Source organism: Doryrhamphus excisus, chromosome 14 (genome assembly GCF_030265055.1).
Source record: "Doryrhamphus excisus isolate RoL2022-K1 chromosome 14, RoL_Dexc_1.0, whole genome shotgun sequence".
In the NCBI taxonomy this organism is placed as follows: domain Eukaryota; kingdom Metazoa; phylum Chordata; class Actinopteri; order Syngnathiformes; family Syngnathidae; genus Doryrhamphus; species Doryrhamphus excisus.
Window position 1 is genome coordinate 3,128,347 of NC_080479.1, and position 141,929 is coordinate 3,270,275.

Genomic DNA, 141,929 nt, shown 5'->3' on the forward strand with positions numbered 1-141,929 from the left:
CACCATACTCTGCCCTCAATTCCTCGAAGGCTTTCTCAGGGGTTTGTTCATGGGCTGGGAGGTTGAGTACAAGCTTCCTGGCTTCGCCCCCTAAATGTCTGACAATCGTGGGAAAGCGAAGGTGCATCGGCAGCTCTAGGGCCTCAAGGAGATAATGCATGTCTCGGACCCAGTCCTCTATTAGCATTTTGCTTTCAGTGTTTCCTGTGAAGACTGGAACATTTTTCACCTGGTGAGTCTGCATAAAACCACCATAGGAAGTCAGTTGAGGTGTTGGGTTGGGCCTAGTATACCTCTCTGAGGGCAGGTGAGGTGGGCATGAACATGTGTATGCGTCGGAGGGCGGAGCAAATGTTGGGTATCGTAGGGGAGCATCACGTATGTTGTGCACATGGTGCGAACTACTAATCAGTGTGGGACCTGGACCTGGGGTCGAGCTGTGGGGCACAGGCGCAACGGTATGGAGTGGCCCTGAGGTGACGGGGTATGGCTGGCCAGGGGCTTCTGCATCCCGGATGTCTATAGGATAGTGAGTACATGGTTGTGGCTGATGGAGGTGGTAAGCTGGTGCACTCTCTGAGTTTAATGGCAGCCGCATAACTGGTTGAGAATTATTCAAACTCCTCACTGTGTGTGGTGCTTGGACAACTTGTCTGTAGGTCTGCTCTGGGTTGATGGGGATGGTGATATGGTCCCTGTTGAAGTGTCCCATAGCAACAGCTTCTGGATGTATGGGGTACTGGTGACCTTGAGTTGGACTGGTTGTAAGTGTGTCTCCATCGGCCTGTCGCTGATACAGCCCTGTATCTTTTGTGGTTGGTGTGAATACCTGGTTGAGGTTCATCCTGGGCCTGCTGACCTGCACGGGTGCCCCCTCATCTATGGCGGGCCCACGTGTGCGGTCAACTTGGTGACTTACTTGATAAGGTGACAGGGTTGGAGGTGGTGGGGTGGGTTGTGTCCATTGTCTTTGGTCGGCTGCTGGAGTGAAGGTCTGGTGTCTCTGCAGGTCATGCTGTGACCTGCTGCCAGCATAGGCGGGGGACATGGCGCTATTACCCTGACTGACTAATGGCTGGTTCCCAGCGCTCGTGCTAGCTGCATCAGGATTATGGCTCTGCTGCTCTAATGGTGCATGCGTGTGGGCAAACATGTTGCTACTCTTCCTCCTGTATTTTTTTTCTTCAACTTTGATCGTTTGTAAACAGCTGGTAAATGTAAACTTATGTCACAGTAATATCGAAAATTCAAAATTTGTACTTGAACAACCAGAAAAAGCAACTTTCAAATAGAACCAATACTCTCTACTGTTCACAGTTACACCATATAGTCACATATGATAATGAAACATTAATTGTGTTATTTCCACAATAAAAGGATATGTCACCAAATGTTCAAATTAATTGAAAGGGCAGTGAGGACTCCCTTGTCAACCGTCTTGGGACACCACAATCCGGGTCACGGCACCAAAGATGTAACCCTTTCCGCTCAGTGGCGTGGCTGCTGCACCTCCGTGGCTCTGTGTTGTGTATTTTTTTTATTAGGTGTGGCGAACGGAGATGACCACGAAGCAGGGAGCGATTGTGGTGCTGACAGTCTCTTTATTCCCACTTCACATACAGGAAACAAAACTCCGGTTAATAATCGAATAAACTACTCGATATTACAGACAAAAATTACTTTGCGAAAATATAATAAAAGGATAGCAAATAAACGATTTACACAAAACAATCATATGAGGCCTAAATAAAGCCATTACTCAAGAGAAAACCGCCATGCTGCCTACCTTCACATACAGGAAACAAAACTGAAGTTCATACAGCAAACAAACGGGGATACTCATTGAGAAAGGCAACCAAGAGGGGCCAAAGGGACAAAACGTGTTGCAGGCAAACCACAGCGCCCCCTGCTGGCGCAATTAAGCCACTGGCTACACAAACATGGCATGATGTGGGGAGGTTATAGGACAACCTTGGCAGTTTCTAAACTTGAGGCCCTCTTGCTAGGTGCTAGCATGGTAGCCGTTAGCATGTTAGCATTTAGGCTAATTTACTCATGCCTAAAGGCTACTAAGCACATGTCATGATGTGGGGAGGATTTAGGACAACCTTGGTACTTTCTAAACTTGAGGCCCTCTTGCTAGGTGCTAGCATGATGACTGTTAGCATGTTAGCATTTAAGCTAATTTACTCACGTTTAAAGGCAATTGCACACATGACATGATGTAGGGAGGTTATAGGACAACCTTAGCAGTTTCTAAACTTGAGGCTCTCTCGCTAGGTGCTAGCATGTTAGCCGTTAGCATGTTAGCATTTAAGCTAATTTACTCATGTCTAAAGGCAAATACACACATGGCATGATGTAGGGAGGTTATAGGACAGCCTTGGCACTTTCTAAACTTGGGACTCTCTTGCTAGGTGCTAGCATGATGGCTGTTAGCATGTTAGCATTTAAGCTAATTTGCTAATGTTTAAAGGCAAATACACACATGCATGATGCAGGGACGTTATAGGACATCCTTGGCAGTTTCTAAACTTGAGGCTGTCTTGCTAGGTGCTAGCATGTTAGCCGTTAGCATGTTAACATTTAAGCTAATTTACTCATGTCTAAAGGCAAATACAAACATGGCATGATGTAGGGAGTTTATAGGACAACCTTGGCACTTTCTAAACTTGAGGCCCTCTTGCTAGTTGCTAGCATGGTAGCCATTAGCATGTTAGCATTTAAGCTAATTTACTTATGTCTACAGGCAAATTCACACATGGCATGATGTAGGGAGGTTATAGGACAACCTTGGCACTTTATAAACTTGAGGCCCTCTTGCTAGTTGCTAGCATGTTAGCCGTTAGCATGTTAGCATTTAAGCTAATTTACTCATGTTTAAAGGCAAATACACACATGGCATGATGTAGGGAGGTTATAGGACAACCTTGGCACTTTCTAAACTTGAGGCTCTATTGCTAGGTGCTAGCATGATGACTGTTAGCATGTTAGCATTTAAGCTAATTTACTCATGTCTACAGGCAAATACACACATGGCATGGTGTAGGGATGTTACAGGACAACCTTGGCACTTTCTAAAGTTGAGGTTCTCTTGCTAGGTGCTAGCATGATAACTGTTAGCATGTTAGCATTTAAGCTAATTTACTCATGCCTAAAGGCTACTAAGCACATGTCATGATGTGGGGAGGTTATAGGACAACCTTGGTACTTTCTAAACTTGAGGCCCTCTTGCTAGGTGCTAGCATGATGACTGTTAGCATGTTAGCATTTTAGCTAATTTACTCATGTCTAGAGGAAAATACACACATGGCATGATGTGGGGACACTGTAGGACTGCCCCAAACTTTTCAGGACCTGAGGCTGTTTTGCTATGTGTTAGCACGGTAGCCGTTAGCATTTTAGCATTTTAGCTAATTTACTCATGTCTAAAGGCAAATACACACATGGCATGATGTAGGGAGGTTACAGGACAACCTTGGCACTTTCTAAAGTTGAGGTTCTCTTGCTAGGTGCTAGCATGACAACTGTTAGCATGTTAGCATTTAAGCTAATTTACTCATGCCTAAAGGCTACTAAGCACATGTCATGATGTGGGGAGGTTATAGGACAACCTTGGTACTTTCTAAACTTGAGGCCCTCTTGCTAGGTGCTAGCATGATGACTGTTAGCATGTTAGCATTTTAGCTAATTTACTCATGTCTAGAGGAAAATACACACATGGCATGATGTGGGGACACTGTAGGACTGCCCCAAACTTTTCAGGACCTGAGGCTGTTTTGCTATGTGTTAGCACGGTAGCCGTTAGCATGTTAGCATTTTAGCTAATTTACTCATGTCTAAAGGCAAATACACACATGGCATGATGTAGGGAGGTTATAGGACAACCTTGGCACTTTCTAAACTTGAGGTTCTCTTGCTAGGTGCTAGCATGATGACTGTTAGCATGTTAGCATTTAAGCTAATTTACTCATGTTTAAAGGCAAATACACCCATGGCATGATGCAAGGAGGTTATAGGACAACCTTGGCAGTTTCTAAACTTGAGGCCCTCTTGCTAGGTGCTAGCATAGTAGCTGTTAGCATGTTAGCATTTAAGCTAATTTACTCATGTCTAAAGGATAATACACATATGGCATGATGTAGGGAGGTTATAGGACAACCTTGGCACTTTCTAAACTTGAGGCTCTCTTGCTAGGTGCTAGCATGATGACTGTTAGCATGTTAGCATTTTAGCTAATTTACTCATGTCTAAGGGCAAATACACACATGGCATGATGTGGGGACACTGTAGGACTGCCCCAAACTTTTCAGGACCTGAGGCTGTTTTGCTAGGTGTTAGCATGGTAGCCGTTAGCATGTTAGCATTTTCGCTAAGTTTCTAAAGTTTAAAGGCAAATACACACTTGGCATGATGTGGGGACACTGTAGGACTGCCCCAAACTTTTCAGGATCTGAGGCTGTTTTGCTAGGTGTTAGCATAGTAGCCGTTAGCATGTTAGCATTTAAGCTAATTTACTCATGTCTAAAGGCATATACACACATGGCATGATGTAGGGAGGTTATAGGACAACCTTGGCACTTTCTAAACTTCAGGCTCTCTTGCTAGGTGCTAGCATGGTAGCCGTTAGCATGTTAGCATTTAAGCTAATTCACTCATGTCTAAAGGCAAATACACACATGGCATGATGTGGGGAGGTTATAGGACAACCTTGGCACTTTCTAAACTTGAGGCTCTCTTGCTAGGTGCTAGCATGATAACTGTTAGCATGTTAACATTTAAGCTAATTTACTCACGTTTAAAGGCTAATACACTTATGGCATGATATAGGGAGGTTATAGGACAACCTTTGTAGTTTCTAAACTTGAGGCCATCTTGCTAGGTGCTAGCAGGGTAGCCGTTAGCATGTTAGCATTTTAGCTAATTTACTCAAGTTTAAAGGCAAATACACACTTGGCATGATGTGGGGACACTATGGGACTGCATCAACCTTTTCCGTACTTGAGGCTTTCTTGCTAGGTGCTACCGCGGTAGCCGTTGGTACACCGGGCCCGAGGTTCACAGCACAGGTGGCCAGTCCATCAAAATTTCCGCGGGAATTTTCTAGTTTTTCTTCTTCTTATATCTTAATCTTCCACTTTTTGCGGGCGTAATGCGGCCGAAACCACAAGAAGGACCCCCACACATGTTACACCGCCGGAAACGTGGCGCTCGGGACTACAGCGGTATTTATTTTTTGGAACGGTTTGTGTAACCATGGCGACGGTATTCGCGATAGAAAAAAAAATCTGCCACTATATTAGGGACACCCTATTCTATTTTTAGAGCAGCTCATGCCAGTGAAAAAACGAAAATTTACAGACTTTTCACAGCCTTGTAGCTCAGCCTTACGGCCACGTAGAAACGTGATTGACGGCTCATTTTTGAGATAAACTTCTCTACTCTCTCTGTGGCTAATTAGTTTTGTCGTAGGATGTTTAGTTTTCCCTCTATCTTCGTCAGAAGGAGGTGTGCGCAGTTCCAGCGTCTCCCACTCTGACTCCACTGTGGCAGGGGAGACGAAGAGAAAACTTTTTGGCTTTGCAAACAACTCCTCTTCCTGGCCACACCGTTTTAGCCAGCTCGATTTAATTTGGTGAAAACGTAGGAAATCTTGTCCCCTTTCCAAAAATGTCACTCTTGTGTCTGAGAGATGTACGGATTGCCTTCTGGGCCCTCAGAAGGGAGAAGAGCGCCGGCATGTCTCCCATTCACTCCCATGTTAAAGACGCCGTCTTTTCTTTCTCCAAATCTTTAATTTTCTGTGTTTTCAACTCGTCATCTTGCGGTCGTTTCTCAACCGATATGCAAAACGAGCAGATCTATGCGAAGCCCCGACCCTCGGGCCGGTCACGGTCATCTCGTGGTGTCGATATCTCGAATCGTTTGGCCGTAAGAAGCTTCTGTTCGACATGAGCGATTCAGCCCTCTGAGCTCATTCACTGCCATGGCCACCACCTCCTCCTCCTCACACCCCCTCCCTTCAAAAACCCCCTTTTCTTGACATGTGCGATTCCAATGATTCCCTTCCCAGCTGATACCATACAGCTCATTTATTATGTTGATTTTAAAAGTTAGATTTTTCTAATTAAGCACAGTGACTCCAGGCACCTCAAAGACCAAAGTATCAAAATATCAACATTTTTATAGAATCCATGATACAGCAATAAGCTGTGTTATCATCATGTCAGGAATCGATAGTTCAGTATCGACCCGCATGTCATACACTCCCTGCTCTTTAGTCCTCCATGGCAATGCAAGTGCTGCTTTCAATTGGAAAACAACACATGACATGTAGAGACACCACAGCAGTGCCTGGCAACTTTCAAGACTTGATGCTATGTTGCTAGGCCCTCTTGCTAGGTGCTAGCATGGTAGCCATTAGCATGTTAGCATTTAAGCTAATTTACTCATGTCTAAAGACAAATACACACATGGCATGATGTAGGGAGGTTATAGGACAACCTTGGCACTTTCTAAATTTGAGGCCCTCTTGCTAGGTGCTAGCATGGTAGCCGTTAGCACGTTAGCATTTAAGCTAATTTACTCATGTCTAAAGGCAAATACACACATGGCATGATGTAGGGAGGTTATAGGACAACCTTGGCACTTTCTCAACTTGATGCTCTCTTGCTAGGTGCTAGCATGATGACTGTTAGCATGTGAGCATTTAAGCTAATTTACTCATGTCTAAAGGCAAATACACACATGGCATGATGTAGGGAGGTTATAGGACAACCTTGGGACTTTCTAAACTTGAGGCTCTCTTGCTAGGTGCTAGCATGATGACTGTTAGCATGTTAGCATTTAAGCTAATTTGCTCATGTTTAAAGGCAAATACACACATGCATGATGCAGGGACGTAATAGGACATCCTTGGGAGTTTCTAAACTTGAGGCTTTCTTGCTAGGTGCTAGCATGTTAGCATGTTAGCATTTAAGCTAAATTACTCATGTCTAAAGGCAAATACACACATGGCATGATGTAGGGAGTTTATAGGACAACCTTGGCACTTTCTAAACTTGGGACTCTTTTGCTAGGTGCTAGCATGATGACTGTTAGCATGTTAGCATTTAAGCTAATTTGCTCATGTTTAAAGGCAAATACACACATGCATGATGCAGGGATGTTATAGGACATCCTTGGCACTTTCTAAACTTGAGGCTCTCTTGCTAGGTGCCAGCATAATGATTGTTAGCATGTTAGCATTTTAGCTAATTTACTCATGTTTAAAGGCAAATACACACATGGCATGATGTGGGGAGGTTATAGGACAACCTTGGCAGTTTCTAAACTTGAGGCCCTCTTGCTAGCTGCTAGCATGGTAGCCGTTAGCATGTTAGCATTTAAGCTAATTTACTCATGTCTAAAGGAAAATACACACATGGCATGATGTAGGGATGTTATAGGATAACCTTGGCACTTTCTAAACTTGAGACTCTCTTGCTAGGTGTTAGCATGATGACTGTTAGCATGCTAGCATTTTTACTAATTTACTCATGTCTAAAGGCAAATACACACGTTGGGACTTCCCCAAACTTTTCGGGACCTGAGGCTGTTTGGCCACGTGTTAGCACGATAGCCGTTAGCATGTTAGCATTTTAGCTAATTTACTCAAGTTTAAAGGCAAATACACACTTGGCATGATGTGGGGACACTATGGGACTGCATCAACCTTTTCCGTACTTGAGGCTTTCTTGCTAGGTGCTACCGCGGTAGCCGTTGGCGCACCGGGCCCGAGGTTCACAGCACAGGTGGCCAGTCCATCAAAATTTCCGCGGGAATTTTCTAGTTTCATATGTTATTTGTGTTTCTCAGAGATTGCTGCGCACCGTTCAGGGTTGCAGAGTCTTCTGCGGAGGAACACCTCAACTGGGATGCCTGGCAAACAACTGACGCAATTGTTACTGAGGCCACATCTGGGAGCCTGTTGAATACATGTGCATCAAGAACCTCTTACAACAACAGTATCGTCATCAAGATGGACTTGTTCCACTGTATGCGACGGCTTCTTCGTGAGTGTGCCTCAGAACATCACCCGTTATACGGCACCTTCGCACAGTTCCTGTTGGCTGCCTTCTCTGTGGTGGACCAGGAAGACCTGCAGAGGCTCCAGGATGCATACGTCTTCTGTGGCATCCAGCCTGCAAATCCCACCAAGCAGCATATTCGTGAGCACTGCAGGATAAAGATTCCTCCGCCCGGGACGCTTATTCAGAGAGTGGAAGGGGTGTTGAAGCACTTTCACCTGACCACAGATCCGAATGGCATCCCTCTTTATAAGCCCTCCATGCTAAAGTGATGGAGGATCCAACGAGTCCACATTCTGCGCGGTTGCCTCAGTGATCCTGAGGTGGAAGGGGGCATACTGTACCGCCGTGGAGGAATGATACAGTTAAACCACGTGCCAGGTGAGCGTGCAGCAGTCCCCGTCTGGATCCCCATCAGAGGCACGTCGCAGCAGGAGGGCTACCACTTTCACCAGGCCAAATGGGTGACCGGCACGCAGGTCTCCCCAGAGCTGTTCCAGGCCCAGGCCATGACAGGAGTGTGTCGCTGGAACTATCAGCATCTGCTGGACCTGAAACTGCCAGGCGTTTCTCTCCCGCCTGTTTTCGACCCTGCACTGATATGCTCCCTGAATGCTGTTTCCAGACGGGTCTTTGGCGAAGAAAAGTACCCTGCTCTTCATCTGGCAGCTGAAGACACCAGGGAGAGGTTTGGCCTGGAGTACAGGGAGCCAGAATGTTGTCCGGTCCCTTTAGACTGGGACAAACATAAAACCAAGAAGGACCCCGGCCACGCCACAAGTGCTCCTTCTCCAGGCATCCTGTCTGATCAGGGAGCAGACCCAGTGCAGCCTTCCTCCACACCTCCCACCAGGCTTTTCAGCTTCGTTCCCCACTCTGTTCACCCTCTTCAAACTGCTACTGCGACTACGTCTAGTCGTGTGGCCCCTATCCCAGCATCTGACTTGGACAATGAAGCTTCTGTTACTGAGCTTCAGCCACAGCCAGGTAAATTATCTAATCATGTGTCCCCTTGTTCTAATAGTGTTGCATCTTGTTTGAACCAAATAACAAATGTGTATCTCTTGGTTTTCTTTGCCTAGAGCCCACAAGAAGATTACCCATCCAATGTTCTCCGACTGCTGCCCGCACTGGACCAGTGAAGACTGGAGGGAGAGTATTTGTGTTGGACCACAAGCGCTGGCCGTCTCCAATGAAGTCGGCAATTGACGAGCTCCTTAATAAACACCGCGGGCACGAGGACATGATCAAGCTTGTGGTTCGGGAGTATGGCACTCTTGTCCACAAGTCCAGCAAAGACCCCAACAGCATGCTGCATCCAACATCAAAATTGCATATTCCCAAATACATAAAACACAACAGTAAATTTCTCAATACATCATCTTCACTAAATACCAGCCCAGAGAAGCTGCAACATACACAGCAGCTTTGGCAGTTGCTAAGCACTACCTCTGCTGTGCCTGTTGTGACACTGCCTGCAGCTATGGTCATTCCACCACCACCACCACCACCACCTGCTCATACCCCATTGGAGCAGGAGCAACCACCTCCCGTGTCAAAAAAACTCAAACAAAAACATGTCTGTGCTGTTGTCAACCAAAATCAAAATATCAAGGGGATGGGACATCAATACATGACTTTTATCAGCGGGGCCCTGTCAGATACTTTTATTGCTCCACAAAAGTGTTCCAAAAATATGGTGCAGAAGGTCTGACAAACCCCAAAATGCCATTTCAAGAGTTCAGTCAAACAGATTTCTTCCAGCGAGAGGTGGATGAGACAAGAAAGAGGGTGGAGGGAAAAACAGCAGAAGAAGAGGAAGAGGGAGGAATCTCCTCCACCCCCTGTCCGAAAGTGCCGGTTCTGCAGGATACAGCTAAAGCAGGGTCCGAACAGCCCCCACATCCACACTGGCTTTCCAGGGCAAGCAGGGAAGTACATCTACTGCCCTGCCAAAGTCTTCTCTATCTATAGAGAGCACGGGATGGAAAGAGAGATGAGCTGGAGGGAGTTCCAGGCCTCTCCTTTTTATGAAAAGGAGAAACAACGACACCAAAATAAATGAACATTTTTTTATTATTATTCAGAGCTTGTTATTAGTATTCTTTTTTTTTTTTTTATCTCTGAGAGTGTTTTTAAGTGTGGCATGGCAACCTGATAAATAAATATTCTTTGTTACATTGCATTGATTTTGTGTTTTATTTCAAACACTGGTATCAATATAAGCCTGATATGAATAGTTTGTAATCATATAGGGATTAATTGGAAAAAAAATGATATTGTGGAGAAGAAAATGGTGACTTGACTGATGCTTAGACGGGATTCGAACCCATGACTTCATTTCTCCGAAGTCTCTCTGTTTGTATGACGTCTATCTCGCATCCTGATTGGCTCGCAGCAAATGTCAACAACACCCGCGCGGCCTCCGCGTGACAGGCCGAGATACTGTCCACTATACTAACGAGGACTGCTGCTGCGATGATGTGGTGTCGATTGGCCAAAGGGGAATTCAGAACAGGCTCGTGGCCCATGACCGTTTTTATGGTAGCTGGAGACTTTAACCACTGAAATCCATCCCGCTTATCCTCATCAACGGACTGTATTCCCCACCCGTTACCAGCATGGGGACATTCCAACCCAAGATGAGAACACATTGGACCAGGGACACAGCAACATAGTAGGTGGCACAGACACAGCTTCACATTGCCCCCACTTTTAGACCCGACTGAAAAAAGACTCTCTTGCTTGGTGCTAACATGATGACCATTAGCATGTTAGCATTTAAGCTAATTTACTCATGTCTCAAGGCAAATAGACACATGGCATGATGTGGGGACACTATGGGACTGCCTTAACACTTTTGGATCTTGAGGCTGTCTTGCTAGTTTTTTTTTTTTTTTTACCCCGGACACAGTCTCTTTGAGAGGAGGCTGCGGTCCATCAGGACCAAAACCTCACGCCACAAGAACAGTTTCTTCCCGTCTGCTGTCAGCCTCATCAACAAGTCCCGGAACCCCCCCCCCCCCCGACACTGTTCACACCCCACCTCTGCCTCATCCTGCCACTTTGACACTCTATATGCGTTAAATTAACGCTCAGTTTGGACTCTTAGGAAAAACAATCAGACTGCAGTTCCGGAACAACAAACAAAAAACAGACTGTGTACATATATTTATACTGTATACTGTATATTTTGTATTTTCATTTTTTAATAGATGTGTCTGCACCTACTTCACAAAAACAAATCCCCAGTCGAGGTCAGCAGGCCCCGTCTCCACAGTAAACAGTGTGGACTGGGCAATGCTTCCCTTTTCGGAGGGTCCGGACGGTTTGCCAGAACCCCTTCGAGGCCGACCAAAAGTCGTGCTCCATGGCCTCACCGAATTCCTCCCACACCCGAGTTTTTGCCTCGACAACTGCCGAAGCCGCGAACCGTTTGGCCTTACAGTACCTGTCAGCTGCTTCCGGAGTCCCACAAGCCATCAATGCTCGATAGGACTCCTTCTTCAGCTTGATGGCGGCCCTGACCTCTGGTGTCCACCATCGGGTTCGGGGCCTGCCGCCACGACTGGCACCGACCGCCTTGCGGCCGCAGCTCCGGTCAGCCGCCTCAGCAATGGAGGCACGAAATATGGCCCATTCGGACTCAATATCCCGGTCCTCCCCCGGGATGCAGGCGAAGCTCTGCCAGAGGTGAGAGTTGAAGACTCGACGAACGGGAGACTCTGCCAGACGTTCCCAGCACACCCTCACTACTCGTTTGGGTCTACCAGGTCTGTCCAGCATCCTCCCCCGCCATCTAATCCAACTCATCACCAGGTGGTGATCAGTTGACAGCTCAGCCCCTCTCTTCACCCGCCTGTCCAGAACATGCGGACGCAGGTCTGATGACACGACTGCAAAGTCGATCATAGACCTGCAGCCAAGGGTGTCCTGGTGCCAAGTGCACTTATGGACATCCCAGAATTTCTAGGCGCAGCCAAGGTGTTGAGGGAATCTGTTTCAGGGACCTTAGAATCTCATCTCTGCTATCTGCAGATGATGTGGTTCTTATGGCCTCTACGGGCTGTGACCTTCAGCGCTTACTGGGACGGTTTGCATCTGAGTGCGAAGCGTCTGGAATGAGACTCAGTACCTCCAAATCAGAGGCCGTGGTTCTCAGTCGTAAAAGGGTGGAGTGCTCCCTCCGGGTTGGGAATGAGGTCCTACCCCAGGTGGAGGAGTTTAGGTATCTTAGGTATGGTCACGAGTGAGGGACAGTGGGAGCGTGAGGTCGACAGACGGATCGGCGCAGCCTCGGCAGTAATGCGGTCGCTGTAACGGACCGTCGTGGTTAAAAAAGCTTTCAATTTACCGGTCGATCTATGTTCCCACCCTCACCTATGGTCATGAGCTTTGGGTCATGACCGAAAGAATGACATCTGGGATACAGGCGGCTGAAATGAGTTTCCTCCGTAGGGTAGCTGGACTCACCCTAAGAGATAGGGTGAGGAGCTCAGTCATCCGGGAGGGCTCAGAGTAGAGCCGCTTCTCCTTCACATCGAGAGGAGTCAGTTGAGGTGGCTCGGGCATCTAGTCCGGATGCCTCCCGGACGCCTCCCTGGTGAGGTGTTCCGGGCATACCCAGCCGGGAAAAGGCCCCGGGGCAGACCTAGGACACGCTGGAGGGATTATGTCTCACAGCTGGCCTGGGAACACCTTGGTGTCCTCCCGGTGGAGATGGAGGAGGTGGCCGGGGACCGGGAAATCTGGGCTTCCCTACTAAGACTGCTGCCCCCCGCGACCTGGACCTGGATAAGCGGAGGAAAATGGATGGATGGATGGATGGATGGACTTGTATACTAAAATGAGATGGAGATAATTGCAATATTTGTCGGAATAGTTCTGGAACAAATGGTGGAAGGAGTATCTGACCGACACTGCTCTGAGACAAAGATGGCATACGCCAAGAAGGAACATGCAAGTTGGAGATGTGGTGATCGTCAAAGAGGAGGAGGTTCCCCGAAACGAATGGAAACTGGCTGGGATTTTTCAAGTCCATAAGAGTGACAATGGACTAGTGAGGACAGTTACGGTGTTTCACGATGCTTCAATGTCCCGCAATGGCGTGTGAATGCACTCAAGAGCAATAAATGCATCGAGAACAGCAGTAAAGCAAGCATGAACTCTTTACTGGACCAGGTCAGCTAAGTAACAAAGACCATACATCTGCAAGATCTTCATAGGACACGTAAAGAGCCATAGCAGAGGATGGTTTTGATCCATCGACCTCTGGGTTATGGGCCCATCACGCTACCGCTGCGCCACTCTGCTGCTGACATCTGTACAAGTACCCAGCTTTGTGCGGCTCCTTTTGAGTGTCCTCTGTTGTCAGTGAACCTCACAAGGTCACAGTTTTTTTTTCCTGATCAGGGCACCGTTTTAGGTTGGGTGGATGAGTGATCGAAAGCGCCAGATTAAGGTTCCTTACGCTCAGGAGGCACTGGTTGAAATCCCACAGCTGGCAGCTGGTCAGCTCCATTATCCACGACTGGAATGATTTGGCAGTAAAAGACTGTCAGATTGTACAAGACACCTGAACACCTTAAGAAGAAGATTAAGAGAGGTTTTGTTCTAATGAGAAGGGTTTGTTTGTTGACATTGTGACATACAAAAGAGGTACTCCCCGTCGGGGAATCGAACCCCGGTCTCCCGCGCGGCTGGCGGGGATAGTTCAGCTGAAACGAGCTAAACTTTCCCCATTCATTTCCAATGAGAGCGAAAGGCCACTATGAATGTAATATACTTTTGTCCATGAGTGGCGCTGTGGCCGCTTCTGCTCCACCCACCACATCCATCCTGAACTTCAGGTAGAAATTAACTCTATTAAGTGTCATTATTTCATATGTTATTTGTGTTTCTCAGAGATTGCTGCGCACCGTTCAGGGTTGCAGAGTCTTCTGCGGAGAAACACCTCAACTGGGATGCATGGCAAACAACTGACACAATTGTTACTGAGGCCACATCTGTGTGCCTCAGAATATCACCCGTTATACGGCACCTTCGCACAGTTCCTGTCGGCTGCCTTCTCTGTGGTGGACCAGGAAGACCTGCAGAGGCTCCAGGATGCATACGTCTTCTGTGGCATCCAGCCTGCAAATCCCACCAAGCAGCATATTCGTGAGCACTGCAGGATAAAGATTCCTCCGCCCGGGACGCTTATTCAGAGAGTGGAAGGGGTGTTGAAGCACTTTCACCTGACCACAGATCCGAATGGCATCCCTCTTTATAAGCCCTCCATGCTAAAGTGATGGAGGATCCAACGAGTCCACATTCTGCGCGGTTGCCTCAGTGATCCTGAGGTGGAAGGGGGCATACTGTACCGCCGTGGAGGAACGATACAGTTAAACCATGTGCCAGGTGAGCGTGCAGCAGTCCCCGTCTGGATCCCCATCAGAGGCACGTCGCAGCAGGAGGGCTACCACTTTCACCAGGCCAAATGGGTGACCGGCACGCAGGTCTCTCCAGAGCTGTTCCAGGCCCAGGCCATGACAGGAGTGTGTCGCTGGAACTATCAGCGTCTGCTGGACCTGAAACTGCCAGGCGTTTCTCTCCCGCCTGTTTTCGACCTTGCACTGATATGCTCCCTGAATGCTGTTTCCAGACGGGTCTTTGGCGAAGAAAAGTACCCTGCTCTTCGTCTGGCAGCTGAAGACACCGGGGAGAGGTTTGGCCTGGAGTACAGGGAGCCAGAATGTTGTCCGGTCCCTTTAGACTGGGACAAACATAAAACCAAGAAGGACCCCGGCCACGCCACAAGTGCTCCTTCTCCAGGCACTGTCTGATCAGGGAGCAGACCCAGTGCAGCCTTCCTCCACACCTCCCACCAGGCTTTTCAGCTTTGTTCCCCACTCTGTTCACCCTCTTCAAACTTCTACTGTGACTACGTCTAGTCGTGTGGCCCCTATCCCAGCATCTGACTTGGACAACAAAGCTTCTGTTACTGAGCTTCAGCCACAGCCACAGCCACATCTAATCATGTGTCCCCTTATTCTAATAGTGTTGCATCTTGTTTGAACCAAATAACAAATGTATATCTCTTGGTTTTCTTTGCCTAGAGCCCACAAGAAGATTACCCATCCAATGTTCTACGACTGCTGCCCGCACTGGACCAGTGAAGACTGGAGGGAGAGTATTTGTGTTGGACCACAAGCGCTGGCCGTCTCCAAAGAAGTCGGCAATTGACGAGCTCCTTAATAAACACAGCGGGCACGAGGACATGATCAAGCTTGTGGTTTGGGAGTATGGCACTCTTGTCCACAAGTCCAGCAAAGACCCCAACAGCATGCTGCATCCAACATCAAAATTGCATATTTCCAAATACATAAAACACAACAGTAAATTTCTCAATACATCATCTTCACTAAATACCAGCCCAGAGAAGCTGCAACATACACAGCAGCTTTGTCAGTTGCTAAGCACTACCTCTGCTGTGCCTGTCGTGACACTGCCTGCAGCTATGGTCATTCCACCATCACCACCACCACCACCACCTGCTCATACCCCATTGGAGCAGGAGCAACCACCTCCCGTGTCAAAAAAACTCAAACAAAAACATGTCTGTGCTGTTGTCAACCAAAATCAAAATATCAAGGGGATGGGACATCAATACATGACTTTTATCAGCGGGGCCCTGTCAGATACTTTTATTGCCCCACAAAAGTTTTCCAAAATTATGGTGCAGAAGGTCTGACAAAACCCAAGATGCCATTTCAAGAGTTCAGTCAAACAGACTTCTTCCAGCGAGAGCTCGATGATACAAGAAAGAGGGTGGAGGGAAAAACAGCAGAAGAAGAGGAAGAGGGAGGAATCTCCTCCACCCCCTGTCCGAAAGTGCCGGTTCTGCAGGATGCAGCTAAAGCAGGGTCCGAACAGCCCCCACATCCACACTGGCTTTCCAGGGCAAGCAGGGAAGTACATCTACTGCCCTGCCAAAGTCTTCTCTATCTATAGAGAGAACGGGATGGAAAGAGAGATGAGCTGGAGGGAGTTCCAGGCCTCTCCTTTTTATGAAAAAGAGAAACAACGGCAGCAAAATAAATGAACATTTTTTTTATTATTCATAGCTTGTGATTAGTATTCATTTTTTATTTCTGAGAGTGTTTTTGAGTGTGGCATGGCAACCTGATAAATAAATATTCTTTATTACATTGCATTGATTTTGTGTTTTATTTCAAGCACTGGTATCAATATAAGCCTGATATGAATAGTTTGGAATCATATAGGGATTAATTGGAATAAAAATATATTGTGGAGAAGAAAATGGTGACTTGACTGATGCTTAGACGGGATTCGGACACCTGACTTCATTTCTCCAAAGTCTCTCTGCTTGTCTGACATCTGTCTCGCATCCTGATTGGCTGGCAGCAAATGTCAACAACACAAGCGCGGCCCGCGCTTGGCAAGTGAGAATTCTACCACTGAACCACCAATGTCACGTGGGGACACACTGTAAGAGAACAAAATTCAACTGTCAAGTGGATGAGCCTCTGCAAAGTGGCGCTGAATGACAAAACATCACAATGTCATACTCTTTGGATTCAAGCACCTTCTGGCGTAATGGGATCCACAACAATCACGTCAGCTGTGGATGCAACGTCAATTCGTTCTTGAAGGGCAAGTGACAAAAAGAAGTACATGGTTCACAAATCAGCTGCCAAAGTTTCACTGACCAAGCACCCAGGCACTGCTGGGATTTGAACCCGCGATCTCCTGTTTACTAGACAGGCACTTTGACCAGCTTAGCCACAGTGCCAGCAGTTCATCTGGTACCAACACAAAAACAGTTCGCCAATGGGGAAAAATGTTCATACAAGGGAGGGAGTCCAAAGTCCAACACATGTGTGAATTGAGAGTCCCTGGGTGGGCTCGAACCACCAACCTCTCAGTTAACAGCCAAACGTGCTGACCAATTGCGCGACAGGGAGTACAACAGCATGACTGCAGTAAGGTTTCACTAAGTGCTGTCCACCTTAACTCTCGGGTGGTCCGGTCTGTTACGTTTCAGGTGTCATTCTGAATACTGCCCTTTCGCAGGAAAAGAGCCTTTGTACTTTTTCAACATGAGCTCTAAAGAAAGGTATAAGCTGAGATATACTGCATTGGCCGGGTACCGGACCCGGGCCTCCCGCTTGACAAGTGAGAATTCTACCACTGAACCACCAATGCCATGTTAGGAAACACTGTCGGAGAACAAATTAAATTGTCGAGTGGATGTGCCCCTGCAAAGTGGCGCTGAATGACAAAACACAACATCACAACACACGCACGGGATGCCAGGGGAGGCCGAGTACTAACAGAGCTGAGCGAGAGGGCATAAGAAAAAAAATTGTGACCTTGTGGTGGTTACCCGGCAGCACCAAGGATATGGCGCACGTCTGATGCGTAATGCATGCCAGGTGATGTTCATCTAGCGAGCGGACATTCTTGTGGGGGACAAGCTCAACAGTAGGAATGTTGAGAGAACTGACCAGTCCGCTATCAATGAAGTTCTCGTCCGCCCCAGAGTCAATTAATGCTGTGGTAGGAGAAGCTTCCCCCGCCCAGGATATCGTACCTTCCACCTGAAGTCGGCCCACCAAAGCGGATGACGCAGCCGGTGTGGTCGGAGCGGGCAGTGCCAGCAGCTGGGGAATATCCCTGGTGGAGGAAGAGCGTTGGCGTGCTGGGCGAACTGGACAGCGGGAAATTGTGTGTAGGACTCCCACAGTACAGGCACAGCCACAGGCGTGGACGGTGACTCCTCTCCGCTGACGAAAGGCGACTGGCTCCCAGTTGCATGGGGACGACACTCCCGACGTCAACAGACAGCGCACCGATGCTGGAGCAGGGAGGGAGGAGTGGTGCCGGAAGAGCCCCAGGAGGTGGGATTTGGAGCCGACGTGTGGGTCGGAGAGGCTCCGCCCTCCGCTGTGCACTGCGCTCCCGCAGCCGGTTGTCGAGTCGAATGGATAGCGACAGAGAGCGGCTGGAATGACAAGGCGCTGCGGAGCGCATATCGGGCGAGCCTCAGCCAACAAGTGCAAGATGAGCTGGCCGCTTGGGATGAGACCCAGACGCTGAGGCTCGCCCGATACGCGTTTCGTAGCGCCTTGTCATTCCAGCAGCTCTCTGCCGCTATCCCGGTCAGCGTGTGGTGCTCATAACGCCAAGGTCATGGGTTCTACCCCCCGTACTGGCCACTCTTCTTTATGTGCTCCAGGAACAACATAAGGGCGACAACCCACTGGCCCCCATATCCAACATCACACCACCCACCCACCTGTGAAACACCCTCGACAAGGCCGCTGAAAGACCGGGGAGAGGTAAAGAAAACAGCATGTCAAAGCAGAGTGGCAACAAACCTCTCGGCCACCGAGACTGCAAGAAGCAGATCAATGGGGACAGTGGACTCCATTATCCTCTACCCAAAATTTAGACCTCCAGTGTAGAGAATGCGGACCGTGAAAGGACAACACCCCGGCCCTCATAACCAACAGTACTCCACCACAAGGTAAACAGCATGGCGGCAACAAATGCCCAGCCAAAGCGTCACAGACAGGATTCCAACCTGTGCGGGGAAACCCCATTGGATTTCGAGTCCAACGCCTTAACCTCTCGGCCACCGTGACTCCTTGGAAAAGACCAATGGGGGCAGGTGACCCCATTGTTCTAGAACCAAAATTTTGCTGAAGGATCAGCTGGCAACATGTGCATGGGAGGAAGACACATGGTTTGTGTGAGGGGCTACACAAGTCTTTCCACTTCTAGTTAAAAGCCAGGCACCTCACATTGTTTCCATAAAGTACCAAGGGATTGTCCTGTTGCCCTTGTATTTTGTGGGCAAAAAGGAGGCGTTTGCAAGTGGACCTCAGACCCTATCACTGGTCACCTGAACAGGGACTTGAATCCCGGACACTCAGATCAAAAGTCTAATGTTCAGGTGACTGGCTCAAACTTTGTCTGACCACTCTTTTGTCCAGAAGATATTTGGCTAATGTGGTCTGTTTTCTTAAACCTGCAAATGTCCAAATACACAAGGGTATTGTCTTTGTAGGGAGCATTGTAGTACATGTGACATGTATACTACATATGACATCAGAAATGATGGGTCTTTATTCAACAGAACAAGAACAACATTTCTTTTAAATAACGGCATAGGAGCTGCTGAAACACAGAGAAGGCACTGCTGGGATTTGAACCCAGGATCTCCTGTTTACTAGACATGTCTGTCAAAAAATCACAACAGTATACAGTGTCTTCTCTTAAGGGCCCCTGCTTACCAGTTGATGGGGTTTGACTTGATTCCTTTTAACATAAAAGCATTCCGTCGTCTCTTAATCTATAATCCTGGCTGGCGCTTTTGCAAAAGCTAATATTTTCAAGCAGAGCTTCAAACTGAAATCTGTGACTTGATCAACCTAACTTCTGATCAAATGTGTTAGACCATGGAAGCTGGAATGTGCTTTTGAAAAGTCATTGACACGCAGTTTGCCAATTGGGAACCACACAAGTGCTGTGCAAGAGTGGAGCGCAAACATGAAGGAACAGCGACACTGATGCATCCAGAGAACGTCCCTGGGTGGGCTCGAACCACCAGCCTCCCGGTTAACAGCCGAGCGCGCTGACCGATTGCGCCACAGAGACTCACACCCTGCCAACTTCTGTTCAGTTGAAGCCATACTAACGCATGCTATGCGTCCAGCATGCCCTTTGTTTTGGATGTGACTCGCACCTTCTGGTGTAACAATCGAGGCATTGCAAACCAGGACACCAGCTTTACTCTTTGATGAACGCAAAGTATTTTTGGGTACAATCCAGGGGTCTTGTGTTCTCACGGAAATGGCTCTGTCCTTTTTCAACATGAGTTGAGACGAAATGTATTAAAATAGACAGACTGCATTGGTCACTCAATCAGAATTTCTCAGTTTGCCAATTTCAGACTGCGTGACAAAGAATCAAGTCAAACTCCATCGACAGGATGGACAGGGGACAACAAAGCAGGGAAGATAAGGGATAGGGAGGAGAGGGGAAAGATGCGACCGCCTTTGTTGAGAGCCAGAGAAGAAGCTCTCATCTCTGCAAGGTCAAGTACAGTATGCCAGAAGATTTTACCTTGTGAGTTGTCCTCGTTCAACAGACGCCTGGATAGCTCAGTTGGTAGAGCATCAGACTTTTAATCTGAGGGTCCAGGGTTCAAGTCCCTGTTCAGGCGGTGAAGGGAGGCAGGCCCCTTCCCTGAATAACTTGTTTAAGTAAACCTTTTCGACCAAGCACCTTTGCGATCTTCCAGGACTGTGGGTAAACGCCATTCTCAATAATTAAATTGAAGATACAGTGCGAGGCAGGCACTTTGACCAGCTTAGCCACAGCACCAGCTGTGCATCTGGCACCAACACAAAAACAGTTCGCCAATGGGGAAAAATGTTCATACAAGGGAGGGAGTCCAAAGTCCAACACGTGTGAATTGAGAGTCCCTGGGTGGGCTCGGTTATCAAACTCGCTCCCAAGGAAATGTTGGAACTTGGGAAAGCATTAAGAATGGCAAGAAGTAGGATTCTTAATCCTACTTCTTGCCAAAAGCCTACCCTATGGTAGAAGATAAGATTCGTCCCTCAGTGGGGAAATTTGCAAGGTCCCGCAAGTTCCGCAACAGCAGTGGGAGTACCTCAGTATGTTTACAGACCATGGACTCCTCCTAAATTTAGATACATAGCCTTATCCATGCCAAAACCACACAACAACCTTGACCAAATCCTGACTGACATAACTGACTTGGTACATAATCACCGTCTCAACGGAACTGAATTAGCCCAACTGTTGACATTGACCACAGGCTCCAAGTATGGTGCTTTTTGTACGGCTATTTAGCCAATTTGGCCAAAGGGGAATTCAGAACACCCTCGTGGCCCATTGCCATTTTTATGGTACCTGGCGACTTCAACCAGTGAACTCCACTGTACCGCTTATCCTCATCGACGGACTGTATTCCCCACCCTTTACCAGCATGGGGACATTCCAACCCAAGATGAGAACACACTGGACCAGGTACACAGCAACATAGTACGTGGCACAGACACAGCTTCACCCTACCCCCACTTTTAGCCCGACTGAAAAAGCAGAGAAACCCCTTTGCAGCTGAAATTGCTCAGTTGGGAGAGCGCTGGATTGAATCGCTAAAGGTCCCTGGATGTAGGACCCGACCTTGAGTTCGCGCAAATGTTCACAGCATTAGGTCTGCAAAGTGTTCAGCTGATGCACATTTACTGGAAAGGAAAATGGGCTTTTGTCACGGTAGCCATGCCGACACAAGCTAAAATGTTTCTCCTGCCAGGACAACACCCACATGAAATTCAAGCTTTGCTCGCAGACGAAAAAGAACCAGCTGGAATGAGCAATCTGCACCTCCAAGTCTGAGTTTATGGTTCTTGCCCAGAAAAGCATAGCTCACAGCCGTAATTGTATAGTGGTTCCTACTCTGTGTTGTGGCCGCAGCAACCCCGGCCGATTCAGGGTCATGGCAGGTGTGTGTTGCTTTTGTAATTGTATTGTCTGAAAAGACAAGATTGTCTGTCCACTTGAAGTGTGGTGCTATAAAAATACACTAGTTTTGACCACACCTGTATTTTTAGTAAACATTATTAGCATGCAATGAATCAAAGTATAAGGTACGATGTCGGAGATCAAGAACGCTTTTGTTGGCAAAAAAAGCCATAACATATCATTCCGACAATACGGGTATCAAACCCGCTATTTCTTGCATGTAGAGCAAGAACTCTAGCCTTTGAGTTAAATCCCCCCGCTGCACAGGAAGGCTGCCACAATTTCTGCAACACCAAAACACTAATTAAGATGTGTCATTTTGAGTCAACATGACCATGTCCACAAAGGAGATGAGGTGACCGAGAGGTTAAGGTGATGGACTGCTAATCCATTGTGTTCTGCACGCATGGGTTTGAATCCCATCCTCATCGGACTATACTAATGCACCAGTTTTGACACCACCTGTGTTTTTAGGAAACATCATTAGAATGCAAATAATTAATTGCATTCTTGTGGGGGACAAGCTCAACAGTAGGAATGTTGAGAGAACTGACCAGTCCGCTATCAATGAAGTTCTCGTCCGCCCCAGAGTCAATTAATGCTGTGGTAGGAGAAGCTTCCCCCGCCCAGGATATCGTACCTTCCACCTGAAGTCGGCCCACCAAAGCAGATGACGCAGCCGGTGTGGTTGGAGCGGGCAGTGCCAGCAGCTGGGGAATATCCCTTGTGGAGGAAGAGCGTTGGCGTGCTGGGCGAACTGGACAGCGGGAAATTGTGTGTAGGACTCCCACAGTACAGGCACAGCCACAGGCGTGGACGGTGACTCCTCTCCGCTGACGAAAGGCGACTGGCTCCCAGTTGCATGGGGACGACACTCCCAACGTCATCAGACGGCGCTCTGTGTTTTGTCTGAGTCACGGCTGGTGTGTGTTGCTTTTTGTTGTTTTCTTGCCTGAAAGGACTTCTCGCTCGACCCAATTTTACTCTTGGCGAAACACTGATAATCCAGAACATAGCCTTAAACTGCAGGTGCATTAGTTGGAGGGCTCGTGGCCACCTGGTCACCTGAACAGGGACTTGAATCCCGGACACTCAGATCAAAAGTTTATTGTTCAGGTGATTGGCTCAACCTTTGTCTTGTCTGACCATTAACTATTTTTGTCCAGAAGATATTTGGATTGTCCATGTGGGCAGTTTAAGACCTCCGTCGATCTTGGAGGTGGCAATTTCGGGACAGGGGCTTCTTCATCTCTGCAAGGTCAAGTACAGTATGCCAGAAGATTTTGCCTTGTGAGTTGTCCTCATTCATCAAGCGCCTGGATAGCTCAGTTGGTAGAGCATCAGACTTTTAATCTGATTGTCCAGGGTTCAAGTCCCTGTTCAGGCGGAGAAGAGTAGACCCCACATTACCAGCATGGGGACATACCAACCCAAGATGAGAACACGCTGGGCCAGGTACACAGCAACATATGTGGCAGAAACACAGCTTCACCCTGGCCCCTCTTTTAGCCTCTACTGAAAAAGCGGAACACCACCTTTGCAGCTGAAATCGCTCAGTTGGGTGACTGCGAGACAACGTTAGAGGAGGTTACAAGCCAAACCTGTCAAGCCGTGATTGTGATTTCATGTTTTGTTGAAGAAAGGCCCATAATTTGTGGAACAATTTTCCCTACAAGGGAGAAACATTTGTCGATTTGGACAATTGTCAATATGCCCCCACTTTGGACGCATCGTCTTGTGTCATTGTTTGGCAACTGCTTCACCAGTCCCCTTAAATGGCTCACCCTTCATAGTGTAGTGGTTAGCACGTTTGCCTTACATGCAAAAGGTCCCTAGTTGGAAACTGGGTGGAAGCAAGGCCGTTCAATTCCTTCTTTCACAAAAAAATCAAGGTGACAAATGGGAAAAAGGATATGTGCTTGATCCCTGAAGGTGTGTACATGGGCATCTGTCCCCAGTTTGGACACATAATCCATATTTCCCGGATGACTGATCGGGTGCGTCACTGGCCTGCACGAAGGGGCTTATCAGAATCAGAAAAGGTTTATTGCCATGTATGATCAAACACATACTAGGAATTTGTTTTGGTGTAGTAGGTGCATACACATCTATTAAAAAAGAATGAGAATACAAAATATGAAATACAAAATATGAAGATACAAAATATACAGAATAACAGTATAAATATATGTACACAGTCTGTTTTTGTTTGTTATTCCGGAAGTGCAGTCTGATTGTTTTTCCTAAGAGTCCAAACTGAGCGTTAATGTAACGTATACAATGAAAGTGTCAAAGTGGCAGGATGAGGCAGAGGTGGGGTGTGAAGAGTGTCATGTGGGGTTCCGGGTCTTGTTGATGAGGCTGACAGCAGACGGGAAGAAACTGTTCTTGTGACGTGAGGTTTTGGTCCTGATGGACCGCAGCCTCCTGCCAGAGGGGAGCGTCTCGAAGAGTCTATGTCCGGGGTGAGAGGGATCGGCCACAATCCTTTCTGCACGCCTCAGGGTCCTGGAGGCGTACAGATCCTGGAGGGATGGGAGATTGCAGCCAATCACCTTCTCTGCAGACCGAATGACACGCTGCAGCCTGCCTTTGTCCTTAGCAGTGGCAGCAGCGTGCCAGATGGTGATGGAGGAGGTGAGGATGGACTCAATGATGGAGGTGTAGAAGTGCACCATCATTGTCTTTGGCAGGCTGAATTTCTTCAGCTGCCGTAGGAAGTACATCCTCTGCTGAGCCTTCTTGATGAGGGAGCTGATGTTCGGCTCCCACTTGAGGTCCTGGGAGATGATGGTACCCAGGAAGCGGGAGGACTCCACAATGTCAATTGTAGAGTCACAGAGGGTGATGGGGACAGGAGAGGCTGATTTCTTCCTGTTGTCCACAACCATCTCCACTGTTTTTAGGGCGTTGAGCTCCAGGTTGTTCAGGTTGCACCAAGTCGCCAGATGGTCAACCTCCCACCTGTAGGCGGACTCGTCACCGTCAGAGATGAGTCCGATGAGGGTGGTGTCGTCCGCAAACTTCAGGAGCTTGACAGACTGGTGACTGGAGGTACAACTGTTCGTGTACAGGGAGAAGAGCAGAGGAGAAAGAACGCAGCCCTGGGGGGATCCGGTGCTGATGGTTCTTGTATCGGAGAAGTGTTTCCCCAGCTTCACACACTGTTTCCTGTCAGACAGGAAGTCTGTAATCCACCTGCAGGTGGAGTCAGGCACGCTCAGCTGGGAGAGCTTCTCCTGGAGCAGAGATGGGAGGATGGTGTTGAATGCAGAGCTGAAGTCCACGAACATGATCCTAGCGTAGGTTCCTGCGGAGTCCAGGTGCTGGAGGATGTAGTGGAGGGCCAAGTTGACTGCATCGTCTACAGACCTGTTGGCTCTGTAGGCAAACTGCAGGGGGTCTAGGAGAGGGTCGGTGATGACTTTGAGGTGAGAGAGCACAAGGCGCTCAAGGACTTCATGACCACGGAGGTCAGGGCGACGGGTCTGAAGTCATTAAGTCCTGTGGTCCTTGGCTTTTTGGGAACAGGGATGATGGTTGCGGTCTTGAAGCAGGCAGGCACGTGGCATGTCTCCAGTGAGGTGTTGAAAATCTCTGTGAGCACTGGAGACAGCTGGTCAGCGCAGTGCTTCAAGGCGGACGGAGACACAGAGTCCGGTCCAGCTGCTTTCCGGGGGTTCTGTCTCCTGAAGAGTTTGTTTACGTCTCTCTCGTGGATGGAAAGAGTCGTCACTGAGGTGGGTGAGGAGGGGGAAGGGAGGGCCATTAAGGCAGGTCTTGGTGGCTGGAGCTGGAGCTGTTGGAAGGTGTCGAGGGGGATGGTTGCTGGACTGTCCTTTTGTCTTTCAAAGCGGCAGTAGAACTCGTTCAGGTCGTTGGCTAGGCGTCGGTCGTTGATGGAGTGGGGGGCTTTAGGCTTGTAGTTGGTGATCTGCCTGAGCCCTTTCCAGACAGACGCAGAGTCGTTAGCTGAGAATTGGTGTTGGAGCTTCTCAGAGTACAGTCGTTTAGCCTCTTTCACCGCCTTGCTAAACTTGTACTTCGACTCTTTGTATTTGTTTATGTCCCCACTCCTGAAGGCCTCCTCCTTCGCCAACCTTAAATGTCTGAGTTTGGCTGTGAACCAGGGTTTGTCGTTGTTGTAACTCACCCTGGTGCGTGATGGAACGCAGCAGTCCTCACAGAAGCTGATGTAGGACGTCACAGCCTCTGTGTACTCATCCAGACTGTTGGTAGCAGTCCTGGGCCCCGTTTCACGAAGCAGGTTTAGTGAAAACTCGGAGTATGTTAACCCTGAAATGAGGGAAACTCTGAGTTTTCCGTTTCAAAAAGGGAGGTAAGTCAAACCAGAGACAGAGGAGTAACTCCAGCCTGTTTCACAGAGAGAGGTAACTTAACCTCGGTGTCAGTTACTATGGCAACAGACTCTGTGAACATAACCTGGTCGGGACCAGGTTTTCTTCAATGAACCTCGAGTTTCTTTCTGTCTCCGGTGTGATTCATTCATTGTTGCGCGTGTTTAAAGCCAGTTTGGTCGTTTTTCATAATCACCATCACCAACAGCAGTAAAATAAACAGAAAGACAAAAAAAAATTTATTTGGTCTTCTTTATTTCCTACAAATAAGAAAAAAAAATGGTTTCTTACTTTTTAATTGTTACAATCATCAACACAATTCACCTATGACCATGCACCCACCTCTAACTTGTGTTTTAATAATTCAATTTCCAGATCCGTTTTAGATATTTTTCTGTTTTTTGTACTGTTTTTAATAAATGCACTTTGTAGATTTCTTTTAGTGGTAGCTGGGAACACATAAGGATGACATTATACAGTTGCACATGAATTCCACTGAATTAACCTCTGGAATTTACTGAATACGTATCTCACTGTGTCAATCTGTGCTGTGGAGGTTGAGGGACCCTCTTCCTGCTGCCCAGCCATGCTCTGCTAAAATGGATAAGAATCCGTTAATACTTCAGTGTAGGCTAAAAGTCACTATAATCCACAAAAGCATGTAAACACATGTGAATGGAGAGGAAATCAGTAACATCAAGATTTTACCTCTGTAGGCCTCTCAGGCTCCCTCTCAGACACCATAGAGAAGGCAGCAGACATTGTGGTCCCATCATCTTCATCGTCCTGTTTAGAGTGTTGTGTTTCACTATGCTATACTTTAAATATGGCATCATCTCTGGACTATTGGCTACTTACAGTTAAAGTGGCACATGGATCCACTAGACCAAGTACGCCTTCAGAATCTGTTGAGACAAAAGAAAAACACATGAAAGGGAAATTAACATTGAACTATAGGCCCCAAAAGAAGTTTGAGGCCTAGGCCTATTACATCTTATCAAGGCTGGTGGCTCCTGTGTAATCATGTCCGAGGATGAGGTTCCTCCAGGGATCCCCTCTGCGACTGGTCTCCCGACAGTCTGACTCATGGCCAGCTCCTCTGCCTCGGTCAGACGTGGTGGGGGTGGTCCTCCGCCAGTTTTGCGGGCAGATGCCCGCTTTCTGTTGGCTGAGTAGAAGTTAGATGTTGCTTTTCATATGTCTGATTTAACTGTATACAGGCGAGGACATTTATGTGTGTGAAAACAATATTATGTTGGAGATAATGCACACTGAAACAGCTGCTGAATGATATTTAGTGGTAAACACGATTAAAAAAGGCACCCTGAGTGTTATGCTGAGGGCTTACCTGTTTGAACAATGTTTTTATATTTCATCTTCAGCTGCTTCCACGTTCTTTTTTCGCCGGTGGGATTACATCTAAGTGACATAAATTGTAGCTGTAACACCATTCTACTTGTTTGCATCTGTAGCCTAATATTATTGTGATTACATAAATGTATATAATAAATTTAAACTTACGCATTGACTCGAGCAGTAATCTTCTCCCACGCCGACTCGCGTTCTTTCGCTGCTGCAGCCGTGTTGCTTTTCTTTTTAAAAACGCTTTCAATGTTGCTTTTCTTTTTAAAAACGCTTTCAAATTTGCCGTATGACCGCATTAATATATCCAGTTCCAGAGGACTGAAATACGACGATCTTTTCTTCTCACTCGTTGCCATGGTGAATCGAGGGAACGGGGCTCCATTGATCAGGGCTTTTTAAAGTCGTGGTGCACGCGCTTAACTCAGAGTGAACAAACTCTGTGTTGATTGAACCAATTGAAATCACCTGTTCTGAAACCCGTAAGTCAGAGTTTCCTGTCTCAGAGTAGATCAACTCAGAGTTCAGGGTTAGACTCCAGAGTTGCTTGAACCTGCTTCTTGAAACGGGGCCCTGAACACATCCCAGTCAGTGGAGTCCAAACACGCCTGGAGATCCTCCACAGCCTCACTGGTCCACTTCCTTGATGTCCTCACTACAGGTTTGCAGAGCTTTAGTTTCTGCCTGTACGCAGGAATCAGGTGGACCATGATGTGGTCAGAGAGTCCCAGAGCAGCACGGGGGACGGCGTGATAAGCATCCCTGACTGTAGTGTAACAATGATCCAGAATATTCTCCTCTCTGGTCGGGCATTTGATAAACTGTTTGTATTTAGGGAGTTCGTGGGTGAGGTTGCCTTTGTTAAAGTCACCAAGGACAATAACTAAGGAGTCCGGGTAGGTCCACTCCACACACAGTATCTGGTCGGCGATCATGCGCTGTGCGCCCTGCACGTTGGCCTGCAGCGGGATGTAGACGCCAACCAGAATGAATGAAGCGAACTCACGGGGTGAATAAAAAGGCTTGCAGTTAATGGTGAAATATTCCAGGTCAGGAGAAAAGTGCTGCTGGATCACTGTCACATCGTTGCACCAACCACTGTTGATATAGAAACAGATTCCTCCACCTTTGGTTTTGCCGGAAAGTTCCGTGTCTCTGTCCGCGCGATGGAGTTGGAAGCCAGCCAGCTGCAGCGCAGAGTCCGGTATTAATCCACAGAGCCACGTCTCAATAAAGCACAAAACCGCAGATGAAGAGAAGTCCCTGCTTTTTCCCAACAGCAGTTGTAGTTCATCTAGTTTGTTGGGAAGTGAACGCACGTTAGAGAGAAATATCCCGGGTAGCGACGTGCGTAATCCCCGCGCACGAGCGCGCCGGGCCCGTTTTCCTCTCCTCCGGCGTTTCGCTGCGTGTGCAAGGGTGAGCGCACCTTTGACCAATATATCCAAAATTTCCACTGTTGGAAGCAGAAATTTAGGAAATAAATCCTCTGGTGTTGCTCCCCTGATGTTCATGAGCTCTTCCCTGGTGAAAGAGCTCCCGGTACCGGCGCAAAAAACAGTTTTGTAACATAAAACAAAGCAAAACAATGCGCACCAACACACCGAGGCAGCCGTCCGTGGCGCCATCTTTTAGACGCAGTCCTTCTTGTAGGAAGGAGGTGGCCGCTGTGGTGTCGTTGCATGCAAACAACATCCTCATCCTTGACACAGCGAAGACCAAGGAGGAGAATAATCGTGGATTCGGTCCGCTTACACTGGCAGGATTTCACCAGTCCTGTTGAAAGCCTGGCCACTGGTGTGGTTTCCGTCATGCAGTGGTTCGCCTAACACTGAAGACACTCCTTCGCCGGCGCTGTGGCTTAGTTGGTCAAAGTTCCTGTCTCGTAGACAGGAGATCCTGGGTTCAAATCCCAGCAGTGCCTTGCATATGTGTTTCAGCGACTCCATTTTTTCTCTCCAACATTTCAAGTAAATGTTTTAAATCAGACGTCATGTTCTGTTGAAGAAATATCCATCATTTCTGATGTCATATGTAGCATAAATGTCATATGTACTACAATGCTCTCGACAAAGGCAAAAACATTGTGCATTTGGACATTTGCGGGGCTAAGAAAACAGACCACATTAGCAAAACAAAAGAGGTTCGGGTCTAACATTTAAGGGAAGCGCTCTACTATCTGAGGTAATTCCCCTGCTGCTGCAATGTTGGCAGAGAAGGTCCAGTCACAGAACTATTTTGGTTCCTTTGCTGGAGCACGTCAAAGTGACACTGTCTCTGCCTTGCTGAGTGCAGCCATAAAGCAGTCCCTGGTGGTCTAGTGGCTAGGATTCGGCGCTCTCACCGCCGCGGCCGGGTTCGATTCCCGGTCAGGGAATTGACATTTGGGTAGGTTTTGACTGGAGCTAGGATTTGTCTTCGGCCTTGGTCGAATGGTTGGGGTCATCTTGAAGCACAAACCGTTGTCATCCTGAAGCGACTGACAACAGAAATATAAACAAAACATGGACAACACAATAAGACAAGGTCCTGGGCCCCGTTTCACGAAGCAGGTTCAACCAACTCTGGAGTCTAACCCTGAACTCTGAGTTGATCTACTCTGAGACAGGAAACTCTGACTTACGGGTTTCAGAACAGGTGATTTCAATTGGTTCAATCAACACAGAGTTTGTTCACTCTGAGTTAAGCGCGTGCACCACGACTTTAAAAAGCCCTGATCAATGGAGCCCCGTTCCCTCGATTCACCATGGCAACGAGTGATAAGAAAAGATCGTCATATTTCAGTCCTCTGGAACTGGATATATTAATGCGGTCATACGGCAAATTTGAAAGCGTTTTTAAAAAGAAAAGCAACACGGCTGCAGCAGCGAAAGAACGCGAGTCGGCGTGGGAGAAGATTAGTGCTCGAGTCAATGTGTAAGTTTAAATTTATTATATACATTTATGTAATCACAATAATATTAGGCTACAGATGCAAACAAGTAGAATGGTGTTATATCTACAATTTATGTCACTTAGATGTAATCCCACCGGCGAAAAAAGAACGTGGAAGCAGCTGAAGATGAAATATAAAAACATTGTTCAAACAGGTAAGCCCTCAGCATAACAGTCAGGGTGCCTCTTTTTAATCATGTTTACCACTAAATATCATTCAGCAGCTGTTTCAGTGTGCATTAACTCCAACATAATATTGTTTTCACACACATAAATGTCCTCACCTGTATACAGTTAAATCAGACATATGAAAAGCAACATCTAACTTCTACTCAGCCAACAGAAAGCGGGCATCTGCCCGCAAAACTGGCGGAGGACCACCCCCACCACGTCTGACCGAGGCAGAGGAGCTGGCCATGAGTCAGACTGTCGGGAGGCCAGTCACAGAGGGGATCCCTGGAGGAACCTCATCCTCGGACATGATTACACAGGAGCCACCAGCCTTGATAAGATGCAATAGGCATAGGCCTCAAACTTTTTTGGGGCCTATATTTCAATGTTAATTTCCCTTTCATGTGTTTTTCTTTTGTCTCAACAGATTCTGAAGGCGTACTTGGTCTAGTGGATCCATGTGCCACTTTAACTGTAAGTAGCCAATAGTCCAGAGATGATGCCATATTTAAAGTATAGCATAGTGAAACACAACACTCTAAACAGGATGATGAAGATGATGGGACCACAATGTCTGCTGCCTTCTCTGTGGTGTCTGAGAGGGAGCCTGAGAGGCCTACAGAGGTAAAATCTTGATGTTACTGATTTCCTCTCCATTCACATGTGTTTACATGCTTTTGTGGATTATAGTGACTTTTAGCCTACACTGAAGTATTAACGGATTCTTATCCATTTTAACAGAGCATGGCTGGGCAGCAGGAAGAGGGTCCCTCAACCTCCACAGCACAGATTGACACAGTGAGATACGTATTCAGTAAATTCCAGAGGTTAATTCAGTGGAATTCATGTGTAACTGTATAATGTCATCCTTATGTGTTCCCAGCTACCACTAAAAGAAATCTACAAAGTGCATTTATTAAAAACAGTACAAAGAACAGAAAAAGAAATGGTGCTGCTGGACCGCCAGATAACTAAAACGGATCTGGAAATTGAATTATTAAAACACAAGTTAGAGGTGGGTGCATGGTCATAGGTGAATTGTGTTGATGATTGTAACAATTAAAAAGTAAGAAACCATTTTTTTTTCTTATTTGTAGGAAATAAAGAAGACCAAATAAAATTTGTTTTGTCTTTCTGTTTATTTTACTGCTGTTGGTGATGGTGATTATGAAAAACGACCAAACTGACTTTAAACACGCGCGTCAATGAATGAATCACACCGTGTGTAGCGTAAGAGGGCGGAGACAGAAAGAAACTCGAGGTTCATTGAAGAAAACCCGGTCCCGACCAGGTTATGTTCACAGAGTCTGTTGCCATAGTAACTGACACCGAGGTTAAGTTACCTCTCTCTGTGAAACAGGCTGGAGTTACCTCTGTAGGCCTCTCAGGCTCCCTCTCAGACACCACAGAGAAGGCAGCAGACATTGTGGTCCCATCATCTTCATCATCCTGTTTAGAGTGTTGTGTTTCACTATGCTATACTTTAAATATGGCATCATCTCTGGACTATTGGCTACTTACAGTTAAAGTGGCACATGGATCCACTAGACCAAGTACGCCTTCAGAATCTGTTGAGACAAAAGAAAAACACATGAAAGGGAAATTAACATTGAAATATAGGCCCAAAAGAAGTTTGAGACCTATGCCTATTGCATCTTATCAAGGCTGGTGGCTCCTGTGTAATCATGTCCGAGGATGAGGTTCCTCCAGGGATCCCCTCTGTGACTGGCCTCCCGACAGTCTGACTCATGGCCAGCTCCTCTGCCTCGGTCAGACGTGGTGGGGGTGGTCCTCCGCCAGTTTTGCGGGCAGATGCCCGCTTTCTGTTGGCTGAGTAGAAGTTAGATGTTGCTTTTCATATGTCTGATTTAACTGTATACAGGTGAGGACATTTATGTGTGTGAAAACAATATTATGTTGGAGTTAATGCACACTGAAACAGCTGCTGAATGATATTTAGTGGTAAACATGATTAAAAAGAGGCACCCTGACTGTTATGCTGAGGGCTTACCTGTTTGAACAATGTTTTTATATTTCATCTTCAGCTGCTTCCACGTTCTTTTTTCGCCGGTGGGATTACATCTAAGTGACATAAATTGTAGCTATAACACCATTCTACTTGTTTGCATCTGTAGCCTAATATTGTGATTACATAAATGTATATAATAAATTTAAACTTACGCATTGACTCGAGCAGTAATCTTCTCCCACGCCGACTTGCGTTCTTTCGCTGCTGCAGCCGTGTTGCTTTTCTTTTTAAAAACGCAGTATGACCGCATTAATATATCCAGTTCCAGAGGACTGAAATATGACGATCTTTTCTTATCACTCGTTGCCATGGTGAATCGAGGGAACGGGGCTCCATTGATCAGGGCTTTTTAAAGTCGTGGTGCACGCGCTTAACTCAGAGTGAACAAACTCTGTGTTGATTGAACCAATTGAAATCACCTGTTCTGAAACCCGTAACTCAGAGTTTCCTGTCTCAGAGTAGATCAACTCAGAGTTCAGGGTTAGACTCCAGAGTTGGTTGAACCTGCTTCGTGAAACGGGGCCCTGGACTGAGAATGCTGTCAGGACTGGGTTTAGGGTGAGACAGAGCATTTGTCGGATGCTCAGGGATAGATCCTTGTTAGAATCCTTGTCAGATTCGGCGCTCTCACTGCCGCGGCCCGGGTTCGATTCCCGGTCAGGGAATTGACATTTGGGTAGGTTTTGACTGGAGCTAGGATTTGTCTTCGGCCTCAGTCGAATGGTTGGGGTCATCTTGAAGCACAAACCGTTGTCATCCTGAAGCGACTGACAACAGGAATATAAACAAAACATGGACACACAATGGACAACACAATAAGACAAGGTCCTCGACTGAGAATGCTGTCAGGACTGGGTTTAGGGTGAGACACAGCATTTGTCGGATGCTCAGGGATAGATCCTTGTTAGAATAAAATGTAGATAGAATGAACATAGCATCAGTTATCACCCTTATATCCATTTGCTTAGACAATAGAAAGAGTGTTTGAATGTGCTGAAGAAGAAATGTTCCTGTGACCCTGATCAGAGACCCCCAGCAACCCCCACCGCAACCCTGCAGATGTTCACGTTAATCCTGCAAGAACGTGTCAAGATAAGAACTCATAAAACAATAAAAGTAATTCCTCTCATATACACACACATACACATAGAGAAACAAATACAGCTCGTGCAACTGCCACCCCTAGACCCCTAGAGTTGCATGACCATGTAGTAGGGACCCCCGAAAGAGAATAAATAAAGAGGAGTTTGAACTGCATACTCAGTGGAGCGGCATGTAACTGGGTATGTGGTGTCACTCTCCTCGCTGCGAGTAACTTTGAATATTGTTGTCTGTCTCTTCTGTATTTCTGCATTTAAGTGTTTTTACAAGTGTCACAGGAGTTTGACCCTGACAACCCACTGACTCACAACGACCTTGCACATCTACTCGTGTCAGGGTTAAACATATTGGCCTCTCATGTTACATGGTGTGACTAGGGACGTGGAGTCAGTACTTCAGTCTCCGCATTGAACGTCTGCAGCAACTGCCCTAAGCCACTTGCTGCCGCTGCCTTTGCTCAGAATGAAGTCACAAGAGTGCCACACAGACTGACTCCTTGAGATAACCAGAGTCCTGTCTCTGAATTTGGACACAGGTCAAGTGGCTGGGCTTGTTGTGGGCGACCTGATGAGACCACCACTCAGCATGTGGCATGTGCGAGAGACTAGTCCGGGCGGGACCGGTGCAACTCATACTTACCTGCCAGGGGAGATACCATGATCAAGAAGGTGGTTCACCCAGGGCGAGGCTCAGCCATTGCACATGGGTTGAGCTGACCTCTGCGAATTCCCCAAATGCGGGAATCTCTACTGCATAATTTGTGGTAGTGGGGGACTGCGTTCGCGCTCTCCCCTTATCCCGTGTTTAAAACAAGAGGCAGGCGCAGCACCGCGCTGAACTCCTTGGCTTGCGAGTGCAGCCAGACCGAGCAAGAAACGACCAGCCCAGCACTACCAATGCTTGCTGGAAAGGTCTGCCCGTCCACGGGAGACAACCAACCAGCCGTGAGGCCGATCTGCTCTCAGTCAGGAAACCTCAATGAGAAACGGCAACAAGACAGAGAAAGGGGCATCGGCAACCATTTCGATTGATCTGAGTCTAAAGTTCAAGGTTTGCTCGCAGGCAAATTTGAAGCAGCGAGAATGAGCAATCCGCACCTCTGAGTAGGAGTTCATGGTTCTCACCCAAAAAAACGATAGCTTGTAGCCGTAATCGTGTTGTTGTTTGTATTCTGTTTTGTTCTGTTCTGTGTTTTGTCTGAGTCACGGCTGGTGTGTGTTGCTTTTTGTTGTTTTCTTGCCTGAAAGGACTTCTCGCTCAGCCAAAGCAAAGCCAGGTAAAAACGCGTAATCATTTGTCCCTTTGTTGGAATAGTTGCATCTTGTGCCTGTAGTGACACTGCCTGCAGTGATGGTTATTTCACCACCACCACCTGCTCATACCCCGTTGGAGCAGCAGCAACCACCTCCTGTGCCAAAAAACTCAAACAAAAACCATGTCTGTGCTGTGGCCAACCAAAATCAAAATATCAAGTGGATGGGACATCAACCACGACGTTCATCAACAAGGCCCTGTCAGATAATCTTATTGCTGCAGAAGGTCTGACAGACCCTAAGATGCCATTTAAAGATTTCAGTCAAACAGACTTCTTCCAGCGAGAGGTGGATGAGACAAGAAAGAGAGTGGAGGAAAAACAGCAGAAGAAGAGAAAGAGGGATGAATCTCCTCCACCCCCTGTCCGAAAGTGCCTCTGCAGGATGCAGCTGAAGCAGGATCGGAAAAGCCCCTGCATCCACACTGGCTTCAGAGAAGTACATCTACTGTCCTGCCAAAGTGTTCTCCATCTATAGAGAGCACAGGATGGAAAAAGAGATGAGCTGGAAGGAGTTCCAGGCCTCTCCTTTCTATGAAAAGGAGAAACAAAGGCGGCAAAATAAGTGAACAATGTGTATATTCATTATTCATAACTGCTTACATGTAGATTTTTTTTATTATTATTGAGAGTGTTCTTGAGTGTGGCAACCTGATAAATAAATATTCTTTGTTACATTGCATTGATTTTGTATTTTATTTCAAGCACTGGTATCAATATAAGCCTGATAGGAATAATTTGTAATTATATAGGGATTAATTGGAAAAAAATAATATTGTGGAGAAGAAAACTGTGACTTGACTGATGCCTTAGACGGGATTCAAATACCTGACTTCTCCAAAGTCTCTCTACCACTCTTCTACTCTTCTACCACTGAACCACCAATGCCACATGGGGTTGCACTGTCGGAGAAAAAAAATTAAACTGTCAAGTGGATGAGCCTCCGCAAAGTGGCGCTGAATGACAAAACATCACAATGTCATACTCTTTGGGTTCAAGCACCTTCTGGCGTAATGGGATCCACAACAATCATGTCAGCTGTGGATGGACCATTGACTCGTTTTTGAAGGGCAAGTGAGGAAAAGAGGTACGTGGGTCAGAAATCAGTTCCCAAAGTTTCACGGACTAAGCAGCCAGGCACTGCTGGGATTTGAACCCAGGATTTCCTGTTTACAAGACAGGCACTTTGACCAGCTAAACCACAGCGCCAGCCAAGCAAGTCACCCTGGCAATGCTGCCTTTACTCTTCTAGACATTAACGGCTCCAACATTGAGACGACGCCATTTGTCGTGTGTCATTCGGTCAGCAGGGGGAGAATCCCGTATATTTGGCACCAATACAAAGGGTTTACCAATTGGGAAGAATGCAAGGGCTCTCCAAAAGAGGCTCTCCAACACAAGTGTCACACAATGGTCTAGAAATGGTCCCTGGGACTGACACAAATAACTAGGCTGTTAATCTGGACTGTTAGAATAAAATGTAAATTCAATTATTATAGTGTTAAGTTATCACCCTTATATCTGTTTATAGACAATAGTCTTGAATGTTTTAAAGCAGGAACATTCCATGACGCTGACCAGCAACTCCCAGCACCACTAATCTTGCAGGTGCCTGGGAATGCCAGCAGTGGCCTTGAAGATGTTCCTGTTCATCATGCAAAATGGGCCAAGATAAGAATACATGCACAAAAAGTAATTATTCTCACATACACACACACATACACAACAAGTACAGCTCGTGCAACTGCTTGCTTCCCCCTCCCCTTAGTGTTGCACGACCATGTATTAGGGACCTCCTAAAGAAAATAAAAAGAGAGGAGCATGAATGGCATCCTCAGAGTGGAGCGGCATGTCACTGGGTTTGTTTTTTCACTTTCTTCGCTGCGAGAAATTTTGAATTTTGTTGTCTGTCTCTTCTGTAATTCAGTGTTTTTACAAGTGTCCCAGGAGTTTGAACCTGACACTAACGTAAAATAATAACGTACAGAGTGTATGAATGCCTTTTAAAAAAGTGGGCTCTGGAGGGTCAGGATGGCCGAGCAGTCGAAGGCGCTGCATTCAGGTTGCAGTATCTAATGAGGCGTGGGTTTGAGTCCCACTTCTGACAGCTTCTTGCATCTTGAAGTGGCGTCACCCTTCATTCTAAAGTGGCCGAGGCTGCTCCTCCTGGGCAGTAAACCAGGGGTGCTTTTCAACATGACTGCTGCTGAAAAGTATACAAAGCAGACCTATTGCATCCTGGGGTCTTGCGTTTCTCCAGAAAACAGTCTTTGTTCTTCAACATGACCTCTGATAAAAAGTATGAAAACCAGAGTCATGGAAATACCAGTAGAGGACTGCTGGAATTAGAACCAAGGAGCCCCTCTTTGCTTGGCATGTAATTTGACCAACTAAAGCATAGTGCCTGTGAAGCATGCAAACTTGACAATGATGCCTTTAGTAAAAAAGGAAATCCTGTGCACCGACACAAAAACAGTTCACCAATGGGAAAAAATGTTCATACAAGGGAGGGAGCCCAAAGCCAAACACATGTGTCAATTGAGCGTCCCTGGGTGGGCTCGAACCACCAACCTCTCAGTTAACAGCCGAACGCGCTGACCAATTGATCCATAGAGACTACATCCGCATCACTGCAGTAAGGTTTCAGTAAGTTTCCACTTCTGACAGAAATTTGCAAATACTCAAGTGCTGTCCACCTTAACTCTCAGGTGGTCCGGTCTGTTACTTTTCAGGTGTCATTCTGAGTTCTGCCCTTTGGCAGGAAAAGAGCCTTTGTCCTTTTTCAACATGAGCTCTAGGTAAAAGCTTAGATATACTGTATTGGCCGGGAATCAGACCCGGGCCTCCCGCTTGGCAAGCGAGAATTCTACCACTGAATAACCAATGCCTGCCTAAGGTGCCTTCCTTTTAACTGGAACTGGAAAGGTTTGTGTAGCCCCGCACACAAACCATGTGTCTTCCTCACATGCACACCCAATGTGGGTCTCAAACCCAGGACCCTGAGAGTAAGAGTCTCATGCTCTACCCACTGAGCTAACCAAGCCTGTTTCTGTTGTAGATATAATTTTTTGTTTTTCTTTTTTATCGATGTGGCCATCTTCAAGTTTGATCAATTCCACAGACAACCTTGTTTCAGAAGGAGCGAGACTTTCAGTCATCTGTAGTTGTACAGACTCTGACTCGGGCCACATCTTTGTACCCAACATTTCCAATTTATGATCACTCTGCAACCGCCCCCTCTCTTGGGGAACTATTGACTCGACTCAATTAAATGACACACTCAAGCCAAAAGACCATAGTTGGAATCCTCCCAACCCCGTTGACATATCACCGAGTATGTCCACACCCCGAGGTTATCAAACTCGCTCCCAAGGAAATGTTGGAACTCGGGAAAGCATTAAGAATGTCTTTCAAGAAGTAGGATTAAGTGTCCTACTTCATGCCAAAACCTACCCTTTGAAGTAGAAGGAAAAGCCTACCCTATGGTAGAAGATAAGATATGCCTTTATTCGTCCCTCAGTGGGAAAATTTGCAAGTTCCCGCAAGTTCTGCAACAGCAGGGGGAGTATCTCAGTATGTTTACAGACCATGGACTCCTCCTGAATTTAGATACATAGCCTTATCCATGCCCAAACCACACAACAACCTTGACCAAATCCTGACTGACATAACTGACTTGGTACATAATCACCGTCTCAACGGAACTGAATTAGCCCGACTGTTGACATTGACCACAGGCTCCAAGTATGGTGCTTTTTGTACGGCCATTTAGCCAATTTGGCCAAAGGGGAATTCAGAACACGCTTGTGGCCCATTACCATTTTTATGGTACCTGGCGACTTCAACCAGTGAACTCCATCCATTTTCTGTCCCGCTTATCGTGATCAACGGACTGTATTCCCCACCCGTTACCAGCATGGGGGCATTCCAACCCAAGATGAGAACACACTGGACCAGGTACACAGCAACATAGTACGTGGCACAGACACAGCTTCACCCTACCCCCACTTTTAGCCCAGACTGAAAATGCAGAGAAACACCTTTGCAGCTGAAATTGCTTATTTGGGAGAGCGTTGGACTGACTATCTAAAGGTCCCTGGTTCAATCCCAGTTTTCAGCACAATCGCTGTTTGCATCGTGAGTTGGCAAATAGTTTGTAAAGGGGTGACTTTGTTCTCTTGATTTCATCAACATCGATCACAACAACACAGCCAGACAATTACATATTAAGACCAGACAAGTTCAGTTGGGAGGTGACATACAACAAATGTTCACAGCATTAGGTCTGCAAAGTGTTCAGCTGATGCACATTTACTGGAAAGGAAAATGGGCTTTTGTCACGGTAGCCATGCCGACACAAGCTAAAATGTTTCTCCCGCCAGGACAACACCCACATGAAATTCAAGCTTTGCTTGCAGACGAAAAAGAACCAGCTGGAATGAGCAATCTGCACCTCCAAGTCTGAGTTTATGGTTCTTGCCCAGAAAAGCATAGCTCACAGCCGTAATTGTATAGTGGTTCCTACTCTGTGTTGTGGCCGCAGCAACCCCGGCCGATTCAGGGTCATGGCAGGTGTGTGTTGCTTTTGTAATTGTATTGTCTGAAAAGACAAGATTGTCTGTCCACTTGAAGTGTGGTGATGTAAAAATACACTAGTTTTGACCACACCTGTATTTTTAAGATTAAGATTAAGATATGCCTTTATTCGTCCCTCAGTGGGGAAATTTGTATTGCACAGCAGCAAGAGTACAGAGTCAGTTAAGCAGTACAAAATACACAATATAGAAAAATAAACAATATAAACGACCCAAGTATTAACAAAAATCAACAGTTTTTCCTAGAGTTATATACAATACAGTATGTAGATAATATGAGACGAGATGAGATATATGACCAGTCTATACACTGAGATCTTGTTAGAGAGTTAATATGAGGCATTATGGAAATACTTCACATAGAACTTAGTATATTGCATTTAGAGCCCTTAATATTGCACATGGAGGTTGATCAGATATTGCACAGTGAATGGGATCTGGAGTAACTATACTGACTATAAAAGCAAGTAGTACACAGATGTACATAGCAGTGTAGAAGTCTATCGGGAGCGGTGCTGGTTGTACAGCCTGACAGCTGCAGGAAGAAAAGACCTGCGATATCGCTCCTTCACACACTTGCACACTGGTCCAGATTCACAAAAAAGTCGATCAAAACTAATTTTTGAGTGAATTCATTGTAAATCAGCATGAAAATGATCTATAAGCAAAAACATGACCGTATCTCTTCATTTTACCTCAAAAACCGAAAATAACGAATGGCTTTACTTGGCCAACTTTCACAAAAACACTGACTTGTACCAAAACTTTATAAGTCACATCATAAAAAAACACTGAAAGTTGGTAACTTAACGCCTTCCACTTCACATCATATCACACACTAAAAGTTTATCCCCCGCGACCTAATAGACAACCACCACCATCACCCAGGGTCTACAGCTCTACCGATGGAGCTCGAAGGAGGGCCAGGACCTCTGGCGGAAACTGGTCCGTGGCCTTGTTCGTCGGAGTCTTCAGCTTCCGCATCCGGAGGGGGCTGATCAAGGGGTCAGAACTCTCAAGAAGACGGTGGAACAGGTCGGTGTTCGACTGAACCCGGGACATCTGGCGCGAATGGTGCTCCCGGATGGCCTTGAAGTCCTTGTTTCTTGCTTCTTGGGCTTCCTCTGACATCGCCCCCAGGGGAAGGAGCATGCCGGCGGAGACAGCGGGAGCATGGATCAGGAGCTTGTGGACCGACTGTGGCATCCTGAACCACCCATATAGGCTGACCAACATCCTGGCCGTCTCAACCGCGTACACGCCGAACCGCTCCTCGTCGAGGTTGAAGTTGGAGGACGCAGCGCGGAGGAGGTGGCTGAAGCGGCGGATCAGGGTGGAATCAAGGCCCAGAATGTCCGCAGACGTTTCGTGCTCCAAGAAGAAGCGGCGGGCAGAGTTCCCATTGTTGGTTGTTCCAGATCCGCCAGGAAGGGGTTGGTCGATTAGGAGCCCCAAACGCTGACGAAACTCGGTCTTGATCCGCTGCTTCTGTTCCTTGACAATCCGCTGCTTCTCCTCTCCACGGGCCTGCCACTCGCAGAACGGGAGTCTGTACGCGATGTGAAGGAGCATCTCCATCGACCGGATCCAGCAGTGGAGGGTGGAGATTCCGTGCTGGGTCCGGTCTCCAGTGGGCCGGGCCAGAACTCCGTCGATATCGTTCATCTCGGTAGGCTTGGCCAGGCAGATGCTGCAGACCTGTTGCGACCGGATGTCCTGGATGGCGTTGTGGACCTTGCCGTCAATCATGGTTAATGCCATGTCGTGGCGGACGGAGATGGTGCCGTCGTTGGTGAGTTGGACGGTTGACGGCGTGAGTGACTCCACCTCCTGCTTGAGTTGGACGTAGGTGGAGGTGGTCAACTCCCTGGACTCCTTTTCGAAGATGAAGCTGATCGGACGACAGAAGAAAGTGGAGTTTGGCTTCGGGTTTGCCCAGATCACTCGGCCATCCTCGGTCCGGAGCCGCAGAGGGACCATACTCGCCAGGAACATGGTAGAGTCGTCGACGTCCGTTGACTGTCGATGGCGGTAGACTTGTTGACCGGTAGCACCGTCAAACCCGTAGTTAGAGGTCAGGATCAAGGAGCCTTGAGCTGCCGACGATTGGATGACCGACGCCTGGAGCGTGCACAGCCTTGACGCCGTGTGGTCAACCAACTGCTGCACGGGGACAGAAGCGCCACGGTCGTCGACAGCAACTCCAGCCGGATGGCATCGTTTCTTGGCATCCAATACGAAGTTGTACGGTGGGAAGATGTCAGCGACGTGGTCCTTCGATGTCTCACGGACCACTTGGTACGCAGCTCGCGTCATGTTGGTGTTGAAGAGCAACACGAGAGCTTCGTCGGCCGACAGCATTTTCGGAAGCGATGGAGGGGGTGCGCGGTACGATGCCTGCACCACTGTAGGGTCCGGGCCATCTGCTGCCATCACTTTCTTGATGATGTCGGCTTCGGTGTGCCTCCCCTCCTTCCTCAGAGTCATCTGAGACGCGTACGCCAGCTGCTCGCCGGTAAATCCTTGGTCGAGGAGCTGGGACACGCTGCGGCGCCGGGTGGGGGAGGAGACGAGGGAGAAGGCAGCCGGCATCTGCGACGGTCGTCCGCCCCTGCGGCCATCCATCGTGTTGTCCTGCTCGGGAGCTGGAGGTTCCAGGCTCGCCACTGGAACAGATTCGCGAAGCCAGACTTCATGTTTGTTGAGCATCTTCGCGAATGACCGTCGAATTCCTGGAGCATCCCAGCGTTGAAGTATCATCTTCCGTTGATAAAGAACGACGTCCCGGATGACGGATCGGTCAGGCACACATCCAGGAGGAACCGAGAGACACAGGAACTCGACACCAGCTTTCAATGCCGCGTCCGACATCAGGAAACCGGCTCCCAGCATCGCCTCCAGAAGCCCCCGACGGGTGGGGGACGTCATCTCATGGAGTGGATCTGAAACGGGAAAATCCAGTTTACTCCTAAAGTTGCAAAAAGTGGCAAAACCTTTTCCAACCAAGTAAAGAGTGATGTCGTAGGTATCACATGATGTTGATTTGAGTCTGTGCTTGGCCCTTCTTCTGTATTATATGACCCATTGAACAAACACTAAATGACTGCTCGACAACATGTGATTCAAACCAAAGGGAATTCTCCCAGTATTGGCTCAAAAGGAGAAACGACCACCTGGTTGGGCAGTTGCCATCCTTGGGTGACTGGAGGTACCACAAAAACTTGGAAACACGCACGTTCACTAGTGAGCACAAGTGCCCAACATTTCACTTGCTGGGAAGCGGTACAAAGAGGAAACTGAAAACCTTACTTTTGAACGCGCACTGCTCCTAATCAGGGGGCTCGGGGACCAAAGTAAAAGCACACCCCAGTTCCTCATGAACTAAAAAAAGGAAAAATACCCCTTTTTTCGAAAATCGGAGTGATCAGTTTTGATCGACTTTTTCGTGATTCTGGACCAGTGTGACTTGGGGTGAAGCAGTCTATCGCTGAAGGAGCTCTCAAGTGCTGTCAAAGTGTCCTGCAGGGGGTGGGAGTCGTTCTCCAACATGGATGATAGCTTAGCCAACATCCTCCTCTCTCCCACCACCTCTACTGGGTCAAGGGGGCAACCCAGTGCAGAGCTGGCCTTCCTGATGATCTTATCCAGTCTCTTCCTATCCGCAGCCGAAATGCTGCTGCCCCAGCAGACCACTCCCTGGAAAATGGCTGAAGCCACAACAGAGTCATAGAACGTCTTGAGGAGTGCCCCTTGCACTCCAAAAGACCTCAGTCTCCTGAGCAGATAGAGTCTGCTCATGCCCTTCCTGTAAAGTGCTTCTGTGTGATGAGTCCAGTCCAGTCTATTGTTGAGATGAACACCCAGGTACTTGTAGGATGTCACCATCTCAATGTCCATTCCCTGAATGTTCACTGGTGTTGGAGGAGAGTGGATGCGCCTGCGGAAATCCACCACCAGCTCTCTGGTTTTCCCCGTGTTGATCTGGAGGCAGTTCCGCTGGCACCAGTCCACAAAGTCCTGTGTCAGTCCTCTGTACTCCAAGTCGTCCCCATCTGTGATGAGGCCAACAATTGCAGAGTCGTCAGAGAACTTCTGCAGGTGGCAGGTTGGTGTGTTGTAGTAGAAGTCTGCTGTGTAGAGGGTGAAAAGGAACGGAGCCAGGACCGTTCCCTGCGGAGCCCCCGTACTGCAGACAACTGTGTCGGACACACAGTCCCGTGTCCTCACATACTGTGGACGGTTGGTGAGGTAATCCAGTATCCACGATGTGAGGTGCAGGTCCACCCCTGTGTTCTCCAGCTTGTCCCTCAGAAGTGCTGGCTGGATGGTGTTGAACGCACTGGAAAAATCAAAGAACATGATTCTCACCGTGCTCCCAGGTTTCTCCAGGTGAGAGAGCGCTCTGTGCTGGAGGAAGATGACGGCGTCGTCCACCCCAGTGCCAGGTTGATAGGCGAACTGGAGCGGGTCCATCGAAGGACCCACCAGGGGGCGGAGATGGTCAAGGATCAGCCGCTCCAGGGTCTTCATCAGGTGTGATGTAAGTGCCACCGGCCTGTAGCTGCTGAGGTCCTTGGGGTGCGGGGTCTTGGGGACAGGAACCACGCAGGATGTCTTCCACAGCTGTGGCACCCTCCCCAGCTTCAGGCTCAGGTTGAAGATGTGCTCAACAATCCCGCACAGCTCATCCGCGCAGGACTTCAGGAGCCTGGAGCTGATGCCGTCTGTTCCCGCCGCCTTCCTCGCCTTGGTTTTCCGGAGCTGGTTTCTCACCTGGGATGTTGTGAGGGTCAGGTTGGAGCAGGGGGGCTGTGTGCGGGGGGAGGTTAGTGAGGAGGTTGAGCTGATTAGGTGAGAAGTGGTGGGGGATGGCTGTGTGCAGGAGGGGGAGGTGGGGGTAGGGCTGTCCACTCGAGGTGTCGATGGGGGGAGTTTCGGCAGAAGTTTCGGCAGGAGGTGCTGGGCCGGGGGATGGGCAGATGGTTGATCAAACCTGTTGAAAAATAGATTCAGATCGTTAGCCTTTACCTGGTCCCCAGCAGCCTGGGAGTCGGGCCCCTTGTGGCCAGAGATGGTTTTCAGGCCTCTCCAGACTCCTCTGACGTTGTTCTGCTGCAGCTGTTCCTCCATCTTTTTCCTGTAGCAGTCCTTCCCCTCCCTGATTTTCCTCCTCAGCTCCTTCTGCACAGCCTTCAGCTCTTCCCTATTTCCTGACTTAAAGACCCTCTTCTTCTCCTTTAGGAGAGCCTTTATGTCCGGATTAATCCACGGTTTGTTGTTGGAGAAACACCGTACAGTCCTGGTGGGTACAGTGTTTTCCACACAGAAGTTTATGTAGTCCGTGACGCAGTCAGTGAGACTGTCTATATCGTCCCCATGAGGATGGCAGAGTTCCTCCCACACTGTTGTGTTGAAACAGTCCTTCAGAGCCTCGTCGGCTTCATCAGACCATCTCTTCACTGTGCGGGACACAGCTGGCAGCCTGCGTACCAGAGGTCTGTACACAGGCTGGAGATGGACCAGGTTGTGGTCTGATCTTCCCAGGGGAGGAAGTGCTGTTGAATTGTATGCCTCCTTGGTGTTGGCAAAACACAAGTCCAGTGTTTTATTGTCTCTGGTGCAGCAGGTGACATACTGGGTGAAGGTGGGCAGGGTGGAGGATGGAGAAGCGTGGTTGAAATCACCTGAGAGAAGAAGGAGAGCCTGCGGATGTTGTGTCTGTAGCCGGCCCTTGGCAGAGTGGATGACGTCACAGGCCTCGTCTGCGTTAGCAGAGGGGGGAATGTACGCCGCTATCGCGATAACGTGCGAGAATTCCCGCGGCAGATAGTACGGTCTCATGCTAACGGCTAATAGTTCAATGTCTTTGCAGCAGAGTTGCTCTTTAATAGTGATGTGCCCAGAGTTACACCATCTATCATTCACAAACACTGCTAGCCCGCCTCCTTTCCTCTTACCGCTCTCCTTTGTCCTGTCCGCCCGCAGTAGTGTGAATCCGTGTAGTGTAGCGATCGTGTCTGGGGTCCGTGTATCCAGCCACGTTTCCGTAAACAACATGACGCTACACTCCCGGAACTGCCTCTGATGCCGGGTCAGCGCCGCTAGTTCGTCCATCTTATTGGGGAGAGATCTTACGTTCCCCATGATGATGGACGGGAGAACTGGTCTGTATCTCCTCCTCTTGTCGCGGCATTGGGCTCCGGCACGGCTTCCCCGTCTTCTCCTCTTTACCTCCCGGGGAACCTCGAGCCTCTTGTGGGGCAGCGCCGCTGTGTTGCGGAGCGCCAACAGCTGGTCCCTACTGTAAACAATAGAGTTTCGGCGTGCGGTCGAAAACATCGTCGAAAAAATTATGAGAAATGCCAGCTCAACACTATCACTATGGTTGACAGTTGAACTGAGCATTTACGAAGCAGTTCCTTTAAGAATAACCTAGAAAAAGAATGAAAAAGACAGAATAAAGAAGAAAAGAACTCAACGAAGAGCGAGAGCTGCTGTAGCAGGCTGCCACCAGAGCGGCGCCAGAAAGAGTGAGTAAACATTATTAGCATGCAATGAATCAGAGTATAAGGTACGATGTCGGAGATCAAGAACGCTTTTGTTGGCAAAAAAAAGCCATAACATATCATTTCGACAATACGGGTATCAAACCCGCTATTTCAGGAAGGCTGCCACAATTTCTGCAAGACCAAAACACTAATTAAGATGTGTCATTTTGAGTCAACAAGACCATGTCCACAAAGGAGATGAGGTGACTGAGAGGTTAAAGTGATGGACTGCTAATCCATTGTGTTCTGCACGCATGGGTTCAAATCCCATCCTCATAGGACTGTACTAATGCACCAGTTTTGACACCACCTGTGTTTTTAGGAAACATCATTAGAATGCAATTAATCCAAGCATCCGGTACGATATGGGAGATTGAGAATGCTTTTTTGGCAAGAAAAAGGCATAATATACCATTTGGAGAATGCAGGCATCGATTCCACTTCATCTCACATGCGAAGTGAGCGCTGTACCATTTGTGGTCCTACAAGAATGGGATTTGTTTTTGTGTACTTCGAATGAAATGTTTTCCGCATGTTGCAGAATTTTCCACAGGAAAGAAATCTTTAAGATGTATCACCAAAAGAGCTGAACCGCCCAATGTGGGGCTCGAACCCACGACCCTGAGATTAAGAGTCTCATGCTCTCCCGACTGAGCTAACCGGGCCTTTTTCTGCCAAGATATCACTTTTTAATTTTTTTAAATTGATGTGGTCTTCTTGATGTTTGATCAATTCCACACCCAACCTAGTTTCTCAGGGAACAAAGGAGCGAGAGGTTCAGTCATAGCTGAGAACTTTGGAAGTGTAGTCATCTTAACCCTCCTGTTATGTTCATTTGCCAGGAACAGCCATGATGTTCCCGGGTCAGTTTGCATGTTTATTTATCTGAAAGATGTCCAACACCAAAAAAATCCCCACAAGCATTGTTAGTTATTCACTACTAACTCCATTACTAACTATTCTATCAATCTTTAGTGCAATGGTGTACCTTACCTCTCACAGGTAGTGGTTTAATTAATTTTAATTAATGAATTAATTGAATTAATCAGAGGCATCATGACCAGTCTGCATCAAAACATTATCCTGTGGCAGGTTTCTGGCATTGATTCTTAATTCAGTTGCCATCCCTGGTAGATGGTAATGGGAATGGTAATCATGCCCGCGTGGCAGGCGAGTCTCTTTGCTTGTCTGACGTCTGTGTCGCATCCTAATTGGCTGGCAGCAAATGTCAACAACACGCGCGCGGCCCCCGCTTGGCAAGTGAGAATTCTACCACTGAACCACCAATGCCACGTGGGGACACACTGTAAGAGAAAAAAAATTCAACTGTCAAGTGGATGAGCCTCTGCAAAGTGGCGCTGAATGACAAAACATCACAATGTCATACTCTTTGGATTCAAGCACCTTCTGGCGTAATGGGATCCACAACAATCACGTCAGCTGTGGATGCAACGTCAATTCGTTCTTGAAGGGCAAGTGACAAAAAGAAGTACATGGTTCACAAATCAGCTGCCAAAGTTTCACTGACCAAGCACCCAGGTACTGCTGGGATTTGAACCCAGGATCTCCTGTTTACTAGACAGGCACTTTGACCAGCTTAGCCACAGTGCCAGCAGTGCATCTGGCACCAACACAAAAACAGTTCGCAAATGGGGAAAAATGTTCATACAAGGGAGGGAGTCCAAAGTCCAACACATGTGTGAATTGAGAGTCCCTGGGTGGGCTCGAACCACCAACCTCTCAGTTAACAGCCAAACGTGCTGGGCCCCGTTTCACGAAGCAGGTTTAGTGAAAACTCGGAGTATGTTAACCCTGAAATGAGGGAAACTCTGAGTTTTCCGTTTCAAAAAGTGAGGTAAGTCAAACCAGAGACAGAGGAGTAACTCCAGCCTGTTTCACAGAGAGAGGTAACTTAACCTCGGTGTCAGTTACTATGGCAACAGACTCTGTGAACATAACCTGGTCGGGACCGGGTTTTCTTCAATGAACCTCAAGTTTCTTTCTGTCTCCGCCCTCTTACGCTACACACGGTGTGATTCATTCATTGTCGCGCGTGTTTAAAGCCAGTTTGGTCGTTTTTCATAATCACCATCACCAACAGCAGTAAAATAAACAGAAAGACAAAAAAAAATTTATTTGGTCTTCTTTATTTCCAACAAATAAGGGAAAAAAATGGTTTCTTACTTTTTAATTGTTACAATCATCAACACAATTCACCTATGACCATGCACCCACCTCTAACTTGTGTTTTAATAATTCAATTTCCAGATCCGTTTTAGTTATCTGGCGGTCCAGCAGCACCATTTCTTTTTCTGTTCTTTGTACTGTTTTTAATAAATGCACTTTGTAGATTTCTTTTTGTGGTAGCTGGGAACACATAAGGATGACATTATACAGTTACACATGAATTCCACTGAATTAACCTCTGGAATTTACTGAATACGTATCTCACTGTGTCAATCTGTGCTGTGGAGGTTGAGAGACCCTCTTCCTGCTGCCCAGCCATGCTCTGTTAAAATGGATAAGAATCCGTTAATACTTCAGTGTAGGCTAAAAGTCACTATAATCCACAAAAGCATGTAAAGACATGTGAATGGAGAGGAAATCAGTAACATCAAGATTTTACCTCTGTAGGCCTCTCAGGCTCCCTCTCAGACACCACAGAGAAGGCAGCAGACATTGTGGTCCCATCATCTTCATCATCCTGTTTAGAGTGTTGTGTTTCACTATGCTATACTTTAAATATGGCATCATCTCTGGACTATTGGCTACTTACAGTTAAAGTGGCACATGGATCCACTAGACCAAGTACGCCTTCAGAATCTGTTGAGACAAAAGAAAAACACATGAAAGGGAAATTAACATTGAAATATAGGCCCAAAAGAAGTTTGAGGCCTATGCCTATTGCATCTTATCAAGGCTGGTGGCTCCTGTGTAATCATGTCCGAGGATGAGGTTCCTCCAGGGATCCCCTCTGCGACTGGCCTCCCGACAGTCTGACTCATGGCCAGCTCCTCTGCCTCGGTCAGACGTGGTGGGGGTGGTCCTCCGCCAGTTTTGCGGGCATCTGCCCGCTTTCTGTTGGCTGAGTAGAAGTTAGATGTTGCTTTTCATATGTCTGATTTAACTGTATACAGGTGAGGACATTTATGTGTGTGAAAACAATATTATGTTGGAGTTAATGCACACTGAAACAGCTGCTGAATGATATTTAGTGGTAAACATGATTAAAAAGAGGCACCCTGACTGTTATGCTGAGGGCTTACCTGTTTGAACAATGTTTTTATATTTCATCTTCAGCTGCTTCCACGTTCTTTTTTCGCCGGTGGGATTACATCTAAGTGACATAAATTGTAGCTGTAACACCATTCTACTTGTTTGCATCTGTAGCCTAATATTATTGTGATTACATAAATGTATATAATAAATTTAAACTTACGCATTGACTCGAGCACTAATCTTCTCCCACGCAGACTCGCGTTCTTTCGCTGCTGCAGCCGTGTTGCTTTTCTTTTTAAAAACGCTTTCAAATTCGCCGTATGACCGCATTAATATATCCAGTTCCAGAGGACTGAAATACGACGATCTTTTCTTCTCACTCGTTGCCATGGTGAATCGAGGAAACGGGGCTCCATTGATCAGGGCTTTTTAAAGTCGTGGTGCACGCGCTTAACTCAGAGTGAACAAACTCTGTGTTGATTGAACCAATTGAAATCACCTGTTCTGAAACCCGTAACTCAGAGTTTCCTGTCTCAGAGTAGATCAACTCAGAGTTCAGGGTTAGACTCCAGAGTTGGTTGAACCTGCTTCGTGAAACGGGGCCCTGACCAATTGCGCGACAGAGACTACAACAGCATGACTGCAGTCAGGTTTCACTAAGTGCTGTCCACCTTAACTCTCGGGTGGTCCGTTCTCTTACTTTTCAGGTGTCATTCTGAGTTCTGCCCTTTCACAGGAAAAAGAGCCTTTGTACTTTTTCACATGAACTCTAAAGAAAGGTACAAGCGGAGATGCACTGCATTGGCTGGGAATTGGACCCAGGGCTCCCGCTTGGCAAGCGAGGATTCTACCACTGAACCACCAATGCCACATGGGGTTGCACTGTCGGAGAAAAGTGGCGGTGCCTTTAGTAGAAAAGGAAATCCTGTGCATCTGGCACGGACACAAAAACAGTTCACCAATGGGGAAACATGTTCATACAAGGGATGGAGACCAAAGTGTCAATTGTCACCAGTGAAACACCCTCGAGAGGTAAACAAAACAGCATGTCAAAGCAGAGCGTCAACAATCCTCTCAGTCACCAAGACTGCAAGGAGCAGATCAATGGGGGCAGTGGACCCCATTATCCTCTACCCAAAATTTAGACCACGAGTGCAGAGAATGCGGACCGTGAAGGAACAACAAAAGCCCCCGTCGACAACACCCTGCCCCTCATAACCCCCCGGCCCCATAACCAACAGCGCAGAACCCAGTGAACTGCGAAACACCCCCATCAAGGCAACCAACCGACCAGGTAAAGGTAAAGAAAACAGCATGGCACGGAGAATGCGGTCTGTTAAGGATGAGTTAGTCGATTTTAGCTGGAAACATTTGATGCAATGGTGTCCTGTGGTCGATTAGCTCAGTTGATCAGAGCGTGGTGCTAATAAAGCCACGGTCATGGGTTCACCCCCGTACTGACCACTCTTCTTTATCTGCTCCAGGAACAACAAAAGCCCACGGCAAAAACCCATCGGGCCCCATAACCAACAGCGCACAACCCAATCAACTGCGAAACACCCCCATCACGGCCGCTAACTGACCGGGGAAAGGTCAAGAAAACAGCATGGCAAAGCAGAGTGGTGGCAAACCTCTCGCGCACCGTGACTGCATGAAGCAGATCAATGGGGGCGGCCACCCCATTGTCCTCTACCCAAAATTTAGACCCCGAGTGCAAAGAACGTGGACCGTGAAGGAACAACAAAAGCCCACGTCGACAACACCCCACCCTCATAACCAACAGGACACCAGGAAAACCTATCCAAGGGTCAATGTACGTCAGGTTGGAAGCGTCGAACCAGGGTGAGGTTGACACACCTTGTCTGGTCCTCAGGGCGTCCGTGGCACGAGGTGAGACCCTACGGAAGTAGCACTATGCACTAGGCGCTCCACATCAATTGACAATACTGTTATTGGAGGAAGGAAAGAAATCAGGGCACAAACACCAGTCATGTTCTCGGTCGGTAACCTATCACTCACGTCGGGTCCACCGCACCACTACCAGAGGTCAGCCCTGAGGAGCGACCAGAAGAAGGCATCCACCAGTAAGGTAGAATTACACTAAGAGGTATTAATGCCGGGTTGTACAAATCGGGAACCTGTGGAAACGGTAATGCACATACATTTACCTTTCGCCACTGTGCTGCTGAATATGGGCTTACCTTTGACCTCTGTAACCCCGGGGTGCGCGAATGGCCTACAATTAGCCAATAAAACAAAGGATTCCTTGTAGAATTTAGGCAATCGATCCCACTACCTCTCACATGCAAAGCAAGCGCTATACCATTTGAGCTAATTCCCCTGCTTTTCCTGAATTGGCAGAGAAGGTCCAGTCTCAGAACTATATTGGTTCTTGAATTAACTCAGAGCAAATGACTACTGGATCGTGGGAGGGAGCAAAGCAGTGGCTCAACATATTTGATAGTGCATCCCATGCCAGAAAGCTCGAGGAGCCACAGAGGAACAAAAGATGGCTGACATACCTCAAGACCACATTGAGCCTTCTCCACCAATTACCTATGGTGGCATGGATTGTTTTGGCCCCTTTCACACAAAACAAGGGCATAAAGAACAAAAACAGTACAGTCTACTATTCACTTGTCTATGTTCTGGAGGTGTTCATATAGAGATGCTGGAGGACTTGACCACTGACTCATTCATCAATGCCCCAAGATGCTTCATTGCCATCAGAGGTGCTGTTTGGCACATCCGATCAGATCAGGGAACATACTTAGTTTGAACTAAAAATGAAATGGAAAAGTCTCTAAAGGAAATAAACACAGAAAGAGTAACAGAATACCTGGCAGACAAGCAATGCAACTTTGTCATAAATGCAAGCCATATGGGAGGTGTTTGGGAGCGCCAGATCAGAACCATCAAAAACGTGCTCCTTTCAGTCCTAGCAAACAGTGCTGGCAGGTTGAGTGACAGTTCCTTGAGAACCTTTCTTTAGGAAGCCATGTCTGTTGTGAATAATCACCCTCTTACTGTGGACAATGTAAACAACCCATGTGTCTGGAACCACTTACACCTAACCACCTGATTACCATGTAGTCATCTATTCCCATGCCACCACGTGTTTCCAAAATGGCGCTGCGGACGGCTGCCTTGGTGTGTTGGTCCTCCAGCACCTGGACTCCGCAGGAACCTATGCTAGGATCCTGTTTGTGGACTTCAGCTCCGCCTTCAACACCGTCCTCCCAACTCTGCTCCAGGAGAAGTTCTCCCAGCTGAGCGTGCCTGACTCCACCTGCAGGTGGATTACAGACTTCCTGTCTGACAGGAAACAGTGCGTGAAGCTGGGGAAACACATCTCAGATACAAAAACCGTCAGCACCTGATCCCCCCAGGGCTGCGTTCTTTCTCCTCTGCTCTTCTCCCTGTACACAAACAGTTGCACCTCCAGTCACCAGTCTGTCAGGCTCCCGAAGTCTGCGGATGACACCACCCTCATCGGACTCATCTCTGACGGCGACAAGTTTGCCTACAGGTGACAGGTTGACCATCTGGTTACTTGGTGCAACCTGAACAACCTGGAGCTCAACGCCCTAAAAACAGTGGAGATGGTTGTCAACAGGAAGAACTCAGCCTCTCCTGTCCCCATCACCCTCTGTGACTCTACGATTGACATTGTGGAGTCCTTCCGCATCCTGGGTACCATCATCTCCCAGGACCTCCAGTGGGAGCCGAACATCAGCTCCCTCATCAAGAAGGCACAGCAGAGGATGTACTTCCTACGTTCCTATGGCAGCTGAAGAAATTCATCCTGCCAAAGACAATGTTGGTGCACTTCTACAGCTCCATCATTGAGTCCATCCTCACCTCCTGCAATCTCCCGTCCCTCCAGGATCTGTACGCCTCCAGGACCCTAAGGCGTGCAGAAAAGGATTGTGGCCGATCCTTCTCAACCCGGACACAGTCTCTTTGAGAGGAGGCTGCGGTCCATCAGGACCAAAACCTCACGCCACAAGAACAGTTTCTTCCCGTCTGCTGTCAGCCTCATCAACAAGTCCCGGAACCCCCCCCTGACACTGTTCACACCCCACCTCTGCCTCATCCTGCCACTTTGACACTCTATATGCGTTAAATTAACGCTCAGTTTGGACTCCTAGGAAAAACAATCAGACTGCAGTTCCGGAACAACAAACAAAAAACAGACTGTGTACATATATTTATACTGTATACTGTATATTTTGTATTTTCATTTTTTAATAGATGTGTCTGCACCTACTTCACCAAAACAAATCCCCAGTCGAGGTCAGCAGGCCCCGTCTCCACTGTAAACAGTGTGGACTGGGCAATGCTTCCCTTTTCGGAGGGTCCGGACGGTTTGCCAGAACCCCTTCGAGGCCGACCAAAAGTCGTGCTCCATGGCCTCACCGAATTCCTCCCACACCCGAGTTTTTGCCTCGACAACCGCCGAAGCCGCGAACCGTTTGGCCTTACAGTACCTGTCAGCTGCTTCCGGAGTCCCACAAGCCATCAATGCTCGATAGGACTCCTTCTTCAGCTTGATGGCGGCCCTGACCTCTGGTGTCCACCATCGGGTTCGGGGCCTGCCGCCACGACTCGCACTGACCGCCTTGCGGCCGCAGCTGCGGTCAACCACCTCAGCAATGGAGGCACGGAATATGGCCCATTCGGACTCAATATCCCGGTCCTCCCCCGGGATGCAGGCGAAGCTCTGCCAGAGGTGAGAGTTGAAGACCCGACGAACGGGAGACTCTGCCAGACGTTCCCAGCACACCCTCACTACTCGTTTGGGTCTACCAGGTCTGTCCAGCATCCTCCCCCGCCATCTAATCCAACTCATCACCAGGTGGTGATCAGTTGACAGCTCAGCCCCTCTCTTCACCCGCCTGTCCAGAACATGCGGACGCAGGTCTGATGACACGACTGCAAAGTCGATCATAGACCTGCAGCCTAGGGTGTCCTGGTGCCAAGTGCACTTATGGACATCCCTATGTTCGAACATGGTGTTAGTTATGGACAAACTGTGGTTCGCACAGAAGTCCAATAACATCACACTTCCCGGGTTCAGATCAGGGAGGCCGTTCCTCCCAATCACGCCCCTCCAGGTCACACTGTCATTGCCTACATGGGCGTTGAAGTCTCCCAGTAGAACGACGGAGTCACCAGGACTCCAAAAAGACCGGGTACTCCGAACTGCCGTTTGGCGCGTACGCACAAATGACAGTTAGGACCTTTTCCCCAGCCCGAAGGCGTAGAGAAATTACCCTCTCGTTCACCGGGGCTGACTCCAACACAGAGGCACCAAGCCGGGGGTCTATTAATAAGCCTACACCAGCTCGCTTCCTCTCCCCTGCAGCAACTCCAGAGTAGAACAAGGTCCAGTCCCTCTCGAGGAGTTTGGTTCCGGAACCCAAACTGTGGGTCGAGGTGAGTCCGACTATGTCTAGCCGGAATATCTCAACCTCTTGCACAAGTTCAGGTTCCTTCCCCACCAGAGAAGTGACATTTCATGTCCCAAGAACCAGTTTTTGGCCACCGAAGACCAGGTCACCCATGCACCCGCCCTTGACCGCCACCTAACACACAATGCACCGGACCCTTATGCTTTCCCCCCGTAGGTGGTGGGTCTACGAGGGGGAGAGCCCATGTGGCTGGGGGTGAAGGCCCGACCACCAGGTGCTCACCTGCGAGCCCCTCCCCCGGGCCTGGCTCCAGGGTGAGGCCCCGGTATCCCACATCTGGGCGAGGTACGGTTCCTCCTCCTCCGTCACCTCCTCAGTGGCAAAGCTTCGGGGTGGACAAGTTCCGCCCGGAATTCCTCAAGGCTCTGGATGTTGAGGGACTGTCTTGGCTGGCACGTCTCTTCAACATTGCGTGGAAGTCGGGGACAGTATCTTTGGATTGGCAGACCAGGGTGGTGGTTCTCAAGAAGGGTGACCGGAGGATGTGTTCCAACAATAGGGGGATCACACTCCTCAGCCTCCCTGGGAAAGTCTATTCCAGGGTGCTGGAGAGAAGGGTACGACCGTTGGTCGAACCTCCGTTACAAGAGGTCCAATGCGATTTTTGTCCTGGTCATGGAACACTGGACCAGCTCTACACCCTCACGAGGGTGCTGGAGGGTGCATGGGAGTTTGCCCAACCAGTCTACATGTACTTTGTGGATCTGGAAAAGGCATTCGACCGTGTCCCTCGTGGCGTACTTTGGGGGGATTGGTGGCACGCTACTACGTGCTATCTGAAAATTTTTTTGAAAATATTTTGTCTTTGAACTGTTCTGCTTTCATGTTTTTATGTGGCTGTTTGTGGTGTGGCGGTGCCACTTCCGCTATTGTTCGTTATTTACGACCGCCGCAGTATACCTATTACACGTAGTATACCTATTAGCATTAGCAACAGTTACATTACATTAGCAACAGCTTCAGCCAAAGCAAAGCCAGGTAAAAACTTAATCATGTGTCCATTTGTTCTCATAGTTGCATCTTGTTTGAACCAAATTACAAATGTGTATTTCATCGTTTTATTTGCCTAGAGCCCAAAAAAGATTGTCCATCCAAACTTCTCTACTTTGGGGGGATTGGTGGCACGCTACTACGTGCTATCTGGTCCTTGTACAAATGGGGCAGGAGTCGCATTGTCAGTAGTAAGTCGAGCCTGTTTCCGGTAAACGTTGGCCTCCGCTAAGGCTGCCCTTTGTCACCGATTCTGTTCACAATTTTCATGGACAGAATTTCTAGGCGCAGCCAAGGTGTTGAGGGAATCTGTTTCAGGGGCCTTAGAATCTAATCTCTGCTATTTGCAGATGATGTGGTTCTTATGGCCTCTACGGGCTGTGACCTTCAGCGCTTACTGGGACGGTTTGCATCTGAGTGCGAAGCGTCTGGAATGAGACTCAGTACCTCCAAATCAGAGGCCGTGGTTCTCAGTCGTAAAAGGGTGGAGTGCTCCCTCCGGGTTGGGAATGAGGTCCTACCCCAGGTGGAGGAGTTTAGGTATCTTAGGTATGGTCACGAGTGAGGGAAAGTGGGAGCGTGAGGTCGACAGATGGATCGGCGCAGCCTCGGCAGTAATGCGGTCGCTGTAACAGACCGTCGTGGTTAAAAAAGCTCTCAATTTACTGGTCGATCTATGTTCCCACCCTCACCTATGGTCATGAGCTTTGGGTCATGACCGAAAGAATGACATCTCGGATACAGGCAGCTGAAATGAGTTTCCTCATCCTAGCTGGACTCATCCTAAGAGATAGGGTGAGGAGCTCAGTCATCCGGGAGCGCTCAGAGTAGAGCCGCTTCTCCTTCACATCGAGAGGAGTCAGTTGAGGTGGCTCGGGCATCTAGTCCGGATGCCTCCCGGACGCCTCCCTGGTGAAGTGTTCCGGGCATACCCAGCCGGGAAAAGGCGCCGGGGCAGACCTAGGACACGCTGGAGGGATTATGTCTCACAGCTGGCCTGGGAACACCTTGGTGTCCTCCCGGTGGAGATGGAGGAGGTGGCCGGGGACCGGGAAATCTGGGCTTCCCTACCAAGACTGCTGCCCCCCGCGACCTGGACCTGGATAAGCGGAGGAAGATTGATGGATGTGGAGGTGGAGAGGTGTGACATTTCTGATCAAATTCAGAGGTCATGTGTTGGTCCCAAAAACGGTCACTTTTTTACACCGATGAAAGGTATAAAAACAGCCCTGTTGCATTCGGAATCGGACCCGGGTCTCCGGGTCTGCTGAAACGACCGAAACATTCCCCATTCATTTCCAATTATAGCGAAAGCCCATTATGAATGTAATATACTTTTGTCCAGGAGTGGCGCTGTGGCCGCTTCTGTCCTCCATCCATGTTGAACTTCGGGTAATAAACAGCACAATTGCCGAGCGAGTGAGCGACGAGACGGACAAAAACATGGTAAACTACAGTAAAAGAAAACAGCACAACACAAATACTTGAAAATATTTTGTCTTTGAACTGTTCTGCTTTCATGTTTTTATGTGGCTGTTTGTGGTGTGGCGGTGCCACTTCCGCTATTGTTCGTTATTTACGACCGCCGCAGTATACCTATTACACGTAGTATACCTATTAGCATTAGCAACAGTTACATTACATTAGCAACAGCTTCAGCCAAAGCAAAGCCAGGTAAAAACCTAATCATGTGTCCATTTGTTCTCATAGTTGCATCTTGTTTGAACCAAATTACAAATGTGTATTTCATGGTTTTATTTGCCTAGAGCCCAAAAAAGATTGTCCATCCAAACTTCTCCAACTGCTGCCCACACTGGACCAGTGAAGACTGGAGGGAGGGTATTTCTGTTGGACCACAAGCGCTGCCGACTCCAATGAAGTCCACAATTGACGATCTCCTAGATAAACACTAGCAAAGACCCCAACAGCATGCTGCATCCAACAAAATTGCACATTTCTAAATACATAAAACACAACAGTAAATTTCTCAACACACATCATCTTCACTAAATACCAGCCCAGAGAAACTGCAACATACACAGCAGCTTTGGTAGTCGCGAAGCACTACCAAAGCTGCTGTGCCTGTAGTGACACTGCCTGCAGCGATGGTTATTTCACCACCTCAAAATATCAAGCGGATGGGACATCAAACACATGACTTTTATCAACGAGGCCCTGTCAGATACTCTTATTGCTGCAGAAGGTCTGACAGACCCTAAGATGCCGTTTAAAGATTTCAGTCAAACAGACTTCTTCCAGCAAGAGCTGGATGAGACAAGAAAGAGGGTGGAGGAAAAACAGCAGAAGAAGAAGGAAGAGGGAGGAATCTCCTCCACCCCCTGTCCGAAAGTACCTCTGCAGGATGCAGCTGAAGCAGGGCCCGAAAAGCCCCCACATCCACGCTGGCTTCTAAGAAGTACATCTACTGTCCTGCCAAAGTGTTCTCCATTTATAGAGAGCACAGGATGAAAAAAAGAGATGAGCTGGAAGGAGTTCCAGGCCTCTCCTTTCTATGAAAAGGAGAAACAAAGACGGCAAAATAAGTGAACAATACGTATATTTATTATTCATAACTGCTTACATGTAGATTATTATTTATTTTTTATTATTGAGAGTGTTCTTGAGTGTGGTACCCTGATAAATAAATATTATTTGTTACATTGCATTGATCCTCTCGCCCGAAGACAGCTGGGATAGGCTCCAGCACCCCCGCGACCCTTGTGAGGAAAAGCGGTAGAAAATGAATGAATGACATTGCATTGATTTTGTATTTTATTTCAAGCACTGGTATCAATATAAGCCTGATAGGAATAGTTTGTAATGATATAGGGATTAATTGGAAAACAATAATATTGTGGAGAAGAAAACAGTGACTTGACTGATGACTTAGACGGGATTTGAAAACCTGAATTCATTTCTCTGAAGTCTCTCTGCTTCTCCGACGTCTCTCTTGCATCCCGATTGGCTGGCAGCAAATGTCAACACCACACGCGCGGCCCCCGCTTGGCAAGTGAGAATTCTACCACTGAACCACCAATGCCACGTGGGGACACACTGTAAGAGAACAAAATTCAACTGTCAAGTGGATGAGCCTCTGCAAAGTGGCGCTGAATGACAACACATCACAATGTCATACTCTTTGGATTCAAGCACCTTCTGGCGTAATGGGATCCACAACAATCATGTCAGCTGTGGATGCACCATTGACTCGTTTTTGAAGGGCAAGTGACAAAAAGAGGTACGTGGGTCAGAAATCAGCTGCCAAAGTTTCACGGACTAAGCAGCCAGGCACTGCTGGGATTTGAACCCAGGATTTCCTGTTTACAAGACAGGCACTTTGACCAGCTAAGCCACAGCGCCAGCCGAGTAAGTCACCCTGGCAATGCTGCCTTTACTCTTCTAGACATAAACTGCTCCAACGCTGAGATGATGCCATTTGTCGTGTGTCATTCGGTCAGCAGGGGGAGAATCCCGTATATTTGGCACCGATACAAAGGGTTTACCAATTGGGAAGAATGCAAGGGCTCTCCACAAGTGTCACACAAGGGTCTAGAAACGGTCCCTGGGACTGACACAAATAACTAGGCTGTTAATCTGGACTAACTGTTAGAATAAAATGTAAATTCAATTATTATAGTGTTAAGTTATCACCCTTATATCCGTTTGCTTAGACAATAGACAAAAGTCTTGAGTGTTTTAAAGCAGGAACATTCCATGACGCTGACCAGCAACTCCCAGCACCACTAATCTTGCAGGTGCCTGGGAATGCCAGCAGTGGCCTTGAAGATGTTCCTGTTCATCATGCAAAATGCGCCAAGATAAGAACACATGCACAAAAAGTAATTGCTCTCACATACACACACACACATAGACAACAAGTACAGCTTGTGCAACTGCTTGCTTCCCCCTCCCCTTAGTGTTGCACGACCATGTATTAGGGACCTCCTAAAGAAAATAAAAAGAGAGGAGCATGAATGGCATCCTCAGAGTGGAGCGGCATGTCACTGGGTTTGTTTTTTCACTCTTCTCGCTGCGAGAAATTTTGAATTTTGTTGTCTGTCTCTTCTGTAATTAAAGTGTCACAGGAGTTTGAACCTGAACCTGAAGTTTGGTGCTGCATTCAGGTTGCAGTCTCTAATGAGGTGTGGGTTTGAGTCCCAATTCTGACAGCTTCTTGCATCTTGAAGTGGCGTCACCCTTCATTCTAAAGTGGCCGAGGCTGCTCCTCCTGGGCAGTAAACCAGGGGTGCTTTTCAACATGACTGCTGCTGAAAAGTATACAAAGCAGACCTATTGCATTCTGGGGTCTTGCGTTTCTCCAGAAAACAGTCTTTGTTCTTCAACATGACCTCTGATAAAAAGTATGAAAACCAGAGTCATGGAAATACCAGTAGAGGACTGCTGGAATTAGAACCAATGAGCCCCTCTTTGCTAGGCATGTAATTTGACCAACTAAAGCATAGTGCCTGCGAAGCATGCAAACTTGAAAATGGTGCCTTCAGTAAAAAAGGAAATGCTGTGCATCTGGCACCGACACAAAAACAGTTCACCAATGGGGAAAATGTTCATAAAAGGGAGGGAGCCCAAAGCCAGACACATGTGTCAATTGAACGGCCCTGGGTGGGCTCGAACCACCAACCTCTCAGTTAACAGCCGAACGCGCTGACCAATTGCTGCATAGAGACTACATCCGCATCACTGCAGTAAGGTTTCAGTAAGTTTCCACTTTTGACAGAAAGTTGCAAATACTCAAGTGCTGTCCACCTTAACTCTCAGGTGGTCCGGACTGTTACTTTTCAGGTGTCATTCTGAATTCTGCCCTTTGGCAGGAAAAGAGCCTTTGTCCTTTTTCAACATGAGCTCTGGGTAAAAGCTTAGATATACTGTATTGGCCGGGAATCAGACCCGGGCCTGCCGCTTGGCAAGCGAGAATTCTACCACTGAACCACCAATGCCCGCCTGAGGTGCCTATCTTTTAACTGGAACTGGAAAGGCTTGTGTAGCCCCGCACACAAACCAAGTGTCTTCCTCACATGCACACCCAATGTGGGTCTCAAACCCAGGACCCTGAGAGTAAGAGTCTCATGCTCTACCCACTGAGCTAACCAGGCCTTTTTCTGTTGTAGATATAATTTTTTGTTTTTCTTTTTTATCGATGTGGCCATCTTCATGTTTGATCAATTCCACAGACAACCTTGTTTCAGAAGGAGCGAGACTTTCAGTCATCTGTAGTTGTACAGACTCCGACTCAGGCCACATCTTTGTACCCGACATTTCCAATTTATGATCACTCTTCAACCGCCCCTGAACAGACACCCATGTCCACCCTCTCTTGGGGAACTATTGACTCGACTCAATTAAATGACACACTAAAATCAAAAGACCATAGTTGGAATCCTCCCAGTCTCGTTGGCATATCAACGAGTATGTCCACACCCCGAGGTTATCAAACTCGCTCCCAAGGAAATGTTGTAACTCGGGAAAGCATTAATGGCAAGAAGTAGGATTAAGAATCCTACTTCTTGCCAAAACCTACCCTTTGAAGTAGAAGGAGAAGCCTACCCTATGGTAGAAGATAAGATATGCCTTTATTCACCCCTCAGTGGGAAAATTTGCAAGTTCCCGCAAGTTCCGCAACAGCTGTGGGAGTACCTCAGTATGTTTACAGACCATGGACTCCTCATAAATTTAGATAAATAGCCTTATCCATGCCAAAACCACACAACAACCTTGACCAAATCCTGACTGACATAACTGACTTGGTACATAATCACCGTCTCAATTTAACTGAATTAGCCCGAATGTTGACATTGACCACAGGCTCCAAGTATGGTGCTTTTTGTACGGCCATTTAGCCAATTTGGCCAAAGGGGAATTCAGAACACGCTCATGGCCCATTGCCATTTTTATGGTACCTGGCAACTTCAACCAGTGAACTCCACTGTACCGCTTATCCTCATCAACGGACTGTATTCCCCACCCGTTACCAGCATGGGGACATTCCAACCCAAGATGAGAACACACTGGACCAGGTACACAGCAACATAGTACGTGGCACAGACACAGCGTCACCCTTCCCCCACTTTTAGCCCAGACTGAAAAAGCAGAGAAACACCTTTGCAGCTGAAATTGCTTAGTTGGGAGAGCGTTGGACTGACTATCTAAAGGTCCCTGGTTCAATCCCAGTTTTCAGCACAATCGCTGTTTACATGGTGAGTTGGCAAATAAAAGGTGTAAAGGTGTGACTTTGTTCTCTTGATTTCATCAACATCGATCACGACAACACAGCCAGACAATTACATATTAAGACCAGACAAGTGCAGTTGGGAGGTGACGTACAACAAATGTTCACAGCATTAGGTCTGCAAAGTGTTCAGCTGATGCACATTTACTGGAAAGGAAAATGGGCTTTTGTCACTGTAGCCATGCCGACACAAGCTAAAATGTTTCTCCCGCCAGGACAACACCCACATGAAATTCAAGCTTTGCTCGCAGACAAATAAGAACCAGCTGAAATGAGCAATCTGCACCTCCAAGTCTGAGTTTATGGTTCTTGCCCAGAAAAGCATAGCTCACAGCCGTAATTGTATAGTGGTTCCTACTCTGTGTTGTGGCCACATCAACCCCGGCCGATTCAGGGTCATGGCAGGTGTGTGTTGCTTTTGTAATTGTATTGTCTGAAAAGACAAGATTGTCTGTCCACTTGAAGTGTGGTGCTATAAAAATACACTAGTTTTGACCACACCTGTATTTTTAGTAAACATTATTAGCATGCAATGAATCAAAGTATAAGGTACGATGTCGGAGATCAAGAACGCTTTTGTTGGCAAAAAAGCCATAACATATCATTTCGACAATACGGATATCAAACCCGCTATTTCTTGCATGTAGAGCAAGAACTCTAGCCTTTGAGTTAAATCCCCCCGCTGCACAGGAAGGCTGCCACGATTTCTGCAACACCAAAACACTAACTAAGATGTGTCATTTTGAGTCAACAAGACCATGTCCACAAAGGAGATGAGGTGACCGAGAGGTTAAGGTGATGGACTGCTAATCCATTGTGTTCTGCACGCATGGGTTCGAATCCCATCCTCATCGGACTATACTAATGCACTAGTTTTGACACCACCTGTGTTTTTAGGAAACATCATTAGAATGCAATTAATCCAAGCATCCGGTACGATGTGGGAGATTGAGAATGCTTTTTTGGAAAGAAAAAGGCATAATATACCATTTGGAGAATGCAGGCATCAATTCCACTTAATCTCACATGCGAAGTGAGCGCTCTACCATTTGTGGTCCTACAAGAATGGGATTTATTTTTGTGTACTTCGAATGAAATGTTTTCCGCATGTTGCAGAATTTTCCACAGGAAAGAAATCTTTAAGACGTATCACCAAAAGAGCTGAACCACCCAATGTGGGGCTCGAACCCACGACCCTGAGATTAAGAGTCTCGTGCTCTCCCGACTGAGCTAACCGGGCCTTTTTCTGCCAAGATATCACTTTTTAATTTTTTTTAAATTGATGTGGTCTTCTTGATGTTTGATCAATTCCACACCCAACCTAGTTTCTCAGGGAACAAAGGAGCGAGAGGTTCAGTCATAGCTGAGAACTTTGGAAGTGTAGTCATGTTAACCCTCCTGTTATGTTCATTTGTCAGGAACAGCCATGATGTTCCCGGGTCAGTTTGCATGTTTATTTATCTGAAAGATGTCCAAAACCAAAAAAATCCCCACAAGCATTGTTAGTTATTCACTACTACTCCATTACTAACTATTCTATCAATGTTTAGTGCAATGGTGTACCTTACCTCTCACAGGTAGTGGTTTAATTAATTTTAATTAATTAATTAATTGAATGAATCAGAGGCATCATGACCAGTCTGCATCAAAACATTAACTGAAATCCTGTGGCAGGTTTCTGGCATTGATTCTTAATTCAGTTGCCATCCCTGATAGATGGTAATGGTAATGGTAATCATACCCGCGTGGCAGGCGAGTCTCTTTGCTTGTCTGACGTCTGTGTCGCATCCTGATTGGCTGGCAGCAAATGTCAACAACACGCGCGCGGCCCCGCGCGGCCCCCGCTTGGCAAGTGAGAATTCTACCACTGAACCACCAATGCCACGTGGGGACACACTGTAAGAGAAAAAAAATTCAACTGTCAAGTGGATGAGCCTCTGCAAAGTGGCGCTGAATGACAACACATGACAATGTCATACTCTTTGGATTCAAGCACCTTCTGGCGTAATGGGATCCACAACAATCATGTCAGCTGTGGATGCAACGTCAATTCGTTCTTGAAGGGCAAGTGACAAAAAGAAGTACATGGTTCACAAATCAGCTGCCAAAGTTTCACTGACCAAGCACCCAGGCACTGCTGGGATTTGAACCCAGGATCTCCTGTTTACTAGACAGGCACTTTGACCAGCTTAGCCACAGTGCCGGCAGTGCATCTGGCACCAACACAAAAACAGTTCGCCAATGGGGAAAAATGTTCATACAAGGGAGGGAGTCCAAAGTCCAACAAATGTGTGAATTGAGAGTCCCTGGGTGGGCTCGAACCACCAACCTCTCAGTTTACAGCCAAACGTGCTGACCAATTGCGCGACAGAGACTACAACAGCATGACTGCAGTCAGGTGTCATTAAGTGCTGTCCACCTTAACTCTCGGGTGGTCCGGTCTGTTACGTTTCAGGTGTCATTCTGAATACTGCCCTTTCGCAGGAAAAGAGCCTTTGTACTTTTTCAACATGAGCTCTAAAGAAAGGTACAAGCTGAGATATACTGCATTGGCCGGGAATCGGACCCGGGCCCCCCGCTTGGCAAGCGAGAATTCTACCACTGAACCACCAATGCCACATTGGGAAACACCATCGGAGAACAAATTAAATTGTCGAGTGGATGTGCCTCTGCAAAGTGGCGCTGAATGACAAAACATCACAATCACAACACACGCACATGATGCCAGGGGAGGCCGAGTACTAACAGAGCTGAGCGAGAGGGCATAAGAAAAAAAATAGTGACCTTGTGGTGGTTACCCGACAGCACCAAGGATATGGTGCACGTCTGATGCGTAATGCATGCCAGGTGATGTTCATCTAGCGAGTGGACATTCTTGTGGGGGACAAGCTCAACAGTAGGAATGTTGAGAGAACTGACCAGTCCGCTATCAATGAAGTTCTCGTCCGCCCCAGAGTCAATTAATGCTGTGGTAGGAGAAGCTTCCCCCGCCCAGGATATCGTACCTTCCACCTGAAGTCGGCCCACCAAAGCGGATGACGCAGCCGGTGTGGTTGGAGCGGGCAGTGCCAGCAGCTGGGGAATATCCCTGGTGGAGGAAGAGCGTTGGCGTCCTGGGCGAACTGGACAGCGGGAAATTGTGTGTAGGACTCCCACAGTACAGGCACAGCCACAGGCGTGGACGGTGACTCCTCTCCGCTGACGAAAGGCGACTGGCTCCCAGTTGCATGGGGACGACACTCCCGACGTCATCAGACGGCGCTCCGCTGCTGGAGCAGGGAGGGAGGAGTGGTGCCGGAAGAGCCCCAGGAGGTGGGATTTGGAGCCGACATGTGGGTCGGAGAGGCTCCGCTGTGCGCTGCGCTCCCGCAGCCGGTTGTCGAGTCGAATGGATAGCGACAGAGAGCGGCTGGAATGACAAGGCGCTGTGGAGCGCATATCGGGCGAGTGTTAGAATAAAATGTAGATTATTTTGTTAGTTATCACCCTTATATCCACTTGCTTAGACAATAGAAAGTGTTTGAATGTGCTGAAGAAGGAATGTTCCCGTGACCCTAATCAGAGACCCTCAGCGACCCCCAGGTCCTGGAGGTGCTTGGATGCACCAACAGCGACTCTGCAGATGCTCATGTTAATCCTGCAAGAATGTGTCAAGATAAGAACTCGTAAAACATTAAAAGTAATAGCTCTCACATACACACACACACATAGACAAACAAATACAGCTCGTGCAACTGCCTTCTCCACCCCCCCTTAGAGTTGCACGATCATGTAGTAGGGACCCCCGAAAGAGAATAAAAGGAGAGGAGTGTGAACTGCATATTCAGAGTGGAGCGGCATGTCACTGGGTATGTGGTTTCACTCTCCTCGCTGCGATCAACTTGGAATATTGTTGTCTGTCTCTTCTGTATTTCTGTATTGAAGTGATTTTACAAGTGTCACAGGAGTTTGAACCTGACATTTACTTGGTTCTTCGAGCCAGATCCCAAGATACCTGAGGAGTCCAGTTGTGGAGCGGACAAGACAGAAAGACCGTGGCCACGGCAGACAAAACCCTTTGACGGGCTGTCTTCTCAGCTCAACAACTGGAAGCTGAAGGTTGACGGGATACCTACGGAAGAGACGACAACAATCAGTAAGACACTTTTGATCAGAGTGTAGAGTAAAAGGGCGCCGTCCCTTTGTGTTGTGAGTGAAAGGGTGGCATCCCTTTGTGTTAAAGCAGGGGTGGGCAAACTGAGACCTGGGGTCCACATGCAGCCCGCTAAGGGTTTTTGACCCCTAGAGCTGAGTGCGGCCCGCGAGTCAATAAGGTTTGTCACCCGGTGCTAAAAGCCTTGTGTATACTAGTCGCTGGCAAGCAAAGAGACGGACTCGACAGTCTTCTGTAGGAAGACGAGCTGGCAGTCTTGTGTAATAAGATGGACCCACAGTGTTACGGAGTTGGCGGTCTTTCACAATAAGACAGAGTTGGCAGTTTTTTGAACAAAGACGGAGTTGTCGGTCATGTTAGGCTAGAAAAGGAGTGCCTCCGCGGTGAAAGGCCTTTTCGGGGTTTGAATGTGAAAACGTACGAATGAGTGTGTGAATGGGAGATTTTGTCACTAGACAGGTCTTCATATTAAAGGGTGAGAAAAAGAGTAAGTCTTTGAGGAAGCAGAGGCAAGAATTCTCCACCCTCACCGGGGTAGAAGCTTGAGAAGTACCTCAAAGAAAAGTTCATTACTCTCTCACTGACAAACAACCCTGTTGTTAGTTTTCCCTAGGAAGCTCATCACAACAGGGACCAAATTATTCCCAAGATGGGAAATAAAAGTGGAAAAACACAAGTCAAAAGGGAGGAACTAAATTGCAAGGATTGGTGTTACGTGTTTCAGCACCAACCAACCAAAATAAAACATCTAGAAATATGGATTAACAAGTATGGTTTTGACGGACAATTATCGATCCCTAAATTAATAAAATTGCAACAGGATATTGCAAAAAGGAACAAGAATCAAACCAAAAAAATGCAAAAGCAAGGGTATGATGACCTGTCATATTGGAAGGAGTTGGCAGAGAGAAGGCAAAAAGGCGAGGCGAAGATGGAAGAAAGGAAGGCGAGAGATAGAGCAGAAAAAAAAGGTTGTAAAAAGGAAGAGTTATATAAGATAGTAAGGGAAGTTTTACTTCAGGAGTATCAGAAAGATGAAGGAAAAGTAAATGAGGAGAAAGACGCAGACACATTTTTTACACGAAAGGAAGGTAATGAAAGTAGGGTTATGCCAACTAAAGGAGTGAGCAATAGTAGTCAAAATGATGGTGTAGTAGGTGGACAATCACAATTGTATCCACAGTTCGCTGAACCCCCACATTATGACAACCACGATGTCAGACCATCAGTGCCATACCCACCACAAACAAGAGCTAAACCTTTTTCTGTTGAGTGGTCAAAACAGATGGGAGAAGTATTTTCTCCTAAATCACCACCTAGGGTTTCACCGGAAACCGATGCGTTTCCAATGATAGAAGTACCGAACCCTAATGTAGCCAATGATGAACGTCCCACAATCCTAGTGTATCGTACATGGACACAGGAAGATGTAAAGAAGGCCTTAGATGGTGTCACACCTGTAAAAGAGGACGCCGTAAGATTTATTACAGACATGAACAACTTGAGAATGTCATACCACCTGAACGGAATAGAAGTACAACAAGTGTGGATGAGAGCCTTAGGGCCAGAGTGGTGTCTGTGTAAAGGAAATTGGAGCCCCACATATGGCAATGGCCAACCTGTGGCCCATGATGACCCCACATTGGAGCAAAGAATCAATCAGTTGGAAGAGAGAGTCCTAGCAAAGTTCAGGAAAAGAGCTAATTACTCAACAATAGGACAATGCAAACAAAAGAATGACGAATCATTTGATGAGTATAGAGTGCGTATGATTACGGTATTCAAACAAAATAGCGGCCTTGCTGAAGATGATGAACCCACAGGCCCATACCAACAACAGTTAAAGAATGCGATACATGCTAATTCAAATCCTGGCATAAAAGGGTGGGTTGATAAACATTTCATCGGAATGCCCACAGCAACTATGGCAGACTATATCACACACGTGCAGCATGCAGCATGCAAAATGCAGGTGTTAAGTAACAAAAATAAGATGCAAAAAATACACACCTTTGTTACAGATAACGGAGAAATCCTCTTTCAAAGTCAAGGACGATTCAGAGGAAAAGGTAGAGGAACAGGTAGACAGAATGTATGAAGCTATCCCAACAATACTGGATGTTGGAATTGCGGTGAAGAAGGTCACTTCTCCCGTGATTGTGACAAAGGCCAGTTCAAAAGGAACCAAAAGCCATATTAGGCATGACTAGGCTTGTCTAAACAAATAGAACCAGAACAAAATGATGAACCAGTAGTAGAATTAAATTTACAAGAGGTATTTGCCTTTGAACATCGCAGAAGTCACATTGGAAGTGAATGGTAATCCAATCAGATTTCTTTGTGACTCGGGAGCATGTAGAACAACTTGCAGATATGAATTTCCACATTCAAGATCTGCAGGCAATACATGGCTCAGGACAGCAGGAGGAAAATTTGACAATAATGGTCAAGTCCCTACCAATAACGTTGTGGTCCATCAGATGTAGGACTAATTAAAAGTGCCCAACCTGTACAAATTAAAGCTAAAAATGATTACAGGACATGTGTTAGGCAATACCCAATAAAACCAGATGCATATGAAGGAATAAAACCAGTGATAGAAGAATTGTTAAAAGCTAAAGCCTTAGTAGAATGTAACAGCTCAAAATGGAACATCCTTAATTTTCCAGTGGGAACAAGTGCCACTCTCTGTGGGATGGAGAATGATACAGGACAAGCTGTAAATCAAGCTGTGGTGGCAAGAGCACCTTGTGTGCCTCACCCACACACATTGTTAAATTCTTTACCAACAGATGTCACATGGTTCACCATAGTAGGCATCAGTAATGCATTCTTCTCCATTCCAATACATAGAGAAAGAAGGTTTAGGTTCGCATTTACGTTTGCAGGAAAAATATACATACACACGCCTACCGCAAGGATATTGTGAAAGCCCGAAAATGTATTCACAAGCAATGATAGCCATTATGTCTATGTTTAATCCCCAAATGAAAGCCATATATTACTATATGTAGATGACATCCTACTAGCGTCACCAGATAGGAAGTCATGTGAGGAAGACACAATAGCCTTATTACACCATTTAGCGAAAGAAGGCCTTAAAGTGAGTAAAGACAAAGTACAATTTTGTAAGCAATCAGTGAACTACTTGGGCCATCAGTTGACAGGACAAGGACAAACTATTCTAGCTGACAGGAAACAAGCAATTTTAAATGCACCTAAACCACAAACAACAAAGCAAATTATGTCCTTCTTAGGACTCACTAATTAGATGTAGATGTTGGATTCCAAACTATGCACAAATAGTGTCACCATTAACAAACTTAATGTATAAAAATGATGTCACTCTTACAGTGGAATGAGGAGGCAGAAAAAGCATTCTGTGAAAAAGAGTACTGGTAGGAAGTATGATTCTAGCACTGCATGATTACAGCAAAACATTTAAACAAACAGTAGATTATAAAGATGTGAAGTGAGGCCGAGGTCATGTACTCAACTCAGTCTTACCAAGAGTATGGTGCAAAGAAACAACCAATAGCGTACTACTCTTGTAAGCTAGATGCAGTAGCATGCGCCATCTTACATTGTGTGCGGGCTAATAGCAGCATCTATGGCCGTGGAAACAAGTGCAACCATTATATTGTTCCATTTACTAGTACTGAAAGTACCTCATGCGGTTTCCACCCTGCTATTGCAGACGAGCATGACATTTTTGTCTCCTGCTAGACATCTGTCTTTTGTCTCAACCACATGTAACACTTGAGCGATGCACCACGCTCAACCTACCCTTCTACCACTCCCTGAGGAAAGCGAAACACATGATTGTGATGAACTAACAACACAAACTACAAAGTGTAGACCAGACTTATTAGCTCAGGCACTAACAAAAAGAGGAGATTTTTGTAGATGTTTCCTCAAAGAAAAATGATTTGTGGAAAGAATCATAACTGGCTATGCAGTCATAGCGCTTACAGAAGCATGCAAATTAATGAAAGGTTAAAAGGTGACAAATTATACCGATAGCCAATATGTACATTGAACAGTACATACCTTTGCAGAACAGAGGTATGATAACATCAACAGGAAAACCAGTAACTCATGCAGGATTGTTAACAGCATTACTAGAAGCAGTGCAATTACCAATACAAATTGCATTGCATGTAAATGGGACTTACAAATAATACTGATCCGATATCCTTAGGAAATGCGTTCGCTGATAAAATGGCAAAACAAGCGGCACTAAAGGAACTGGACCATCTTGAAACTGAAAGATTACAAGTAGACTTTGAGATATTGGCTGATATGCAACAACAAAGTCCAAAATAGGAAATTGACCACTGGCTTAGGAATAAAGCAACCCTGGACAAAAATGTTTATATGTCGACAGAAAAGAAACCAATCTTGCCAAAAAATTGTAAAAGTGGGCTGACATTTTGAGCCATGGTGTTACACATGTCTCAACAGGAGGGATGTGTCACACTATTAACACCCACTTTAATTCGTGTTTAAAAATTCTTATTCAAAAAATTTTTGTTGAGCGTTTTTAACGTGTGCAAAACACAACGTCCAGGACAACTTGTGACCGAGGCGTGGCCAATTTCCAAAACGACAATATTAATTTCAAGTAATACATATGGACTTATTGAGCTAATTAAAAGTGAAGGAAGGTCAGCCCTGATTCTTGCATCCCAGAGCTGTTGTAGATTGGCCTCATATGGGATGGAGTAGGGGTATGTGTATGAGATGGACCAGGATCCTGTTCCTGGACCAGACACTTGCTCCTTCACCCCATTATCTTTATTGCCTCCTGAGTTTAGTTTTCCAATGAGTGAATGACCATAAATGCCTGAGACCATCCTGGCTTTTTGGTTCTCCCACAATGATCTCTGCAAAGATAACACGAGACGCAGCACAGGATGCTGTGTCCTGACCTTATACTAACTTTACTAGTGGTTGACAAGTACTGATCGCAGTTTAACATGGTACTCATCTGATCTGCATGGAATATATTGAGAATGAAACAGAATTAGACTACAGCAGTCACTTTGTAAATTAACTTGTAAAAGAAAAGAAAAAAAGGAAAGAAAACAGGAACAATGTTCCGCATGGACTTAAAGAACCATAGCGCGTACCATCCCCAAAGTGGAGGACTGGTAGAACAGAAAATGCATGGAAGAAACAAAGTGTCCAAGGACATAATGTTTAGATCCAGTTAAATTACACATAAACATAACGGCACAAATGGTTTGAGTCCATATGAAACGTTGTTTGTCAAACCTTATAGGTTGACACAATTCGAAAATGTGTAGGAAACTGATGACGATTCTACTTTGATAGAAGACATGAGACTGACACCAGGAGACTGAGTGTTGAGTAAAAGTGGAACAAGAAAACACTGGCACTCTCCCAAGTGGGAAGGGCCTTATCAAGTACTGTTAACGACACCAACAGCATTAAGAATTGTAGAAAGAAACACTTGGATACGTCAAACGCATTGTAAAGTAGTCATTGTTCGGGAGTCTGACGAGGAAGGTAAAGACCAGTCTGTGATGCAGGGGACTTCAGAGTCCTAGACTCTGAGGCATTGTGTTGAGCAGTGAAGATTATAGCACATACCCTGGTCCAGAAAACCGAACAATGCATCCTAGTTCTAAGATCACTATTGTAACAGGAGGATTGGTGTTCCTGATGTTGCAGTGTCCTCGTTCCCATACAGTACCTCAGTGTCTCAGAGTGGTCCATGATCTTGATCTCACACCTCCACCTTTGCTCTGCCAACAACCTGAAAACAACATACTGATACAACAATATGCATAATGAGTCCTCTCATCACCTCCAGACATGCATTGTGTCCAGTTTTATCTTCACCAAGACCTGAAGAAGATCCATCACATGAACTGTGCTCTGACAGCAAACGATCACTTCCAGACTGAAAGTTCAGAAGATGTTTGCTGACATGGTGTTTATGGTGACAACGACAATCACATCACCAGCCACTAAAGTGGAATGTGGCCGACTCAGAACTGGACAGGATCACACCTTTGATGCAAGGACAAGCCAAGCACCAGAATCTAGAAGTGGCAACAAATGGCCACCAGCAAGGAGGACATCCAGAGGAGAGACTAGAACAGCAATATGACCCTGGCATGTGCAGAAAAGGAGACTTTGGACCAAAGACTTGATGGAGGACTTTCTTAACAAGCAAGGTGGAAGGAAGCAAGGAGGTGGGGTGTGATGGGATCATGCCTACTCTGACTCATCTGATGCCAAGGTTGACACTGAAGTAGACAGTAACGCACACACACACACACGAACACGCACACACACACACACGAACACGCACACACACACACACGAACACGCACACACACAAACAGTACTCGAGAACAGACGTGTGGTGTTGATGTAGAGACAAATACCACTATGAAATTGTATATAACATGAGCGGAACGTGCAGTAGTGACATTACAGATTTCAGTATCCATTTACCCTATGAATGTTGACATGTTACTAAATGCTAAATCTTTGAAGCAGATGAACATCACCTCCCAAACTACTTCCAAACAAAAAGGGAGGTTCCAGACACCGACTGGATAACAAAAGACAATCCCACTTACATCGATGCCATCAGCGTGCCACGAGGGGTACCACCAGAATACAAACTAGTAAATCAGATTGCAGCGGGTTTGGAGGGAAAGTATTATCCCATGGATAACAGTTAACAAAAATGTGGATAGGATTAACTACCTCCACTATGACATACAGAAGCTTGGGAACTACACCGAGGCCGGACTCACAGCAATTGGAGAACAACTCCATGCCACGTCACTCATGGCCTTCCAGAATCGTATCGCCTTGGATGGACTGCTGGCACATCAGCAAGGAGTGTGCGCCATGCTTGGCGACCAATGTGGCATGTCCATCCCCAACAAAACAGATTCCACAGGAATGCTGATGCGTGCGATTTCTGGTTTAAAGGCGCTAAACACCAAGATGAAGGAACACTGGTGTTGACACTGAGATGTTCGGTGACTGGTGGAGAGCATTTTGGGGACAATGGTCTCCTTATGTGATGTCTGTGCTTATTGCACTCGCTGTTGCCCTTCTTTTGTGTGCCTTATGTGGATGTTGTATCCCTATCTTGAAGGTTAGAATCACATGGACTGTGAATTTAGCCATGGCACCAATGACAACAAGGTAAATGAAATGTACCCCCTACTGGTGGCAGGTGGCAGCGATGACAGTGATGATGACTAGGACAACCATGATAGATATGCTCCTGACTTGTTTCTGACTTGTACTTTGACTCAGATGACGAGAACACTTCCGTTTAAATGTAAGCACATTTTCTGACAAAGATGACCTGCGAGGAAAAAACCGAGAGGAGACCCAAGGAGCGACAGCAAACAGATAAAAGCGTGATAAACAGGAGGGAAATGTTAGAATAAAATGTAGATACAAGTATTATTTTGTTAGTTATCACCCTTATATCCATTTGCTTAGACAATAAAAATTGTTTGAATGTGCTGAAGAAGGAATTTTCCCGTGACCCTGATCAGAGACCCCCCAGTGACCCCCAGGTCCTGGAGGTGCCTGGATGCGCCAACAGCAACTCTGCAGATGCTCATGTTAACCCTGCAAGAATGTGTCAAGATAAGAACTCATAAAACATTAAAAGTAGTTGCTCTCACATACACACACTCACATAGACAAACAAATACAGCTCGTGCAACTGCCTTCTCCACCCCCCTTAGAGTTGCACGACCATGTAGTAGGGACCCCCGAAAGAGAGTAAAAGGAGAGGAGTGTGAACTGCATATTCAGAGTGGAGCGGCATGTCACTGGGTATGTGGTTTCACTCTCCTCGCTGCGAGCAACTTTGAATATTGTTGTCTGTCTCTTCTGTATTCCTATACAGTAAATTCTCGTTATATCGATATCGGTTATAACGAATTACTGCTTATTACGATACTATTTTCATTTCCCGGCAAATTTCTAGTCTTTTATGATATAATTAGTTCCGTTAGTACGATACCCGGTTATTATGATAATCCGGTTACTACGATGCCCTTTTCATCTCCCGCCAGCCAATTTGGTCTGCTTATATCGATACAAAAGCAGCTTACATCAATCTTTGCTTAAGGATTTCAATACCAAAAAAAAACACGGCAAACGGCTGCTTCCAGTCAACTTTATTTTTCACACTTCCACCACCACAGCGCAGCACACACACCGATTCCCGCACTTCCTGGTTCACAGGTCATGCTCAACCCGCCCCACATAGCTGGCCAAACACATGCCTGCAACAGAAGAACCAACTGACATAGCATACACACCTATTCCAACGAAGACACAAGCGTACAAATACATGTATTTAATTGTGTTGTATTCAGATATCTTTTTATTCTATACACACGAGAGAAACCACGAACGCAGTTGGTTCTTCTGTTGCAGGCATGTGTTTGGCCAGCTATGTGGGGCGGGTTGAGCATGACCTATGAACCAGGAAGTGCGGGAATCGGTGTGTGTGCTGTGCTCTGGTGGTGGAAGTGTGAACAATAAAGTTGACTGGAAGCAGCCGTTCGCCGTGTTCTTTTTTGGTATTGAAATCCTTAAGCAAAGATTGATTTAAGCTGCTCGACATTGTTCTATACTATAGAACAATGTTGAGTGTATTATTGCCCACTTTTAATGCAGTTCGGCGCAGAATACCGGTTATATCGATATTTTTTCCAACTCCCGACAATATCGATATAACGAGACTTTACTGTATTTAAGTAAAGTCACAGGAGTTTGAACCTGACAATGCTAACATGCTAACGGATACCACGCTAGCACCTAGCAAGAGGGCCTCAGGTCCCGAACAGTTTGATGCAGTCCCATAGTGTCCCCACATCATACAATGTGTGTATTTGCCTTGAGACATCAGCAAATTAGCTAAAATGCTAATATGCGAACAGTCATCATGCTATCACCTAGCAAGAGAGCCTCAAGTTTAGAAACTGCCAAGGTTGTCCTATAACCTCCCTGCATCATGCCATGTATGTATTTGCCTTTAGACATGAGTAAATTAGCTTAAATGATAACATGTTAACGGCTACCATGCTAGCACCTAGCAAGATAGCTTCAAGTCCCAAAAGTATTAAAGCAGTCCCACAGTGTCCCCACATCATGCCATGTGTGTAGTTGCCTTTAGATATGAGGAAATTAGCTTAAATGCTAACATGATAACAGTCATCATGCTAGCACCTAGCAAGAGAGCCTCAAGTCAGCATGCAAGCTCCATAGACAGCTGCAAAGCTTGTATGGCTGGGCAAGCCCATAACTAGAAAATTCCAGCGGAAATTTTGATGCTGTGAACCTCGGGCCCGGTGTCTGCCGTGCCGCGCTGCCGAGCATTAAGCATTGCATATTGCAGGAATAATTTTTTACAAACTCTTTGTAAAAGGCATCTAGTGGCATCACATTGAAAGTGAAAGCTTAAATGTGTTCATTCATGTGACCTAACATCAGCAGTTATTTCCAAAGTTGGGGTTTCTCAACTTACTGTCACCTCATAAGCCAAAATAGAACCAAACAGTAGATTTCAAGGCATGTGCAGCTGGATGAAGGAGCCAGGAGACTGAAGTCGGGGATTTCCTGCTGAGGTTGCCGCCCTTGACCCAACCTCGGAAAAGCAGTAGAAGATGGGTGGAATGCAGCGGAATATTTCGGTTTAAAAAGACAGTGGAAGCAAAACCTGTACTTAAGTTCATATATAAAACCAGACAATTTCTGAATAAATCGTTTGACAGTTTATTTAAAAAGGAACCACAACAAGATGCAACAAAGCCTTAAATTCTTGAAGTCAAAATGTCAACAATTACACCAGTTATGAACAGTATTGTGATGTATAATATTCTGCAATATAGAAAGATAAAACCAATGACAAACACTTCATGTAGCAAGGCAACATGTCCCGTATGTAACAGTTTAGGTCAGCGGCCCAAGGCACATCATTATTTCAGAAAAAAAAAAACAGCAGTAATTTTACAAGCGTTCAATGACATTATATCGCACCAACTCACAACAAAACAAGTGATCTCGAAGCACTTTGGTTCACATTATTATTATCATTAGTTTGGTCTATCATCAAGTTCATCATAAATGAACAACAGAAACCCACACCTGCACCTGGCAACGGAGGCAAGGAAAAACTCCCTCTTGGGAAGAAACCTTGGACAGAACCCAGGCTCAGTGGGGCAGCTGTCTGTCTCGACCGTTTGGGTTACTACAGAAAAATGTTTGGTACAGCATGATTATGCATTATAATAATAATAATACATTTTATTTAAAAGTGCCTTTCGGGACACCCAAGGTCGCTTGTACAGAAGATAAAAAACACCAATATAAAATCGAAGACGATTAATGGAGCGCAGATGGAAGTAAGCTGACCTGGTGACGTTATTGATGTGGGATTGAAAAGATAGTGTGCTGTCGAGGATGACACCCAGACTCTTGACCTGAGGGGAGGGGGAGACTAAGGAGCTGTTGATGGAGAGAGAGAAGGAGTCAACTTTAGATCAGGTGGATTTGGTGCCAATGAGTAAGAATTCAGTTTTATTGCTATTAAGTTTCAGAAAGTTGGAGGTGAACCATGATTTTATTTCAGAGAGACAGGAGGTGAGGGAGGGGGGTGGGAGTGTGGAGTTAGGTTTGGAAGAAAGGTAGAGCTGGGTGTCATCCGTGAAGCAGCGGAAGTGAATGTTAAATTTACGGAAGATATGGCCGAGGGGGAGAAGGTAGGTTATGAAAAGAAGGGGCCCCAGGACAGAGCCCTGGGGCACACCTGTGGTGACTGGGGAGGGGTCGGAGGAGAAAGACTTAAGCTGTATGAACTGAGTGCGGTCTGTGAGATAGGAATGGAACCATGGAGGGGGGTGTGGGTGATGCCAATTGAGGAGAGTCTACTGAGGAGGATGGGGTGTGAGATGGTGTCGAGGAGGATGAGAATTGAAAGTGAACCAGTGTCAGCTGCAGTGAGGAGATCGTTGGTGATTTTGATGGGTGCTGTTTCGGTGCTGTGACGGGGACGGGAGCCGGACTGGAAGGGTTCATACAGACTGTTAAGAGTGAGATGTGCGTGAAGTTGAGAGGAGACTATTTATTCAAGAATTTTGGAAATGAAAGGTAAGTTGGAGATAGGGCGGAGGTTATTGAAGTTGTTGGGATCTGAACCAGGTTTTTTCAGGATTGGAGTGACAGCAGCAGTTTTGAAGGCTGGGGGGACAGTACCGGTAGACAGTGAAGAGTGGATAATGGCAGAGATGAGAGGAAGCAGAGAGGAGAGGCAGGATTTGACCAGGATTGTTGGGATGGGGTCCAGCTGGCAAGTGGAGGGCTTGGATTTGTGGATGAGGTCAGATATTTCAGACGCATTGGGGAGTTGAAAGGAGGGAAAAGGCTGACTGTAGAAAAAGGGTCCGGGTGTGGGGAGAGGAGGCGGTTGTGAACAGAGGTGCTGGTGAATGGAGTTAATTTTGTCATTGAAGAATGCCATCAGTGAGTTACAGGTGTCAATTGAGTAAAAGTGGGGGGGTAAGGAGTGGGGAGGCTGGAGGATTGTGTTGAGTAATGAGAAAAGTGATTTGATTTCCTTTGTTGGATGTGATGAGTCCAGAGTAATAAGTGGATATACGGTGTGCAATGGCGTCTTTGTACTGGAGAATGTGGGTATTGTAACTGTTTTTGTGTATTGTGAGTCCATTTTTTTTGTCGAGCCGTTCCAGGTGTCATTTTTTTTTTTTTTTTTTCATTGTCCGGAGTTCAGGGGTGTACCAAGGTGCAGATGATGAAAAAGAAACAGTCCGAGTTTTCAGTGGGGCAATAGAGTTGAGGATATTGTTTAGACCAGTGTTGTAAAGAGCTGTGAGAACATCAGGGTTGGAAGGAAAATCCGGGATTGGGATACAGGAAATTTCGGAGCAGAGAGTGTCAACATTAATGTCCTTTAGGTTCCTGAAGGAGATGAGACATGGAGGTTTGATTGAAGAGAGGGAGAGTGTAATGCTGAATGAGAGGAGGAAGTGGTCCGTTATTGGAAGTTCGTCGGCGGTGCAGTTGGAGGGGGTGAGGCCAGAGCAGCAGAGTAGATCCAATGTATGTCCTTTGGTATGTGTCGGGAAGTCAATGTATTGATGGAGTCCAAAACTGTTAAGGCATAATAGAAAGTCTCTGGTGAGGGGAAGAGTTTTATTGTCTTTGTGTATGTTGAAATCTCCCAGCAGTATTAAGTTATGTGACAGAGTGGAGAGTTGTGTAAGGAGGGTGGCAAAGTCAGTTAAAAAGTCAGTGTGGGGCTTAGGGGGACGCTAAATGGTGGCGACGACAGTGGGGGAGGGTCCAGGGAGCATAAAAACAGTGCATTCAAATGAACTGAATGCAGAGGCCGTCACCGGCAGGACTTTCCACTTCTCGCGGTGAATTAACGCGAGACCTCCGCCGCGACCGTTGCCACGGGGATGACAGATGTAAACAAAGCCAGCCGGTGTGGATTCGTTGAGGGTGGAAATGTCATTTGGCTGTTGCCATGTTTCCGTTAAACACAGAAAATCAAGCTTACGGTCAGTGAGGAGATCCTGGAGGAGATGACCCTTGCTCGTGAGAGAGCGGATGTTGAGCAGACTGAAGCGAACAGTGGCGTTGTCATGCTTAGCGGTAGCGTTAGCATTAGCCGTCCTAACCAGGCGAGCTAATGCACTGCTATCCGCTACCCTGTCGGAGTTTCTGAGAGGACGACGAGTGGTAGACCAGATGGATTTTATTGAGTACTTACGTATGTGAGACGGCGTGGATGGATGGAGGAGAGGAAATGGCCACATGGTCATTGCAAGCAAATGTTCATTGGGGACAAGACAGCATGTGAAGACCAGACCAGGACCTAAAAAATGATGTTAAGATACAGTACACCGGACTGTGGTAACTGTAGTAAGAATGCAGAACACCTGACTGAATGCAAGACTGCGGTTGAGAAATGTAAATGTGATCAATCAGTGTCTGCTTTTGCCAGTTGTTGCCTTGCCGATGAGCTGTGTATAGCCTCTGGACTCAAACAACTCCAGTATAGACGTCTTACCTTTTGAAAGCAGGTCCTCGTTGAAGTCGCCACAAACAACAATGGGGTGGCTTTCCATCACTGCCAAGGTGTCCAAGAGGCTTGCCAAATTAGGTAGAAATGTGCCCAGACTCAAGTTCGGTGGTCGATAAACAGTAGCCACCACAGCCGTGATCGGCACCATGACTTTAACAACCAAAAATTCAAGGTCTGGCACATTCTGAACAAACCGGAGGGGCTGGCCTTGGAGTTCCCTCCGACGGCTGCAACTCCGCCTCCCTCTTTCGCAGCCGTGTCTGGCCTGTTTAAACAGGAAACACGTCTGTTCCGTACAAAAACAGCGTAGCCCTCCAGCTGCAAGTGCCGCGAGATGGAACCAGACAAATGCGTTTCCGTCAAACAAAGCACATCAGCCAGTCTCAGCTCATGATGAGATTTGATGTCCTCTATGTGACACGCGAGGCCCTCTGTGTTATGGTGGACAATCTTCAAAGTCGGAGAAGGCCCTTGTGCAAAGTGCAACAGCGGTCTGACAGACAAGAAAGAAGCAACATGCTGTCCATTGCCAAAGCAATGTTGGGATCAGCATATATTTTCTTCTCATCCAAGTCCATGATCTTCAGTCCCTGGAGCGAGGTCGTGCAACTTAGAGCGACGTAGGCTATTCCAGGTTCAAACACGCGCTTCAGAGATACGACCGCAGAAGATAGCGTCATGCCTTGCACTTTGTGCGCCGTGCATCCAAAGGCCAGTTTTGCCGGGAATTTCCGCCTCACCAGTCCTTTGATGCTTAAACTTTCCTCTGACTTTTCTATGTAGGCCAAATCATCCCCGGATCCCTGAAGTTTCTTCCGAAATTTCAGGCCTGCTCCAGGATTGTCCAAAGAAATGCCAAGAAAAGTAACAGCGGCCTGTGGTCCACGGACAATGTTCATGATGGTCCCGAAGGTGCCGTTCACGAGACCATCCTCAATGTCCAAGTTCCGGATGATCATGACTCGCGCTCCTACAGCGGCTTGCAGGTTGTCGGGCAGATCTCTTTTCCTCCCGGTTATCATGTTGGACACGATGACCAATTGTCCGGTTGGGGGGTCTTTTCTGTAGTTTTCTGCCGGAATGCCGACCACATTCAATTTCAAAGCTGCCACATTTGCACTGTTGTGTTTGTCAACCTCCTTATTGGTTGCAATAATGTGGAGCGTACTGGTGTGACACTGCGATGTTTCAACGGTAGCCTGCTGCAGTAAAGCCCGGTCACTTTCATACAAGGGCTCCTCCTTCCGCTTTTCCCTTACCCTATTCAAAAGCTGGGCAAAGGTCAGGTCCTCCTCTGTAAGTCGAACCAACTGAAAGTTGGTCCAGAGGTCAAGGACATTATCCTCATACACACAGAGGAGTTTGGCCCTTCCAGTAGGTGGCAGCTGGTAAAAGTCCCCAACTGCAAGCACAGATATCCCTCCAAAGGGCTTCCGGTTGCCCTTGATTTGCTGGAACCGTCAGTGGACATATGCAAAAAGATCCTTGACATTTCATCAATGATTAAAATATCCACGTTAGAAAGACTCACCTGCAAGGTGTCCAGCGCGTTGTCGAGTCCTTGATATGGAGGCCTCAAACTTCTTGGGAGCTTCAAGACAGAGTGAAGGGTTTTCCCATAAATGTTGAATGCAGCTGTGCCGCTAAATGACGTCAGCAGAACCGTAGGCTGAGACAAATCCGCATCGGCACGAATGCCGGGAAGCTGCCGAAAAAATCTTGGTGGCCTCCTGGTAAATGCGCTTGATGACATCTCTCCCTGAGATGAAATAATGAAAGGGCTCAAGGTCGCGATCAGAAACACGCTGCAAACACCAGTCGCGTACGGCATAGATTGATGATGTTAAGACTGCGGTACATCCTCCTCACAAAGTCCGGACTCAACTAGGGTGATTCAAAGACCGTCAGCGTTGGGGCGCCGGAAAGGTCAGCCTGATAGGCAGGAACGTCATCCTGCTCATCCTGCTCGTCCGCTGCGTTTGGCATCATGGCCTTCAGCGGAGCAAGACATTCGGCCCTCTGCTTCCACCTCTGGCGCAAAAGAGTTCCACGCATTAACAGCTGGACCCTCCTGTTGGAGTCGCTCCAAAGCCTTGTCCAGTTTCTTCGCTTGGCCCTCAAACCGCTTCATTTTCTCATAAATGATGGCCTTCGCCGGACCTAGTCTTGACCGTCCGTCCAGGGACAAAGACTCATACGTTGGGTGGGAGTCGCTGGTCAACTCGTGGTCCATCCTGTGGGGCGAGTTTGAGAAGGGCCCTGTAATATTTTTCAGGAAACTTTGTGATGGAAAACCGTGTGTATCTTATGATGGCAGGTTTTCCCATGGTCCTCTTCTGAATGCAACCCATGTCGTTCAAAAGGGAAATGACATTTGGCCCTTCTCTCTCGTAACCGTAGACCACCCTGTAATCAGACGCAAACTTTGCCAGACACATATACTCAAACCCCTGCATAGGTGGTCTGTTGGCGTACTTTTCTGGCAAACTTGACATCCAGACTTCAGCTGAATCTCATTCGCAAACCGTCCTCGTCGGTTTGGAGGAACACCACATTGCGTGAGGACTTCTTCAGGGACAAACTGCAAGTTCGTGCCACTGCTTCCTGAGCACTTACCTCTCTGTGCTTTGAATACACCTGCATGATCTTTGGCATCTCCTCCTTCTGGTTGACGTCAGACTTTTGCACGTCCTTGATGACAGATTTGAGGAACTCGTCATCTCATGCTCCGGCTTGGAAATGTACGACATCATGTACATGATGCAGCTGATATCATCCAAAATATACTGGATGTCCATGTTGGCGTTCCACGCCCGCAGCAGATGGGGGTTGTAGGCATTAGTCCAACTTTCTTGCAGTGTACGCTTAAAGTGCACAGCCATCCCAGTACTGAGGTTCTCAACGTAGTGCTTATACTGACCCAGGGTCAGCTGGCACACGTTGAGCAGGTCCGTCAAATCCTCCGGAACCCGTGTGTCCATAAGCCTCTCTCTTACCTGTTTCAGCTTTTCCTTGGACTCCCTCAACTGCCTGGCCATCGCATGGAGCTCCCGGTGAGCTTTCTCCCAGTATGCTGGTGTTCCTCGGAGTGGCTGCATAAATCTGGTCGCTTCCCTGTTCTGTATGAGCCGCTCCAACGCCTCCTTGTCCTGGATCATCCGGTTCAGAATTTTCCTCCCATCCGCAGTATGAGGTTTTCCCTTCCGCGTCTGAATAGACATGCTGTTATTGGCCATGTATGTTTCAATGACAAATTGGGCAAAGAAAAGGTAGCCCTGATCTTCAGCAAAGTGTGGATCCACGGAAAACAATCTGGTGTTGAAGTAAGAACTTGGTGATACTTTAATGATCCTCTCCTCATCCATCGTGTTCTTTCCCGTTGGGAACAGAACAGGAAAGGCCATGGCCTCCAGCTGCGGCACAGCAAAAAATCCAACAGGCTTGTTTTGTTGGGCAGGAGCAATGCTGAATATCCCATCCCCAAATGAAAGACTTTCCTGTGAAATGTCAAGCGGCTGCATGCATGTATCGAGCATGAGGCCCGGCCGAAGTTCCTCCTGATCACATTCAACATGCTGTGCCTGCATAACTTGGGCATTGCTGGCCTCTTGCTGCATGATGGCGGGGCGGATGGCTCCTCTTCCCCTTCAAGGACACTTTCAGCTGCTGCACTCTCATTGATGCACACATCCCTGTACTGTGGATGAGTGTGTATCAGCGTCCTGAGCCCTACTAGTATAACATTCGCCATATTTACCGTATAAAAATGCTGATGTCCTTTATACCGAATGTGTCTCTTTAGCTTTACCTGCAGCAGTTGAGCTTCGCTACGTGGCCTAGGTAGTGAGTTCACTGCTGCTTCCATTTCAGCACGGTGGCATACAGTACAAACACATGTGCGACTCTTTCGCGGAAAGACGATATTGCTGCTTTCATTACAGCGCTTGCTGGATCCTGCACATTGTTGGCTGAATGCAGAGTTATAGTCATGTATTTAGTCTTTACTTGAAGCGCGCATTGTAATTTGTGCCGAATACGCTGCCCGGTAAGACTGTTCTTTTCGCAACGCTGAACATGATGTAGCCTTACATTAGAATGTCCGTTTCTTATTTCATATTTCTTATTTTGAAAATAAGGATCATTTCTATGCTTCTGCATCCACGTTTTCATGAAAACCGCCCACCTTTGCTTAAAACCTGGATGGTTGCGATATTTATCTCTTAGATACACCCTATATCTTGCCTGGAAAGCTGGATCCCGGTGATACCGCTCCCTCTGATATAACATTCGTCTCACCTGAATATCTGGATCCAGGTGATACCCTTCCCTGAGGTCAGCTTCTGTCGTTCAACAAAAGCCAGATCAGATTGATACTTTTTCCCAACATATGCTGACATTAAAGTATTTTTGGTTGTCAGACTTCTGTGATATTTTTCAGCTACGTGCATATTATGTTTAGCTGTTTAATTAAAGCTAAAGTTTCTATTTTATGTAAAGCTGTTTAATTTTTGTTGATGGTAATTAGTGTCTGTTACATACTTGACCTTCATTTGTAGATGTTTTTTTTCACGGGGATCGGGTTCTTTTGAAGCTTCATACGGTCTACATTGTTGGCACTTGAGTGCCTCTTTCATAGCGGTCCGTCACCTCGTTTTACTCACTTTGGGAAAATCTGTTTGTACATGGACGCATGGTGGTACTATCAGCTCCTCGTGATCTGTCTCAACACATTCTCTTATTGCTGCGTCTGTTACTTTGGTGGGCTCTGAAATTATTACGACATCCAACTGTACCTGTCTGTCACTTGCTATCTGTTCTAATCCAAAGGAAACCGGTACCAACTCGTAGTTTGCATCGGGACTGCGATCTGAAAGGAGCTCATGCACATGGTCGACTATCATCATCATATCATCATAATCACAGTTCTGTTTGGGACTGGCAAACCTACTGAAGATCGACTGTGCGAATCAAAAAAACCGTAGCATCCTGACCTATCACGAAAAACCGCAAAGCACTCTGGAGCCACAATCAGAAAAGCATGAGTGACATCTTGTGAGAGGCACTCAAGTTGTCTGGCAAGTGGCAACAAATAAGGATCTATTAGGGAATTGCTGCGATCCCTCACCAAACCAAATTTCGGCTCTAACTGTGTAACTGTGTATGCATTGTTGTCGGTGTGAACTATCTTTGGCATTTCCTCTTTGGTTAAATGATTGCTGATTAAACGTAGTCCTAGCCCACATATTGTCCACGCATAGAGCGAGTCTCCATTTTCAAGAACTCTGTCAAGAACGTCTGCATCAAAATGAAACCCCTCAGCATGGTAGGCCAAGAACGTCAGTGCCATAAACGTGCACTGAATATTGCGAGTGCAATCGTCAAATCCATCTGGGAGTGAGTGGCCAGGACAGTACAAATGCGTCGACCAGCTTCTGTGCCACAATCCTGAAATGTATTTGTTGTGTTAACATACATTTGTGTAATCATGTTAGTTTTTACCATAGAAAAGCTTACATTAGCCTTGTTTTACCAATGCAACTTTACAGTAGATCTAGTAGGTGTATACATTTCCTGTGTTAAAATTAACGGGCTGGTTTCATCCAGGACAATGTGCAGTAGTGGCATTGAGGACTTGTGCAGATGTCTCTCTAAAGCACTGTCTCTGGACTGCAAGGCGGTGATGGTGTTGACGGCATCTAAAAATGTACACACACCACTTTACTACCAATGCACACAAACGCTTTTACAACCAGAACAACATTTTGTTTTTCTCCTATGACATTTTGTTCATTCATTCGTTTTCTACCGCAGTGATTTTCAACCACTGTGCCGCGGCACACTAGTGTACCTTGAGAAACTGCCAGGTGTGCCGTGAGGAATTATCCAATATCACTTTTTATAGTTAACATTGATTAATCATCATTTGCAAATATTATGTCAATAGCCATGAATATATGGACCCAAATATTCCAATTGCATTTGGTGTATTTGCTCAAACGGAAAGAATTGAACAGGGATGGAATATTCCTTTAACCAATCCAATTCAGGTGTCTTGTACCCGCTCAAACGGAAATTTGTCAGGGTACGTTCTTCTCCGTGGTGTTTTTCTTCTTCTGTTGTTTATTGGCGGTTGGCAAGCAGCTTTCGTGTGCATTAGCGCCATCTGTGGAACAGAATCTAAACACTTCTATACTTTATTCACAAGTCCAGTTTTATTAAAAAAGAATATATATCATTAGAAAACATGTCCCGAGTTTAATAATAAAATATTAGCAAGATTGAATGTGATCTTTTCCTGTTAAAATTTATCCCGGGTGCGTTCTTTCAGCGCATGCTCAGATATGACGTAACACGCAGATCCAGACGTTCTTCACTTTTAAAAATGGAGGCCAGCAATCGGCATTGGACTAAGCAAAGTTTGTTTTTGATTCAAACTAAATTTCAAGACTGGACAGATGAAAAACTGACAATACAGAGTTATTCCAACAAGTGAAAGAAAAATTCTGGGAAGCCGGTATCACATGATGTTGATGTTTACGTTTTACTGCACATGACCCATTGACTATTCTGGTTGAATTTAATGGTGCATGTAGACAAGAGATTGGAATATTCCTTTCCATGGATACCATTGTTTCCCGAAAGGTCATTTGGAAAGAGAAAACTCGTCATGTAAAAACGTGGCTACTGTGGAGTGTCTGTGGTGTAAAGACTGGCAGAGCAATGTAATCTTGGTCCGTGTGGCAACACCTACCTTGTTCCTCCCATAGACTTTTTGATGCACGTGTGAGGTCATGGTGACATTTTGGAACATTTTTGGTTAGGGGTGTGCCACAAGATTTTTCCAATGTAAAAAACGTGCCGTGACTCAAAAAAGGTTGAAAAACACTGTTCTACCGCTTATCCTCATGAGGATCGTGGAGGTGCTGGAGCCTATCCCAGCTGTCTTGGGGCGAGAGGCGGGGTACACCCTGGACTGGTGGCCAGCCAGTCACAGGGCATATAGACAAACAACCATTCACACTCACATTCATACCTATGGATTTAGAGTCGCCAATTGACCTAGCATGTTTTTGGTATGTGGGAGGAAAAAAAAACCCACACGTGCATGGGAAGAACATGCAAACTCCACACAGAGACACACTGTGACATAGTTAAATATGCATATGCATAGTTGCATGTGCATAGTTACAAATTAGCTAAAATGCTAACATGCTAATAGTCATCATGCTAGCACCTAACAGAGAGCCTCAAGTTTAGAAAGTGCCAAGGTTGTCCTATAATCTCCCAACATCATGCCATGTGTTTAACGAACAACCTGAAGCTGGCACAGAAGGAGTGCTACTTTTTGCGCAGGTCTGTGAGGTTTCTTGGTCATGTGGTGGACAGTAGTGGTGTCTCAGTTGACCAGGAGAAAGTGAAAGTCATCTCAGCTTTCGAGAAGACAGACCTTATGGAAGACGATGGCTGCACCCCATCGCAGCAGAAGGTCAAGTCATTCCTTCCTTGGCATGGTGCTTTATACTATCAGCATTTCATTCCTGGCTGTTCGTCCATAGCAAAACCGCTCTACACTTTGACAGTGGGACAGAAGAGGAGTGCCAAGGGTTGCTTTGGGCGGAGACGAGCAGGCACTTTTAGAAAATTATCTCCTCAGGATTGGACTCCTGCTTGTGACAAGGCGTTCCAAGACCTCAAGAGTGCCCTCCTCAAAAGTGTGGTGCTGGCACACCCGGACTTTGACATCCTCTGTACCGATGCTTCCCTTGATGGTCTGGGTGCTGTCCTGTTCCAAGTACGCAAGCAAAACTCTCAGTAGCAGTCAAGCGAACTATCCTGCCCACAGACTGGAGTTTTTGGCTCTTAAATGGGCGGTTTGCGATAAATTTAGCCATTGGCTCAAAGGTCACAAATTTACACACAGAGCGTGACAGTACACCCCCTCAAAGACGGATCTCAGACGTCCGAAACAGTTCAAAGTCAGAGCGATGGGTGGTGGGGGACCGGAGGTGGGTCGCCGACGGACCCCTCAGGGAGTCGGCCGGGGTGGCAGGCCCCCTCCAAGTAATGGAGGGAATGGTTGGGTCGGCAGTGGTGGTAAACACCCTCCGGGGGGCCCCCTTGACCAAGCGCGAGGTAGGCATCCTCAGAGGGGCGCCCTGGGTGTGGAACCTGGGCTCCGGCAGAAAGTCTAGAAGCAGGCGGCGTCCGGCCCTGACGTGGCGACGGTGAAGCAGAGTTGTCAATATATGTCATAACACCCTGCGACACAGTCAATTATGGACACATCTATATCCCAGCTATATTTCGATGAGAGGTGGGGTACATCCTGGACTGGTCCCAGCCCATGGCAGGGCACATATAGACAACCATTTACAGTCAATTTTTCATCAACATCAATTTTACATTGCAAATATAAATACACACAAATGTAATTTTTTTTAATATTTACTTTAACAGCGCACATTTGCATCAAAGAGGTCTGGATACTATATGTAGTTAATAAATTGGACATGACATTTTTCATAATTGTTGGTGTGTGCATGAGAGAAGTATGTAACTTACATGTACAGTAAAAACCAATCCCCTTAAGGAGTGGTGTCCACCTATTTATTAAATTAGTGGGGATTAAAGTGGCAATAAGGTGTTTTTTCCTCAAGACAACAGTTGTTAGTGGGTTGGAGCAAGTGTGATCCTATAATTTATCTTACGGTTACTTACTTTTATTTGGGGAGGTGACACATATCGAAGTAGCCAGAAAGCTATGGAATATACAAATTATTGCATTTTGTATCATTTCTATTTTCACTAATTTATCAGTGGGCAGCCAGTATGCTGTGCTGGTGGACTGGATTACGAATGTTGGTTAGCGGGCAGCCTGTGTGCCATGATGGTGGACTCGATCACGATTGCTGGTTGGGTCCTTGGTCTGTGAAGCATCTCTGTGGTCCACCCAGGGTCAAAGTGGGTGGAGTGTTTTGCAGGATAGCAGCAGAGACTGAGTTGACATTGTAGATTGTCTAAACTATGAATGAACACGTGTGGGGTTATGTACTAAACATGCAGAAATGACAAAAGCAGTTATGTCAAGCCAATTTATTTCATATAGTGTCAATACAAATCATCATATGGAAGTTTTCTAGAATCACAGGCTCGAGAAAGAGAACCAACTGAACCCCACACGAGCAAGCACTTGGCAACGGAGGCAAGGAAAAACTCTTTGAGAAACCTTGGACAGAACCCAGGCTCTATGGGGCGGCCTTCTGTCTCGACTGGTTGGGTTGAGAGGGATGACATGGTGAGATGGTAGGTAGACAGTGGTGAAGAAAGGACAGAGGGTTAAGAATGGGTGGAGGAAAGGATCAGCAGTTGCAGTCCCATGATGACCAGTTCCTGGAATCACCAGTATCCTTTCCAGTCAGCAATGGGTGGATGTCATGGTGCAACGGTGGGAGCTCCTCTGGAAGCAGCAAGCATTCACTACAGGTCAGAGAAAGCGGGAAAGCAAATACGTTAGTAAACTTGCTATGAGCAGATCATATAAAAAGGTCAAAGAAGACAGAATGAGGAAGGTTTTTTGTACTACGAGTACCATGGCATTCTAAGTATAATTTTAGTAGCACAAGCACAAGGCCCCCACACATTTTGGTTAACAGGTTAACATTTTTCCCCTGCAGAACATAAACTCATGTAAGATTCTGTGTCCCATTTAGCATAGTGGAGGTGTTTCCAACTTCCAGCTAATTAAAGCTACTTGGTCAAAAAGAAAATGTTTTGTGACTGGCAACATTTCAAGATGTATTTTACCTACAAAGCAAAGTTTAACTTGTGGTCTGGAGCCCGGTTTACGTATCGGGAGAAATCACATGAGTATAATGTCAAGTGGCAAAAAAGTCAAGTGTTTCACACATGAACAGAATTTGACCAATATGAATAGTGAAAACAGCTCCATATCTTACCACATGCAGCAGTTGTCAGAGGACACTCACACCGTCAGAGGGGTCTTGTCCTGTTGATGAAAACTCACATGCATGCAAACGACTACATTGCTATTATAATAGTTGGTATGATGCACTTATGGGATTAGTTTTACTTCTATGCTATTCTACTGCTACTATGTTAAATCTACGCATGTACCTCTACTGCTACTATGTTAATATAAAGATGATGTGCGTGGAACTGAAGACAGGCGGCAACTAGAAAGACAAGAGCAGAGGTTAGTCACAATATACATCACAATATACATTCACAGTATTCACATATTTACATTTTTACATATTTACATTGCCCTCATTGTCTTCATTACCGTGTCTGAAAAAACGTATTTTTTCATCAGTGATTGACAAACACAATCCACCGTTCTTGTGGTTGAGTAAACTCGTGGATTGTAAATTGTCCACTGGTAAGAAAAATACCAACTATGTCTTCAGAAAAGTCTTAGTTTTAATCCCTTTGAATCTTAATTTTGGGCAGTGGTTGAATTTTGCGCCAGTGATTGACTAATACAATCTGGTTAGAAAAATATCAACTCTTTGTGTTCAAAAAGGTTTGAATCCCTTTAGTATTTAATTTTAAGGCAGACAGGCGGTAACTACCAAGACAAGAGGACAGGTGAGTGAGGCAGCGCTGGGATCATTTCATCAGGTACTATTTACATATATACATATATACATTTTTACAATATGTATACTATTTAAAATATATGCAGAGGTTACAATATTTACATATTTACAATATGTACATGTTTACAATATGTACATGTTCACAAAATGTACATGTTTACAATATGTACAATGTTAATTTTCTGGTTTGACAAATAAGGAAAATAGTTACCATCCTAAACAGAAACTGGGATCTTAATTTTGGCCAGTGGTTTCACTTTTATTCAGTGATTGACAAATACAATCCACCGTTCTCGTGGGCAAGTAAACTCGTGGATTGTAAATTGTCCACTGGTCGAACCTGAACCTATTTTACACACTATAAGATGCTGAAGTGGAATGTGTGTGTGCGTGTGTGTGTGTGCATTTTAAATTTGGTGTTTAAAAGAGCACAAAATCCCTTCATGGTTACTGAAATAGGTGGGCATCACAACCGATTCTACATCAAAGTGTGATGTTTTGACATATACATGGTCAATTAGTGTACCCTTTTCTGTGGTAGGATGTTTGACTGACTGGCAGAACCCTTTCCTAGCCATGAATGTGCTGATAGTGGAAGATTTTAACAAATTTTCATTAAAATCTCCCAGTACGACAATGCTGGCGTACTTCTGGTGCAACCAATCCAGCAGCGTGCCAAGGTGACCTTGAAACAACGCCATTGGATAGGAGGGTGGTCGATACACAACTGCTATTAACACACTGGGTGCGGAGCAGTTCACCAGTAAAACTTCCAAGTTGAAGTTTGGGGCGGAGACAACACTACAGTGCAGGTGGTCTGCAATGTACATGCCAACTCCGCCATGCTGTTGCCCTTGTAATTCTACCAAAGCAGGGTTACTGCTGGAGTAAGACAAACATCGTGGTTGGCTATGGAAATGATACCCAGGAATGGTTACACTCCTGGGTGTACATGCCGTTGGCAGCCACGTTTCTGTCACAGCGATGCAGTTAGGCTGCAGGTGCTGTGTACATGCTGCCAAATCTGACGCATGTTTTGTCAAATTTTGGACATTCATCAAATAAATTGTGAAATGTGGTGGTTGTACATTTGTTTGTGTTGGTTCACTTTCTGTCAAAAATGCTGGCATCCTACCTACAGCATTCTTAATGGCATCATTACAGTAAATCTTTTCGGCATTAAACTTTTCAATAATCAAACCGTCTAAAGCTGTGACCCGACTCAATGCAACATACGCCTGCCCTGCGGAAAACACCCTGTCTAGAGACACAACTACATTGCCCACGGTAACACCCTGGACTTTATGTACCGTGCAAGCCCAAGCGAGCTTCAGAGGGAACTGGCGACGCATGCCACCACTTTTAGTTACTTTTTCTTCCTCTGGCACAATAAATGTACTGTCTTTTAGCGTGACAGACTCAGCAGTTTGTGCGCGCCTTTGTTGACCTACTTTGGCATCATCAAACTTTATATAGATCTTACTCGGAAATGTGTCATCCTTTTGGAAAAGAACATCAGAGACAGTGCCACTAACCCCGTTAACTAAGCCGTCGTCAATATCGATGTTTTTGCAAAGCATTACATGTGCATCTTTAGCGATGTGCAGAGTTTCCTCTAAACACGTGTTGTAAACTTTGCTGTGGTGCCCTACTTTTCTTTCTAATTTACCGGATTTTTTGTTTTGGCTGAAATCCTCAGCTTTTATCGTCGTGTACTCCGGACAGATCCTGAAAAGCTGTTTTAGATTGTATTCGTTTACTTGTTGATTGGTTGGAAACACATGTAACGCGGAGCTGACCTCACCCGTTTCGCGCTGTTTCAAAAGTTCTATGTCTGTTTCCAACAACGCCGCGCCTTTTGGATGTTTGCGGAGTCTATTTAGCAATGCTGCAAACTGATTATCTTTTTGCCGGACTATCGTTGTCAGTTCGACAACACTGAAAAGATTTGTCCACAAGTTGAAAGTGGCGTCTTCGACATAAAGAGGCTTTCCTTTGACTGGCGGTAACTGGTAAAAATCACAGACGGCGATGATGCTGACGTTGCCAAATGCAGCATAGTCACCGGTTTGCTTAATTTGTCGGAGCCTACCATGAATGTACATCAACAACTTGTGATCAACCATCGATATTTCATCGCTAATCAAAATTTGGAGGTCCGCGAACTTGGCACCCAAGGAATTCACCGTTTCCTCACCCAGTGGTGTGTAAGGCAAACGGGTATCCTTGCCAATGCTCAATGTGCTGTGTATTGTTGTGGCATTCAAATTGTAAGCAGCAATCCCTGTTGGTGCAGCTAGACAGACAGAAATATTGTCCGGTTGCCGACACATTGTTGACAACAACCTGGTAGCCTCATAATGGATGGCTTTAATTAGGTGGCTTTTTCCTGTCCCGGCGCCACCTGTGATGAATAAATGTAATGGCTCGGGTTTTCTCCCACCTACTTTCTCGAGGCACCACTGTCTAATTTTGTAAAAAATGTCCATTTGAGTATTATTTAGGGAGCGGATCAATGCCAAGCCATCATTTCGACTCAATGAGTTTTGTTTTTGGATATTTAGAGCTGGTCTATTTTCATTTGCCAAATCAGGTATTATTTCTGCCTCTTCTTCTACTAATTGATGTTTTTTCTGACGCTCTTCTTCACACTGTAGCCGTTCTAATTCTTGTTCGGGACACAACAGACACCACGCATCCTCAGCAACACCGCTGTGATCAATAGATCTTTGGATGCTGTCCAGTTCATCCCCGCTACTGTCAAAGTGTTGTTGATTTACATCCACGATGGATCGGACAGAATGCATCGACCCATCATTTAATCGGACCGCACCATTGTCATAAAATTCTTCAAATGTTGGGCAGTTGGCAGGTCTTAACTGCAAATCCACTCGGTATGGCAGATACAACTGCAAAAGGCTACGATAATACAACTCTGGGTTTTTGGTTTCTGAAAAGCGCGCAGAGCGTACTACGGCAGGTTTGGTCCGTGTACGTTTTGTCACATGTCCGTAGTTGTTTTTAAGTTCTATTTTGGATGCCGACCTTTCGTTTTTGCTGATGATGCGGTATTCCGAAGCAAATTGTGCCAAGCACATGTCATTAAACGGCAAACTTTGGCACTGACGTTTGCCTGTTTGGATGCTTCTTTCTGGGCATTACTCAGCAGCAATCCAATCTCCCTTTCAGCTTTGGAAACGTACGAAATGATGTACACTACGCAGGCATATGCATCAACTACATACTGGATGTCCATGTTTGCATTCCAGCATTTCAGCAGAGGTTTGCTGTACGGATTGATCCAAATTTCATTTATTTGGCGCCTTATTATGACCTCTGTACGCCGACCCAAGCGGCGGTGTGCAGTCTCAAAAATTTCTTGGGTTATACCCAGACTATGGAACAAATGTTCCACACTTTGATAAGTGTGGTTCTCGTCAGCCAGGGCTGTTTTTATGGATTTTATGATTTCTGATGCCTCTTCTGCTTTCATGTCTACAGAACTTTTGGAGACTTTCGGACATGTGCATGTTTTAATGCCAGTTTGGCTACTCTGGCAACTGCACGTTTTGTCTCCTTGTCCCTCAAACTGACGGCTAATGAATGTTCGGCCAGACACAGGTTTAGGAAAACCAAAACGACACGTGGTATTTTTCTTTTTACATGTTTTGGAATGTCGCTATGAATGCTGCTGCACAGACGACACCGTGTCTGACAATACTTCATCCTGTGTCTGCAATTCACAGGTGACGTATCTATCAATAAAGTCAGTAACTTCCTCATCAGTGTTTACATCAATCTTCGGGGCTTTGTCTACCCAGAACAAACAGTGGACATGTGGAGAACCACGCTGTTGAAACTCGACCCTGTAAAAATAGTCCACAACTTTGCCAATCGGTTGGCTCTTAGACATTATCACCTCTCTCAGAAAAACATGCCACCGGAAATCAAACATACGTGCAGCAGTCACAGGATTGCGTCGCAACAAGTCGCACCTATCAGCCCACTCCAACTCTGCAGCTGTTTGCGTTCTTCCCTCTTGTATCAAAACACAGTCTAACATGTTTTGCCACCGTAAATCAGCAGACGAAAAAGAGCAAAACCACGTGGGAACACCAAGCTGACGCACACAAGCCAAAATATCGCGCTGCGTACTCTGCCAAAAGGCTGGAGTGCCTCTGATGGGCTTCAGAAAACGATAGCCCTGGTCACATTCCAACAATGTCTTTAACGACTCATCGTTGGTCAACAAATCCTTGGCCATTTTTGCCACCAAACCAGCAATTCCTTTGCGTAAAGCAATGGAAATGCTCGACACCACCTGCAGAAGTTCACACAAATACTGAGCATAGAATATGTATTCCACATTCTGCCCAAACCGCTTATCAGCATGCATGACACGATTATTAAAATATCTAGATGCAGTCAGTCTATATTGCCGTGTATCATGAAATGTGAAACGGCCGCGTGGAAATAACACTGGGAAACATCTAGCTTCATTTGAATGGTCAGAAAGCAACCTTACAGGATTATTGCCTTCTGCCGGAGCCACATTCAATATATTGTCATAGTACTGATCCAACACTTCCTGACCGATGTCAACTGGCATTAAACAAGTGTCCTGAAACATGCAGTGTTGCTGTCTATCATGGAGCTGTTCATCTTCTGCATCTAGAGGCGGTGTGACATCTACAGCAGGAACACTGTCCTCCACCTGAGAGGCATCAGGTTCCCTACAAAAGTCATTGACCCACTCCTCGTTGTACTCTATATCTTCATAATGCACATTTGACTCTTTTAAATACCTTAAGGCTTCTCGAATGTGCATGCTGTCTACAAAATGGTACTCATAGTGTCCTTTGTAAGTTAACTTTCTTTTGAGCTTGACACGGAGCATAGAGCCTTCCATATTGGACCGTGGCAACAAATTTGTCGTTTCAACTACATTGGCCGGAACACAAGTCACAGGCCCATGGACACCATTTTGCCCCCCTTTGGGCAATGCTAGCATTTTCATGAAGGGGATATTTAGTGCAATTAAGTGTTGCTCTAAGCTGTTTAAGCAAGCCAGCTCAGGAGGAATCGGGTCCACACTCAAATTATTTGCAACACATTCAGGTGGGAATTCCCCTTTGCTAACTTTATAATGGCAAGTGTAGCAAATCCACAGCTGCCCCCTACCAGACTCCAACAACACACATGGTACTGTGCACTCTACATCACATTTGTGCAAATACTGCTCATTAATGCACGTGTTCACAAGAGAAGCACTTGCACTACTTTTGCTATAATGCTCTCTGTGACACTGCAGGACCTGATGTTTAAACATCAACCTATGGCACACACAGCAGACAAACTGGGGCCCATTCTTCACCTTCTCTAAAAAATTCTCTACAACAACATCAAATTCTTCCTCTCGCAACTTTGCAGCATGCCTTTGTGTCTTCACATTTGCAATGACACTCATTTTACGTTCTAAACTACTGTGATATTTCTTAATACTAGCAAGTTTTACAACGGCCCGGTGCCTTGTATCTATTTTATATTTTTTGATGCTCTGCGACTGTTCCCTGTGCTCGCTGTCACTTTTATACTTATGGACGCTACGTGTCTTGACTCTGTCCCGATGCAAACTGTCACTTGCATACTTCTGGACGCTACGTGTTTTGACTCTGTCCCTGTGCAAGCTGTCACTTTTATACTTCTGGACGCTACGTGTCTTTAATCTGTCCCTGTGCTCGCTGTCACTTTCATACTTCTGGACGCTACGTGTCTTTAATCTGTCCCTGTGCTCGCTGTCACTTTCATACTTCTGGACGCTACGTGTCTTGACTATGTCCTGGTGCAAACTGTCACTTTTATACTTTTGGATGCTATGTGTCTTGACTCTGTCCCGGTGCAAGCTGTCACTTCTATACTTGTTGATGCTAGATGTTTTAACTATGTTTTGAGGCACTACATCACTTCTATATTTTGCTACACTCCTTGACTTCATTCTCTGCCTAAAGACAGCTTGTTCTTTGTATTTCTTTACACTCAATGTTATTTTCTTCTCCCTTTCCAACATTTCTGCCACATATTTGGATCTTTGGTCCAGGGCCTTCTTCTTTTGAATATACTTGGATGGGCCTCCTCCACATTTGGTGACGCTCGGCGCGAGACAGAGGTGGCTTGGTGGTGGCCCAAGTCGTTAGCCGTGGAAGCTAACGTAGCTAGCTAACTTTTTAGCTGTGACGCTTGTACCTCATTATGCCAACATTGGACGCTGCCGACTCGCCGGGAAAGTTGGAACAAATGCTGAACAAAGCATACGAGAAGATCGCTCACCTTCTCGAGGACATCGAGCGGATGTCAAATGAACTCCAGAGGAAGGATTCAGTGCTGATCTCCCTCAAGACCCGTTTCCCGACGCTGACCAACTGGCTGGAGACCTCTCGATTCGGTGAGTTCGCTCCGCCGAACACCACCTCCGTGCTCGGGCAAACGGTTCTTTGGGACCCGTCCTCCCCCTGTCGGCGGCCCGCCTGCTCCACTCCAAACAAGGGGACCCCCTGGACCGAAGTGGTTGTCCGCGGGCGGAAGAGGGCTCCGAGCGGGACTCACGGCGGGGCTGCTTCTCCTCCGTTACCGCTCTCCAATAAATACGCGGCTCTGTCCGTGAGCGAAAAGTCGGCGACCCGGGACCCACACCAAGAGTCAACATCTGTTGCTGTGGCCACAGGCACCATGCCCCCGCTGACGGACACCACAACCTTCCCTCCACTCACGGCCAGCAGCCCTTCGGTTGGTGGGTGTCCAACAGGGAGCCGTCTGCCGGCACAGGCGCCGACCCGCTCCGCAACTCGGCGTAAGCAGCTCGTGAGGGATGCGGTGCGCCACCACTCGTCCCGCTCTTCCCACCTGGCGAGGAATCACACACGGGGCCCTGGTTTGGGTGGTGGGGTGGCTGAGCTGGCCTGTTCCCCTGAAGACCGAGCGGCCGCTCCGACAACCCTGGTCATCGGGGACTCCATTGTGAGGCATGTCCGCATGAGGGAGGCGTTAACTTTGTCGTTCCCCGGCGCCACCGTTTCCGACGTAACCAGGAAAATACCAGACATCCTGAACTCTCATCCGCAGGCGAAAAGGATTATTATCCACGCAGGTACGAACGACATCGCCAGGCAACAGTCCGAACTTTTAAAACAGGACTTTAGACACCTTTTTAATTCCATCTCACAGTCCAAAGTGACTGTTTTTATTTCTGGCCCCACCCCCACCTGCGGCAGAGGGATCGGCAGATTCAGCCGTCTGCTGAGTCTCAACACCTGGCTCTCCTCTGCCTGCAACTCCCACCACGTCGGCTTCATCAACAACTTTGATGTTTTCTGGGAGAGACGACACCTCTTTGGACCTGACGGGCTTCATCTTAACAGAGGAGGTGCCCGCATGCTCTCATCCAACCTGGCTTTTGGCCTTCAGCATGGTATCATCCCCAAACCCACACCTGTTGCTCTGTCCCACTCTGATTGATGTCCCCCAGGTCCATGCTCCTATTCACTCAGTTCCACCTCTGACCACCATACACATAATACTGGACTTGGACCTCAAACTTACATCAACACTACTTCCATTCCAGTAATCATTACACTATATCGACACATCAGACACCGCCATACTCACCCTGTGAACCCTCATAACCTCCGACCACTCAATAGACACCCATACCCCACCTCCATGATCAACAAGCCACCTGTCACCATCAATGTAGCACTTTTTAATGTCCGCTCTCTTTTAAATAGAACCTTTTTAATGAATGACATGATTTTAGATAATAAGTTAGACTGTCTTCTTTTAACTGAGACATGGCTTGGTACTGACGCATCCGTTGTTCTCACTGAGGCCTGCCCACCAAATTTTAATTTTTTATATTCTACTAGAGAGGGTAAAAGAGGAGGTGGGACGGCATCCATCACAAATGACTCACTGACCTCAAATGGAGTGTCTTTTAACAGTTACAAGTCATTTGAGCACCATGCCTTTACTTTTAGCAGCCCTCCGATTCTTTGTGTCACTGTATACAGACCACCCCATCACTCTAGTTCTTTTATTAGTGAATTTTTATCAATCATTCACACTTCTTATAACAGGATTTTATTATCTGGTGATTTTAATCTACATGTTGATGACACCTCGGATCCAATATCCAGAGAGTTTTTAAACCTTTTAAATTGTCTTGATTTTAAGCAGCACGTCACACAGCCAACTCACAACAGAGGACACACCCTGGACCTGGTCATAACCCATGGCCTGTCCATCGGTGTGTCCTCTGTTGTTGACCTGGCTATGTCCGACCACTACTGTGTATTTTTTAGCATCACCAGTTTTAACCAGGAGGAGGCCCCGGTGAGAACAGTGAGGAGACGCTATCTAACTTCTGAAGTGGCTGCAAATTTTATTGAGATTTTACAGAGCACTCCTGCTGAAATTTTACCTGCACCTTGTGATTTTATCGTTGATAATTTTAACAGTAAACTGAAGTCAACTCTGGACTCAGTAGCTCCACTTGTAACAAAAACAATAAAAAGGAAACCTACACCCCCGTGGAGAAATAACGATGAGATCAATAAACTGAAAAGAAAATGCAGGAGTGCTGAGAGAAGATGGAGAAAAACTAAATTGACAGTTCATTACGAGATTTTATGTCAACAACTCAAAACCTACAATAATACAGTAAAAAAGGCACAAATTTCCCATTTCTCACAACTCATTTCCAACCATAAAAACAATCCCCGGTTCCTCTTCTCCACCTTTAATATTTTAACAGGCACAAATTTTAATAAAGTTTTTAAGACACCAACAGACGATCTTTGTGAAAACTTTGCAGACTACTTCAGAACTAAAATCAAGGACATCAGATCCTGCCTGTTACCCCAGAAAGTTTTGCCTGTTAACACACCTGGACTGTTGTCCTTGCCTGAGGAGAGACTGGAGAGTTTTGCCCTGGTTGATGCAAGGACACTTGGTCGAGTTTTCTCCCAAGTAAGCCCAACAACCTGCCTTTTAGATCCAATTCCCACATCACTTTTAAAATCACTTTATGGATTCCTTGAGGAGCAGTTTTTAAACATCTTGAATTGCTCTCTTCAGACGGGTGTCTTCCCCACCGCCTTCAAAACGGCGGTGGTGAAGCCCCTTCTGAAGAAGAGCAATTTAGATCCCAACAATCTTAATAATTACCGACCCGTATCCAACTTGCCGTTTTTAAGTAAAATTTTAGAAAAACTGTTTTTTTACCAACTTAATGACTTTTTTAAACAGAAATAGCATTTTAGAGAAACATCAGTCTGGCTTTAGGAGGAACCACAGTACCGAGACAGCACTTTTAAAGATTTTAAACGACATCAGGTGGAATTTAGATAACAAGAATCTCACAGTCTTGGTTCTACTGGATCTAAGCTCTGCTTTTGATACAGTGGACCATCACATTTTATTAAATAGACTTAGATACCTGGTCGGCCTCTCTGGTACTGTTCTTAACTGGTTTTGTTCTTATCTCACAGGCCGATGTTTTTATGTAAGTATGGATACATGTTCCTCAGGAACCCATGAAATTGAATGTGGGGCTCCTCAAGGCTCAATCTTAGGTCCACTCCTTTTTAATCTGTACATGCTTCCCCTTGGGGACGTGATCAGGAGGCACGGCATCAGCTTCCATAGTTATGCTGATGATACACAGCTATACATCGCCGTGTCTCCTGATGACTCAGGGCCACTTGATGCCCTTTTTAACTGCACTGTAGACATCAAGTCATGGATGGCAGAGAATTTCCTGCAGCTCAACCAGGACAAAACTGAGGTTTTAGTCATAGGTCCTGAAGGCCAGAGAGAGAAACTTTTACCAAAATTACAGGATATTAAACTAGCCGACTCTGTTAAAAATTTGGGCGTGATTTTTGACTCTGAGCTAAATTTTATCCCACATATTAAAAATATAACAAAAATAGTTTTTTATCACCTTAAGAACATAGCCAGAGTCCGCACGTTTCTCTCTCAGGCCAGTACGGAGGTGCTAACGCATGCTTTTATATCCTGTCGTTTAGATTACTGTAATGCCCTGCTCTCTGGTCTTCCCAAAAAAAGTATTTTAAATCTCCAATTATTACAGAACTCAGCCGCACGTGTGCTGACGAGGACCAGAGGGCGGGAGCACATTACACCGGTTTTAAAGTCGCTGCATTGGCTCCCCGTCCGCTTCAGGATCGATTTTAAGATTCTCTTACTGGTTTTTAAATGTCTTAACGGCTTTGCCCCTTCTTATTTATCTGATCTGCTTTTACCATATCAACCCCCGCGGACCCCGCGGTCCTCCGGCACTGGCCTTTTAGCGAAACCAAAACCCAGAACAAAAACCCACGGTGAGGCAGCATTTAGCCACTATGGCCCCCACCTGTGGAACAGCCTGCCGGAGAGCCTCAGGACTGCGGAGACTGTTGATATTTTTAAAAGAAGATTAAAGACGCACCTTTTTAATCAGGCTTTTAACTAATATTGTTAAGCTTTTATTATGTTTTCATCCTTTTAGTCCTATTTTATGTTCTTATTCTTCACCTTTTAACTCCAGTGTTTTGTTTTTATCTTGTTAGTCCTATTTTATGCTCTTAATCTTCAGTTTTTAACTCCAGTGTTATGTTTTATCTTTTAGTCCTATTTTATGGTCTTAGTCTTTAGCTCCAACTCCAGTGTTTCCTCAGGGGGGTCCTCCACACTGGGGGCTGTTTGGGTATGCTGAGGGGGTGCCATCCTTGGGTCCCTTCGACACGGCCGGCTGGGGGGTTCCTCCCTTTTAATGTGGGGGTCCGCCCGTCTAACGGAGTCGGAGGGCCCGGGTGCTGGTCCTCCGATGGCACGGCCTGCAGCTTCTCCCAGTGTGGACGGCCCCAAAGGTGGCGTTTCCTTGTTCCTCAGTACCATGCCATGTCTCCCTAATGTGGGTGATTGTGTGCTTGCGTGTGTGTGTGTGTGGGTCTAGTATGGAGGGTGGGAAGGAGGGGCTTTCTTTTTTCTTCATTGTTTTCCTTTTTAATTGTGGTAATTGTTTTAATTCTGGAAAGCACTTTGTGTCGCATCTCCTTGCAGGAAAAGTGCTCTACAAATAAAGTTGATTTGATTTGATTTGATAAGTGTAATCATGGACTGGCGTTTTTCTTTGATTGGTTCAACAGCCCTATTCACATCATTTGAACCAATATCTTCACAAATTTCTTGATTGTCCAAATGCTTGTGAGACCTGGTATCATGCTGACTGCTATCAGGTGTACCACTCCGACAAATGCCAAAGCAACTTCCTAACAGGCCCTCATTGACACATGTCACACACTCATAGTGATTACCACTCGAGTTGTCCAAATAAATCCCACGACTGGATTCTGACGTTGAACTATATCTCAACCAATGACCACCGTAAAAAGTAAAGATATTTATTCCTAAACTATCCGCTGCAGCCTGAATTTCCACCTCAGTTGCCCAGCTATTGACATATTTCATTTTGGAAACACTAATATACTCTGTCAAACAATTGTACTCACTCCTGAGAAGCTTCTCATAATCTTCACAGTGCTTTTCCATATGTTTAACCACATGGAGTCTAATTTTCCTGTGATTTTTCTGTGTGCCACTCACCGCTTGTGATATGGCACGGAAAAAACAGTTGCCGTCAGCAACAATGCTCTCCTTTTTACAGGGAGCTCCCAAGGGTCCAACACGCAAATTGACAGGCACAGTTTTGACTTCACAATCTATATTCAAAAGTTGGCACACATCTTTGGAGTCATTTTGAAGCATTGGACAAAAGGCATGCTGTGTGGTAACAACACTGACTACTTCGACATCAGATGCACATGTACTAGAAATGTCAGCCATTTTTAACTTTTTGGAAACATCAGTCACCTCCAAGTGACGTTTTCTATCAGCCACAACAGTCACAACAACACCAGCTATCTCAAAAAGTTTTTCTGTTCCACCAAACCCTGCAGCCAAATTGCTAATGTGATTAGCAAGATCATCGAGACTACCAAAACACAGAACAACACTGGTTCCATCACTGCACACCATGCCATTACAGCTGCGCGAGTGCGAATCCACCAGACAATACTGACCAGCAACACAAATTATGGCACAACTACTTTGACAGACCGTAAAAATGCATGTGCTGTACTTGCCAAACATTGTTTGTAAAGCATCATGCAGAGTGACATGAATCCCGTTTTCAATATAATAGCCAGAAACTACATTGACATCACCTGAAGCATAATCATCCTTCACACAAAACTCAAATTTGTGTCCAGCAATCACCTCCTGTTTGGGCAATTCTGTGGCACACAAAAAGTGGGTAGATTCACCACAACGGCTCATTTAAGAGCCATCCACTTTTCCATAAAGAGCAAAATGTTCCAATGCATTCCACACACCGCAACGCACTGCTTCAGAATAAAACGTAAACAAATGGTTGTCGAAAGGATCTGACCGATTAGAATGATATACAAAATACTACACTCAGAAAATGACCCAGAGCCTTATTAAATATAACAATAATAAAGTTTACTAACTTAGTAAAACCTCTGAAAATCATTTAATCGCTTACATAAATAAATGCTTAAGTCCAGCGCTTAAGCTTGGTGACGTAGACCGTCATGACGTGCCCCCTTCGCGGCCAAAGGGGTGGAGTTATGATAGGTCTCTTGGCAGTTTCCGGCAACACAACTCCAACGAAGGTATCGAAACACGGCAAGTTATATGGACGACAATACATCGGTAAGTAGAGCACTTGCAATTTTTAAACTAATAGCGACCCCGTCTTCCTTCAAATACGCTGGGTGTTGTTTTTTTAATGTCACCGCTATTCTGTTGTGCGTAAGCTAACTTTAGCTATGTTTGCTAGCCACCAAAGAGCTCAGCTAACACTGTTCGTTGGGCGAACATACTTTAACAGGTAACGGACCATCGAACCGGAAAAGTTTAGCTTTTAACGGCGCTCTCTTTGTGTGTACGCCGTGTTTTGCTTAGTTTTACTTTGTGTTTTTATAACATGTCGATATGCTCCGGAATCTCTTGTAGGAACAGCCGAGGTACTTCTGGAGCTCATTACAAATGTAATACAAGAGTTTTCAGCATTCGTTTTCTACCCCTCACCCACACGAAGGTCGCGGGGGGTGTTGGAGTCTACTTAGAATTAAATTTGCATGTTTTTGGAATGTGGGAGGAAACCGGAGTATCCGGAGAAAACCCACGCATGCACGCGGAGAACATGCAAACTCCACACAGAGATGGGCAACAGTATTCATTAAAATTATTTATTCATGGTTTCATATACAAAATATTAATTCAAATTATGAATTAATGCATGTATTTTGTAATTATATTTGCAGATATAATTCATGTCAATGTGCATTTTTGGCAGGCAAGTGATTAGCGTGCAGACCTCACAGCAATCGATGAGCAATCGAAAATGAATGCATGAATGAATGTGCATTTTAATTCATTCTTTACAACTGTGGATTTAAAACACAATCCAAAAACGATGTACATGAAATTACACAGCACTTTTAAAAACAAACCATCCTAACACTGTTTATGCTCCTTTTTAAGGTGGCGGCCCGTGGCCTGGCAATGTAGGCGCTGCACATTGGAGGATACTTCAAAAGGGGAGCTTCTCAAGCATTACCAAGTCAAGCACAGTATTTATGGTTGTGGCTGTAAGTACCCTGTCTTCATTTAAGATGTCCTTGCTCCCTTAAAACATGGAACAGTGGTGAAGTGGTATTCTTCCTCGCTATCCTCCAGGAGCTGAACCAAAACCAACTAATCACCAATTAAAGAAGAGAGACAGCCCAGTCATTAAGGACTTGATGTGGAGAACTTTTGCACATAGAGGAACATACGACATACACATGAGCATCAGTGACATGAAGCACAGGTGGCCTACCTTGTTTAATGTCTCACAGGTGAGTATTTGGATCTTTTGTGTTAAACACATTAAGGACTGTAAACAACTACTGTATGTTTCACAGTTATACTTAAGTATGCACTTCACTTTTTGTTGTCACTGATTTTTTGTATCTTCTTTCATATCTCTCTTTCAGGAGAGGAAGGTGCCAGAATGGAGGCGAAAGGACACCAAAACTGTTATCCTTGTTTGCAGCGAAGAAAAATGTTGTCAGAGCAAGAATTCAAGCACAGACGAACAATCTATTTCAGGTATTAAAACCATCCTCCACCTATTAAATTTGTACTTTACTTGCAATAGTCATCATTCCACCTGTCTCATTCACATTTCTCTCCATTCTCTGTTCACATCATACAGCTGACATTTATCTTGTCTGACTCTCCCTCCTATTTATTACTCATCCTTTCCTCCCGTCTTTCTCAAAGGAGCTGTACGTATGTACGAAATTCACATCAAGTAAACAAAATATCGCACAATATGTCTGTCATCAGAGACTAAGAAAACATGTTAATTTGAAATAAAGATGTGACAACAAGCCTTCTGCAGGTGCACAGCGCACAGACACAATGTCAGGGCGGTGAAAGTAAAATAATAACCCGCACAGCACCTGACTGACATGACCTCTGCTTTTAGTTACTGTGACTGATAGTAAGAAGCTAAATACTCGTCCATCCTACCCGCTTAAGCCACAGAAGCCTGAATAGATATCACTGTGACAACAGATACTGCCGCTTCATTCCTGCTGCTAGTTGCAATACAGATTTTTTTATTTCACTCCAGCAACAGCCACAATAGCCACAATCTTACATACAGCCCCTTGAACAGTTTTTGAATGTCTCTTTTCTATTGTAATGTAATTCATTTGCATGCTATGGAGTAGCAAAGTTCCCGCCAAGAGGCCACTCTTGGCCAGACACCTACAGACCGCCATGCATACTGTGTGTTGTCTGACCCCTTTGTTTTGCAAAGGTAATAAAACCACCAGAGCTATGTATTTATTTCAGGCATTCTCTATCCTACTTAGGATGATAGAAATTTTTCCACAACAATTGCACACAAAGATGGAGCTGCTTTTTGTATGCCATAAAGCACATATGTCAAAGTTAAGTCCCACAGGCCACATCAGGCCCGCGAGAGGGTTTTACCTGGCCCGCTTGATGATATTAATCTAATATTAAATTCAGCCCGCAGATAAACTGTACTACATTTCCCACAATGCAACAGGGACGCGTGTGCAAGAGCATAGCGGGAGGCATCTTAATTTATTCAGCAGTCATTCAGCATCAGTCATTAGCACAACAGCAAAAGTTAATTTACAGATACCCATCAACAATGGCTAAATGGAAGGTGGACAGTGAAAACAAGGGCTTTCAAACAAGGTGGGAGTTAGAGTACATGTCACAGAGGTAGCTGGAAAACCTGTGTGTCTTCTATGTGGACAAAGTGTGGCGGTGATGAAAGAATATAAGATGACATGGCTGAAATTAAAAATGACTGACAGAGTCATAAGAAAATATTGCTTTATTTATCCAATCATATGGTAATATATTTGTTATGTTTTCAGTAAGTTAAATCTTGGTTTTAATGAAGATTGGACAGTCCGGCCCTCGGCTTATGGCCAAATGTTTTATTTAGCCCTCCGTCCACTTGACTTTGACACCCCTGCCATAAAGCAGCTGTGGACAACAGAACAGAGTACGTGCTATTTCTCTTGTGAGGTGCAAGTTGAACGTGAACTCCTAACAGCTGTCTTTACAATATCTGCAGGGTGCCGGGGATGGATCAACCAGCATTCAAGAAAAGATGGCATAGTGATTGAGGGCAGCACCGAACACAGCACTCTTGGGGATCTTAGCAAGGCCTGCTACTATCTGATGGGACTGACGTATGCCAAGACCTGCGATTCCCCGAGACCCTGTCATCCAGTTTTATGGTGTTCCAGTTAGTACTGCTGGATCTGGATTTATGGAAACCTTTGAAAGACTTTGCCAACGAAATGTTGTTGCCTGGCTCCCGTAAAGTGAATGGTTGTCTATATGTGCCCTGTGATTGGCTGGCCACCATTCCACGGTGTACCCCGCCGCTCGCCCGTAGACAGCTGGGATAGGCTCCAGCACCCGTAAGGACAAAGCAGGAGAAAATGAATGGATGTTGTTGGCGGCTTTCTGAGTGATTTTTGGTTGGTGAAGTTTACCTGTCCTAAGTATAGAAGTTTCATGTGTTAATGTTTATTCAAGTGTCTTAAGGTCATGAAAATGTCATTCTTTCTGCATTTCAGCCATGTGTTGCAACAATTTCTATCAGATGCTCATATGTTCATTTTGATGTTGATGTACCCTGAGGTTATATAATTCAAATGGAGATTTCTCAGACTATGTCCAATAATGATGGCAAGATGTCACCCCGTGAGGCTTTGAACCATTTCAATCAACTGGTTTGACAAATGATTCATTTCTTCAAGCTTCATGTGCACACGAAACCACCTGCTGGCCTTGGATAGAATTACATGCGGCTGTATCTTCATGTGTGATGCATTAAATGCTGATCTGTTTTGGCTCTAGGATATGATTATGTACTACAAAACATTGTAGAACCACTTAATTAACCTAAAAAGCGTAAGATTAAATATACAGTATATATAACATACTGAATGTTTTATTGTCCATCAATGCCATGTATCGTGATATGGCTATCTTCATCATGGTTTTATGTCACCTGGCGGCCATGGTTTCAGGGAAAGTGCTTGTCGAAGAATGTCGCCTAACTGTCTGGTGTCCAGCAATGTCACACCCATGACATGGTCACATGACACAGTATTATAAATAAGAAGCCATTTGGTCATTTTTTATTTCCACCTCAGTCGCCTCCCAATTAACACAGCTGAAAGGTAAGTGCTTTCTTATTATTTGCCCTTATTTTGACCATTGAATGCAATTCATGTTTAAGTCAATGTGAACATCTGCACATTTTATCATCTCTTTTTGTGTCTAGAATGGCCAGCTCTTCTTCTCCGGCGAAATCGCCCACATCCACCAACCCGGAGGTGCAAGCTTTGCGCACCAAATGCCAATTGTTGTGTGTAAGTATTTGGATGATTTTATTCGTTCATATCATTATTATTCTGATGCTAGAAAATATTGTATTCTTTCTATAGTTCTACATTTCAACAGAATAATATTTGTTATTAATAATAATAATAATAATAATAATACATTTTATTTGTATAGCGCTTTTCAAGATACTCAAAGACACTTTACAGAAGAATGGAGTTGAATAGAGCAAGTAAACAGAATAAAAGACACACCAAAATACAACATTCATTGGATAGTACACAGTTAAAAAAGCGGGGGCGGGGCACAGCAGTCAGATATAGAAGGTTAGACATTAAAAACAGATTTAAAGAGGTGGGTTTTGAGTTGTTTTTTGAAGGTGGGAAGGTCAGGGCAAGCACGGAGTGAGTGGGGCAAAGAGTTCCAGAGAGTGGGGGCAGCGATGGAGAAGGCTCTGTCTCCCCAGGTTCGGAGCTTGGTCTTACAGGGGAGTGCCAGGAGGTTGGAGTCTGAGGAGCGAAGGGGACGCGGGGGATTATGTGGATGGAGGAGGTCTGTGAGATATGGGGGGGTCAGATCGTGGAGGGCTTTGTAGGTGATGAGAAGAATTTTGAAGTGAATGCGTTGGGGGACGGGAAGCCAGTGGAGGTTTTGGAGGACAGGGGTAATGTGTTCACGGGAGCGGGTGGAGGTGAGGAGGCGGGCAGCGGAGTTCTGAATATATTGTAGTTTGTTGAGGGTTTTGGATGGTGTACCGTAGAGAATGCTGTTGCAGTAGTCGATTCTGGAGGTGATGAATGCATGGATTAGGGATTCAGCGGCAGAGAATGTAAGTGATGGACGGAGTCGGGCTATGTTCTTAAGATGAAAGAATGCAGTCCGGGTTAACTGTTTGATGTGGGGTTCAAATGAAAGGGTGGGGTCTAGGAGGATACCAAGGTTGCGGATGAGCGGGGATGGAGTGAGGGTGGCGCTGTCAAATTGAAGATGGAAATTATGGGTGGGCGCCGTGGTGTTTTTGGGACCGATGATGATAATATCTGTTTTGTCACTATTAAGTTTGAGAAAATTTTGTTCCATCCAAGTTTTGATATCAGCTAAGCAGTTGGTGAGGGTGGAGTAGATGTTGGAGTTGATGGAGGTGGTAGAAATGTATAGTTGAATATCATCAGCGTAGCTGTGGAAATTGAGGCCATGTCGACGGATGATATTGCCAAGTGGAAGGATGTAGAGGATGAAGAGAAGAGGACCAAGCACCGAACCTTGGGGAACACCTTGAGGTAAAGGGGCTATGGAGGAGGAGCAGCTATTTATGTGCACAAACTGTTGACGGTTGGTGAGGTATGATTGGAGCCAGGACAGAGCAGAATCGGTGATATTGAGGCTGGTTTTGAGGCGGGACAGGAGGATAGAGTGGCTAATGGTGTCAAAGGCTGCGGTGAGGTCTAGGAGGATGAGGATGGTAAGATGGCCGGAATCGGAGGAGAGAAGAAGATCATTGGTGATTTTAAGAAGAGCTGTTTCAGTGCTGTGTTTGGGACGGAAACCGGACTGGAAGGATTCAAACAGGCTGTTGGAGTTGAGGTGAGATTGAAGTTGAGCAGCTATGACACGTTCAAGGATTTTGGACAGAAAGGGGAGGTTGGATATGGGACGGAAATTGGAGAGGTTATTGGGATCGAGACCAGACTTTTTGAGTGTGGGGGTGATTGCCGCCAGCTTGAGAGACTGTGGGACGGATCCAGTGATAAGGGAGGAGTTAATGATACTTGTGATCAGCGGGGAGATGATGTGGAGGCAGGGTTTGATGAATGAAGAAGGGATAGGATCCAGGGAGCATGTTGGAGTCTTCATACCGGTTAGTATTTCAGTGAGTTGCACGGGTGAGATAGGTGTGAATTTGGAGAGTCGTTGGGTGGAGCCAAATAGTGGAGGGTCAGGAGGAAGCGAGTGAGTCGAGGGGGGGTTTAGGGAGCTGTATATTTTGGTAATTTTGGACTGGAAGTAGGTTAAGAAGTTGTTGCATTTGGTGGTGGTGAAGGATGAGGAGGAGTTGTCATTTGGCTTTAGCAGTGTGTTGATTGTTGAAAAGAGGGATTTAGGATTGTTGGAACTAGATATAATCAGATTGGAGTAGTATCGTGAGCGGGCAGTGTTTAAGGCATCTTTATATTGCTGTAGAAAGTCTGTGTAAGCTTGAAGATGAACAGTTAGGCCAGATTTCTTGTACAGTCTCTCAAGCTGGCGTTTACGGGTCTTCATATTATGGAGCTGAGGGGTGTACCAGGGGGCAGTGTGGGAGAAGGAGACCAATTTGGTTTTTTTAGGGGCCAGTTCATCAAGACAGGAGGAAAGGGTATTGTTGTAGTAGGAGACAAGTTCAGAGGGGTCCTCAGACAGCGGGGGAGGGGAGATAGCAAATTTTGTGGTTAGAAGTGAGGTAAGGGCATGAGGGTTGATGGATTTGAGATTCCTGAAGGTTATTTGATGTTTGATTTTTGAGACACTAAGAGATGTGTGTAAATCAAATGTGATGGCCAGATGGTCTGATATGTGCAGGTTATGGCTAGTGAGGTTGTGAATATTGATACCAGTAGTGCAGACAAGATCCAGGATGTGTCCTCTGGTGTGGGTGGGGAAGTTAACTTGTTGAGTGATGGAGAAACAGCTGAGAAGATCAAGGAATTCTGTCGCAGGTTTGGAGTTGGAATTGTCAATATGAAGGTTGAAATCACCGAGCAGAAGGATGGATGATGAGATTGCATTTAATTGGGTGATGAGGTCCGTAAAATCTGATAGGAAAGAAGAGTTTGGTTTTGGGGGGCGATAGATGACAGCAGTGACAAGGGGGGATGGACCGGACAGTTTGAAGGCAGTGAATTCGAAGGAGTGAACATTTTGGAGGGATATTGGAGTGACTTTGATGTCCTTTTTATATATGACTGCTGTGCCACCGCCACGTCCGTCGGGACGGGCGTTTTCAAGGTAAGTAAATCCAGGAGGTGTTGCTTGGTTTAGGGAGAAATAGTCCAAAGGTTTGTGCCAGGTTTCTGTCAAACAGAGGAAGTCCAGTTTATTGTCAGTGATGTATTCATTTAGAATGAGAGCCTTGTTGTTGAGAGAGCGGACATTTAGGAGGGATAATTTGAGATTATAAGAGTTCATCATTTGATCTTGGCTGCGGGAGAGTGGGCGGAGATTTATTAAATTTGCATGTTTATTGTTGTAATAGCGGAGTCCAGTCGGGCGGTATGACCAGTGGGATGGGATCTTGTTTGTAGGTGAAAGAAAAGGCTGAAAAGTAGAGCAAGCAGTAGCAGGGTGCAGTGAACGCTGTGGCCTGCAGGAGGAGCTGTGGGTAAAATTGTAGCCGGATATGGAAGAAGAAAAAGAAAAAGGGGGGCGTGTCTGACCAAATGTAAATAGTCACGCACTGTGAACAGCGTGTTGTAAGTGTACTGTTAAAATCCGACTGCCAAGCTTGCTAGGATGGAGGCCGTCAGGATTAAAAAAGGATTTCCGGCCCCAAAAAAGATCGAAGTTGTCAATATAGTTAAGAGAGAGGGAGTTTGTAGCAGACTGGAGCCAGGTGTGGAGGGAGAGAATACGACTGAATATACCATACCCGCGGTTGTGAGGTGAGAGAGGGCCACTAATGAAGATAGTCTTGCCAGTTTTGCGAAGGAACTGAAAAAGATTATTGAACTGCACTTTGGTAATTTCAGACTGACGGCGGAAGGCATCAATAGCTAAACAACAATAACAATATGGGCTGGCTCAGTAGCCAGCCCATAGACTGCTACTGCAAGTAGCAGTCTATGGGCTGGCTACTGGGCCAGTCCATAACTAGAAAATTCCCGCGGAAATTTTGATGGACTGGCCACCTGTGCTGTGAACCTCGGGCCCGGTGCGCCAACGGCTACCGCGGTAGCACCTAGTAAGAAAGCCTCAAGTACGGAAAAGGTTGATGCAGTCCTCTAGTGTCCCCACATCATGGCAAGTGTGTATTTGCCTTTAAACTTGAGTAACATAGCTAAAAAGCTAACATGCTAACGGCTACCCTGCTAGCACCTAGCAAGATGGCCTCAAGTTTAGAAACTACAAAGGTTGTCCTATAACCTCCCTATATCATGCCATGTGTGTATTTGCCTTTAAACGTGAGTAAATTAGCTTAAATGTTAACATGCTAACAGTCGACATGCTAGCACCTAGCAAGAGAGCCTCAAGTTTAGAAAGTGCCAAGGTTGTCCTATAACCTCCCTACATCATGCCATGTGTGTATTTGCCTTTAGACATGAGTAAATTAGCTTAAATGCTAACGTGCTAACGGCTACCATGCTAGCACCTAGCAAGAGGGCCTCAAGTTTAGAAAGTGCCAAGGTTGTCCTATAACCTCCCTACATCATGTCATGTGTGCATTTGCCTGTTGACATGAGTAAATTAGCTTAAATGCTAACATGCTAACAATCATTATGCTAGCACCTAGCAAGAGAGCCTCAAGTTTAGAAAGTGCCAAGGTTGTCCTATAACCTCCCTACATCATGCCATATGTGTATTTGCCTGAAGACATGAGTAAATTAGCTTAAATGCTAACATGCTAACGGCTACCATGCTAGCACCTAGCAAGAGGGCCTCAAGTTTAGAAAGTGCCAAGGTTGTCCTATAACCTCCCTACATCATGTCATGTGTGCATTTGCCTGTTGACATGAGTAAATTAGCTTAAATGCTAACATGCTAACGGCTACCATGCTAGCACCTAGCAAGATGGCCTCAAGTTTAGAAAATACAAAGGTTGTCCTATAACCTTCCTATATCATGCCATGTGTGTATTTGCCTTTAAACGTGAGTAAATTAGCTTAAATGTTAACATGCTAACAGTTATCATGCTCGCACCTAGCAAGAGAGCCTCAAGTTTAGAAAGTGCCAAGGTTGTCCTATAACCTCCCGACATCATGCCATATGTGTATTTGCCTTTAGACATGAGTAAATTAGCTTAAATGCTAATATGCTAACGGCTACCATGCTAGCACCTAGCAAGAGAGCCTCAAGTTTAGAAAGTGCCAAGGTTGTCCTATAACCTCCCTACATCATGCCATGTGTGTATTTGCCTTTAAATGTGAGTAAAGTAGCTTAAATGCTAACATGCTAACAGTCGTCATGCTAGCACCTAGCAAGAGAGCCTCAAGTTTAGAAAGTGCCAAGGTTGTCCTATAACCTCCCTACATCATGCCATGTGTGTATTTGCCTTTAGACATGAGTAAATTAGCTTAAATGCTAACGTGGTAACGGCTACCATGCGAGCACCTAGCAAGAGGGCCTCAAGTTTAGAAACTGCCAAGGTTGTCCTATAACCTCCCCACATCATGCCATCTGTGTATTTGTCTTTAAATGTGAGTAAATTAGCTTAAATGCTAACACGCTAACAGTCATTATGCTAGCACCTAGCAAGAGAGCCTCAAGTTTAGAAAGTGCCAAGGTTGTCCTATAACCTCCCTACATCATGCCATGTGTGTATTTGCCTTTAAACATTAGCAAATTAGCTTAAATGCTAACATGCTAACAGCCATCATGCTAGCACCTAGCAAGAGAGTCCCAAGTTTAGAAAGTGCCAAGGTTGTCCTATAACCTCCCTACATCATGCCATGTGTGTATTTGCCTTTAGACATGAGCAAATTAGCTTAAATGCTAACATGCTAACGGCTAACATGCTAGCACCTAGCAAGACAGCCTCAAATTTAGAAACTGCCAAGGTTGTCCTATAACGTCCCTGCATCATGCACGTGTGTATTTGCCTTTAAACATAAGCAAATTAGCTTAAATGCTAACATGCCAACAGTCATCATGCTAGCACCTAGCAAGAGAGTCCCAAGTTTAGAGAGTGCCAAGGTTGTCCTATAACCTCCCTACATCATGCCATGTGTGCATTTGCCTTTAGACATTAGTAAATTAGCTTAAATGCTAACATGCTAACGGCTAACATGGTAGCACCTAGCAAGAGAGCCTCAAGTTTAGAAACTGCCAAGGTTGTCCTATAACCTCCCTACATCATGCCATGTGTGTATTTGCCTTTAGACATGAGTAAATTAGCTTAAATGCTAACATGCTAACGGCTAACATGCTAGCACCTAGCAAGACAGCCTCAAGTACGGAAAAAGTTGATGCAGTCCCATAGTGTCCCCACATCATGCCAAGTGTGTAATTGCCTTTAAACTTGAGTAAATTAGCTTAAATGCTAACATGCTAACAATATTATGCTAGCACCTAGCAAGAGAGCCTCAAGTTTAGAAAGTGCCAAGGTTGTCCTATAACCTCCCTACATCATGCCATGTGTGTATTTGCCTTTAAACATGAGTAAATTAGCTTAAATGCTAACATGCTAACAGTTATCATGCTAGCACCTAGCAAGAGAGCCTCAAGTTTAGAAAGTGCCAAGGTTGTCCTATAACCTCCCTACATCATGCCATTTGTGTATTTGCCTTTAGACATGAGTAAATTAGCTTAAATGCTAACATGCTAGCACCTAGCAAGACAGCCTTAAGTTTAGAAACTGCCAAGGATGTCCTATGACGTCCCTGCATCATGCATGTGTGTATTTGCCTTTAAACGTGAATAAATTAGCTTAAATGCTAACATGCTAACAATCATTATGCTAGCACCTAGCAAGAGAGCCTCAAGTTTAAAAAGTGCCAAGGTTGTCCTATAACCTCCCTACATCATGCCATGTGTGTATTTGCCTTTAGACATGAGTAAATTAGCTTAAATGCTAACGTGCTAACGGCTACCATGCTAGCACCTAGCAAGAGGGCCTCAAGTTTAGAAAGTGCCAAGGTTGTCCTATAACCTCCCTACATCATGTCATGTGTGCATTTGCCTGTAGACATGAGTAAAGTAGCTTAAATGCTAACATGATAACGGCTACCATGCTAGCACCTAGCAAGAGGGCCTTAAGTTTAGAAACTGCCAAGGTTGTCCTATAACCTCCCCACATCATGCCATGTGTGTATTTGCCTTTAAACCCGAGTAAATTAGCTTATATGCTAACACGCTAACAGTCATTATGCTAGCACCTAGCAAGAGAGCCTCAAGTTTAGAAAGTGCCAAGGATGTCCTATAACGTCCCTGCATCATGCATGTGTGTATTTGCCTTTAAACATGAGCAAATTAGCTTAAATGCTAACATGCTAACAGTCATCATGCTAGCACCTAGCAAGAGAGTCCCAAGTTTAGAAAGTGCCAAGGGTGTCCTATAACCTCCCTACATCATGCCATGTGTGTATTTGCCTTTAGACATGAGTAAATTAGCTTAAATGCTAACATGCTAACGGCTAACATGCTAGCACCTAGCAAGAGAGTTTCAAGTTTACAAAGTGCCAAGGTTGTCCTTCAACCTCCCTATATCATGCCATGTGTGTATATGCCTTTAAACGTGAGTAAATTAGCTTAAATGCTAACATGCTAACAGTTATCATGCTAGCACCTAGCAACAGACCCTCAAGTTTAGAAAGTGCCAAGGTTGTCCTATAACCTCCCTACATCATGCCATGTGTGTATTTGCCTTTAGACATGAGTAAATTAGCTTAAATGTTAACATGCTAACGGCTAACATGCTAGCACCTAGCAAGAGAGCCTCAAGTTTAGAAACTGCCAAGGATGGTCTATAACGTCCCTGCATCATGCATATGTGTATTTGCCTTTAAACATGAGCAAATTAGCTTAAATGCTAACATGCTAACAGTCATCATGCTAGCACCTAGCAAGAGAGTCCCAAGTTTAGAAAGTGCCAAGGTTGTCCTATAACATCCCTACATCATGCCATGTGTGTTTTTGCCTTTAGACATTAGTAAATTAGCTTAAATGCTAACATGTTAACGGCTAACATGCTAGCACCTAGCAAGACAGCCTCAAGTTTAGAAACTACCAAGGTTGTCCTATAACCTCCCCAAATCATGTCATGTGTATACTTGCCTTTAAACGTGAGTAAATTAGCTTAAATGCTAACATGCTAACAATCATTATGCTAGCACCTAGCAAGACAGCCTCAAGTTTAGAAAGTGCCAAGGTTGTCCTATAACCTCCCTACACCATGCCATATGTGTATTTGTCTGAAGACATGAGTAAATTAGTTTAAATGCTAACATGCTAACGGCTACCATGTTAGCACCTAGCAAGAGGGTTTCAAGTTTAGAAAGTGCCAAGGTTGTCCTATAACCTCCCTATATCATGCCATGTGTGTATTTGCCTTTAAACGTGAGTAAATTAGCTTAAAGGCTAACATGCTAACAGTTATCATGCTAGCACCTAGCAAGAGAGCCTCAAGTTTAGAAACTGCCAAGGTTGTCCTATGACCTCCCTACATCATGCCATGTGTGTATTTGCCTTTAGACATGAGTAAATTAGCTTAAATGCTAACATGCTAACATGCTAGCAATTAGCATTTAGCCACAGAGAGAGTTCAGACGTTTATCTCAAAAATGAGCCATCAATCACGTTTCTACGTGGCCGTATGGCTGAGCTAAAAGGCTGTGAAAAGTCTGTAAATTCTCGTTTTCTATGTGCTGTTCTAAAAATAGAACAGCGATTCCCTAATCAAGTGGCCCATTTTTTAACGTTTTCGTTAATAGCGTCGCCATGGTTACACAAAACTTTCCAAAAATTAAATACCGCTGTAGTCCCGAGCGCCACGTTTCCGGCGGTGTAACATGTGTGGGGGTCCTTCTTGCGGTTTTGGCCGCATTACGCGCGCAAAAAGTGGAAGATTAAGATATACGGAATAACTAGAAAATTCCCGCGGAAATTTTGATGGACTGGCCACCTGTGCTGTGAACCTCGGGCCCGGTGGGCCAACGGCTACCGCGGTAGCACCTAGCAAGAAAGCCTCAAGTACGGAAAAAGTTGATGCAGTCCCATAGTGTCCCCACATCATGCCAAGTGTGTAATTGCCTTTAAACTTGAGTAAATTAGCTTAAATGCTAACATGCTAACAATCATTATGCTAGCACCTAGCAAGAGAGCCTCAAGTTTAGAAAGTGCCAAGGTTGTCCTATAACCTCCCTACATCATGCCATGTGTGTATTTGCCTTTAAACGTGAGTAAATTGGCTTAAATGCTAACATGCTAACAGTTATCATGCTAGCACCTAGCAAGAGGGCCTCAAGTTTAGAAAGTGCCAAGGTTGTCCTATAACCTCCCTACACCATGCCATATGTGTATTTGCCTGAAGACATGAGTAAATTAGCTTAAATGCTAACATGCTAACGGCTACCATGCTAGCACCTAGCAAGAGGGTTTCAAGTTTAGAAAGTGCCAAGGTTGTCCTATAACCTCCCTATATCATGCCATGTGTGTATTTGCCCTTAAATGTGAGTAAATTGGCTTAAATGCTAACATGCTAACAGTTATCATGCTAGCACCTAGCAAGAGACCCTGAAGTTTAGAAACTACCAAGGTTGTCCTATAACATCCCTACATCATGCCATGTGTGTATTTGCCTTTAAACGTGAGTAAATTAGCTTAAATGCTAACATGCTAACAGTCGTCATGCTAGCACCTACCAAGAGAGCCTCAAGTTTAGAAAGTGCCAAGGTTGTCCTATAACCTCCCTACACCATGCCATATGTGTATTTGCCTGAAGACATGAATAAATTAGCTTAAATGCTAACATGCTAACGGCTACCACGCTAGCACCTAGCAAGAGAGCTTCAAGTTGAGAAAGTGCCAAGGTTGTCCTATAACCTCCCCACATCATGTCATGTGTGTATTTGCCTTTAAATGTGAGTAAATTAGCTTAAATGCTAACATGCTAACAATCATTATGCTAGCACCTAGCAAGAGAGCCTCAAGTTTAGAAAGTGCCAAGGTTGTCCTATAACCTCCCTACACCATGCCATATGTGTATTTGCCTGAAGACATGAGTAAATTAGCTTAAATGCTAACATGCTAACGGCTACCATGCTAGCACCTAGCAAGAGAGCATCAAGTTGAGAAAGTGCCAAGGTTGTCCTATAACCTCCCTACATCATGCCATGTGTGTATATACCTTAAGACATGAGTAAATTAGCTTAAATGCTAACATGCTAACGGCTACCATGTTAGCACCTAGCAAGAGGGTTTCAAGTTTACAAAGTGCCAAGGTTGTCCTATAACCTCCCTATATCATGCCATGTGTGTATTTGCCTTTAAACGTGAGTAAATTAGCTTAGATGCTAACATGCTAACAGTTATCATGCTAGCACCTAGCAAGAGAGCCTCAAGTTTAGAAAGTGCCAAGGTTGTCCTATAACCTCCCTACATCATGCCATGTGTGTATTTGCCTTTAGTCATGAGTAAATTAGCTTAAATATTAACATGCTAACGGCTAACATGCTAGCACCTAGCAAGAGAGCCTCAAGTTTAGAAACTGCCAAGGTTGTCCTATGACCTCCCTACATCATGCCATGTGTGTATTTGCCTTTAGACATGAGTAAATTAGCTTAAATGCTAACATGCTAACATGCTAGCAATTAGCATTTAGCCACAGAGAGAGTTCAGACGTTTATCTCAAAAATGAGCCATCAATCACGTTTCTACGTGGCCGTATGGCTGAGCTAAAAGGCTGTGAAAAGTCTGTAAATTCTCGTTTTCTATGTGCTGTTCTAAAAATAGAACAGCGATTCCCTAATCAAGTGGCCCATTTTTTAACGTTTTCGTTAATAGCGTCGCCATGGTTACACAAAACTTTCCAAAAATTAAATACCGCTGTAGTCCCGAGCGCCACGTTTCCGGCGGTGTAACATGTGTGGGGGTCCTTCTTGCGGTTTTGGCCGCATTACGCGCGCAAAAAGTGGAAGATTAAGATATAAGAATAAAAAAAATAATAATAACTAGAAAATTCCCGCGGAAATTTTGATGGACTGGCCACCTGTGCTGTGAACCTCGGGCCCGGTGCGCCAACGGCTACCGCGGTAGCACCTAGCAAGAAAGCCTCAAGTACGGAAAAAGTTGATGCAGTCCCATAGTGTCCCCACATCATGCCAAGTGTGTAATTGCCTTTAAACTTGAGTAAATTAGCTTAAATGCTAACATGCTAACAATCATTATGCTAGCACCTAGCAAGAGAGCCTCAAGTTTAGAAAGTGCCAAGGTTGTCCTATAACCTCCCTACATTATGCCATGTGTGTATTTGCCTTTAAACATGAGTAAATTAGCTTAAATGCTAACATGCTAACAGTTATCATGCTAGCACCTAGCAAGAGAGCCTCAAGTTTAGAAAGTGCCAAGGTTGTCCTATAACCTCCCTACATCATGCCATTTGTGTATTTGCCTTTAGACATGAGTAAATTAGCTTAATTGCTAACATGCTAGCACCTAGCAAGACAGCCTTAAGTTTAGAAACTGCCAAGGATGTCCTATGACGTCCCTGCATCATGCATGTGTGTATTTGCCTTTAAACGTGAATAAATTAGCTTAAATGCTAACATGCTAACAATCATTATGCTAGCACCTAGCAAGAGAGCCTCAAGTTTAGAAAGTGCAAAGGTTGTCCTATAACCTCCATACATCATGCCATGTGTGTATTTGCCTTTAGACATGAGTAAATTAGCTTAAATGCTAACGTGCTAACGGCTACCATGCTAGCACCTAGCAAGAGGGCCTCAAGTTTAGAAAGTGCCAAGGTTGTCCTATAACCTCCCTACATCATGTCATGTGTGCATTTGCCTGTAGACATGAGTAAAGTAGCTTAAATGCTAACATGCTAACGGCTACCATGCTAGCACCTAGCAAGAGGGCCTTAAGTTTAGAAACTGCCAAGGTTGTCCGATAACCTCCCCACATCATGCCATGTGTGTATTTGCCTTTAAACGTGAGTAAATTAGCTTATATGCTAACACGCTAACAGTCATTATGCTAGCACCTAGCAAGAGAGCCTCAAGTTTAGAAAGTGCCAAGGATGTCCTATAACGTCCCTGCATCATGCATGTGTGTATTTGCCTTTAAACATGAGCAAATTAACTTAAATGCTAACATGCTAACAGTCATCATGCTAGCACCTAGCAAGAGAGTCCCAAGTTTAGAAAGTGCCAAGGGTGTCCTATAACCTCCCTACATCATGCCATGTGTGTATTTGCCTTTAGACATGAGTAAATTAGCTTAAATGCTAACATGCTAACGGCTAACATGCTATCACCTAGCAAGAGAGTTTCAAGTTTACAAAGTGCCAAGGTTGTCTTTCAACCTCCCTATATCATGCCATGTGTGTATATGCCTTTAAACGTGAGTAAATTAGCTTAAATGCTAACATGCTAACAGTTATCATGCTAGCACCTAGCAAGAGACCCTCAAGTTTAGAAAGTGCCAAGGTTGTCCTATAACCTCCCTACATCATGCCATGTGTGTATTTGCCTTTAGACATGAGTAAATTAGCTTAAATGCTAACATGCTAACGGCTAACATGCTAACACCTAGCAAAACAGCCTCAGGTCCTGTAAAGTTTGGGGCAGTCCTACAGTGTCCCCACATCATGCCAAGTGTGTATTTGCCTTTAAACTTTAGAAAATTAGCGAAAATGCTAACATGCTAACGGCTACCATGCTAACACCTAGCAAAACAGCCTCAGGTCCTGAAAAGTTTGGGGCAGTCCTACAGTGTCCCCACATCATGCCATGTGTGTATTTGCCCTTAGACATGAGTAAATTAGCTAAAATGCTAACATGCTAACAGTCATCATGCTAGCACCTAGCAAGAGAGCCTCAAGTTTAGAAAGTGCCAAGGTTGTCCTATAACCTCCCTACATCATGCCATGTGTGTATTATCCTTTAGACATGAGTAAATTGGCTTAAATGCTAACATGCTAACAGCTACCATGCTAGCACCTAGCAAGAGGGCATCAAGTTTAGAAAGTGCCAAGTTTGTCCTATAACCTCCCTACATCATGCCATATGTGTATTTGCCTTTAGACATGAGTAAATTAGCTTAAATGCTAACATGCTAACGGCTAACATGCTAGCACCTAGCATGACAGCCTCAAGTTTAGAAACTGCCATGGATGTCCTATGACGTCCCTGCATCATGCATGTGTGTATTTGCCTTTAAACATGAGCAAATTAGCTTAAATGCTAACATGCTAACAGTCATCATGCTAGCACCTAGCAAGAGAGCCTCAAGTTTAGAAAGTGCCAAGGTTGTCCTATAACCTCCCTACATCATGCCATGTGTGTATTTGCCTTTAGACGTGAGTAAATTAGCTTAAATGCTAACATGCTAACGGCTAACATGCTAGCACTTAGCAAGACAGCCTCAAGTTTAGAAACTACCAAGGTTGTCCTATAACCTCCCCACATCATGTCATGTGTGTATTTGCCTTTAAACGTGAGTAAATTAGCTAAAATGCTAACATGCTAACAATCATTATGCTAGCACCTAGCAAGAGAGCCTCAAGTTTAGAAAGTGCCAAGGTTGTCCTATAACCTCCCTACATCATGCCATGTGTGTATTTGCCTTTAGACATGAGTAAATTAGCTTAAATGCTAACGTGCTAACGGCTAACATGCTAGCACCTAGCAAGAGAGTTTCAAGTTTACAAAGTGCCAAGGTTGTCCTTCAACCTCCCTATATCATGCCATGTGTGTATTTGCCTTTAAACGTGGGTAAATTAGCTTAAATGCTAACATGCTAACAGTTATCATGCTAGCACCTAGCAAGAGACCCTCAAGTTTAAAAAGTGCCAAGGTTGTCCTATAACCTCCGTATATCATGCCATGTGTGTATTTGCCTTTAGAAATGAGTAAATTAGCTTAAATGCTAACATGCGAACGGCTAACATGCTAGCACCTAGCAAGACAGCCTCAAGTTTAGAAACTGCCAAGGATGTCCTATAACGTCCCTGCATCATGCATGTGTGTATTTGCCTTTAAACATGAGCAAATTAGCTTAAATGCTAACATGCTAACAGTCATCATGCTAGCACCTAGCAAGAGAGTCCCAAGTTTAGAAAGTGCCAAGGTTGTCCTATAACATCCCTACATCATGCCATGTGTGTATTTGCCTTTAGACATGAGTAAATTACCTTAAATGCTAACATGCTAACGGCTAACATGCTAGCACCTAGCAAGACAGCCTTAAGTTTAGAAACTACCAAGGTTGTCCTATAACCTCCCCACATCATGCCATGTGTGTATTTGCCTTTAAACGTGAGTAAATTAGCTTATATGCTAACACGCTAACAGTCATTATGCTAGCACCTAGCAAGAGAGCCTCAAGTTTAGAAAGTGCCAAGGATGTCCTATAACGTCCCTGCATCATGCATGTGTGTATTTGCCTTTAAACATGAGCAAATTAGCTTAAATGCTAACATGCTAACAGTCATCATGCTAGCACCTAGCAAGACAGCCTCAAGTTTAGAAACTGCCAAGGTTCTCCTATAACCTCCCTAAATCATGCCATGTGTGTATTTGCCTTTAGACATGAGTAAATTAGCTTAAATGCTAACATGCTAACGGCTACCATGCTAGCACCTAGCAAGAGAGCATCAAGTTGAGAAACTGCCAAGGTTGTCTGATAACCTCCCCACATCATGTCATGTGTGTATTTGCCTTTTAACGTGAGTAAATTAGCTTGAATGCTAACATGCTAACAATCATTATGCTAGCACCTAGCAAGAGAGCCTCAAGTTTAGAAAGTGCCAAGGTTGTCCTATAACCTCCCTACATCATGCCATGTGTGTATTTGCCTTTAGATGTGAGTAAATTAGCTTAAATGCTAACATGCTAACATGCTAGCAATTAGCATTTAGCCACAGAGAGACTTCAGAAGTTTATCTCAAAAATTAGCCATCAATCACGTTTCTACGTGGCCGTATGGCTGAGCTACAAGGCTGTGAAAAGTCTGTAAATTCTCATTCTTTTCACTGGCATGAGCTGTTCTAAAAATAGCCCAAATGTCCCTAATTTTTTGAACCATTGATTTTTGCATTTTTCAAACGCGAATAGCGTCGCCATGGTTACACAAAACGTTCCAAAAAATAAATACCGCTGTAGTCCCGAGTGCCACGTTTCCGGTGGTGTAACATGTGTGGGGATCCTTCCTGCGGTTTTGGCCGCATTACGCGCACAAAAGTGGGAAGATTAAGATATAAGAATAATAATAATAGCTAAACAACAATAACAATATGGGCTGGCTCAGTAGCCAGCCCATAGACTGCTACTGCAAGTAGCAGTCTATGGGCTGGCTACTGGGCCAGTCCATAACTAGAAAATTCCCGCGGAAATTTTGATGGACTGGCCACCTGTGCTGTGAACCTCGGGCCCGGTGGGCCAACGGCTACCGCGGTAGCACCTAGCAAGAAAGCCTCAAGTACGGAAAAAGTTGATGCAGTCCCATAGTGTCCCCACATCATGCCAAGTGTGTAATTGCCTTTAAACTTGAGTGAATTAGCTTAAGTGCTAACATGATAACAATCATTATGCTAGCACCTAGCAAGAGAGCCTCAAGTTTAGAAAGTGCCAAGGTTGTCCTATAACCTCCCTACATCATGCCATGTGTGTATTTGCCTTTAAACGTGAGTAAATTAGCTTAAATGCTAACATGCTAACAGTTATCATGCTAGCACCTAGGAAGAGAGCCTCAAGTATAGAAAGTGCCAAGGTTGTCCTATAACCTCCCTACATCATGCCATGTGTGTATTTGCCTTTAGACATGAGTAAATTAGCTTAAATGCTAACATGCTAGCACCTAGCAAGACAGCCTTAAGTTTAGAAACTGCCAAGGATGTCCTATGACGTCCCTGCATCATGCATGTGTGTATTTGCCTTTAAACGTGAGCAAATTAGCTTAAATGCTAACATGCTAACAGTCATCATGCTAGCACCTAGCAAGAGAGTCCCAAGTTTAGAAAGTGCCAAGGTTGTCCTATCACCTCCCTACATCATGCCATGTGTGTATTTGCCTTTAAACGTGAGTAAATTAGCTTAAATGTAAACATGCTAACAATCATTATGCTAGCACCTAGCAAGAGAGCCTCAAGTTTAGAAAGTGCCAAGGTTGTCCTATAACCTCCCTACATCATGCGTTGTGTGTATTTGCCTTTAGACATGAGTAAATTAGCTTAAATGCTAACATGCTAACGGCTACCACGCTAGCACCTAGCAAGAGAGCATCAAGTTGAGAAAATGCCAAGGTTGTCCTATAACCTCCCCACATCATGTCATGTGTGTATTTGCCTTTAAACGTGAGTAAATTAGCTTAAATGCTAACATGCTAACAATCATTATGCTAGCACCTAGCAAGAGAGCTTCAAGTTTAGAAAGTGCCAAGGTTGTCCTATAACCTCCCTACACCATGCCATATGTGTATTTGCCTGAAGACATGAGTAAATTAGCTTAAATGCTAACATGCTAACGGCTACCATGCTAGCACCTAGCAAGAGAGCATCAAGTTGAGAAAGTGCCAAGGTTGTCCTATAACGTCCCTGCATCATGCATGTGTGTATTTGCCTTTAAACATGAGCAAATTAGCTTAAATGCTAACATGCTAACAGTCATCATGCTAGCACCTAGCAAGACAGCCTCAAGTTTAGAAACTGCCAAGGTTCTCCTATAACCTCCCTAAATCATGCCATGTGTGTATTTGCCTTTAGACATGAGTAAATTAGCTTAAATGCTAACATGCTAACGGCTACCATGCTAGCACCTAGCAAGAGAGCATCAAGTTGAGAAACTGCCAAGGTTGTCTGATAACCTCCCCACATCATGTCATGTGTGTATTTGCCTTTTAACGTGAGTAAATTAGCTTGAATGCTAACATGCTAACAATCATTATGCTAGCACCTAGCAAGAGAGCCTCAAGTTTAGAAAGTGCCAAGGTTGTCCTATAACCTCCCTACATCATGCCATGTGTGTATTTGCCTTTAGATGTGAGTAAATTAGCTTAAATGCTAACATGCTAACATGCTAGCAATTAGCATTTAGCCACAGAGAGACTTCAGAAGTTTATCTCAAAAATTAGCCATCAATCACGTTTCTACGTGGCCGTATGGCTGAGCTACAAGGCTGTGAAAAGTCTGTAAATTCTCATTCTTTTCACTGGCATGAGCTGTTCTAAAAATAGCCCAAATGTCCCTAATTTTTTGAACCATTGATTTTTGCGTTTTTCAAACGCGAATAGCGTCGCCATGGTTACACAAAACGTTCCAAAAAATAAATACCGCTGTAGTCCCGAGTGCCACGTTTCCGGTGGTGTAACATGTGTGGGGATCCTTCCTGCGGTTTTGGCCGCATTACGCGCACAAAAGTGGGAAGATTAAGATATAAGAATAATAATAATAGCTAAACAACAATAACAATATGGGCTGGCTCAGTAGCCAGCCCATAGACTGCTACTGCAAGTAGCAGTCTATGGGCTGGCTACTGGGCCAGTCCATAACTAGAAAATTCCCGCGGAAATTTTGATGGACTGGCCACCTGTGCTGTGAACCTCGGGCCCGGTGGGCCAACGGCTACCGCGGTAGCACCTAGCAAGAAAGCCTCAAGTACGGAAAAAGTTGATGCAGTCCCATAGTGTCCCCACATCATGCCAAGTGTGTAATTGCCTTTAAACTTGAGTGAATTAGCTTAAGTGCTAACATGATAACAATCATTATGCTAGCACCTAGCAAGAGAGCCTCAAGTTTAGAAAGTGCCAAGGTTGTCCTATAACCTCCCTACATCATGCCATGTGTGTATTTGCCTTTAAACGTGAGTAAATTAGCTTAAATGCTAACATGCTAACAGTTATCATGCTAGCACCTAGGAAGAGAGCCTCAAGTATAGAAAGTGCCAAGGTTGTCCTATAACCTCCCTACATCATGCCATGTGTGTATTTGCCTTTAGACATGAGTAAATTAGCTTAAATGCTAACATGCTAGCACCTAGCAAGACAGCCTTAAGTTTAGAAACTGCCAAGGATGTCCTATGACGTCCCTGCATCATGCATGTGTGTATTTGCCTTTAAACGTGAGCAAATTAGCTTAAATGCTAACATGCTAACAGTCATCATGCTAGCACCTAGCAAGAGAGTCCCAAGTTTAGAAAGTGCCAAGGTTGTCCTATCACCTCCCTACATCATGCCATGTGTGTATTTGCCTTTAAACGTGAGTAAATTAGCTTAAATGTAAACATGCTAACAATCATTATGCTAGCACCTAGCAAGAGAGCCTCAAGTTTAGAAAGTGCCAAGGTTGTCCTATAACCTCCCTACATCATGCGTTGTGTGTATTTGCCTTTAGACATGAGTAAATTAGCTTAAATGCTAACATGCTAACGGCTACCACGCTAGCACCTAGCAAGAGAGCATCAAGTTGAGAAAATGCCAAGGTTGTCCTATAACCTCCCCACATCATGTCATGTGTGTATTTGCCTTTAAACGTGAGTAAATTAGCTTAAATGCTAACATGCTAACAATCATTATGCTAGCACCTAGCAAGAGAGCTTCAAGTTTAGAAAGTGCCAAGGTTGTCCTATAACCTCCCTACACCATGCCATATGTGTATTTGCCTGAAGACATGAGTAAATTAGCTTAAATGCTAACATGCTAACGGCTACCATGCTAGCACCTAGCAAGAGAGCATCAAGTTGAGAAAGTGCCAAGGTTGTCCTATAACCTCCCTACATCATGCCATGTGTGTATATACCTTTAGACATGAGTAAATTAGCTTAAATGCTAACATGCTAACAGTTATCATGCTAGCACCTAGCAAGAGAGCCTCAAGTTTAGAAAGTGCCAAGGTTGTCCTATAATCTCCCTACATCATGCCATGTGTGTATTTGCCTTTACTCATGAGTAAATTAGCTTAAATGCTAACATGCTAACGGGTCCATGCTAGCACCTAGCAAGAGAGCCTCAAGTTTAGAAACCGCCAAGGTTGTCCTAGAACCTCCCTGCATCATGCCATGGGTGTATTTGCCTTTAAACATGAGCAAATTAGCTTAAATGCTAACATGCTAACAGTCATCATGCTAGCACCTAGCAAGAGAGTCCCAAGTTTAGAAAGTGCCAAGGTTGTCCTATCGCCTCCCTACATCATGCCATGTGTGTATTTGCCTTTAAACGTGAGTAAATTAGCTTAAATGCTAACATGCTAACAATCATTATGCTAGCACCTAGCAAGAGGGTTTCAAGTTTAGAAAGTGCCAATGTTGTCCTATAACCTCCCTATATCATGCCATGTGTGTATTTGCCTTTAAACGTGAGTAAATTAGCTTAAATGCTAACATGCTAACAGTTATCATGCTAGCACCTAGCAAGAGGGCCTCAAGTTTAGAAAGTGCCAAGGTTGTCCAAGAACCTCCCGACATCATGCCATGTGTGTATTTGCCTTTAGACATGAGTAAATTAGCTTAAATGCTAACGTGCTAACGGCTACCATGCTAGCACCTAGCAAGAGGGCCTCAAGTTTAGAAAGTGCCAAGGATGTCCTATAACCTCCCCACATCATGCCATGTGTGTATTTGCCTTTAAACGTGAGTAAATTAGCTTAAATGCTAACATGCTAATAGTCATTATGCTAGCACCTAGCAAGAGAGCCTCAAGTTTAGAAAGTGCCAAGGTTGTCCTATAACCTCCCTATATCATGCCATGTGTGTATTTGCCTTTAAACGTGAGTAAATTAGCTTAAAGGCTAACATGCTAACAGTTATCATGCTAGCACCTAGCAAGAGAGCCTCAAGTTTAGAAAGTGCCAAGGTTGTCCTATAACCTCCCTACATCATGCCATGTGTGTATTTGCCTGAAGACATGAGTAAATTAGCTTAAATGCGAACATGCTAACATGCTAACGGCTACCATGCTAGCACCTAGCAAGAGAGCCTCAAGTTTAGAAACTTCCAAGGTTGTCCTATAACCTCCCTACATCATGCCATGTGTGTATTTGCCTTTAGACATGAGTAAATTAGCTTAAATGCTAACATGCTAACGGCTACCATGCTAGCACCTAGCAAGAGAGCATCAAGTTGAGAAAGTGCCAAGGTTGTCCTATAACCTCCCTACATCATGCCATGTGTGTATTTGCCTTTAGACATGAGTAAATTAGCTTAAATGCTAACATGCTAACGGCTACCACGCTAGCACCTAGCAAGAGAGCATCAAGTTGAGAAAGTGCCAAGGTTGTCCTATAACCTCCCTACATCATGCCATGTGTGTATATACCTTTAGACATGAGTAAATTAGCTTAAATGCTAACATGCTAACGGCTACCATGTTAGCACCTAGCAAGAGGGTTTCAAGTTTACAAAGTGCCAAGGTTGTCCTATAACCTCCCTATATCATGCCATGTGTGTATTTGCCTTTAAACGTGAGTAAATTAGCTTAGATGCTAACATGCTAACAGTTATCATGCTAGCACCTAGCAAGAGAGCCTCAAGTTTAGAAAGTGCCAAGGTTGTCCTATAATCTCCCTACATCATGCCATGTGTGTATTTGCCTTTAGTCATGAGTAAATTAGCTTAAATGCTAACATGCTAACGGCTAACATGCTAGCACCTAGCAAGAGAGCCTCAAGTTTAGAAACTGCCAAGGTTGTCCTATGACCTCCCTACATCATGCCATGTGTGTATTTGCCTTTAGACATGAGTAAATTAGCTTAAATGCTAACATGCTAACATGCTAGCAATTAGCATTTAGCCACAGAGAGAGTTCAGACGTTTATCTCAAAATTGAGCCATCAATCACGTTTCTACGTGGCCGTATGGCTGAGCTACAAGGCTGTGAAAAGTCTGTAAATTCTCGTTTCCTATGTGCTGTTCTAAAAATAGAACAAGAAATTCCCTAATCAAGTGGCCCATTTTTTAACGTTTTCGTTAATAGCGTCACCATGGTTACACAAAACTTTCCAAAAATTAAATACCGCTGTAGTCCCGAGCGCCACGTTTCCGGCGGTGTAACATGTGTGGGGGTCCTTCTTGCGGTTTTGGCCGCATTACGCGCGCAAAAAGTGGAAGATTAAGATATAAGAATAAAAAAAATAACTAGAAAATTCCCGCGGAAATTTTGATGGACTGGCCACCTGTGCTGTGAACCTCGGGCCCGGTGGGCCAACGGCCACTGCGGTAGCACCTAGCAAGAACGCCTCAAGTACGGAAAAAGTTGATGCAGTCCCATAGTGTCCCCACATCATGCCAAGTGTGTAATTGCCTTTAAACTTGAGTAAATTAGCTTAAATGCTGACATGCTAACAATCATTATGCTAGCACCTAGCAAAAGAGCCTCAAGTTTAGAAAGTGCCAAGGTTGTCCTATAACCTCCCTACATCATGCCATGTGTGTATTTGCCTTTTGACATGAGTAAATTAGCTTAAATGCTAACATGCTAGCACCTAGCAAGACAGCCTTAAGTTTAGAAACTGCCAAGGATGTCCTATGACGTCCCTGCATCATGCATGTGTGTATTTGCCTTTAAACGTGAGCAAATTAGCTTAAATGCTAACATGCTAACAGTCATCATGCTAGCACCTAGCAAGAGAGTCCCAAGTTTAGAAAGTGTCAAGGTTGTCCTATCACCTCCCTACATCATACCATGTGTGTATTTGCCTTTAAACGTGAGTAAATTAGCTTAAATGCTAACATGCTAACAATCATTATGCTAGCACCTAGCAAGAGAGCCTCAAGTTTAGAAAGTGCCAAGGTTGTCCTATAACCTCCCTACATCATGCCATGTGTGTATTTGCCTTTAGACATGAGTAAATTAGCTTAAATGCTAACATGCTAACGGCTACCATGCTAGCACCTAGCAAGAGAGCATCAAGTTGAGAAAGTGCCAAGGTGGTCCTATAACCTCCCCACATCATGTCATGTGTGTATTTGCATTTAAACATGAGTAAATTAGCTTAAATGCTAACATGCTAACAGTCATTATGCTAGCACCTAGCAAGAGAGCCTCAAGTTTAGAAAGTGCCAAGGTTGTCCTATAACCTCCCTACACCATGCCATATGTGTATTTGCCTGAAGACATGAGTAAATTAGCTTAAATGCTAACATGCTAACGGCTACCATGCTAGCACCTAGCAAGAGAGCATCAAGTTGAGAAAGTGCCAAGGTTGTCCTATAACCTCCCTACATCATGCCATGTGTGTATTTGCCTTTAGACATGAGTAAATTAGCTTAAATCCTAACATGCTAACGGCTACCATGCTAGCACCGAGCAAGAGGGTTTCAAGTTTACAAAGTGCCAAGGTTGTCCTATAACCTCCCTACATCATGCCATGTGTGTATTTGCCTTTAAACGTGAGTAAATTAGCTTAGATGCTAACATGCTAACAGTTATCATGCTAGCACCTAGCAAGAGAGCCTCAAGTTTAGAAAGCGCCAAGGTTGTCCTATAACCTCCAGACATCATGCCATGTGTGTATTTGCCTTTAGACATGAGTAAATTAGCTTAAATGCTAACATGCTAACGGCTACCATGCTAGCACCTAGCAAGAGGGTTTCAAGTTCAGAAAGTGCCAATGTTGTCCTATAACCTCCCTATATCATGCCACGTGTGTATTTGCCTTTAAATGTGAGTAATTTAGCTTAAATGCTAACATGCTACCAGTTATCATGCTAGCACCTAGCAAGAGAGCCTCAAGTTTAGAAAGTGCCAAGGTTGTCCTATAACCTCCCTACATCATGCCATGTGTGTATTTGCCTATAGACATGAGTAAATTAGCGTAAATGCTAACATGCTAACGGATAACATGCTAGCACCTAGCAAGACAGCCTCAAGTTTAGAAACTGCCAAGGTTGTCCTATAACCTCCCCACATCATGTCATGTGTGTATTTGCCTTTTAACGTGAGTAAATTAGCTTGAATGCTAACATGCTAACAATCATTATGCTAGCACCTAGCAAGAGAGCCTCAAGTTTAGAAAGTGCCAAGGTTGTCCTATAACCTCCCTACATCATGCCATGTGTGTATTTGCCTTTAGATGTGAGTAAATTAGCTTAAATGCTAACATGCTAACATGCTAGCAATTAGCATTTAGCCACAGAGAGACTTCAGAAGTTTATCTCAAAAATTAGCCATCAATCACGTTTCTACGTGGCCGTATGGCTGAGCTACAAGGCTGTGAAAAGTCTGTAAATTCTCATTCTTTTCACTGGCATGAGCTGTTCTAAAAATAGCCCAAATGTCCCTAATTTTTTGAACCATTGATTTTTGCGTTTTTCAAACGCGAATAGCGTCGCCATGGTTACACAAAACGTTCCAAAAAATAAATACCGCTGTAGTCCCGAGTGCCACGTTTCCGGCGGTGTAACATGTGTGGGGATCCTTCCTGCGGTTTTGGCCGCATTACGCGCACAAAAGTGGGAAGATTAAGATATAAGAATAATAACTAGAAAATTCCCGCGGAAATTTTGATGGACTGGCCACCTGTGCTGTGAACCTCGGGCCCGGTGGGCCAACGGCTACCGCGGTAGCACCTAGCAAGAAAGCCTCAAGTACGGAAAAAGTTGATGCAGTCCCATAGTGTCCCCACATCATGCCAAGTGTGTAATTGCCTTTAAACTTGAGTAAATTAGCTTAAATGCTAACATGCTAACGGCTACATGCTAGCACCTAGCAAGAGGGCATCAAGTTTAGAAAGTGCCAAGGTTGTCCTATAACCTCCCTACATCATGCCATGTGTGTATTTGCCTTTAAACTTGAGTAAATTAGCTTAAATGCTAACATGCTAACAGTTATCATGCTAGCACCTAGCAAGAGAGCCTCAAGTTTAGAAAGTGCCGAGGTTGTCCTATAACCTCCCTACATCATGCCATGTGTGTATTTGCCTTTAGACATGAGTAAATTAGCTTAAATGCGAACATGCTAACGGCTACCATGCTAGCACCTAGCAAGAGAGCATCAAGTTGAGAAAGTGCCAAGGTTGTCCTATAACCTCCCCACATCATGTCATGTGTTTATTTGCCTTTAAACGTGAGTATATAAGCTTAAATGCTAACATGCTAACAATGATTATGCTAGCACCTAGCAAGAGAGCCTCAAGTTTAGAAAGTGCCAAGGTTGTCTTATAACCTCCCTACACCATGCCATATGTGTATTTGCCTGAAGACATGAGTAAATTAGCTTAAATGCTAACATGCTAACGGCTACCATGCTAGCACCTAGCAAGAGAGCATCAAGTTGAGAAAGTGCCAAGGTTGTCCTATAACCTCCCTATATCATGCCATGTGTGTATTTGCCTTTAAACGTGAGTAAATTAGCTTAGATGCTAACATGCTAACAGTTATCATGCTAGCACCTAGCAAGAGAGCCTCAAGTTTAGAAAGCGCCAAGGTTGTCCTATAACCTCCCTACACCATGCCATGTGTGTATTTGTCGCAAGACATGAGTAAATTAGCTTAAATGCTAACATGCTAACGGCTACCGTGCTAGCACCTAGCAAGAGGGTTTCAAGTTAACAAAGTGCCAAGGTTGTCCTATAACCTCCCGACATCATGTCATGTGTGTATTTGCCTTTAGAATGAGTAAATTAGCTTAAATGCTAACATGCTAACGGCTACCATGCTAGCACCTATCTCAAAAATTAGCCATCAATCACGTTTCTACGTGGCCGTATGGCTGAGCTACAAGGCTGTGAAAAGTCTGTAAATTCTCATTCTTTTCACTGGCATGAGCTGTTCTAAAAATAGCCCAAATGTCCCTAATTTTTTGAACCATTGATTTTTGCGTTTTTCAAACGCGAATAGCGTCGCCATGGTTACACAAAACGTTCCAAAAAATAAATACCGCTGTAGTCCCGAGTGCCACGTTTCCGGCGGTGTAACATGTGTGGGGATCCTTCCTGCGGTTTTGGCCGCATTACGCGCACAAAAGTGGGAAGATTAAGATATAAGAATAATAACTAGAAAATTCCCGCGGAAATTTTGATGGACTGGCCACCTGTGCTGTGAACCTCGGGCCCGGTGGGCCAACGGCTACCGCGGTAGCACCTAGCAAGAAAGCCTCAAGTACGGAAAAAGTTGATGCAGTCCCATAGTGTCCCCACATCATGCCAAGTGTGTAATTGCCTTTAAACTTGAGTAAATTAGCTTAAATGCTAACATGCTAACGGCTACATGCTAGCACCTAGCAAGAGGGCATCAAGTTTACAAAGTGGAAAGGTTGTCCTTCAACCTCCCTATATCATGCCATGTGTGTATTTGCCTTTAAACGTGAGTAAATTAGCTTAAATGCTAACATGCTAACAGTTATCATGCTAGCACCTAGCAAGAGACCCTCAAGTTTAGAAAGTGCCAAGGTTGTCCTATAACCTCCCTACATCATGCCATGTGTGTATTTTCCTTTAGACATGAGTAAATTAGCTTAAATGCTAACATGCTAACGGCTAACATGCTAGCACCTAGCAAGACAGCCTCAAGTTTAGAAACTACCAAGGTTGTCCTATAACCTCCCCACATCATGTCATGTGTGTATTTGCCTTTAAACGTGAGTAAATTAGCTTAAATGCTAACATGCTAACAATCATTATGCTAGCACCTAGCAAGAGAGCCTCAAGTTTAGAAAGTGCCAAGGTTGTCCTATAACCTCCCTACACCATGCCATATGTGTATTTGCCTTTAGACATGAGTAAATTAGCTTAAATGCTAACATGCTAACGGCTACCATGCTAGCACCTAGCAAGAGAGCCTCAAGTTTAGAAACTGCTAAGGTTGTCCTATAACCTCCCTACATCATGCCATGTGTGCAATTGCCTTTAAACGTGAGAAAATTAGCTTAAATGCTAACATGCTAACGGGTCCATGCTAGCACCTAGCAAGAGAGCCTCAAGTTTAGAAACTGCCAAGGTTGTCCTAGAACCTCCCTGCATCATGCCATGGGTGTATTTGCCTTTAAACATGAGTAAATTAGCTTAAATGCTAACATGCTAACATGCTAACAATTAGCATTTAGCCACAGAGAGAGTTCAGAAGTTTATCTAAAAAATGAGCCATCAACCACGTTTCTACGTGGCCGTATGGCTGAGCTACAAGGCTGTGAAATGTCTGTAAATTCTCGTTTTCTCTGGAATGCGGCTGTTCTAAAAATAGAATTCTGTACCTAATCAATTGGCCCATTTTTGAACGTTTCGGTTAATAGCGTCGCCATGGTTACACAAAACGTTCCAAAAAATAAATACCGCTGTAGTCCCGAGCGTCACGATTCCGACGGTGTAACATGTGTGGGGGTCCTTCTTGCGGTTTTGGCCGCATTACGCGCAAAAAAAGTGGAAGATTAAGATATAAGAATAACTAGAAAATTCCCGCGGAAATTTTGATGGACTGGCCACCTGTGCTGTGAACCTCGGGCCCGGTGGGCCAACGGCTATCGCGGTAGCACCTAGCAAGAAAGCCTCAAGTACGGAAAAAGTTGATGCAGTCCCATAGTGTCCCCACATCATGCCAAGTGTGTAATTGCCTTTAAACTTGAGTAAATTAGCTTAAGTGCTAACATGCTAACAATCATTATGCTAGCACCTAGCAAGAGAGCCTCAAGTTTAGAAAGTGCCAAGGTTGTCCTATAACCTCCCTACATCATGCCATGTGTGTATTTGCCTTTAAACGTGAGTAAATTAGCTTAAATGCTAACATGCTAACGGTTATCATGCTAGCACCTAGGAAGAGAGCCTCAAGTATAGAAAGTGCCAAGGTTGTCCTATAACCTCCCTACATCATGCCATGTGTGTATTTGCCTTTAGACATGAGTAAATTAGCTTAAATGCTAACATGCTAGCACCTAGCAAGACAGCCTTAAGTTTAGAAACTGCCAAGGATGTCCTATGACGTCCCTGCATCATGCATGTGTGTATTTGCCTTTAAACGTGAGCAAATTAGCTTAAATGCTAACATGCTAACAGTCATCATGCTAGCACCTAGCAAGAAAGTCCCAAGTTTAGAAAGTGCCAAGGTTGTCCTATCACCTCCCTACATCATGCCATGTGTGTATTTGCCTTTAAACGTGAGTAAATTAGCTTAAATGCTAACATGCTAACAATCATTATGCTAGCACCTAGCAAGAGAGCCTCAAGTTTAGAAAGTGCCAAGTTTGTCCTATAACCTCCCTACATCATGCCATATGTGTATTTGCCTTTAGACATGAATAAATTAGCTTAAATGCTAACATGCTAACGGCTAACATGCTAGCACCTAGCATGACAGCCTCAAGTTTAGAAACTGCCATGGATGTCCTATGACGTCCCTGCATCATGCATGTGTGTATTTGCCTTTAAACATGAGCAAATTAGCTTAAATGCTAACATGCTAACAGTCATCATGCTAGCACCTAGCAAGAGAGCCTCAAGTTTAGAAAGTGCCAAGGTTGTCCTATAACCTCCCTACATCATGCCATGTGTGTATTTGCCTTTAGACGTGAGTAAATTAGCTTAAATGCTAACATGCTAACGGCTAACATGCTAGCACTTAGCAAGACAGCCTCAAGTTTAGAAACTACCAAGGTTGTCCTATAACCTCCCCACATCATGTCATGTGTGTATTTGCCTTTAAACGTGAGTAAATTAGCTCAAATGCTAACATGCTAACAATCATTATGCTAGCACCTAGCAAGAGAGCCTCAAGTTTAGAAAGTGCCAAGGTTGTCCTATAACCTCCCTACATCATGCCATGTGTGTATTTGCCTTTAGACATGAGTAAATTAGCTTAAATGCTAACGTGCTAACGGCTACCATGCTAGCACCAAGCAAGAGGGCCTCAAGTTTAGAAACTGACAAGGTTGTCCTATAACCTCCCCACATCATGCCATGTTTGTATTTGCCTTTAAACGTGAGCAAATTAGCTTAAATGCTAACATGCTAACAGTCGTCATGCTAGCACCTAGCAAGAGAGACTCAAGTTTAGAAAGTGCCAAGGTTGTCCTATAACCTCCCTACATCATGCCATGTGTGTATTTGCCTTTAGACATGAGTAAATTAGCTTAAATGCTAACATGCTAACGGCTACCATGCTAGCACCTAGCAAGAGGGCCTGAAGTTTAGAAACTGCCAAGGTTGTCCTATAACCTCCCCACATCATGCCATGTGTGTATTTGCCTTTAAACGTGAGTAAATTAGCTTAAATGCTAACATGCTATCAATCATTATGCTAGCACCTAGCAAGAGAGCCTCACGTTTAGAAAGTGCCCAAGGTTGTCCTATAACCTCCCTACATCATGCCATATGTGTATTTGCCTGAAGACATGAGTAAATTAGCTTAAATGCTAACATGCTAACGGCTACCATGCTAGCACCTAGCAAGAGAGCATCAAGTTGAGAAAGTGCCAAGGTTGTCCTATAACCTCCCTACATCATGCCATGTGTGTATTTGCCTTTAGACATGAGTAAATTAGCTTAGATGCTAACATGCTAACGGCTACCATGTTAGCACCTAGCAAGAGGGTTTCAAGTTTAGAAAGTGCCAAGGTTGTCCTATAACCTCCCTATATCATGCCATGTGTGTATTTGCCTTTAAACGTGAGTAAATTAGCTTAAATGCTAACATGCTAACAGTTATCATGCTAGCACCTAGCAAGAGAGCCTCAAGTTTAGAAAGTGCCAAGGTTGTCCTATAACCTCCCTACATCATGCCATGTGTGTATTTGCCTTTAGACATGAGTAAATTAGCTTAAATGCTAACATGCTAACGGCTAACATGCTAGCACCTAGCAAGAGAGCCTCAAGTTTAGAAACTGCCAAGGTTGTCCTATGACCTCCCTGCATCATGCCATGTGTGTATTTGCCTTTAGACATGAGTAAATTAGCTTCAATGCTAACATGCTAACATGCTAGCAATTAGCATTTAGCCACAGAGAGAGTTCAGAAGTTTATCTAAAAAATGAGCCATCAATCACGTTTCTACGTGGCCGTATGGCTGAGCTACAAGGCTGTGAAAAGTCTGTAAATTTTCGTTTCTTTCACTGGCATGAGCTGTTCTAAAAATAGAACTGGGGTGTCCCTAATATAGTGGCCGATTTTTTTTTCTATCGCGAATACCGTCGCCATGGTTACACGAAACGTTCCAAAAAATAAATACCGCTGTAGTCCCGAGCGTCACGATTCCGGCGGTGTACCATGTGTGGGGGTCCTTCATGTGGTTTCGGCCGCATTACGCGCGCAAAAAGTGGAAGATTAAGATATAAGAATAAAAATAATTATAACTAAACAGCAATAACAATATGGGCTGGCTCAGTAGCCAGCCCATAGACTGCTACTGCAAGTAGCAGTCTATGGGCTGGCTACTGTGCCAGTCCATAATAAAAATTGGTAAACACCACAAGGAATAACAATATGGGCTGGCTCAGTAGCCAGCCCATAGACTGCTACTGCAAGTAGCAGTCTATGGGCTGGCTACTGGGCCAGTCCATAACTAGAAAATTCCCGCAGAAATTTTGATGGACTGGCCACCTGTGCTGTGAACCTCGGCTACCGCGGTAGCACCTAGCAAGAAAGCCTCAAGTACTGAAAAAGTTGATGCAGTCCCATAGTGTCCCCACATCATGCCAAGTGTGTAATTGCCTTTAAACTTGAGTAAATTAGCTTAATTGCTAACATGCTAACAATCATTATGCTAGCACCTAGCAAGAGAGCCTCAAGTTTAGAAAGTGCCAAGGTTGTCCTATAACCTCCCTACATCATGCCATGTGTGTATTTGCCTTTAAACGTGAGTAAATTAGCTTAAATGCTAACATGCTAACAGTTATCATGCTAGCACCTAGCAAGAGAGCCTCAAGTTTAGAAAGTGCCAAGGTTGTCCTATAACCTCCCTACATCATGCCATGTGTGTATTTGCCTTTAGACATGAGTAAATTAGCTTAAATGCTAACATGCTAGCACCTAGCAAGACAGCCTTAAGTTTAGAAACTGCCAAGGATGTCCTATGACGTCCCTGCATCATGCATGTGTGTATTTGCCTTTAAACGTGAGCAAATTAGCTTAAATGTTAACATGCTAACAGTCATCATGCTAGCACCTAGCAAGAGAGTCCCAAGTTTAGAAAGTGCCAAGGTTGTCCTATCACCTCCCTACGTCATGCCATGTGTGTATTTGCCTTTAAACGTGAGTAAATTAGCCTAAATGCTAACATGCTAACAATCATTATGCTAGCACCTAGCAAGAGAGCCTCAAGTTTAGAAAGTGCCAAGGTTGTCCTATAACCTCCCTACACCATGCCATATGTGTATTTTGCCTGAAGACATGAGTAAATTAGCTTAAATGCTAACATGCTAACGGCTACCAAGCTAGCACCTAGCAAGAGAGCATCAAGTTGAGAAAGTGCCAAGGTTGTCCTATAACCTCCCTACACCATGCCATATGTGTATTTTGCCTGAAGACATGAGTAAATTAGTTTAAATGCTAACATGCTAACGGCTACCATGCTAGCACCTAGCAAGAGAGCATCAAGTTGAGAAAGTGCCAAGGTTGTCCTATAACCTCCCTACATCATGCCATGTGTGTATTTGCCTTTAGACATGAGTAAATTAGCTTAAATGCTAACATGCTAACGGCTACCATGCTAGCACCTAGCAAGAGGGTTTCAAGTTTACAAAGTGCCAAGGTTGTCCTATAACCTCCCTATATCATGCCATGTGTGTATTTGCCTTTAAACGTGAGTAAATTAGCTTAGATGCTAACATGCTAACAGTTATCATGCAAGCACCTAGCAAGAGAGCCTCAAGTTTAGAAAGCGCCAAGGTTGTCCTATAACCTCCCTACACCATGCCATGTGTGTATTAGCCTGAAGACATGAGTAAATTAGCTTAAATGCTAACATGCTAACGGCTACCATGCTAGCACCTAGCAAGAGAGCATCAAGTTTAGAAAGTGCCAAGGTTGTCCTATAACCTCCCTACATCATGCCATGTGTGTATTTGCCTTTAAACGTGAGTAAATTAGCTTAGATGCTAACATGCTAACAGTTATCATGCTAGCACCTAGCAAGAGAGCCTCAAGTTTAGAAAGCGCCAAGGTTGTCCTATAACCTCCCGACATCATGCCATGTGTGTATTTGCCTTTAGACATGAGTAAATTAGCTTAATTGCTAACATGCTAACGGCTACCATGCTAGCACCTAGCAAGAGAGCATCAAGTTTAGAAAGTGCCAAGGTTGTCCTATAACCTCCCTACACCATGCCATATGTGTATTTGCCTGAAGACATGAGTAAATTAGCTTAAATGCTAACATGCTAACGGCTACCATGCTAGCACCTAGCAAGAGAGCATCAAGTTGAGAAAGTGCCAAGGTTGTCCTATAACCTCCCTACATCATGCCATGTGTGTATTTGCCTTTAGACATGAGTAAATTAGCTTAAATGCTAACATGCTAACATGCTAGCAATTAGCATTTAGGCACAGAGAGAGTTCAGACGTTTATCTCAAAAATGAGCCATCAATCACGTTTCTACGTGGCCGTATGGCTGAGCTACAAGGCTGTGAAAAGTCTGTAAATTCTCGTTTCCTATGTGCTGTTCTAAAAATAGAACAAGAAATTCCCTAATCAAGTGGCCCATTTTTTAACGTTTTCGTTAATAGCGTCACCATGGTTACACAAAACTTTCCAAAAATTAAATACCGCTGTAGTCCCGAGCGCCACGTTTCCGGCGGTGTAACATGTGTTGGGGTCCTTCTTGTGGTTTTGGCCGCATTACGCGCGCAAAAAAGTGGAAGATTAAGATATAAGAATAAAAAAAATAATAATAACTAGAAAATTCCCGCGGAAATTTTGATGGACTGGCCACCTGTGCTGTGAACCTCGGGCCCGGTGCGCCAACGGCTACCGCGGTAGCACCTAGCAAGAAAGCCTCAAGTACGGAAAAGGTTGATGCAGTCCCATAGTGTCCCCACATCATGCCAAGTGTGTATTTGCCTTTAAACTTGAGTAAATTAGCTAAAATGCTAACATGCTAACAGTTATTATGCTAGCACCTAGCAAGAGGGCCTCAAGTTTAGAAAGTACCAAGGTTGTCCTATAACCTCCCCACATCATGCCATGTGTGTATTTGCCTTTAAACGTGAGTAAATTAGCTTATATGCTAACACACTAACAGTCATTATGCTAGCACCTAGCAAGAGAGCCTCAAGTTTAGAAAGTGCCAAGGTTGTCCTATAACGTCCCTGCATCATGCATGTGTGTATTTGCCTTTAAACATGAGCAAATTAGCTTAAATGCTAACATGCTAACAGTCATCATGCTAGCACCTAGCAAGAGAGCCTCAAGTTTAGAAAGTGCCAAGGTTGTCCTATAACCTCCCTACATCATGCCATGTGTGAATTTGCTTGTGGACATAAGTAAATTAACTTAAATGCTGACATGCTAACGGCTACCATGCTAGCAACTAGCAAGAGGCCCTCAAGTTTAGAAAGTGCCAAGGTTGTCCTATAAACTGCCTACATCATGCCATGTGTGTATTTGCCTTTAGACATGAGTAAATTAGCTTAAATGCTAACATGATAACGGCTAACATGCTAGCACCTAGCAAGACAGCCTCAAGTTTAAAAACTGCCAAGGATGTCCTATAACGTCCCTGCATCATGCATGTGTGTATTTGCCTTTAAACATTAGCAAATTAGCTTAAATGCTAACATGCTAACAGCCATCATGCTAGCACCTAGCAAGAGAGTCCCAAGTTTAGAAAGTGCCAAGGTTGTCCTATAACCTCCCTACATCATGCCATGTGTGTATTTGCCTTTAGACATGAGTAAATTAGCTTAAATGCTAACATGCTAACGGCTAACATGCTAGCACATAGCAAGACAGCCTCAAGTTTAGAAACTGCCAAGGATGTCCAATAACATCCCTGCATCATGCATGTGTGTATTTGCCTTTAAACATGAGCAAATTAGCTTAAATGCTAACATGCTAACAGTCATCATGCTAGCACCTAGCAAGAGAGCCTCAAGTTTAGAAAGTGCCAAGGTTGTCCTATAACCTCCCTACATCATGCCATGTGTGAATTTGCCTGTGGACATAAGTAAATTAACTTAAATGCTAACATGCTAACGGCTACCATGCTAGCAACTAGCAAGAGGCCCTCAAGTTTAGAAAGTGCCAAGGTTGTCCTATAAACTCCCTACATCATGCCATGTGTGTATTTGCCTTTAGACATGAGTAAATTAGCTTAAATGCTAACATGCTAACGGCTACCATGTTAGCACCTAGCAAGAGGGTTTCAAGTTTAGAAAGTGCCAAGGTTGTCCTATAACCTCCCTATATCATGCCATGTGTGTATTTGCCTTTAAACGTGAGTAAATTAGCTTAAATGCTAACATGCTAACGGCTACCATGCTAGCACCTAGCAAGAGGGCCTCAAGTTTAGAAAGTGCCAAGGTTGTCCTATAACCTCCCTATATCATGCCATGTGTGTATTTGCCTTCAAATGTGAGTAAATTAACTTAAATGCTAACATGCTAACAGTCGTCATGCTAGCACCTAGCAAGAGAGCCTCAAGTTTAGAAAGTGCCAAGGTTGTCCTATAACCTCCCTACATCATGCCATATGTGTATTTGCCTTTAGACATGAGTAAATTAGCTTAAATGCTAACGTGCTAACGGCTACATGCTAGCACCTAGCATGAGGGCCTCAAGTTTAGAAAGTGCCAAGGTTGTCCTATAACCTCCCTACATCATGTCATGTGTGCATTTGCCTGTCGACATGAGTAAATTAGCTTAAATGCTAACATGCTAACGGCTACCATGCTAGCACCTAGCAAGAGGGCCTTAAGTTTAGAAACTGCCAAGGTTGTCCTATAACCTCCCCACATCATGTCATGTGTGTATTTGCCTTTAAACGTGAGTAAATTAGCTTAAATGCTAACATGCTAACAGCCATTATGCTAGCACCTAGCAAGAGAGCCTCAAGTTTAGAAAGTGCCGAGGATGTCCTATAACGTCCCTGCATCATGCATGTGTGTATTTGCCTTTAAACATGAGCAAATTAGCTTAAATGCTAACATGCTAACAGTCATCATGCTAGCACCTAACAAGAGAGTCCCAAGTTTATAAAGTGCCAAGGGTGTCCTATAACCTCCCTACATCATGCCATGTGTGTATATACCTTAAGACATGAGTAAATTAGCTTAAATGCTAACATGCTAACGGCTACCATGTTAGCACCTAGCAAGAGGGTTTCAAGTTTACAAAGTGCCAAGGTTGTCCTATAACCTCCCTATATCATGCCATGTGTGTATTTGCCTTTAAACGTGAGTAAATTAGCTTAGATGCTAACATGCTAACAGTTATCATGCTAGCACCTAGCAAGAGAGCCTCAAGTTTAGAAAGTGCCAAGGTTGTCCTATAACCTCCCTACATCATGCCATGTGTGTATTTGCCTTTAGTCATGAGTAAATTAGCTTAAATATTAACATGCTAACGGCTAACATGCTAGCACCTAGCAAGAGAGCCTCAAGTTTAGAAACTGCCAAGGTTGTCCTATGACCTCCCTACATCATGCCATGTGTGTATTTGCCTTTAGACATGAGTAAATTAGCTTAAATGCTAACATGCTAACATGCTAGCAATTAGCATTTAGCCACAGAGAGAGTTCAGACGTTTATCTCAAAAATGAGCCATCAATCACGTTTCTACGTGGCCGTATGGCTGAGCTAAAAGGCTGTGAAAAGTCTGTAAATTCTCGTTTTCTATGTGCTGTTCTAAAAATAGAACAGCGATTCCCTAATCAAGTGGCCCATTTTTTAACGTTTTCGTTAATAGCGTCGCCATGGTTACACAAAACTTTCCAAAAATGAAATACCGCTGTAGTCCCGAGCGCCACGTTTCCGGCGGTGTAACATGTGTGGGGGTCCTTCTTGCGGTTTTGGCCGCATTACGCGCGCAAAAAGTGGAAGATTAAGATATAAGAATAAAAAAAATAATAATAACTAAACAGCAATAACAATATGGGCTGGCTCAGTAGCCAGCCCATAGACTGCTACTGCAAGTAGCAGTCTATGGGCTGGCTACTGGGCCAGTCCATAACTAAACAGCAATAACAATATGGGCTGGCTCAGTAGCCAGCCCATAGACTGCTACTGCAAGTAGCAGTCTATGGGCTGGCTACTGGGCCAGTCCATAACTAAACA

At 45.3% G+C, this 141,929-nt stretch overlaps 4 protein-coding genes, 2 long non-coding RNA genes and 19 other non-coding genes across 26 annotated transcripts; 10 read left to right on the top strand and 15 right to left on the bottom strand.

Annotated features, from left to right (window-relative positions):
• Window positions 1-18,636: 18,636 nt before the first annotated feature.
• Window positions 18,637-18,718, bottom strand: trnas-cga (transfer RNA serine (anticodon CGA)). The gene has a single exon. It is a non-coding gene; the product is annotated as a tRNA-Ser (tRNA).
• A 941-nt stretch (window positions 18,719-19,659) lies between these two features.
• On the bottom strand, window positions 19,660-19,733 carry trnan-guu (transfer RNA asparagine (anticodon GUU)). The gene has a single exon. It is a non-coding gene; the product is annotated as a tRNA-Asn (tRNA).
• Window positions 19,734-20,228: 495 nt separating this feature from the next.
• Window positions 20,229-20,301, top strand: trnak-uuu (transfer RNA lysine (anticodon UUU)). The gene has a single exon. It is a non-coding gene; the product is annotated as a tRNA-Lys (tRNA).
• A 1,677-nt stretch (window positions 20,302-21,978) lies between these two features.
• On the top strand, window positions 21,979-22,060 carry trnas-gcu (transfer RNA serine (anticodon GCU)). The gene has a single exon. It is a non-coding gene; the product is annotated as a tRNA-Ser (tRNA).
• Window positions 22,061-22,943: 883 nt separating this feature from the next.
• trnak-uuu (transfer RNA lysine (anticodon UUU)) lies at window positions 22,944-23,016 on the top strand. The gene has a single exon. It is a non-coding gene; the product is annotated as a tRNA-Lys (tRNA).
• A 3,298-nt stretch (window positions 23,017-26,314) lies between these two features.
• Window positions 26,315-28,575, bottom strand: LOC131101724 (uncharacterized). Of its 2 annotated transcripts, none has more exons than XM_058047066.1 (6): window positions 27,509-28,575; window positions 27,336-27,406; window positions 26,979-27,155; window positions 26,846-26,892; window positions 26,696-26,773; window positions 26,315-26,578 (listed from the first exon to the last, which is right to left on the bottom strand). In XM_058047066.1, the coding sequence occupies exons 1-6, from the start codon at window positions 27,706-27,708 to the stop codon at window positions 26,459-26,461; spliced, it is 693 nt and encodes a 230-aa protein (XP_057903049.1). In that variant the 5' UTR covers window positions 27,709-28,575; the 3' UTR covers window positions 26,315-26,458. The 2 variants fall into 2 exon arrangements, with proteins under 2 accessions (XP_057903049.1, XP_057903048.1); XM_058047065.1 differs by having other exon boundaries at window positions 26,315-26,581.
• A 624-nt stretch (window positions 28,576-29,199) lies between these two features.
• Window positions 29,200-29,273, top strand: trnat-cgu (transfer RNA threonine (anticodon CGU)). The gene has a single exon. It is a non-coding gene; the product is annotated as a tRNA-Thr (tRNA).
• A 382-nt stretch (window positions 29,274-29,655) lies between these two features.
• Window positions 29,656-29,726, top strand: trnae-cuc (transfer RNA glutamic acid (anticodon CUC)). The gene has a single exon. It is a non-coding gene; the product is annotated as a tRNA-Glu (tRNA).
• Window positions 29,727-30,367: 641 nt separating this feature from the next.
• On the top strand, window positions 30,368-31,533 carry LOC131101728 (uncharacterized). Its single transcript, XR_009119283.1, has 4 exons — window positions 30,368-30,438; window positions 30,620-30,928; window positions 31,001-31,078; window positions 31,196-31,533. It is a non-coding gene; the product is annotated as an uncharacterized LOC131101728 (long non-coding RNA).
• A 661-nt stretch (window positions 31,534-32,194) lies between these two features.
• On the bottom strand, window positions 32,195-32,742 carry LOC131101730 (uncharacterized). Its single transcript, XR_009119285.1, has 3 exons — window positions 32,636-32,742; window positions 32,466-32,536; window positions 32,195-32,284 (listed from the first exon to the last, which is right to left on the bottom strand). It is a non-coding gene; the product is annotated as an uncharacterized LOC131101730 (long non-coding RNA).
• Window positions 32,743-34,215: 1,473 nt separating this feature from the next.
• Window positions 34,216-34,379, top strand: LOC131102435 (U1 spliceosomal RNA). Its single transcript, XR_009119431.1, has one exon. It is a non-coding gene; the product is annotated as a U1 spliceosomal RNA (small nuclear RNA).
• A 1,652-nt stretch (window positions 34,380-36,031) lies between these two features.
• Window positions 36,032-36,105, bottom strand: trnat-ugu (transfer RNA threonine (anticodon UGU)). Its single transcript has one exon. It is a non-coding gene; the product is annotated as a tRNA-Thr (tRNA).
• A 10,131-nt stretch (window positions 36,106-46,236) lies between these two features.
• trnas-gcu (transfer RNA serine (anticodon GCU)) lies at window positions 46,237-46,318 on the top strand. The gene has a single exon. It is a non-coding gene; the product is annotated as a tRNA-Ser (tRNA).
• A 313-nt stretch (window positions 46,319-46,631) lies between these two features.
• Window positions 46,632-46,704, bottom strand: trnak-cuu (transfer RNA lysine (anticodon CUU)). Its single transcript has one exon. It is a non-coding gene; the product is annotated as a tRNA-Lys (tRNA).
• Window positions 46,705-47,576: 872 nt separating this feature from the next.
• trnat-agu (transfer RNA threonine (anticodon AGU)) lies at window positions 47,577-47,650 on the bottom strand. The gene has a single exon. It is a non-coding gene; the product is annotated as a tRNA-Thr (tRNA).
• Window positions 47,651-50,055: 2,405 nt separating this feature from the next.
• On the bottom strand, window positions 50,056-50,126 carry trnag-gcc (transfer RNA glycine (anticodon GCC)). The gene has a single exon. It is a non-coding gene; the product is annotated as a tRNA-Gly (tRNA).
• Window positions 50,127-59,008: 8,882 nt separating this feature from the next.
• Window positions 59,009-59,082, bottom strand: trnat-ugu (transfer RNA threonine (anticodon UGU)). Its single transcript has one exon. It is a non-coding gene; the product is annotated as a tRNA-Thr (tRNA).
• Window positions 59,083-61,844: 2,762 nt separating this feature from the next.
• Window positions 61,845-61,917, top strand: trnav-gac (transfer RNA valine (anticodon GAC)). The gene has a single exon. It is a non-coding gene; the product is annotated as a tRNA-Val (tRNA).
• An 821-nt stretch (window positions 61,918-62,738) lies between these two features.
• Window positions 62,739-62,820, top strand: trnas-gcu (transfer RNA serine (anticodon GCU)). Its single transcript has one exon. It is a non-coding gene; the product is annotated as a tRNA-Ser (tRNA).
• A 1,275-nt stretch (window positions 62,821-64,095) lies between these two features.
• trnat-agu (transfer RNA threonine (anticodon AGU)) lies at window positions 64,096-64,169 on the bottom strand. Its single transcript has one exon. It is a non-coding gene; the product is annotated as a tRNA-Thr (tRNA).
• Window positions 64,170-64,267: 98 nt separating this feature from the next.
• On the bottom strand, window positions 64,268-64,341 carry trnay-gua (transfer RNA tyrosine (anticodon GUA)). Its single transcript has one exon. It is a non-coding gene; the product is annotated as a tRNA-Tyr (tRNA).
• Window positions 64,342-64,511: 170 nt separating this feature from the next.
• On the bottom strand, window positions 64,512-64,582 carry trnag-gcc (transfer RNA glycine (anticodon GCC)). Its single transcript has one exon. It is a non-coding gene; the product is annotated as a tRNA-Gly (tRNA).
• Window positions 64,583-88,469: 23,887 nt separating this feature from the next.
• Window positions 88,470-93,360, bottom strand: LOC131102132 (uncharacterized). Its single transcript, XM_058047632.1, has 3 exons — window positions 93,258-93,360; window positions 89,205-93,000; window positions 88,470-88,725 (listed from the first exon to the last, which is right to left on the bottom strand). The coding sequence occupies exons 1-2, from the start codon at window positions 93,358-93,360 to the stop codon at window positions 90,275-90,277; spliced, it is 2,829 nt and encodes a 942-aa protein (XP_057903615.1). The 3' UTR covers window positions 88,470-88,725; window positions 89,205-90,274.
• LOC131101726 (uncharacterized) lies at window positions 92,865-94,984 on the bottom strand. The gene has a single exon (XM_058047067.1). It carries the CDS (start codon window positions 94,882-94,884, stop codon window positions 93,547-93,549), a length of 1,338 nt encoding a protein of 445 aa, XP_057903050.1. The 5' UTR covers window positions 94,885-94,984; the 3' UTR covers window positions 92,865-93,546.
• A 3,001-nt stretch (window positions 94,985-97,985) lies between these two features.
• Window positions 97,986-101,970, bottom strand: LOC131101721 (OTU domain-containing protein 3-like). The gene has a single exon (XM_058047063.1). It carries the CDS (start codon window positions 101,958-101,960, stop codon window positions 100,947-100,949), a length of 1,014 nt encoding a protein of 337 aa, XP_057903046.1. The 5' UTR covers window positions 101,961-101,970; the 3' UTR covers window positions 97,986-100,946.
• Between the last annotated feature and the right edge of the window lie 39,959 nt (window positions 101,971-141,929).

Coding starts and splice junctions, on each gene's coding strand:
- LOC131101724 (XM_058047065.1), bottom strand. CDS start 27,708: ATGGCAACGAGTGAGAAGAAAAGATCGTCGTATTTCAGTCCTCTGGAA. Junction 26,774..26,845: donor ATCCATGTGCCACTTTAACT/GTAAGTAGCCAA, acceptor CACTCTAAACAG/GACGATGAAGATGATGGGAC. Junction 26,582..26,695: donor AGCCTGAGAGGCCTACAGAG/GTAAAATCTTGA, acceptor TATCCATTTTAG/CAGAGCATGGCTGGGCAGCA.
- LOC131102132 (XM_058047632.1), bottom strand. CDS start 93,360: ATGAAAGCAGAAGAGGCATCAGAAATCATAAAATCCATAAAAACAGCC. Junction 93,001..93,257: donor ACATTTGTTCCATAGTCTGG/GTATAACCCAAG, acceptor GCATCCAAACAG/GCAAACGTCAGTGCCAAAGT.
- LOC131101726 (XM_058047067.1), bottom strand. CDS start 94,884: ATGAAAATGCTAGCATTGCCCAAAGGGGGGCAAAATGGTGTCCATGGG.
- LOC131101721 (XM_058047063.1), bottom strand. CDS start 101,960: ATGGTGTGCAGTGATGGAACCAGTGTTGTTCTGTGTTTTGGTAGTCTC.